Genomic DNA, 144,179 nt, shown 5'->3' on the forward strand with positions numbered 1-144,179 from the left:
TTATGATTTCCATTTTTGCCGTGGGGTTCCTCTGCATTGTTATCCTGTTTTACTCTATATTGTGTTGATTCGAACATTACCCCATACTCTACACGCTTTCCTATTTTATTCAGGCTGTTTACCTTCCTCCTCCTCCTCTCTGCGTGTCGATGCTTTCCAACCCTTTCCAATTTAGTTATAGAACCCTTCTTTAGGAGGCCGGATCATAAAAGGATACGCCAATAAAAACAATATCATTTTATACGTGGCCATTTTCCTCACGGTCTTGCAGATGGGGTTCCGTAGACAGAAAGCCGTCGTTCGGGCTGCTGGTATCATTGTCCGTAAGCGTGGCGTGGTGCGTTGATAATTATAGTTTTGTACAGACGAATGTTGAGTAAGTGGGGTGGGGGCATTATATTCTATAAGTAGTTCTGTTTGCAAGGAGTCTGTGTCAGTAGCTCATTGTTTATTGAGATAATTGGTTCTAATGACACATGTATGGCTTCATAAATGGGATAAGAGAGAAAGGGGAGGAGAAAGAAGAGAGAAAATAGAAAGAGCAGAGGCGGAGAAAGTTGATAAAGAGAGAGGGGGACAAAGAAGATTTACAGAGCGAAGTACAAAATACATAAAATATTTCGAATTGCATGAGACAGCTATTTCTTGATTACTATTTTACTTTTAATGATTTTAAAAGTTCTTTGTACAATGCTTTTTGGTTTCTTTTAAATTTGTCATTTAATGTAAAAATATGTTACAGAGCAAAGTTTAATTCGTGTCTTGGAATCAGCATGTAATGCAGAAATAATGGATTCTTCCGGATACAAGAAATGGCTCATCTCATTTTGAGAGAGAGACTTGTAAATACTCAATGAAGTTGATTATATTAATTGATGAGAGATAGGAACATGGTCTTATCTTAAGTCACTGTTTCTTATCCCACCAAATTGTCCAACAAAGTGAAGTATCCGCAGCTCCACTTCAAATTTATGATTATGAGTGTATATAAAACTTATTATCGGTGTGATGTCATTAATTTGAGCATTCTCAAAGCCGCTAAACCAGAGTTCCCCCCCTCCTCTGGTTGAAAACGTCCCTGGTTAAGAACTGAACTGTCTCGAAACTTAAGATTTTCCTCTTAATTCCAAACCTTATAACTAAAACGACATAATATTGTCCTTTCACACACTATAATTTCAATTTTAATGTGAGGTGCTCCATCACTTTAGTTGTGACTTTTTTTATATATAAAAAGATTTTAAGTTTTAAGCAAATTATGAGCAATGAATTATAATGTTCTTGTACAAAAAGGAAATTAGGTGCTGTAGTCTTATCGTTCCTCAAAGATTCGATCCTTCCGTCTCTTTCTGGGATGGCTCAGTCTTGCTTCATTTACTCATAGTTCAATAATCTAATGCTAATTTATGTAACTTACTGTTTTTCATTTTCTGTAGATCAGGGTAGCCTACTTAATTTGTGATGTGATCTAATTTTTTTCCCTCAAAATGTGCCTCGATCTACCATCTCAAAAATTACATTGCACAACGTGCACACATCGAGGGATGACTGTATATTTAAAATTCGTCGTGATCGACCGAAATTAAATTCGCGATCGACTCGTTGGCCACCTCTGCTCTAGATGATTCGTCCATTTTTTAGGTGCGTTCGCATAACATGCGTAAAACGCCTTTGGTCTTCATCATATTCATCCGCATGTCATAACTCGACTCCTAGCAGATGGATTTTCATAAGATTTTATATTTGGCTCTTTTAGAAAGACTTGTAGAGCTTTCAGATTAAAATCGGACCGATAAGATTTTGGCAATTATTTCTTTGTCCGTTCGTCGAAATATAATAACTCGATTCCCAGTGGATAGATTTTCATGAAATTTTAGGCTTTTTTAGAAAGATTTGTCGAGTCTTCCAAAATTTTATTAAATTTTGGACCAATAGAAATCCGGCAATTATTTCTTTTATACATGCTAGATAGGCTATCCATATAAATAAATTTTCTGTTTATGCCCTAGGACACCTAAAGGCATATACCGTATATTATAGCTGAAGCACTGGAGTAACGTTTGTTGTGGTGTGCGGATTAGAGGAAGAGTGACTCTATGGTCAATCACACACACACCTCCAAGATCTGTGCCGCTTGCTATAAAAGCATGGTTTACACTGTGGAATGCTAAATCATAAGACGAGTGAACAGGGCAGTAAATAATCTACTCATCATCCGGAGATCTACATTACGTTCCAACTTCACAGAATGGGGCCATGAGTCCTAAAAGTGCTCCAAAGGTACGCATTGATCGTAGAGAAATAATGACAGGAATAATTTACACACCAAAGACAGAGGATCTAATCAGATCCCCAAAATATAACTCAAGGAATCTAGATAAACAATACACTCCAAGAGAAATGAGTCATAAGAACTTGGAATGCACAAGGGCTGTCCAAAAAAACATTTAAATAAAATGTAGAAACGAAAGGATGGAAATTTTTTTTTTTTTTTTTACAGAATAACTGGAGAAATCTACTAAAAAAAAAATGCCTAAAATTTTACATTAGAACGATGCATAGAACAAAAGTAAAATTAATGAATTACGATAAATTAAATAGTTTAACCAAAAATAGAACACAAGAATATTAACATGGCTTGTGTTAAAAGAAAAGTCTTAATGATAAATGTTCATCTGCCTGGAAGCTGTTCAAGAAACAAGTTCGTAACTTTAAATTGAATAAAATAAAATCGGGTATAATTAAGCTGAACAGTTTGCTGGACTACAGCCACGTCCAAAGTTTAAAATATCTTCAGAATGACAATTTTCTAAGCTAACTGAGTAAAAATAAAAAAAAAAAAACCGCGTATTAATCGCTTTAATATAATAATTTAAATATATTCAGATAAAAAAAATTAAAATAACATCCATCTTACGTTGTACTTTTCGTGTCCAACACGTATTCCTCCACATTGTTCGTTTATATTTTAGAAAGCCGCTTTAGTAGAATTCTTTTTTTGTATCGAAACTGAGCGATAGGACAATGGTTCAATTTTTCACAAAAGGCCGATCAAACTGCTTTGTCCAAAAGCGAACAATGAACGTCCTGGAGGAAATGAATTAGGCAAGAGCATTGAACTTCTCTATCTTTCCGCGGGGAAATAATAGCCGCATGCAAAATCGAAATTCTTTGTTTTTATTTTGATTGATTTCAATTTTTCAGAGGCGTGGTAGCCCTTTGTGCGCTACGGTGTCCAGTGAAACCTTATCTAGGTGGCAGCACGAATTCTTTGTTCTGCTCTATTACAAGTGTGGCATTCCCCTGTCATCATTCAATACCAAAATTGTATAGAAGTTGGCGAAGTGTGTCAGTGGACCGTTCTTCGTTGAGTTTCCACACAGTTTTGAATACAAGATGGGGATCCCGAAACGTATGGGTGTAGTTTGGTGTCTCTGCTGGATGCGCTTCACAATGAGGAGCGAAAGTTCACTTAGCCGCTCCAGGAAATTAACGCATTTCCTGAGTCGACACAAGCTGAGACACTTTTATCATTGCTCTGTGGGAAATTTCAAGCGATAAATCGATTGCCCCACTTTATTAAGAATAGTGAAGTCTAATTTTAAATCAACCAGTTTTCAATTTGAATTTAAGTGCACTTTTGGTTTCCAAAGTAAAGATTTTAAATGCGAAATTAATGTTATCCACCTTTAGGATGCGTGTAAAGTCAGAATGAGAGGGAAGTTGATATCATTCTGTCTCGCACACATCACTGACTCTAAATGTTAGTGATGTGTAAGACCGACCAGTGTAATGTTTCTACCATGCTGCTAGAAACATTTCACGAAAGCATCCTCTGGAAGTTCCTTTATTAATAGAGCTGTCACACTACTCTGAAAAACATGCTGGTCTCCTTTATTCCTCTACAATTAACTGAAAAAGATCGAGTCTTTGAGCTGAAACGTGGATATCCATTATGACAGTGTACTTTATACATTAAGTACACTCATTTCGAATCTTCTAGGAATTCAAACTCAAGGGATTCATTCGGTGCATAAGCGTCCTGTTACTAATACTAATTAAGGGCACCTGATGATCGTGTTTGCTGGACTGACTAAAGCAAACCCTTATTGTCAGGAAACGAAACTGTTAAAAACTATAATTATTAATGAAAGTAGAATTCTTTCCAGAATTCTGTCTAACGCCTGTAAAGGAGTTTCCCTTAAAGCACACTCCTTTTTGATTTCCTCTATCGTAGCAGATGTTTAACCTGATTTTTAAATTCCTAATTTCTAGATGTCAGACTTTTGCGCAGGTCATTCTTACAATCTGAAAGTGTTTCCTAGAACACACCTGCGTTTACTCGCTGAAAGTAAATTGTTTGCCAAGACGTTTGTGACAGTAATAGGGCTTGACAGGCCCCGGGCGCTCGCTATTTATTATAGACTCGCTAGTGGGGTTACAGTTATGAGCAGTCCATTACAACCACCTCATAAAGTTCTAACCGAACTAATGGATTTAGTATTTAAAGTACATAATAGAAAGAAAAATTAAATTTATATGTGTATAGTAAAATTAATTTGCACTTTCAACTTAATATTTCGCATCATTCTGTTAATAGTGTTCCGTGTATTAACTTTATTGAATCCATTAATCTTCTTAAACGTTCAGATTGAAAATTAAAACGTTTAAAAACTAATCTTATTACATTTGTGCCCTTTAATAAAGATAATTCGTGCAGTATATTATTCTACACGCATTTCTCTATTTAAAATGTTGTGATTTGACTATTATTAATCCATTAAGTTTGAAAGTAATACCCTGTCTGTTTACTGTTCCAGTTTATCTGTTTAGATAGTGAACTATTTGGGACAAGAACGATGTCTCATTTAACACATTATTCTATTGCTGTAATTTTTATTCAGGCCTAATTTCGCTGACATGTCAAGAAAAAAATAGTTTCTGTAGTTGTATTTAGAACGATATATACACTGCGGTTGAATAAATTTGCGAGTATTTGTTTTCAAAATACTTTAGAACTGGATTCCAACGTTTTAGCATTCGTGAGCACCCAACTTCCTTATTTCTGTCAACAGTGATTTTGTAATTACAGCTCGTGGAATTTATGCTTTTTTTTGTTGCACTTGGGCAGTTAACTGTATTACAGATGCATAAATCGGGGTCTTCTGTAAACATGGCTTCCTTTTGCAATTTTTCTTTCTACAGTATTTCCTAAACGGTGTCTGTGTCTTTAACGCTTATCGAGACAGCATTCGAATAATTTTTTTTTTTGATAATTACATCTCTTGAGTATAATCCCTCACAATCTAACGCGAATTCAGTCTGAAAATTTGAGGTTTCTGATTGTCCACAAGTGACCTCTAATCTACCGTTTGCAGTTGGTCTCTTGAAAGATGTTAAACGTCTGTCCCGTCTTAGTGGACGTTGAAGGCTTTTCCTAACTCCGAAGCAGAGCGTTTCTGGTACTGCCGTCCATATGGTAGCATGCATTATTTATCAGGTGACAACGTCTTTCGAAGATCACTCTTGGTAGATAAGAAACGGTGATGCTGCTTCTCAATTTAAAATGATGGCGAGCCAGACACGATGGAATCTCATGCATCCGTAATACGTCCTTCATGAATTAGCCCCAACTTCAAGGCCAAGTTGGTGCATTAATCACCCAATGACTTCCAACAGGAACAAGGAGCTTCACTTGCTGATTATCAGTCACAGGTCATATAGAACGTGGCTCTTATCGTAATTCCCACAAATTATGGAAACAAATTAAAATGGAATTTTAAAAAAAATAAAACGAGCAACACTAGATTAGTTTTACTCAGAAATAATTTCAAAACGAATTATTACAATAAATTTGTTAGATCACTCGCATATTTCTGTTTGTTATAAAACTGTCTTTTTTTTATAAGTTGTCTTGAGGCTTTTTTTTTCTGGCGCTGTGAAGCACGTCAAGAGGCTTAATGGATTTTAATTTCAAACTAATACTCAAGTAATTTAATTATCTCAAAAGTCATTAAAAACGAGGAAAACAAAATTTGTGTTACCATTTTTAAAGTTTTTTTTTTCTTTTAAATAGAATTTGCAAATCCTTCCTTCCTCACTCACCCCCTTCCCCCAATTTCTCTTTTTCGCAAAGCATAAAGAGTCAATGCACTAAAAAAATATAAGGCATTAAATTCAGGTTTAGTTTTTAACTGCCTCGACGTGATACCTTGCTTACGTTGATAAACTTGGTTTGCTTATCAACCAACGATGTTTCCTGCAAGCTAATGGACGAATCACCTATATGCTACACTAAAATAGTTTGGGAGGACTTAACTGTCTAATAAACTAGCTTTTTTACTAAGGAAAATTGTTTTTATTTTATCACAAAGTCTCCGTTTTCCTAGACAATTTTTTTCTCCCCACTTATCGCAGTAGATGTTTTCTGGGTAAATTCTGCAATTGCATTCATTAGGAGTGTAGCCTGGGGATAGGGCGTTCGCCAGGAAATATATATATATTTTCGTTGGGTTCTTTTTGTGCGTTACGGACGTTCTACTTTCTGTCGCAACACCTTAAGGGTTGAGCAAAAGCTCGATGGCTCATTGGTGAAGAAAAATAAAGGCAGAATTTAGAAACGATACCTCGACTACATTATTTCAGAACAGGACACAGAATGAAGGAAACGTTCTGAAAATTGCAATAAAAGTGAACTGGCTCAGTAATAAATAAAAAAACTTTAAATGTTTATTGCTTTATAAGGAGGCTTAAGAAAGCCTCCGCGATAAGATAAAAATACAACTCGATTCAAATGGCTTTTCGGCGAGTTATTTAATCAGTAGCATCTTTTTTGTTACTTAGTATTCTGGGGAAATCTGAACTCAATAAAAAAATGGACAGATAAGTGTTATCAGACTTTATCTAAGTAGCTTCTGATATCGGAGTGTGCACCTGATGCCAATTGGATTATACATAAGATCGTTAACTGTTATTATCAGTGCAGCGTTTTCTGGTATATAAATTCTAAACGTTACCAATACAGCTGGTAGCCCTCCAGAACTTTTATAGATCAACACAGAATAAATTATGCGAAAGAAAACCCATTTCCGTGTTCAGCGCCATCTAGTGTTTTAGGAAAAAATAAAATCGTTTTCATCTTCAAGTAATTTGGATCTGTAAAGTGGATCTTCTGTAAAGAAGATCCACTTTACTGGATCTGTAAAGGATCTGTAAATTTTGACCTGTAAAGTGGATCTTCTTTACAGAAGTAAAGAAGATCTGTAAAGGATCTGTGAATTTTGATCTGTAAAGTGGATCTTCTTTACAGATGTGCGCACTTTATAGTGCGCACAATGATTACTGGATGTTATAATAGAAAGCAATACAGAGATAATTTTGAGATCAATCTTACAAGAATAGTCCAAATTAAGGCTTCCTATTTACTCGTATAAATTTGCAAGGAAATACAGTATACAAACAATTTTTTTTGTTGTTGGTTCATTGCTTTATCCCTCCCCCTCAGTTTTAAAAAAAAATTTCTTCCTCAGCCTGTTAGTTTACGATGAATTCGCTTTTTTAAGGTATCGGTGCCTGACAGTATTTTAAGTCAAGGACTACTACATCTATTGCCAGCTCCTTAAAGTCATTCACGCTTTTCTCACCTATCTGACGAATACATATTGAATTCCAGCTAATAATTGCCCTTATTATGAACCGGAATTCACAATCGGTTTTCTGTTTACATCCTGGTGAAAAACTGAATGACATAAATTCTATGTAAAACTATTACCGTGAGATATTTTTTCTTACATATTATACTGACGTAGTTGAGAAGTTATTCTAAATATAATAAATGGACTAAACAGAGATACTTTCCTAGTTCATTTTAGGACGTATTGTCAAAAGAAGCTTATAATTGCTTTTAATAATTTTTTTCGACCCTTCCTCAAATTTATATCAAATACTCACTTCCACAGCTTGAGGGGGAAGTTTATTCCTACAACTCGCAACATTGTTTTTTCAATTTAAATTTATGCCACCCTTATGTTTCAAAGAAAGTGTAAAGATGAAATTGCAAAATATTACTTAAGTGGTCAGTAGTATTCGTGTCTGCTAATTTGCTTTTTTCGTCCTATACGATGAATTAATTTCCAGTTTCTGGGGAAATTAAAAAAAAAACACTAACTGCCAACTCAGACACTACAAAAAATAGCAGCGAGGACTTCTTAAACTGTTTTGCTTAATTCGATATTTGTGGTAGAAATATCTACGATTCTGACGTGGTTACTAAGCTAGGAAGTTGAATAATTATTTTGCATCCACAACTCACGTGTGAAGTTTTTAAACTTGAGGGCAACAGCCGCTTAGGGAGTTAAGGTTATTACAACGGAAAAGGATGAGACGTGAAACTATTGCAAATCAAAATGAAGACACCAAGAACTTATTAGTCTGTTCAATAACATTGAACGAAGCAGTAGCAAAAGTGGTCGTCAAACCTTTAGCTATTACAATGGAAACGTCTTTGATTCAGGGGAATTCGCCATCTCTTCTAAATCTAAGGGATGGTATCAATTAGGTCTCATTTGAGTCAACAAATGACGGCCCCTGCACGGTCTAATGGCCTTCCTAGCTATTGGTCTGTACAAGGGTGATATATAACTAAATTAAGTTAAATAAAAATGATATTGATGTAAATATTTCAAGTCTCATACCTACATTTGTTGACGATACAAATGTACAGGGAGGTTAATAACAGTAATCAATGTTATGCCGCTTCAACAAGGCAAATCATTTATTTTGGATAATGTAAAGGAGTTGGAAGTAATTATACAATATGATATTAAGTTCTCGGAACAGTAGCCAGCCTGGTAGGCCAATTCGTGGGAAGGGATCGATCAATGCTATGCAGGAACTTCATTAACAAAGCAAAAGAGGTGATTATCCATTATATAAAGCAATGGTGAAGCCACATCTGGAAAGGGTGCAGAGAAGAGAGATTAGACTTAAGGATACAAATGGGTATTATTATTATCATCGAGGAAGCTAAGTTGTCTAGAAACCAGGAATTTGCGTTCATAGACTACACGTTGTGTGTAATTTAGGCTTACGTGTAAATGTAACGCAGTATTTGAATGAAATAAATTTTCTTATTCGTTTTAGCTGGCATTTCTTTTATTGGATACTCTCCATATCAATATACACAGATTAAAAGAGATACTGTATTTCATTCCCTCTTTTTGCATTTTGATTTTTGCAGATAAAGAGAAAAAAATTCGACCGCATTAAAAACAAAACTCATTAACGAAAACTTGCAATTCCTCATTCACCGTTAAATACCGACTCATATCGTATCAGCCGCAGTAAGGTTTTATTGAATTACTTCTCTCGATAATAAGATAATAAATACTACTTCCTTATGGGTCATTAAGACAATTAACTCTCATTTTTACTCCGTGATGTATTTAAAAACGAACGAAAATATCCTATTCGATAAAATTCCTATCTTAAACCCGAACGTTTAACATACTAAAAGGCTATGTTAAAAGGGAAGGGCTGCTATTTTTTTGAGGATAAAAGAACGCGTTTGACTTCACTTACGGATTGTAGAAACAAGAAATTCAGGTCAGGAATCCCATTTTAAGTCGAGAGCAAGTTTCTCCTTATCGTAGTGAACTTTTTCTAAATGTTCACAAACCATTGAACTGTAAATGTAGTTAGAATTATTATAATGGGGTTGTGGTAATTTTTCATTAAAAGATATGCACTGAATTTCTTAATTGACCATACTTAACATTTTCCTAGAGTGATATTCATTGACAAGTTCAGTAAGTTCTCCTGGCTGGCTGGCAAGGAAGAAAAGTTGGATGTCGGTACTGTTGGCTCTCCCTCTCACATAGAAGATGCTCGTAGCAGTCCAAATAGGGAACTTGTAACACTCCTCATTAACTTTAGACAGCATTACCCAGCTTATAGTTTAAAAACTTTGCCTACATCGCATGTTGACAATTATCATGTGAACTGCATGATGCGAGAGTATTCACATTGAATTGGTGCAGAGATCTTACCTCTGGCATAACAGTATTAAGAGAACTTTTATTGCATTCTTAGTGCATGTTGTTGACAATGAAGACAATACAGTACATGACAATTCGGTTATGAAATAACTTCGTAACTGTATTGTCATTATTCAAACACCAGGGTACCTGCCCATGCACCGATAAGAAGCTAATTCGCTTCGAAACGGTACCGTCTGGTTGGTGGTATCAGCCTGGAAGAAATAACAATAGTCTTCTCCATTGGTGAAGCGTTACTTATTCGAGGTATTGCCATATCATGGCAACTCGTTGTGAAGGTATTCACAATATGAGATATATTTAAGTTATGCCAATTCTTAGCTACTTTAGTAGTTTGCTGCGTACTAAAATGATGCATTTTCACTAACATGTACGTCACAGTTAACTCCTACGTAACTTAGGGCTTTAGCCATAAAAATGCTTTCAAGTTAATGTGAAATGGAATTAACCTAGCCTTTCTAGCATTCAGGATTTCCAGGAGCATTCTTTTCTTACTCTAAATAAACCAATTTTAATAAAAATACGACAAACAACTTAATCGGATGGCAGAATAAGAAACACGAAGTAGACAGATTTAAATATATATATATTTAGAAAGCTGGCATGGATTTGTTCATAGGTTTGCAAGTGGAGTATGACTCGGAGACCTATAGCATTCAAGTACGTTTCACTAGTTCTAAAGTTGTGTTCAGTACTGCGCAGTTAAATCGACTCCCGATTTCCGGAAAAAAGACCAAGAGTACTACACTCTGCGACTGCTCGACACCTTTAATAGATGGCTTGAGTGTGGTGAGTTTCCTTCAACCTGGAAGAAGGTTTATCTTAAATTAATCCTGAAAAGGCCAGACAAACCACCAGAAAACCCGAAGTCATACCGGCCAATAGCGCTCCTCCCCGTGCTAGCTAATTTGATGGAGAGACTGCTACTTTTGGAGAGACTGCTACTTTATAGACTCAACAGCCATTACACAGCCGCGAACCTAGCTTCAGCAACTCACTTCGGATCAAAGAACCAGTACAGCAGATGCAATTCACCACCTGATCCCTACAGGTACAACCACAGATTCCAAGTACGGTACTCTATGGCAATAACTGTTGACTTCGAGGGAGCATTCGATAGGATATGGCGGCCCAGCATCCCAATCAACTTACACATTTCCTGAAAATGACAGTCTACAGAAGTTAAAATCCAATATCAACAAATATATTCTTTCGTCTTCCCAACCTCCAACCCAAGCACGGTACTAAAGGTTCTAATACCTCTCGTGTTTGGAATCTACATAAAAAAAAAAAAAAAATTCAATCATACCTTACCTACAGAGAGATTAATGTTGGTGCAAAGCTTCACCAGGCAAGTTACACAGGGCTGCCATCAGGGCTTTGTTCTGGGACCATTCTTTTGGTCCATTGTCCTGGACGAGTTCCTGGGGATGGACCTTGAGCAAGTCTCCTCTATAGCATTTGCTGATGACCTCGTCCTGACAGTCCATGCTGAGACTAAGGTAGGGCTGGAATCCAGATCCAACCATGCAATCAGAAAACTACAGGACTCGGCTACCCTAAATCGACTCCCCTATTTCCGGAGAAAAGACCAGGTCAATCCTGTTGATGGGAACATTGCGGATTTCAAGAGCTACAACAATCAAGATTGCAAACAGACCAATCAGGCTCCACTCTGAGATTAAATACCTCGGAATCTTGATAGACACAAACCGAACATTTTTTCCTACTTGCAGTATCTAGCCTCAATGATAATGAAATACAGAGCCATGATTACATGCATTATCAAAGCGGACTGGGGACTTAAACGGTAGGGGCTCTCTCCCTCTCCCTCTCTCTCTCTCTCTCTCTCTCTCTCATCCACAAAATTATCGTCCTTCCACAGTTTGCTACGGCGCAGCTGTGTGGTGTCACAGAGCAGGGGCGAATTCAGGGATGGGCAGAAGGGATATATGCCACCTGAATCAAATATTTGAAACTAAAAAAAAGAACGCAAGAGGCGTTATAAAAAAAAATTCAAAAGCCTGGTCGCCACACCTCCCTTACGATGATACCTGGACCTGGTCGCCATGCCTCCCTTACGATGACACCTGGATACGCCACTGTCACAGAGTCACCCTTGATAGAAATCGCAAAAAACTGGATTCTATCCAACGTTCTATGCTCTTAACTATCACAAGAGCTTGCTGCACCATAAGCACCCCCGCTCTCCAGGTCTTGGTGGGCTGGCTGACTGTATGCCCCTGCACCTTGAAGTCATCAAGAGCGTCTATTTTGCATAGTCGCTGGCATATTCGGCTTGACACGACAAACGACACAAAACAAGAAAAGAGAAGGATTGCAGATAAACTGCGTGAAATATGGCAAGATCACTGATATTCGTCAAGAAAAGATGCTATAACCAAAAAATTTATTCCAACTGTATCACTGACATACCAAAAGTCTCCTCCCTAGTTTGCTCCAGGTCTCCAAGTCACCTTCCTACTTACAAGGCCCATTTACACAAATTAAACACGCTTGGAGTTGAAGGAAACCAATTTTGTCTCTGTGGCCATGCAGAAAACAAGGAACATTTCATATCTTTGTCCCCAGTATGACGACTACCGGATTAGACTATTCACGAAGATACAGGAAAATCGCCGAAATACTGAGCACCTTTTTCTCAAGGAAGAAAACTTCTACATAGCTCTCACTGAGTTCGTTCAAGATGTATTCCAGAGAAGGCGTTCTACCCACCTGGGGCACACGTTACCAATTCTCGGACAATCCAACTAACGACACTAACTGCTCGCACTTTTCTTCGCAAAACTATACCTTTGGATTGGTCGGGTGCGGTTAACATCTGGTTTACCAACAGGGCGCTTTCTTCTTTGCAGACCTCCCTTGTTCTGCAAACTGTCTTCCTTTCTCTTGGAATGTGTGGGCTTCTAATGTCAGGGGTGATTCCCACTTTTCCCCCTCCTACCTCTTTGCTCCGCCAGAGGATGCCTTCTTTCCCACTTTGATTTCACTCCTTGTACTATCTTCCTCATTCAATCTCAGTCTTTTTTTTTCTCCTTCAGGAAGCTCAGCCTACCCCTGACGGAGAGCAGTCAGAGTACTGTGGACAACCTGGCTCATTTCCCAGTGGTGGTGGGGGCAACATCGAATCCCACTAGGGGGCGCTGCGGCCAAAAAGCCAGAACATTACAACAGAGCTCAACAACACTTTTCACTTAAAACACACTACACTCTTTCTGGCTTTTACAGATGTTCTGTATACATCACAAGAATGCTATGGCGCAGATGTGGGAAACTACCGGTGGCACCTTGCCCAAAGAGTATGCCCCTATGTTCAATTTGCGCACCACTGTCAAATGATGACATTTAACATTGACAGCGTAGCTGTATCCAGTTCCCTGACAGATACCAGACTTGACAAAACCGAATTGACTGAGATTCCCCAGGAGCACCTTGCCCTGTGCAGGGATCTGGGGTCCCACACACCTACTAAGTGATCATGTACCGGAGGGAGATGTTCATGCAGCGAGGGAGGCACCTTAGCTGAAAAATAATAAACTAGTAGCAAGGGAATGCAATGTAGAATGAAAGAAGTATGAATGGATGCATGAATGAATGAATGGATTAAAGAGTACGAAACGTTCTGGGCACTGAATGACTGAGTGAAATAGAAGTTGTGGTAAAATGGAACAAATGTTAGTTTTGGTGAAAGAGTGACCCAGTCAAGGGGCAACAGAAAGTAAATGAGTGTTGTGGTAAAAGGTTCTGAGTGAAGCGATGAATGGAAATGGCTGCAGGGTCACGCAAATTATTATAATGTAATTAGCTTATACACACTAACACAAATTATCCAAAAGACTAACACCAAAATACACGCCGTACTCGTAGAGTGTATTGTCAAACGGTGGAGATGGGGGAAATCCGTAGTATACATTGTAGCTGTGAAACAGAACACTGTCAATGCCAGAGGTTTAAAAGTGTATGGATCTTGTATATGTGTAGTGTCGTGTACCGTTCTTCCTCTGGTCATTTGGCCTCTGGGGCCCCTAATGGCAACCAACGTTGCACACACTCCGCCCCAAGGAGGCAGACCAGGAACCCAGTATTATAGTTATTTACTCTGGCAGGTCTTGCCACCTAATTTCCTGAGATTTCAGTGGTTAGGACCTTAAAAAAAAAAAAAGAAAAACCGCTATAGATAGGGGTCAGGCAGAAGGAGTACTAGTTATGCGATTTGATGTCATTAAGTTTTGGGTGTAGGGCTCAAGCAATTTAACAATGATTCGTACGCTAGTGGTTGTAAGTTAGAAGGGGGAGGGGAGACTGGAGGTTGGGGGGAAAACATATGGGGTCCATAGAGAGAAGACGATCCCCAAATCAGTGGAGCAAGCCTGCCCCACCAGAGTGGAAATAGGTAGAGGGGACCAGAGGTAACCCCCCTCCCGCCCTGGGAGTGGAGGCAAAGGACCACACAAGGGAGCGTGGCTAGGAACGCCTAATGGCAGCAGCTGAGCTGTGCTGGTGGTTGTGTCCCACCTGGGAAAGAATTCCACAGCATGCCGGCTAGGAACAGCCAACAGCATGGATGACCTTGTGGTCCATAAGGTTCCCATGGCCATCCGTCCATCTGGTGAAGACACTGGAATAGAATATGCAATTATATCATTCGCTCACACACAAAAATTAAATTTTTTTTTTTTTTTACATTTTATAGTTTGTTTTTTTTCTTTTATCTTTTCTTTAAATTTTATAGTTTTTTTCCCCTACATTTCAAGGCAACATTTTATAGTTTTTACATGTTACAAATTTTTTATACATTTTTTCCCCTCAATTCGTCTATCATTCCCATTCACACCAGGGAAGGATGACTTATTAAGCAAGCAAAACTGACACCAAGCTGTCACTCCCACCTGTGTAATTATTGCTTTTAAAATAATTTAATGCTTGTTTAACCACTGCTTTAAAGACAAAGCAACAATTTAAACAAGCAAATAATTTAAAGAAAGCTCACACAATTTAAATGACATACAAATAATCAAAAAAAAAAAAAAAACACATAATAATTATACTAATGCTAATTTTTTTTATTTTTTAAACAGACTTCCTGTTATACTTTTACATTATGCTTTCGACATTTATACATTCAACACACTATTTCTCGCATTCATTCACTGCTCCAGGCACACACTTTTACACCCTTATATCCACACAGCCCATTTCACTCAAACTCCACAGTCATTCGCTAATTTTACTCAATTTCTGCCGACCGGGCTAGTCAGGTGGGTAAAGTACCTGCCTGGCAACCCAAAGGTCGCGGGTTCGAATCCCGCCTCGGGCTTGGATCACAGTAAAATGCAAAACACTTTGGGAGGTGCATTATGGCCACAGAAGCCGATGCGCTAACAAAAAAAAAAAAAAAAAAAAACAAACAAACAAACTCAATTTCCACATTTACTCTTTCAGCACTCACACACCCGGAGGCATAAATTATCATTCACTCACCCTTCCTACTCTCGCCTCTACATTCACTCCACTTCTCATTCATTCAATTCTCATTCATACTAGCATACTTCAGAAACCTCCAGCTGACAGATAACCCTGGCTGCATGTCTATACCAGTCTCTTCAAAATCCTTTCCGTGAGTGTTGTCATGTTTGGGAACTCAGTCTGTTTTGGTTGTACGTATGCTATGATGAGGGCAGTACCAGCCTGCCCTTATTTCCATCAGTCACATTTGGTTATTTTCCTACTTCTACGGTCCCCTGGCAATGAGCCAAAGGAGTCCCCAGGGGCAGGGCGTCAACTCTGTTAAAGTCCTGGTAATTTCTGAGTCAATTCAGGTATGTTCAGTCATGTAGAGATTTTGTCATTCACTGGCCATGGGGAGGGAAATGGGCTGGTTATATATTTGGTCTATTGGTTTGCTACAGGGACTGGTTGAAGAGCCTGTATGACCTGAGGCTGGGGCTGCACTGCAAATGAAAAATAATAGTAAGTTGGAATGCCTGAGAGTGCAGACCAGTAAAAAAAAATGAGCCAAACAAATGAGATGAAAGTCAGAAGAATGAATGAGGGTACGCCCGTGGGTGTGAGAGTATGCAACATATATATCTAACTTATCATTTACTGACCCTTAGTTTTTGTCCCTTTCCTTTAAGTTTATTAAATTTAGTTATTACTTAAGTTACATCATTGCACTCCCCTCCCCTCCCCTCCCCGGTGTGAGAAAGAAGCATGTGTGGGGGAAACCATATAACCTAAGAGAAAATGTAAGAAAAAAAAAGTATAAAATTAGTGTAAAATATAAGAAAAAAAAACTTAAACCAGAATGAATGAGGATCATGTGTGGTAGAAATTCCTGTCCCCCGCCCGAACTGACTGGTGGGCAGAAGGGCCAGCATAGCCTCCGACTACCTAAGCAGACACCATGCTATAGCTACTTAGCCCGCGTGGTGTGGGACGCAAACACTGATCTGCAGGACTTAACCCTAACCAGTGTAGGAATGAGCAGCAAACAAACTCTCCAACATAAGGATCCCTTTCCTTATGTTGGAGCGCTTCTTGGTTATTCCTGGGTTGGTTGTTCTCTCACTCCCCCAACCCAAGTGACCCCTCGCTCGGTGGGAAACTCCACTGCCACTTGGATGGATCCAGTTCTGGGGTTCCACTTCTGTCTCCCCCTTTAAACCAGATGGGCGTCTTCATTACATCCCCTCTTTCTCTCTACCCCCCCACACTGTCTTCCCACTACTATCTTCTATTTTAACTTTTTTTTTTTTTTTACTGTCTGTTCCCTTGGCTACCACATGGTTCTGCCAGTGCTTTGCACTCCCTACTGCCCGGTCAGCCTCCTCGTGGCGCTGGACGGTAAACAAGAGGTTTTTGTGTGAAAGCACAGGCCCTTAGGCTAAGAGATCGGGTGAACAATAACCAACAACCACAAACTAATACTACACGAACACTCACTGACCTACATAAATCTGGCCTTTGCAGAGTTTTGTATTCATCACATTGCCTGACACGGAGTTGTGGAGTTGACCCGGGTACCGAATTACAAATAACACTATGTTCAATATTACGCACACAGAAAAGTTCTGGAAGGTGAGAAAAGATGGGGAAATCAAATTATGAGTAAGCATAGTATAAAGAGAAGTGTAACTAAAGAATTCAACATCCAAGAGAATCATCCAACATCCCGTTCTCAAAATATTATTCCTCAAGACACCTAGCATTAAGGGCGGTGTCAACAGCAGCAGCCAGTGGTTATAGTACATCTCTGTTCTTCATATATGAAAGTTTACTCCAACTAAAAATGAATTCGTGAAAAACGTAGTTACTTATCTGTTTTATTTCCATGTATGGGACCACATAAACAGAACCTCATGACAACTATTGTCTGTTCGAGGTAATATAAAATAGTTTTACCAATGGCCGACCATCCACTTACACTCTGGACAGTGATGAAAATATCTGCTCATGAAAGGCACAGATTATGGTAAATAATTCAATCGTAAGATTCAATAAAGCAATTCTAACACTAAAGAACACCTTGAGAAGTTATTTGAAAAACAGTTCCATTAGACTACCGTCTGAAAGACCGACGACATAAGCAGAATAATGTGCAGTAACGAGTAAATCTTTGGATCGTTCTAGGAAGCAATTTCAGAACAGTCGCATACAAAGAGGTAGCAGCAGTAAAAGGCAAAGGAATGGGTTTTAATTTCAGAAAAGGAAATTACGATGCCTTAAGGTATTATACATGGCCTCTATTAACTGGGTAGATATCCCACAGATAATGAATACGATTGAACTGTGATATGCTTTGAAAACATTAATCACAGATGCCTTGAATGCGTATATACCATTAAAAAAAATACTCCACGAGGAGGGTTCCAAGTTGGATGAATAGTGAAGTTGCCACATTACTTGAGCAGAAAAAGGTGGCATGGAAAGGTTACAGAGCAATAAAGTATTTGAAGCCTATAACAGCTACAAGATGATCTGTAATAGAGCCACAGAAAAGGTTCGACAGGCAAAGGCAGTTTATGAGAAATCACTAGCAAACAGAGCAAAGAGGGGGGATAAAGAATTCTTCACATATATAAATGCCAAGAAGAGCAGGACAAACCAGATCGGACCTTTACGTAAGGGAAAGGGGATAGTAATAAATACACCAGCTGCCGTTGCAGATGAACTCAACAGTTATTTTGCATCGATATTTACAAATGAAAAGCCTTTTGTGGCAATGGGAAATTGTGGGAGCGAAGTTAAAAAATATGTAATTAATGATATTGAAATTTCGCAAGATTATTTAATGAAAAAAAAAAAAAAAAAAAAAAACTTTCGAGCCTACAGGCCAGTAAGGCTCCTGGAGTTGATGGAATATACCCTATAATCTTAAGGGAGGCCGCAAGTTATTTGTTGTTTGTTATTTGGTTTTTAGGATCATTAGCAACTAAGGCCATATTGCTCCGGGAATATGCGGTGGTCATTCCCTGACCTTTCTGTATCCTCCGTATTTGGTCGTGACGGGCTCGAATCCCGGTCTAATCAAGAAGCGTGTGCTACGCACTGCTGCTCCTTCCCATCTGGCGACGGAGGCGCCCGAGGCGGCAAGTGAGTGCATTGAACCATTGAGGCTAATTATGCGAGCATCACTAGACTCTGGGAAGATTCCCTTGAATTGGAAAAGTGCAAATATATCTCTTATACATAAGGGTGGCTCTAAGAGTGAAGTGGGAAATTATCGACCTGTCAGTCTGACTTCAGTGGTAGGGAAAATCATGGAGGCCGTGATCAAGGGTGGAATTCAGGATCATTTGGATCGAATTGAAATTCTCAAGAATACTCAGCATGGTTTTGTAAAGGGAAAATCATGTTTAAAAAATCTGGTTCGCTACTTCGAAAGGGTCACTCACGAGCTGGATTTAGGGAATAATTCCGGCATTGTTTATTTAGATTTCAGCAATGCTTTTGACTCAGTCCCACATGAGCGGTTGCTTTATAAGCTGGAACAGGTTGGAATCACTGGGAAAATCCTTAGATGGATAGAAGGATGGCTTCAGGGCAGGAGGCAGAGGGTTGTGATAAATGGCTATTCCTCAGATTGAGTTGATGTAAGAAGTGGGGTTCCCCAAGGATCAGTATTAGGAGCACTGTTGTTTTTAATTTTCATAAACGACATCGATGAAGGGATAGAGGGCGTGATGTCTAAATTTGCAGATGATGTTAAAATTGGTAGAGTAGTTAATGATCACTGTCAAGCTGAGCTTCTTCAGAGAGACCTAGATAGACTTCATGAATGGTCAGAAAAATGGCAGCTATGCTTTAATCTAACAAAGTGTAAGGTATTACACCTGGGAAACAGTAATCCCAAAAAAACTTATTCACTTGGAGTTCAACTAAACCCAGTACTGGAGGAAAGGGACTTGGGTGTTACGATACGGTCAGACATGAAATTCTCTGAGCATTGTAAACAGGTTGCAAGGAAGGCCCATGGTATCCTGTCGATGATCTATCGAACTTTTGCAAGTAGAGATAGGGACGTGATAATCCCATTATATAAGGCTTTTGTTAGACCACACTTGGAATACTGTGGTCAAGTATGGAGACCGCACCTAAAGAAGACCTCGAGCTTCTTGAAAGGGTGCAAAGAAGGGTAATTCGCCTGGTGAGATCGGCAAAAGGGCGTCCTTATGAAGAAAGACTTCGAATATGTGGGTTGCATAGTTTGGAAACTAGACACCTTAGAGGAGATTTGATCGAGGCGTTTAAGGCTCTGAGACGCATCAGTAAAATGAATGAGGACGAAATTTTCAAGATTATAAGTGATGCTAGAACTAGGGGACATAAATTCAAGTTACGGGCGGAAATGTTTAGTTGGACTGCAGGAAGTTTTATTTTAGCCAGCGAGTTATAAATTACTGGAATAAGTTGCCTACATGGGTGGTAGAGGTGACAGTTTGGGAAACTTCAAAGGTCATCTGGATAGTGCCTTCGGGTTAGGGAAGCGCATAGGTAGATAGGTTTAATTTCCTTTTCTTTTATTAATTATTATTTATTTATTTTATTTTTATCATTGTTTTATTCGTTTTTTTTATAGGCATTCTTGCACCATGTGGCCATTACTAATACTAATACGATTATGCAAAGACGATATGAAGATTGGGATCTTCCCTGGAAGTTTTAGCAGTAATTCCTGCAGATGGTACAAAGTGAACTCGTACTTCTTTGGTCCATCAAAACACTTCTTTGACAGTCTCATCAATCAAAAAAAAAAATTAAAATGGTTTGTGCCCCAGATGGAACGTTTAAAAAGGTAATTATTTAGCTATGATTTCGACAAGGACGGATCTGTCCTCAATTTACCATCATTGTGCGAAAATTTCTTAACGAACTATTCGGAGAGAAATAGATTGAGCATCGCTTGCAAATTTGTTTTTTCTGCTCTTCACCAGCAACCCAGATCTGTCAATAATATTATGGAGATTTATTGAAAAGAAAATGCCCAGAGAATTCACTACACAATTCAGGAACTGAAATGTCTCTCCGAGATGCATTCGATGCAGTCATTCAGACAATATTGTATCGAATTTCCACCGCACGTGGACGCTCATAATTTTTTACGAAAATGGAGGCGCACAGACATCCTGGATGAGTACCTCTTATTAGCGAACTTTTCCTTCCCTTTACATTTATCGCATTTCATTTTTTTTTATGGAGGGAGGGTAACACGACTTACCCAACACCTTTTATTGGCATTCAGCAGAGGGTACGTTATGTCTTTTCAAGAGGTATGTGAAAACACTGCATAACCTGATTATTTTATAGCCCTCTTATCGCTTTTCATCAAAGGCGAGCGATAAGAGATGCTGATACGAATAAGCGTTATTTACGACTAAGGAAGCATATCGAAAGTCTCAATATTTGTGGTACTTTGATAAGGGACACGTGTTTGTGCAATTTAATCGATCCCCCACCCAATGTAAGTATGGTTCGTCGAATTGACATATGAAGTTGCATAACAAGTTATACAATATCTTATCTGTTCATTTAAACAAAAGGCTAAAACTTTTTAAACATAATAATTACTTTTTAACCCCCCCCCCTTGTTTTCTCAATGTTGCACTTCTAGACATGAAAAGTAAACGAAAATACGAGACTCGTAGACGACCTTTTCGATTTTTGAATTACTTCTGATTGGTAATGATGTTGTGTTATATTGCTTATGATTATGAAATTTGCACCGTGTGCTTCACACTAGAAATGAAATCTTAATTTTGGAGGCTACTAGGTTTTTCATTTCAACTAAGAAATACTGTTCAAGGTTTAGGCTTAAATGGTAGTCGGATGAATTAATGAGGCTCCTGCCAGAGAAGAGGAAGAATGTATGGGATGCATATAAAGTATCAGGTGACACAGAAGCCTATGGCAGGTATAAACTAGTCTGTAATCAAGTCACAAAAGAGGTTAGGCAGGCGAATGCAGATTACGAGAAATCTTTGGGAAAGGATGCAAAGAAAAACTTTAGAAGGAAAGGGGTGAATCAGATTGGACCACTTAACATATTGTTAAGTGGTCCAATTGGTTGACTATTGATGATCATGATCAGTGGTTGACTATTGATGATCATGCTCAGGTAGCTGATAAACTGAATGAGTATTTTGCATCTACATTCACACATGAGGAGTCATTCAATGAGGGGACTGCCAGAAGTTTATCAAACGCTAGTAGGGAGCTAAGTAATTTTGTAATAACTGAGAGCAAAGTGGAGGAGAAATTATTGAAGTTAAACATACGGAAGGCACCTGGGGTGGACGGATCTATCCATTTATATTAAATGAGGCAGCATAGGAAGTAAGCAAATCCTTAGCCATAATTATGAGAGCTTCCTTGGACTCAGGGTGTTCGAGTGCAGTTTGTTTCCATTATTGTCGGTAGGGGTCTAATGGAATGGGCCCGCGCCCTCTTTCGTCCATTATGCTTGTTAAAATCGCCACCAAGACGATAAGTCAGATTAATTTAATTTCAATTACAAAACAGATGCCTTTCCAGTTGTATGTAACATTTGGTACTCGTACAAAGCATTGATAAATTCACGTCAATCTCTGCCTGCACAAAATGTAATAAATTTGCGTTTAAAGCACACGAAAAAAAAAAAAAAAAGTGGGAAAAATTAAGTATGTTAATATAAAAAGTATTTACAGATTATCCAAAGTAAACATATCTTTCTTTATATCTAAATATATGTGGATAATTTAAAACTGCACATCGGAAAAATTGTTAGCAATAACAGGGGAAGATAAAATGTTCTGACTCACCCGATGCTAATTGTTCGTTTTATTATACACGAATCACTCAAAAGGATCGCTAAAATACCTGTTTTTATGCAGGTGCATGCCACGGTGATAAATATGTGGTGTTAAAAGTTACTAATAACTAAAAATTCTTCGGTCGAAACTCACTAACTTCACATGGTGGATTACTACGTGGGATTCGACCCCCCCCCCAGGTGTAGCTCTACCTCGAAATTACCCACGTCCATGGGCAGATCATATTCCTGTGGTGGAATGTGTTATTGTCTGCGAATATTTTAGATTCTGTAAATATGCATTAATTAAATGGAATTAGTCGAAGACTGCTGCTTAGATAAATGTTATTAATAAATTACAAATTAGGTAGGTATAGTGTTCGAAAAGATTGTCGTTTGTACAAGGAGAGGCAGCGTTATATCATTAAGGGATAAAAGAATTTTTTTTTCCCTACAGAATATTGGATAAAAGTATACAGGTACTAATACATTAACAACTTATTTAATCTTTTTTAATTATTGAATACTTACTGTTGATTATCTGGGGACAGATTTCACCTCTGGGCTGTAAGAATTTTATCGCACTCCAACCACATCAGAAAAAAAAGGCTGCTTCGTACTACGGATGAACGTTCTGAAAATTTGGAACGATACAGTTCGTACCAACCAACTTTTGCAAACCTGCCGTATATTCATAAAATCGTACAGACAAAAATAAGTTTTTGATCAGGATGTATTCCTCAGAGATATGTTCTACTCATAGAATTCTTCGGGGAACAAGCTACTCTAGAGTTGAAAGCATCCTTTGTTGAAAGCAGAACACAGATCCTACACTGTCGACATGAATCACAGTGGCAGCATAGAGTTCAAGTAAGGTCTGAGCTGCTCCTTGAATACTGTATAGCCACTAATGTAACCCAACGAGCTACCATTACGTTTACTCGCTATCACGTAACAAACTTCAAACAGCACTATTATTATACTGTGGCATTTTATAAACAGAATCATGAACAGTCTTTGTCTTGAATAGAACCTGTAGATATTCCTACACAACGACAGCCGCTGCTCAGCAAACGCTACCGGTAATTCGGAAATCGCAGTACATGTTTGTTATCCAGATTGGCGCCCTCTACACAGAGCGCAGACATTACAAAGAATTTCTTTTCAGTGAAGCACGGAAATGAAGTTGGTGCGAAGAATGTTAAAAGTAACCCCCCGTACTCTTCTTGTGCTTTCCCAAACCAATGCAAGGTGCTAGACTACAGAGTTTGGCCTAAACAAATCCTCATTCAGCTGTTTTTTTTTTTTGATGGATGGTAATGTAAAGCAGCCACTCGAAGGGAATCATCGATAGCAATCAATGACGGCTGGATGAACTGTACCAATCGCGGTCATGCTGAAATGCTATTTTCAAAATCTACGGAGTATAGCGAACAAAATGTAATATTCACAAACCCTTCTCTTTCTTATGGAAGTGGACTTCATTTGCTCAGTAGAAACTTAGCTCACGAAAGAAAAGCTACTGTTGATCCTCAAAGAACCATCGATTACAAATGCTTTGCAAACAGAGAGGGGGGTATCGTAATTTTTTACGTGGAACGTTTCAAATAATTAGAATACCTAAAAGCGAGTCAGACAATATGGACCTCTTGTACGCAACATTTGAAAGTGATCAGCTCCTTTTCTAAATCTGCTTCAGCAACAACAGAACAGAGTTGCTCACCAGCCTATTCCGAGGCATCCAGAGGCTAAAAAGGAGTTAGATGGCATGCTTAAAATGCTTGGGACCATCACTTTTGTATTACAGATTCGACCTTACACCGTACAATTACAATTTCCAATCTGATTATGAACTAATAGTAATAGAATTTCCAAAGAGCGCTATGCCAGTCAAGGATGCTCTACCACTAAGACCTCATAATACCAAAATGAAATCAGCTGAGGTGTCCTTCGCTACCTTAACACTTCTGACTGGAACAGCTTGAGTACAGAGCTCATGGATGAAACAATACAAACCTTAGCGAACGAGCTAACCAATATTATATTTCCATAAAGGATACTTTCAAGAAAATTTATCACTAAGAGTGGTTCAATAGAGATGCAAAAAATGCTTTTTACAGAAAACAAAACATACATAAAATAGAAATAAATCGTCTAAATCTACTGACTATGCCATTTAAAAGGAGGAGGGATCTGTTCCTCCGAATGAAGAGAAGGGAACGCTTACAATATGGTCTTTAGAAGACTGAAGCGGTTCGAAACTTCTGATTAAACATTGACCCAGTTATACTGATAAAAGAATTTCTACTAGTGGGCAGGATTGACCTTCTGCGAATCAGTTCGACCTCCATAAACTTTCGACTTTTACGAAATACCACCAGTATCATCGACCCTCCCTTGGATAATATATTCTACAAATATCTAGACAGAACTAAATAAAGGTGATTAGCAACTTACCGAACAAATCCAAAGCAGGAGTGGATGGTTCCCCACAATTACGCGTAATTGTCAAAATTTGTGGTGTTTATATAGTGGACATTTTCCTCTGTATCTTTAATTAGATCCTTTCAACGGGAATCCTGCCAGAAATCTGTAGTGAATGTTTGGTTAGATCGATATCCAAGAGCAGTAATCTCAAATGTCCAAAGGACTTCAGACCAAAGGGTGATACTGCTGAATTATTCGATAGCCTTGCATTACATCGATCAAAGGCCGCACTATCAACGGATAGTCATTCCCAAGAAGTCGACCATAATGAACCTCCTAGACATCAGCTTCAGGAACCACAAATGATCGACAGTAAGTCCCAGTCGGAAATCATGTTACTGAATATCAAGTCTGCCTACGGGAGGCTATACATCCTGAAACAGTACATTGAGATTACTGGGAATTTGAAAGTATTGTTTTAGGATGTACATGAAGATATTGAAAACAATCGTGACGCAAGGCACACCTTACAATTACATACACTAGAATCTTCAGTAGCGCACACCTGCAACTAGGGGCGTCCCCAAGGAACAGGAGGAGTCATCTCAACTGCCCTCTTTGCCATCGCCCTAGAATCCTCTCTATCAATCCTAGTAAGCTAACTGGAAAAATCGTGTTGGAATTAAACCAGAAAAAATGAGCACAAATGTCTTTCGCATACAAGAGAATTAACAACAACAAAGAATTTCGCATAATTTGGAGTGAGGCGCTTCCTTTTTCGGGACCACTTCAGTAGGACGTAAAAAGATCTTTTACAGATCTGTGGGCCATTACAAGAACTGTTGGGACTGCGTCATACAAAACTCACATTGCATTATATCTACGATTCTTCATGCCAATATCGATTTATGAGTTGGTCTTTAGCCCCCGGAACTAACTAAAATAGTTCCTAGTAATAGAATACTGAATCCTGGCTGTTGAACAGGTGAAAAAGGCCCGAGTCGAATCCCGTCAACGACGCGAAGAATTTTTAAGGACTTTTTCGGAACCTAGTGGAGTTAGTCGGTCTCAGGAGGGTGCATGTTTTTTTTTTTTTATTCGCGAAACTCGAGATTTTCGTCTAGAAAACAACAAACTGACAGATGGAAACACAATATTACGGGCACGATATACTGTTGTAGTAGTAGGTTTTTAGGATTATCAGCGACTAAGGCCCTGTTTCTCCGTGTATATTTTCTGTAAATTGCGTGTGTTCTATGGTCGATTTTCTGTTTGCCGGACGAAAAACCCGAGTTTCCAGGAGAAAAGTCCCTGCTACTCTTGCCTGAGACCGACTAACTGAGCCACGTTGTGAAAAAGACTCATAAAAGTTCCTCACGTCATTGATGGGAATCGAACTCAGATCTTTTCCACCCGGTATGGAGAGGACGGCGATTCTACCAACAGTGGTACCCACGAAAGATATGAACTGTCAGTCCAACAATATACTGACAATTCATAGCCTTAGTTACTTTGGCGTTTAACGCACACACCAAACTTAACTTGTAACACTCTTCTAGCCATCTAACTGCTCTAGAGATACCGAATGGTTGGTGATAAATATATATTATAATAAAATGTGGATAATTTTGAACAGCTGATTTAGATTAGAAAAACGAAAAAAATTAAACAAAAAAATTTCTTTTAGAAAAACCAAATAGAGCCCCACTCGTTTTTTTATAAATGTTCTCCAATATTTTCAGCTATTTAGCTCTGATTTTAGGCAATCTTTCGCCTCACACACCCGATGGCCCAATTCACACCACTGATTCTCATTGAGGTCAGGACTCTGGGCTGGACAGTTCAACTTTTCGACGCTCATGTGTTCAAACCAATTTGCCACAAGGCGATCACTGACATGAAGCATTATCCTGTTCATATAGGATAATATCGCATCATTATCCTATATCAACCCATATTGCCCTTAGTCGCCATATTGCCCCGTATGTACTGTCTGTAAATTGCTTGTGTTCTGTGGTCGATTTTCTGTTTTCCGGATGGAAACACGACTTTCCGGGAGAAAAAACAAGGCTACTCTGCTTGAGACCAACTCAGCCACGTCGTGTAAAAGCCCCATAAAAATTCCTCATGTCATTGACCGGACACGAACTCAGGTCATTTCCACCCGGTGTGTATATGACAGCGATTCAACGAAAAGTGCTATCCACGAGGGCGGGATTCTTGGAAGTGCTGGCACAACGTGAGTAACGCATGTCTCCAGGGCATCAAGATAGACATGTTTTGTCCAAAAAATCCAATGATCCTCGAAAAAACCGACCGAACCTATTGGTAACTCTCTAGAAGGCTTCCGGATCAGCTAGTGTATAATCTTGCTACCTCTACTCTGCCAGATAGTGACTACCTGGCAGAGTAGTCACCCTGCTAGGTAGTCACTAAGAATATACCCAGATAGTGTGTATGCGGGGGACATTGTCGAGGCCAAGCTATGTCAAGGATCTGGATATATTCTTACCATGTGTACGCCATATCCAAAAATTTCATTACTTCATGTCCCCCCACTTTTTCTCACTATTGAATACATTATAAATTGTCAAACTAATAGAGTAAGCTTATCTGCGAAAAGATCTAAACCTTCCAAACACGTCCTAGTTCTTTTAACAAATATACGTGGTCTCAGTTCTAATCTCAACGATGTCCATTTCCACTTGCAGTCTGCCAAATCCCATGTACTTTTTCTGACAGAATCTCAGTTATTGGTTGATTCAACTATTGTTCATCTCAGCTGACCAAATTATTCGCTGTATTTTTTTTTTTTTTTTTTTTTATGTAAACCCCAAACACGAGAGGTATTAGAACCTATAGTACTTAGTACCGTGCATGGGTTGGAGGTTGAAAAGACGAAAGGAGATATTTGTTGACATTGGACTTGAACATCTGTAGACTGTAATTTTCAGGAAATACGTATGAAGGAAGGTTGTTCCAGAAACAGCAGTTGAATTAATAAATAAAGAAGATGAAAAGTTGGTTCTGTGAGTTTGAAGTTGGACAGTAAATGGATGTTGGCTGGTGGCGACACGTGTTCGGACTGTTTTGAAAGAGAGAGCGGGAATTATAGAAGAAAATTCAGAAGAACAGTGCCCATGGAAGTATCTGTAGAAGAGGCATGCAGCAGAAACAGTACGTCTATGAGAAAGCGAGTGAAGAGACTCTGTTAGAGATGAATCATTAATTAACCTAAATGCCCTCTTCTGAATGGAATCAAGAAGCCTGAGAGAGGTTTTGTGGGCACCACCCCAGATGTGGGAACGGTATTCCATGGCAGGGCGGATTTGCGATTTATACAGAGTGAACAGCTGTTTGGAAGAAAAGTAACGCCGAGTGCGAAAGAGAAAACCAAGTTTTTTAGATGCAGAGGAAGCAATATTTGTAATGTGCTTGTGCCAGGAGAGATTTGAAGTCAGAGTAATCCCCAAAAGAGATATATAATTTTGCCTAGAAATCAGAGTGTCACTAAAGATAAGCATAGGAACAGAAGAATCCTTTTTGCGAGATATAAGACAAGACTGCGTTTTAGAAGGGTTGAAATCAACTAAGTTGTCTTTGCCCCACTGGAGAATTACCTGAAGATCAGCATTTAAGGAATTGGTAGTGGATATTCGAGAATTTGAAGCTGATTGAGCAGGGCAAGGTTTCTCAAAATGTAAAGTGGAATGCAATGTGCTATCATCGGCAAAACTATGGATAGGATTTGCAGTCAATGGAAGAAGGTCATTAATATACAAGAGAAAAAGAGTAGGAGAAAGAACTGAACCTTGGGGGACACCGGCATTAGTGGAGAAGTTAGAAGACAGAGAGCCATCTACCATCACCGAACCATCACCATCAGCCAGCGACTGGATAACCAATTACTAAAAACAATTGGCAAACCATAAGATGGAAGCTTGTTTAGAAGACTTTTATGCCAAACACGATCGAAAGCCTTTGAGATGTCAAGAGCAACTACTTGTGTTTCACCGAACCTTTTCATTGAATTAGTCCATAAATGAGTAACATAAGCCAGAATATCACCAGTGGATCGACACTGACGAAATCTGTATTGGCGGTCGTTGATCAGACGGAAGGTTCCAAAGTAGTTTAAAAGTTCGCGCTTAATTGATTTCTCCATTACTTTAGAAAGAGTAGAAGTAATTGCAATGGGACGATACTTGGATAGGAAGGATTTGTCACCCTTTTTAGGAACTGGCTGGATATGAGCAAATTTCCAAACAGAAGGAAAAACACCTGTGGAATAAGAAAGTGAAAAAAGGCGGCAAAGAACAGGAGTAAGTTCAGGAGCAGAGGTTTTGAGAACAATTGGAGAAATACTGGGGACCTGGAGCTTTCTTAGCATCAAGATTCGTCAAAATCCTTCTGACATCCTTTTGACGGAAGACCATAGGAGGCATTGAATGGAGTGTGTTGGGAATGGTGGGAGGTGTTTTACCAAGATCATTAATACATGAGTTGGAAGAAAAATGGGATGCTAGCAGGTCAGCTTTATCCTTGGCTGAAGTGACAACAGAACCATCTGGTTTTGACAGAGGTGGGAGCAGAGATGGGCAAAAGTTGCGGTCAATAGTTTTGGCAAGAGACCAGAATGCTCGGCTACCATTAGGGCAAGAAGCAAGTTTTCTACTCTGAGCCTGTTCAAACTCTAGTTTGGACTGATTAATAACTGCTTTACAATTGTTGCGAGCTTTGGTGTAGGCAGAAAATGAAACTGGAGAATTAAAACAAGCCAATTACGATATGCAACATTCTTCTCTTGAACAGCCTTAGCACACTTAATGGAAAACCAAGGTTTAGATAAAGGACGAGATTTTAAAGTGGAGTGTGGAATAAAGGATTCCATTCCTGCAAGAATATATTTCACTGACACGATCTGAGCAAACGTTGACATCAGAAGTTTTGAAACAGTAATCCGACCAAGGAAAAGAAGTCTCGAAAGTTATCCCAATTTGCATTCTTGTAATATCAAACAATACGAGGTTGGGAATAGCCATGAGATAAAGGTTCCATTGGAGAAGAGACAATCACCAAGTTGTGATCTGAAGTGCCTAAAGACCTCTTACTTCGACCGTGTACTTAGAAGGGCAGTTTGCGAGAAAAAAGATCAAGCGTATTGGCTGTATGATTAGGATTGTCCGGTATTCTTGCAAAAGCCTCAGCATCTCGACCAACTGGGTCGGTGTCACTAGAAAACGGAAGCCAGCTGGAGTTGTGAACATTAAAATCACCAAGGAAAATTACCTCACTGTTAGGAAAGTTGGACTAGAGAAAGTCAAGTTGCAAAGAGAGGAAGTCAAAGAGCTCCAAGTGATTAGTGGAATTGGGAGAACGGTAGAGAGAACAGATGAATTTGTCGCAATGAGGTAGAGAGATTTTAAGCCAGAGAAGATCAAAGAGAGGACATTCCAAATTGCCAAGTCTCTGACAGGAAATATCAGAACGGACATATGCACAAGTACCACCTTTGAGGCGAAAGGAATCATACAGCGAATAATTTGGGCATCTGAGATAAGCAGTGGTTGAATCAACCGATAACTGAGATTCTGTCAGAAAACGTACATGGGGTTTAGCAGACTGCAAATGGAAATGGAAGTGGTTGAGATTAGAATTCAGACCACGTATAATTGTGAAATGAATTAGGAAGTGCTTGGAAGGTTTAGATCTTTTCGCAGATAAGCTTGCTCTATTAGTTTGACAATTCATGGTGTATTCAACAGTAAGAAAAAGTGGGTGGGACATGCTGTATGAAGTAATGAAATATGTGGATATGGCGTACACATGGTAAGAATATACCAAAATCCTTGACATAACGTGGCCTCGACAATGCTCCCCGCATACACACTACTCGGACTCCCTCCAGTCACTATCTGGCAGAGTAGAGGTAGCAAGATTATACACTAGCTGATCGGGAAGCCTCCTAGAGAGTTACTAATAGGTTCGGTCCGGTGTACTAACTAGCGGCCGGCCTGCGAACACCGTTTTAGAGCTGTACCCTCGAAATGTAAGGAATATTAGATCTCGCCACGACGTTCATCATAACCTCAAAAGTCTTCAATCATACTGCATGATGGAAGAGATAGGGAAGGGTGGATCGGAACTTAGCTCTAGAGACTAAACATGGGTTCCACCACTTCAAGACTCCAATAAGCAAAGTGGTGGTATTGCACCGGTTGATGAGAGTCATCTACCACCTAGTACTGCCTGGTAACATAGAGGAGCGGCGTTCCTCCGAATATCATTTCCATCAGCGTTTTAGAATCCCAGATAGCAAGTACAGCTTTTCTGGCATATCTGAGAGAATGTCTGTGACAACCTTCCTTTCGCCTCAAAGATGGTACTTTTGCATATGTCCGTTCCGATATTCCCTGTCAGAGACTTGGTAATTTGGAATCTCCTCTTTTCGATCTTATTTGGCTTAAAATATCTCTATATCATTCTGTCAAATGCATCTGTTGTCTCTATCTTTCTCCCAACTCCACTAATCACTTGAAGCTCTTTGACTTCCTCTGTTTGCAACTTGACTTTCTCCAGTCCAACTTTCTTAACAGTGAGATAATTTTCCTTGGTGATTTTAATGTTCACAACTCCAGATGGCTTCCGTTTTCTAGTCACACCGACCCAGCTGGTCGAGATGCTGAGGCTTTCGCAATTACTAATGACCTCGCACAGAGTGTTCATTTGCCTACCAGAATACCGGACAGTCCTAACCATACAGCCAACACGCTTGATCTTTCTCTCACAAATAACCCTTCTAAGTAGACGGTCGAAGTGAGTGGTGCTTTAGGTACCTCAGATCACAACTTGGTGATGGTCTCTTCTCCAATGCAGCCTTTATCTCATGGCTATTCTCAACCTCGTATTGTTTGGCATTAAAAAATGGGATGACCTGCGAGATGTCTTTTCTTCTTTTCCTTGGTCGGATTACTGTTCAAAACTTCTGATATCATCGTTTGCTCAGATCGTGTCAGTGAAATTATTCTTGTAGGAATGGAATCCTTTATTCCATAATCCACCTTAAAATCTCGTTCTTCATCTAAACCTCGGTTTCCCAATAAATGTGCTAAGGCTGTTCAAGAGAAGAATGTGTAATATCGTAATTGGCTTGTTTCTAATTCTCAAGGTTTCATTTTCTGCCTACTCCAAAGCGCGCAACAATTGTAAAGCAGTTATTAATGAGTCCAAACTATATTTTGAACAGGCTAAGAGTAGATAACTCGTTTCTTGCCCTAATGGTAGCCAAGCATTCTTGTCAAAGCTATTGGCCGCAACTTTTGCCCATCTCTGTCAAAACCAGATGGTTCTGTTGTCACTTCAGCCAAAGATAAAGCTGACCTGCTAGCATCCCATTTTCTTCCAACTCCTGTATTAATGATCTTGGTAAAACACTTCCCACTATTCCCAACACACTCCATTCAATGCCTCCTGTGGTCTTCAGTCAAAAGGATGTCAGAAGGATTTTGACGAATCTTGATGCTAAGAAAGCTCCAGGTCCTGATGGTATTTCTCCACTTGTTCTCAAAACCTGTACTTCTGAAGTTACTTCTGTTCTTTGCCGCAGCCTTTCTTATTTCAAAGGTGTTTTTCCTTCTGCTTGGAAATTTGCTCATATCCAGCCAGTTCCTAAAAAGAGTGACAAATCCCTCCCATCCAATTATCGTCACATTGCAATTACTTCTACTCTTTCTAAAGTAATGGAGAAAGCAATTAACCGCCATCTCTTAAATACGGTGCTGTTTCTTGTATTCTGTCTATCTTGTGAACTCCTCTGATCGTTTGTTCGTCCCAGAGTATAAACAGAAAATTTATTTTATTTTTTAAACTACCTAGAAATCTTCCGTCTGATCAAGGATTGCCAGTATAGATTCCGCCATTGTCGATCCACTAGTGATATTCTGGGTTATGTTACCCATTTATGGACAAATTCAATGGAAAAGTTCGGTAAAACAAAAGCAGTTGCTCGACAGCTCAAAGGCTTTCGATCGTGTTTGGCATAAATGTTTTCGTAAAGGAAGGCTTCTATAATTCCCGCTCTCTCTTTCAAAACAGTCCGAACACGTGAAGCCACCAGCTAACATACATTTACTGTCCAACTTCAAATTCACAGAACCAACTTTTCATCTTCCTCGTTTATTCCTTCAACTGTCGTTTTCTGGAACAACCTTCCTTCATACGTATTTCCTGAAAATTACAGCCTACAGAAGTTTCAGTTCGATATCAACAAATATCTTCTTTCCTCTTCCCAACCTCCAACCCAAGCACGGTACTAAGTACTATAGGTTCTAATACCTCTCGTGTTTAATAAAAATAAAAATAATAAAAAAATAAATTAAAATAAAAAACATGAAGAACAGTCACAGATCACCACGCTGCCTCTGCTAAACTTCTTTTTTCAAACTAAACCAATGTGGAAAACTCTCAGATCGTTCAAGAAATATTCATTTGATGTACTATTCCTTACCAGGTGAAAGTGAATTAACTTGCGAACAATTCATTCGTTTTGCTTCTTGATTAGCGATGAGCGAGCACAATGAAGTTCAGTATTAGTTCGCAAGACCAGACAAATCTAAAATATCACACTTCGTTTTATTTTACGTTCATTGTACTACTTTCCAGCAGATATGGTAATGCCATTAATTTACTTTGATATTTGTTACTACGGAACCTGGGGTAACACGCTGTTATCAGCGACTAAATCCAAATTCCACGCCGGATTTCATTAATTTTTTTTAATTGTGGAACATTTCTTTCCGATAAAATCTGGAGCATATTCACCACACGGGTGAATGCCAATAAAGTTTTTATCTCCGTCCGCAAGATTACCACTGTACGTTCCAAGCACACAAATAAGTTTGAACGACGCCATTATCGTTACATCGAAGGCTTCGATTGAGGCCGAGCTTTGAAATGTTCCTAACGGACCAGTGACCTTCATAACGTACTAAGGACACGCCTAGCCGTACAATTTTCCTATTTCGGTTCGTCACCGCGTATGTCGGAGATCACGACCACGCAAGACCGAGAGCATGGCTGGTGTCGCACTACCACAGTAGCATATTAACGCGGTTCCCGCTGTGATTATGACGGCCGTTGTATTTCTTTATACCCAACACCCTTCCTTAAGGCAAAGGAAACTCATTAAGATGTTAGGAGGCTGTGCCATTTTGATCACTTTCTGGTATCAGAAATCCAGGTGGCATATAGCTTAAGGTGTCCTTGAGAGGGTTCTTGGAGTCTCAGTTGCTACATTGTAACGATACCGCACCCATAGAAGGAGATCTGGTAACAGTCAGCCAGCACAAAGGGCTCTTGTGGGGAAGTCCCGTTTTGAATTTTTAATCCCACACTGGGATTTTGACCTTGAGAAGATGGAATGATTAAGACGGTGCAGTTATTCCCAACGGCACTGAGTGGTGTCCAAAGGCCGCACGTTTGTACAAGGAATGACACTTTTCATTTTTAGCACTGAATCACCCTTTTCGACAATGACAAGATCAAAAACAGGGAAATAGAACGTGAGAAATGTCAAGGTCTGGATAGTGATTACCAATTCAAATACAGTACTGATGAGTCCGCAGCAGAGAAGACTTCTGGTGACACAATTGCAGTATATTCAAATCACCACGAGAATGAACTGAAGGTCACTACCAGGAACAATCTGTTTTAGGAGTAAAGGGGTGTAGGTGGTTATTAGCATACTTTACGTTTAGATTACTTTTAAATAAAAGTAATCATATAAATGCATAACGAAATAATAAATGGAACTGATTCTAATCTCATTTCGGTCTTCGTTTATAATATAAATGTAATACACTATCGTCATTCACCCTCTTTCTTCAAACCTCACCAATCTCTCTAAATAGTCTCTGAATTGATGGCGACCTTGAGTAAATTATGTGTCTCATACTACACACTTGCATGCTGTATTAGTCAACTAAATTATTCACGTTTAAGAAGCCAAAGAAGTTTGAGTAGAAATTTTCATCTTCTCTTGATATATTTCATTGGAGACGCGTAAAAGATCACCAGGTCTCGACTGAACCTTTATTGCGCCGTTCCATGGTGGGGTCACCTTCTACTAGAATGGCTACCCCTCTCCTGAACAAACTAAAGGATTGTTTTACTTGGAGTCGTTTGACTTGCGGTATTGACTGCATTTCTTCTTCCTTCTGCACCACACCCTTTTATGCTACAACTCAGTCAGATCCTCTTTAGGTCAGCTCAGCACAGTGGGATTTCAGCATCTCCTCCGGATTGCTTACGTCCACTTCGTCCATGTCAATCTCATTTGCCCATTCCATGATCAGTAACTGAATTTCAGGGATAATGTCAATACCTAATTGCTGTAAACGCACTTCAGCCGTATCTTCAGTCCACAAATCATTCAAATGAGCCCGAGGGACCTCCTCCCATGATGCTTTAATGTTTTCTATGGGCTTTTTAATAATGTACCCATTCCAGAAATGCTAAACTGATAGTTAATCCTTACCCTCTCTCTCTCTCTCTCTCTCTCTCTGCGAACAGTTTCATGGCCAGTTGGAGATAACAGGCTTTGAATGTCACTGTTACCCTTTGTTCCATGGGTACAAAGAGATCGTATTTGTTGGCTTTGGAACAACGTGTATGTTGTCATCCAGGTCTTCATTGTTACTAACAGGATGACCAAGCACCAAAAACAAACAAGGTCCTATTGTTGAGATTTTTACCTTATAAAACTTCTTAATGAAGGGAGAGGAGAAGTGAATGCTTTTAAATATAGAATTTAAAAAAAAATTCAATAAAAGATGACATTATATCAACGAGGTAATTCAGAACGACTTAAATTGGAGCTAGGTGAAACGTGAGTGTGCGTGTGTGAGTATGTGTGTAAAATTAAAATTTACGTAACCTGTAAGGATTGAGAATACTGTTTCTGTAATTGCGTGCGTTCTACGATGGTTTGCTGGACGAAAATCCATCCCGATTTTCCGGGAGAAAAACCCATGCAACCCTCGTCTAATACCGAATAACTCAGCCACGATGTAAAAAACAAAAGCCCATAAAAATATCTCGCGCTATTGATGATGAGATCCTGAATTCGATCGTTATTGCACGATCGAATTCAGTACTCTTCTACCCAGTATAGGGAGAGCCGTGATTATAACCATTGTACTACGCACGAAAGATAAGTCAGAGGGATGCCTGTACTGAGAAGAAATGGGAGATACTGAGGGAAGGTTTTACTTCAATTACTTAAAACCGATCTCAAGTTGTTAAAAAGACAAAACACTTAGTTATTCATGTTATAAAATGCTCAAGCCAGTTTACTTTAAATTCCACTCTTCAACACTCGCTTTTAACAGTTATTCAACAGGTATTCTGGTTAGTCTCGGGCAAGGGTGCCATGTTGTTTTCTCTTGTATTCGTCAAGCAAACAGGCAAATTTAACTGAACACACGCAGTTTACATATATAACATATGCGACGCAAAATTGCCTGAGTAGCTGATGCTCCTAAGCCCCTACAACAAACGAGGGCTCTAAACAGGATTTCGGATTTCCTGTTTAGTCTAACATCCTGTTCAATCTAACGGTTTGGGAAGCTCCTGGTGTAAGTTGGTTGGACTCAGAAGGACATGTGCTCTCAGTTATCGCAGTTGGTATAATCACCGTCCTCTCCACACTGAGCAGAAAAGACCCGAGTTCGACTCTCGTTGAAGACGCGAAGAATTTTTGTATGTCTTTTTCACGTCGTGGCTGAGTTAGTCTGTCTCAGGTAAGGGTAGCACGGTTTTTTCTCCGGGAAACTCTGGTTTTTCGTCGTAAAATGGGCTTTTCTATGTAAAATGTAGAGGTATACGGAGTAAGTAAAATCGTCTGCGTAAAAGGCACACCTGTCGAAATGCACTGGTCGATATCTAATCAGGAAATGACCTATGTAATTATTTACCTGTGCATTTGTAGTGCGCGGCATCATGTCTCAGGCAAGGGTAGCACGGTCCTGAGTCTACAAGTCCCTCAGGACTTGTAGACTCAGGACCGTGTAGGTTGGTTGGTTATTGGAAGTTTAATGGCGCATCAGCATCTAAGGCTATCGTGCGCCAGGACCGTGTAGACTCAGGACTTTTAGACTCAGAACCTGAGACCGTAAAGTCTACAAGTCCCTCAGGACCGTGCTACAAATCCTGAGGGACTTGTAGACCTTACAGTATATAGTTTATTCCAAATTATTCTAATCTCTGTCTACAGAAAAGCTAAAGGACGTTTCAGAAGGGCTTCGATATTCTTGTATTGTTTAAAATAAAATCAAGGAAACTTAGACCATCCACACTTTATATTGCAGTCATACATTGTTTATATGCTATGGCCAAAATTTGTTTTGTGGGATGAAAACCAGTCAGGAAGAAAAACCGCTTCACCCGAGACTGACTAATCGGCCAAGTCCTGAAAAAAAAAAAAAAAAAAGCCCATAAAAGAAAGTCCTCCAGGGAGACTTGACTGAAGTATTTCTCATACAGTGCGAAAGAGTTGCAATTGTATCCATTGTGCTGGCTTCGAGAACTGTCTGTTGCGGTAGAAAGAGAACATTAAGAAAAGTAAGACGCTGATAATCAACTTTACCTTTAAATGAAGATGGAACAGAATCATCAGAATCGAAAAGAGATAGGAGCAAAGGTGGGAGCTTTCTGCTGAAGCAAGGGATGAGAAATCCAATTGTCATTTGAAAAAAAGAGAAGTTTTCTACTCTTTGGTGTAGCGGAAAAACAGGATTTAGATAAAATGAGTTCGTGACAGAATGGTGGCGAGGGGAAACGACATCATTCTTACAAGAGTGATTTCAGTGATACGGTCAAAGGAAATGGTAGAATCATGAGTCTTAAAAGTGTATTCCAAGGAAAAGTAATCACGCATATCATCCCATTTTGCATTGCTTAATTATAAATGACATGAGATTAAGAGGGATCATGGTACAAACACTGCACTGGAGAAGACAGACAATCACAAAGTTGTGTTCAGACGTACCTAAAGGACAACTTCTATCAAGTTTTCTCTAGGTACTTCAGATGGTGAGGAAAAAGATGCACAGTGTTTGTTTTTAGTAAGGACTGACTGGTGTTCTAATAGGGGAATGAATAATTTTTGCAAAAAAATATGTTGATGGTAAAAAAAATCTTCAACTGAGGGAGGCTTAAAAGAATTGGAAAATGGAAACCAGTTTCAGTTATGAGCATTAGAGGAGCTATGAACGGCGGCTTGATTGTTTGGAGAAAGTCGATTCATGGAAAGGAAATTAAGAAAATCGGATTTATTACATTAGGGTAGCGATGGAGGTGGAAAATGAATTCGACAGAATGTGGTAAAGAAATTCTGAATCAAAAGAGGTCAAAATTATTATTAGGAAAGTTATTTTTATATTCTTTTTAGAATAGAGGGTCCATTAATTGTTTACTGAGGTAGTTAAGATAAAAGCTTTTGGGCATAAAATATGGTTTTCTCTATTTATTTATTTATTTAATCAGGTAAAGAAAAGTTACATCCACCCCTAGACAGCAATAAAATGCTAGGAGGGTAAACACAACTATAAAAATGAATACAATACCAATATTGGGTTAAAATAAAATATGCAGAGATAAAGTCAATAATTAATTACAGAAGTTAAGACAGGTTAGGTTCGACATAATACTGTGAATACATTTAGCGTGTCCAAGAAGAGTGCGGAGACACCGGCAAGGTGCTGTGGACTGTCAGAAACAGGAGAAGGAGCGCATATCATCCTCCAACACAGTAGCCATGTAAAGCGATGGCGAAATGAAAGATCTAAAATTGCAAGGTTGTGTAGGTATCAGCGAAAACTTTTGTCTGTGGGCTTTCCACATGTAACATTGGAACATAAAGCTCCAAAGCGTTCTGTATTGCTGGTCTTTAGGCAGGAAAGTGAAAAATTACGATGGTAAATAATCATAACACCTGATCTTCTACCCTTAAGATCATTAGTAGCTGCATGATAAGATGAGGTTCTCGAGGTACCGAGCTGTTTTACGAAGTACTGTTTATGCTACACGTTCACAGCTGCAGGCCTCAGAAAATCCCCCACCCCCTCCAAAACACACTTCACTGACTACTGCTAGTAACACTTGGAGAATAAAGGCAGTGAGATTATTCAACGTCAGATGATCCTACTACATAATTGTGGGGAGCAGAATTATTCTGTGGAGTATGAACTCATGGTGTGAGTTCAGTCAGGTTCACTGATATTTCTCAAAAGATGATAAATGCTTCTGCGTATTTTACGAAATTTATCCGATCATGTACACCCAGCAATGTTTATTTTTACTGCGAAGAGAGCGATTTTAATAATGATATCAATCGTGTCAACTATCCATCTGAGCTAATCTATTTCCGTAGACCTACCTCGATGACAATTATTCGTCGAGCTCGATCAGCTTCCGTAGCCAAGCACTTTGGATGACCATGGTTCAAGCTCACGTGACTACTGAACAGTATGTTCTTGTATGGTTAAGTTAGAAGTCACTGTCACTACCCTACTCGATAAAATTAACAGACCACGTAGAAAATGTGGTGTCATTTATTCTCATTGCATCAAATACGTGGCTTCTAGCTTTACTCATTCTAGGAGTCATGTTCCTGGCAAACAAAACTTCTTGTGGCACTTTTCTTATTACTGAAACTCCCATGTAGAATTAGTCAACCGATTTTGAGCGTTTAAATATGTTACCTAACTTGAAAACGAATCATAAATAAATGTTAAGAATACGTGCTCGCTTTATAAATATTTCTTGCGATTGATTCGCCTCGTTTCGTTTTTTGTCAACTTCTTTAGAAATCGTTTCTCGGAAATATTTTAATTAATATACTGTATCTATATTGCTCGACAAAATTAACAGAACACGTAAAAAACGTGGGGTAGCTTGCGATGAAGCGAGACAAAATTTAGTATGGTGGTGTACCATAAAACAATGAAGAAATGAGGAGGTATCCTTAGTTGTAAAAGCTAATAACAGTCGTCTATGAGATGTTAATAACAAGTAAAGTATTATTATGTTTTATTAGTAGTATTATTAAAGTAAAGTAACTGTATTATGTTTTTATATTTAATATTTCAGCCAGCACCTTCCATTGCCTATTCAGCCGTGATTAATGAAGATTTGATGTTGTCGGTATTTGTACAGCGTTCTCAAATTAATAATTTAGGCAAGTCAAAGTCACTGAAACTTCCTATGAGGGCGAATAATTTCAATCAGATTACTGACATCTTAGAACAGATACCAGTAATTGCCAACAGCAGTGATGTTAATAATATTTCTTTTGTTTTAAATGCTGCTTGTAGTTTAGTGAATTCAATTGCGAGAGAGTATCAGTGTTTGAATTCATAAGCGAACAATTATATTCGTTAGAATGTGAAAAAGAATGCGTACAGGCATTCCACCGAAGTATTAATATTTTCATTTTTGATATCTCCACTTGCCTACAAATTTCTGCATTCCTACTTCTTCTCATCCGAGTACTATTCGTAGGGTCTGCTCTTCTCTAAACGCAAAATTTCCAGATGACCAGCAAAAATATCATTTCCCGATATATGCTAAACAGAAACTGGACTTTTTAAATTGTCCAGAACACAAAATTAGTTTAATGATCGATGAAATTCGTCTGAAACCTTATATTGATTACTGATTGATTTTCTTTGAACGATGTTTGCAAAAATGGTCATTTTGGAGAATTAATTTTAAATTTTCTAATTAATACCATTATTAATATTTTGCTCTACAATTATTGTAAAAATAAAAATGATGTATTAAAAGAAACGCATAAACTACAAACATTGAAAAATAATTTCTGTTCAACTATACACTGGTGTTCAAAGAAAGTGCACCACCCCTTAAAATTTTAATTGTCGTCGGATAACGTAAGTGTATGGCAATATTTCTTACAGATTGCATCAGATAAAATTGACACGCGTAGGTGATGACGTAATATTGCATCGGCTGTTACGTTCAGCTATATAAGCACGTTCTGCAAGAGTTGCAGTCATTGCTTGCTTGTGTCAGGATGGCGAGTTACGTGCAGTTGATGCCACGAAGAAAGAGTGCTATTTGTTGCTTTACGTGAGGAAGGATGTTCTTCCCGACATATTGCTTATAGAGTATCTTGTAATTAGTCGACAGTGAGTAGATTTCTTTCCAAACTCAAGAATACTGGTTCTGCTGATAGGAAAAAAGGAACCGGACGCAAACGAGTCTCTACACCAAAACAGGACCGCGTTTTGAAGCGCTTATGCCTTAAAAACCGCAAAGCTTCTTCGTCTGAGCTGAAAAGAGAATGGGAAGAACATCAGGAGTGGTAGCAAGTGCAGTAACAGAAGACGCCTCTTCAAAAACGGATTTGTAGCCCCCTCTTCACACAAAAAATGAAAAGGTTCCAATTAATTTGGTGTAAGGAGCATGCCAAATGGACCCCCGAGCAGTGTAACTCAGTTATTTTCTCGGATGAGAAGAAATTCAACCTGCATGACTCTGATGGGAGACAAACGATTCGCCGGAGACGTGGTGAAAAATACCATCCAGACTGTATGTTGTCTACAGTGAAATTCCCTACCAGACAAATGATATGGGGGTGCATTCCGTATCGCGGAGTAGGTCACATGCAGTTTATAAAAGGTTCCGTAAATGCCAATGGATACCTGGCTATATTGGAAAGCAAATTTCTGCCAACCATTAGAGACCATTTCAACCTGCCAAGTAACTGCATCTTTCAGGATGACTCTGCTCCTTGTCATCGGGCAAAAAGTGTAGGTAGACACTTCTGTAGTTACTTTAGCTTCATTTCTGCATTAGAGATTCGACAGTAATGTGTTTACATTTGTTACAGGTGAAAAAATGGTTGAAAGAATGGTCCATTACAACTCTTAGCTGGCCAAGAAACAGCCCAGACCTGAATCCTTTAGAGAACTGTTGACATCGTGTGGAATCTGCAGTTGCCAGAAAGAAACCAAAGACCCTTCGTGAACTTCGTGTTTGGAACCACGAACTATCAGTTGATTATCTTCAGAAATTGATCTTGTCAATGCCTCGACGGTGTGCTGCTGTCATCTGGGCCAGAGGCGTTTCAACTAAATATTAGTTTGCATCTGGTGAACTTTTAATTTTTTTTTTTTTTCATTTAAAATGATAAACTGAAGCAAATTCTGATGACATTTCAGCCATAATTGTCGTGTTTACCAAAACTGTTGTATAAAGGTTGCAAATACACGTTTTGGAATATTTTGAGAGCACCTGTCAAATATTACTTAGCTTTGCCTTAACTATTAATAAATATCTTTTGTTTATATTTCTATTTGTGAAATAGTCATTGAGGTAAAATACCGTCACGAAAAATGGTTAGAAATGTGAAATTCCTAGGCGATGCACTTTCTTTGAACACCAGTGTAGTAATCAAATTATTGGATTTAATGAATAAATGTTTACATTAGTAAGGTTACATGTAAAAACTTTCAAAATGTAATAAAATAGTTAACTATAAAATGTGTTGTCTTCATTTTTTCAGAAAGCTATGATTAAAAAAATATCGCACTTAAGTATCAAAACTGCAAATTTTTTATTTATTTATTTATTATTATTATTTTTTTTTTCGTATTGTCCCTTGCAACATAAATTAGCTTTCCATTATGCACAGAAAATAAAGTAGATTTACATTCGACTTTTGCTTTTCCCAATTCTGTGCAGCGATGTAGCTTTATGTACTTCTTATGCCCACTTATGATGACGTCAAACACGCTTTATCTAACGGTGGCAACGCTTCAAGTCGTCCAACGGCCCGCCATCTCAAAGAATAATCTAAACGACGATGATTTGCTGTCCTGAGTACTGGAGATGTGGCTATCCCACTGAGCGAGCCAAAAAATTTATAAACACGAATAATTTTTATAATGTACGGCTGTGTAAGGTAGTAGATCGATTTCAATTGGTTGTTCGGAATTTGCATGGTGCCTATTATATCAAATATTCGCTTTAGGTGACACTATTTCCAATAAAATTCATGAAAAACATTTTGTTCTGTTAATTTTGTTGAGCAGTGTATAAGATTAACTATAAGTTACTCATATATAGGTACTCTTACAAATGATCATCCGACAGCTGGTTTTACAAGCTAACCACTAAGTGCAGTTGATATCCCCTGCCACACATTTCAATGGTAAATAAACTCGGTGGCCCATTACTTTATTAAGTGTTTAAGAACTGTTTTTAGAATGCTTTAGAACACAGCCTCTATGTCCAAATTCTATAATTATTAGAGTATGCTAATACGCTATTGAATATCAGGTGTTGTCACTTATTGTATTTAATAGACAAAATTTACAGGAGGGGTCTAAATTTTGCCCATTGAGTACACACCAATTGCCCTTATTGGTCCCGTCCCATTAAAGAAAAAAAAAATAAATCCAATTTTTAAGAATGCAAAAACTTCCCTTTGACTACTAATTCACGAGCATTTTTTCCACTGAGCTCAATATTTGGGCGTCTCCTGGAGTTAAGTCGGTCGAGAAAATTAATTAGTTAATATGTCAGCACACGCGGGTTAAAAATTAAGTCTATTTAATTATACCACTTAAACATTGTTATTGTTATTTAGTACCCCAAATTTTTGTCTAGATTACAAAAAATTACCACTTCGGGAACACGTTCAGCATCCCAAACGAGTAGATAAGTTACGATTAAAAAGTAGAGCAAATTCCTCACGTCGAACATGTCACATATAAAGAATGTGATACAACCAGATCCGAAATGCAAAATCAACTGTGGTGGCATGACAGCGGCGGTTTCTTCCCCAAAAGGAGCATTAATGAACAAAAATGTTGCTGAATTATAACTGAAATGTATACAATATATATATATATATATATATATATATATATATATCAGTCACTTATCTGATCTCAAGAATAAAATGCACTGGATAACCCATCTGGCCCATAACCCACCTCTCATTACAAAGTATTAATGGTGCAGCTGAATCAAAATTAAGATAAATCTCTAGGACTGAATTCTGAGTGCGGACGATTTCTCAGTGAATGGTGGTTGGTGTTTGTACAGCAGATGGCGCTTCATTTCTACACAAAATGTAGATTTTTTCTTTATAAATGGTTGTCGCTTTATTGATTTAATAGGTACAAAAACAGTCATCCAGAATAAATGTCACATTATACGTATGCATTTCTAACCAATAAATAACAAAGCACATTTCTGAATTAAGTACTAGATGAGCAAAGAATAAGGAACATAAGTAAACTCCAAAGATTGGAGTTTGTAACAATAAAAATAAAATAATAGTAAAACAAATTCAACAAATACATGTACAATTCTCCAAACCGTTGATTATATTGTATGGTAATAGCGCATTGAAGTCAGGTATTTAGTGATGCGTAATTTACAGGAAATGAGCATACCAAAAAATTAATTTTTCTCCTTACAATGTGATCTGTCTTTCGCGATGGAATTACGTGGCAGAAAGACATCGCAAAACATAATGAGCATATGCGTATATTGCACATTATTATGAAAAAAAAATAAAAGAAATCGGGCGAAATGATGCCAGTTTGTATAGAGACTCATTTCGAAATTAAATGCTAAACAAACATGAGTTTGCTATCCGAGTTTGGAGATCATATTGCGATATCTTTTTGAATATTTTTCGGAAAAATATGGCAGTGAATGGCAGCCCTTGTGAATGATCACAAGAGCTTTCATTAACTTTTGACAATTTCACCGAGAACACGCTTTTCAAAAAACTTCTCTGAAAAATCCGACAATGAATGTCTAAATACTGACTTTCATTAGTTTTTAGTTGAGTTATGGTTCTATTTCTTTTTAGCTGGTGTTACTGTAAACACCGCCGACATCCCATTACGCATGTGATCATCAACGTGGCAATGTAGAAACCACGATCCAGGATTATCTAAGGTCATCTCAACTGTCACGTAAGCCCCAGGAAGAAGATCTGCAACGTCTCCTCTTCTTAGGTTTTCCAATCTGTACTGGAAGGTTTGACCATGGAAGTGAGCAGTGTGGATATCACTCTGGGAACCCATTCCGATTACATACCAAGCGGTTCTGCTGTTCTGAGGAGCTGAAAGTCCTTGTACATTACCATAGATTTTGCCGTTTATAGCTGGGGGAAAAAAAAGGGAATTTTTATATTAGACACTGATTTTGACTTCGATTTATGGGCGATATAGGGATTTTTCCTCACATTAATAACAATTAAGAATCAATAATTTCTGTTATTTAAAAAAATAAATATATTTTTCGTGCTTAGGCTACTCTTACTTTCATACAATGCACTCACCATACATCCGGTTACTCATAATAAAGCTTGGGTCTTCTCGATCAATGGTTGCGCTGGTGTATCTTCGAATGTTTTCGTCTAAATACCAACTGAGATTCTCATCAAAAATCGTGAACATAGTTGAGAATTCTCTGTCAACATCCGTTCTTTTACCTACAAATAAAACAGGAAAAATTAAGAAGCATTCGAAATATATAAATAAAAGTACTATAATTTAATTTATTGAATATTATAAAAAAATTACTTTTTAATATATTTATAGTATAAAAATTTTATATCCTCCAAAAATATAGGAGATTACTGTCATCCGTGTAAAGCAAACACTTCCGTGTCCAACGTATTGACTTCGTGATAATGCAAATTGCTAAATGATCCGGTAGAATTAAAGTAATGGCCATGAGATCGTTGGGAATTACCTGATATGGCAAGTACAATGGTTAATTTAAAGCAATTGTAAGGCTTTAGGGGTCGGTAATGATGCATAATGAAATTAGGTCTTTTTGAATATAGTTAACATCCAGAACCCTGTCACCTTGGAAGTAAATTAATGCGCAATCTTGAAGAGTATTTTAAAAATAGATCGTTGCCTATGGGGAAACTTTAACAAATTTAAATTCTGTGATATTGTTCCGGTCAAACAAGGTTAACCAGTGCTGTATAAATGAGTGATGTTTCAGGGATGTAGAATACAATCCTTTGGAGGTTAAGAGCACTATTCGGATTTTTTCTTTATGGATTTGAAGGTGTGGTGGGCTTGGCATCCACCCAAAGTATTTAACACGATAAATTCCATAGTTGCACTACCAGCTCCCCGTTGAGAATTAACTATTTGTGTGTGCATTGGAAAATACTGAGTAGAACAGCTGACAAGGAACAATGGAAGAGATACAGTTAGTGCATGTTAATAGCTAGCTCAAGGGCAGTATTAAAAAACTAACGTTAAAGTTCACATAAATTTCTTTTCCTTATTCACCTGTTAAGAACGTAGCTTTCCTTGAACGTAAGCGATTTCGTACTATGCTAATTTATGCAAAAGTTATCATCGCTTATTTAATCTTAATATTTAAAGGCACTAATTCCACGTTATGCGCCTTTCAAATAAGATTAATAACGTGGCATTTATTACCATGGGATTCTTCTCCTTTTTGTTAAATAAATACATGTTAATATTAATATTTTCTAATATTTTTGAAGATTATATTATCAATCAAAGCGTTATATTGTTTAGTTTTTTTGGGGATTTATTAGGCGCATCGGCATCTGTGGCCATAATGTGCCAAAAAAGCGTTATAGTAGTTATCAGTATTGTTAATTAAATGACATACTTTAATTTTATCGATTCAGTTTTGTCTGAATTAAAAAGAATTTTTGCTTGGTTAGTTGTTTTTGGAGTTGTTTCTGGTCTTGTTGTTGTTGGTAGCCTCAGTGACTTAAGGCATTTGCACCTTATATGTTGTTATGTCGATAAAATGCGTGCGTTCTGCGGTCGATTTGCTGTTTGCTCGACCAAAAATCTTAATTATCGGGTGGAAACCATGTTACCTTCGCCTGAGACAACTAACTCAGCCACATTGTGAAAAATTCCTCTAACCTTGGGGGGCTCGAACTCAGGTCTTTTCCATACGATGTGGGGTGGACGGCGATTCTACCAACTGCTACCCACGAGGGCATGACAAATAACCACTATACTGACATAGAAAACAGACTTGCAGTTGATAACTTCCATAAATAAAGGTTCTTATACTGCCCCGATAGGAGAGGCGTGGTAGATCATTGGCTCACAAAACAGGGTTTATATTGCCTGGGCCAGCCATAGATACTGGGAGCACATCTCTGTCTCCAAGTGATACAAGTGCCTGCGTTTTGGGCATACATGTAACCAGCGAGAGTCCACCTGTGGGCACTCTGCCCAAAAAAGGATATGCGTTTAAGGACTACCCTGCCAAGGAGCAGCCGCCCTCTTGTGCCAACTGCAAGGCAGCAAAAGCACCCCACGACCACTCAATAAGAGACACCAACTGTACAGTCTACAAAAAAGTCAAGTGTATATACCAATCAAGGATAAATTATGGATAGGCAAGCCACTATACCCACTCAACAACAGATTAAAATACTTCAACTTAATGCACAACGAGCAAGAGTGGTCGCTGACCAATTAAAAATCAAAGCAGAAGAGCAGCACATTGACGCATTCTTGCTTCAAGAACCCTATGTCTGCAAGGGTAACGTAGTTGGATATCCAACCTCATACAAAATTATACACTACACAGAAGACCAGCCATGGGCCGCAGTAGTTATCAGGAATACAGATATTACAGTAGTTCGTATCCCACCACTATGTACTTCTATCAGCGCTTGTGCCCAGATCCTGACACCCTTTGGCTCCATCTACCTGCTCTCAGTATATAGTCACCCCGGTGAGGATATCACTGTTGCAACATCACGCATCCAGATGGCTCTCTGCCTTCTTCCGGGAGGGAGGCTGCTGGTTGGAATGGATGCCAATTGTCGCTCTGCCCTGTGGCACAGCCTAACACCCGACATAACTGGGTGCACAAATAGTGAACGACTTGAGGACTTCATTTTAACTACTGGCCTTCGGGTGCTCAACAGATCCTGACTTAGTGACCTAATTCGTTAGGTCACTGAAAGAGTTTTATCACTTTCATGACAAGGTTTTGGCGCATTATAGCCTTAGTTGCTGATGCGCCAATAAAACTAAACCAACAACAACAACAACAGTGCTCAACAGATCGGGCAACTTAGGATTCCACTAGGGGCCCTGCGGCCAAGCAGCCAGAGACACAACAGAACAAAACTGTACTTCATAAACCAGATATTACACTTTTTTCTGGCCTTTGCAGTTGTTCTGCATTCCATCACAGAGTATATACGGCGCAGATGTGGGAAACCACCGGTGGCGCCTGACCCAAAATACTATGCCCCGATAGGAGTGCTGTACATACTTCAGTCTGGTAATCGGAAATGAATCCTCCTGACAAGTGGCTGGAGCATTCGACCGTTATGAAAATTCCTGGGCGTGGTCCAGCCTGTAGAGAATACTGATATCCTTAAATGTTTTCAGCGATGTCTTGGGGTAGAGAAGAGATCAGAGAATTTGGTCTGTCTGAACCCGAGAACAGGAAATATTTGAGAATGAATTTTTTTTCTCGGCCACTAAATAGAGTTTGCAATTGTTAATCTGGATTTCTGAATGCAATCCTCATTCAAAATACAAATACAAAATAAATTTTTAAAAAGCAAAGAACATATTAAAAGTCGAAAAGAATGCAATTGCTCCAATAGCTTATGAGTGCTATATGAAACATGAACTTTAAAAAAATAAAACGCAGAAATAATAATAGGAATTCGTTTCATTATAGTCGTAACTTTGTCTTCATTATAAGAAAACCCATCTCAGGAATCACTCTTACCATCTGCTGTTAGCGTTCCTTTACGGCAAATTTTCACCACTCCAATGAGTCCAGAGTTAAGATCTCTGATTGGATCGACAGTAGAATAGTAAGTGAAACATGAACAGTTGAAGCCAGTTTTCCCTGGTCCCGACCTATCGAGGACATTCCATTCATAAACTCGTGTTTCTCCAGGCGCGATTGGCCTTTCTTCTGGCGTGACGTCATTACTTTCTGTGTTCAGTTTGGGTCTTCGGAAAATCACTCCGTGCGGGTGCAGCGAATAATTTCTCATCGCATTGTTTCTCAAGGTAATTCGAATAATGTCTTGAACTTCAGCTTCAAGGACGGGGCCCATGATTCCAAGATGTTCCTTCTCGGGAGTTCGTGTCTTCACTCGTCTGAAGCTGGAATCCGTATATTCTCTATATATCGCTTTGCGGTAAATCCGACCTATTCGGGTGGGTCCACTTTCAATAAATATTCGACTCTCCCTAGAAAAAAAAGACAAAAAACATTAATATACAATTTATATATATCTGGTGCTTGAAACTGCCTAATTCAAAGATACCGTCATTTTAATGTACTGAATCAATGGCCTACGAGAGAGAGAGAGAGAGAGAGAGAGAGAGAGAGAGAGATAATAACATGATAATGATTCTACCGGGGTTATACAATACAAGTGTAATTAAGGCTCCTGAATTCTATATTACTTTAAAAATGAATTTCTGTCAAGTATTGGGCTAATAAAATGCCAGAAGGGTGTACTCATGTGTCGGGATGATTGTTTTCTCTGTTTAAATATAAATACATTTTCTGTTTACTTTTTATTTCTTATTACTTTTCAGTGTATATAATGTACACGGCGCACAGGTTTAGGAGGGGGGAAGTGGCCTCATTCATTTATGCAATTTGCTGTAGTTTCTAAACTGGAATTAATTCACAAAGTGGAGTAGATCTCTTTCAACACGAAGAAGCTTCCCACACCACTTTGTGAATTAATTCCAGTTTAGAAACTACTGCAAATTGCAAAAATGAATGAGGTCCACTTCTCCCCTTGCGCAATTTGCATACACTAAAAAGTAATAAAATAAGATATTGATAAAATAAGATACTGCATTGATAAATAGTATTTCTTATTTGTGTGTGCATGAGAAAGAGAGAGAGAGAGAAATGTGATTTGCTTACTCATTATCCATCAGATTCTCCCCAGTGATGATATGTCGGTCTAAAGGCGCGTAATTCCAATCGACTTCGTCAATCGCAATGAAATATTCTCGTATCCGAGCACCACGACGCACGGCATCCTCAACGCTTGAACCACTGCCTGAAACGCTAATGCCACATTCACCGACCCTGTAGATGGCGGCCATTCCGTGAGCAAGATGATCATTAGTTCTGCAATCTAAAGCCCAGTTACCTAAAACAGAGAGAGAGACCACCGCAGTGTAGTTACCCAAAGTTACAATAAAGTTGGACAAAATTATTTCATGTTTAAAACATCTAACTGGATTTCATGAATACCGGGAATTTAAAAATGCAAAGTATAAAACCATTACTTTTCGCTATTCACGTCACTAAAAAGAGAGTTTTGGTCAAAATTTAAGACCACTACCACGTTGGTCGATCGGTTCTTTTTGGAGCGCCATCATGAGTTCATACGTAAGCCTTGTTATCTCATTTTTAAAGCATTTTTTTGAATTAATACCTGCCATATATATGGAAATCCCTGTACAGGATTAATGCATAATATCAAACAGGTCTATGGAGGCGTATTTATTATATGGAAGATATTGTACTTATATATACTGTATTTTATTGCTACATAAACTGAAATACAACAAGGTCGTCTGCTTGAAATTATGTTTTTTGTTTGTAAGTAGAGGGCCCAGAGGAAATGTCCAACCATTTTTTTGTTGTTTTTTTTAACTCTAAAAGCCTCTGTTTGAAAATGTCGATATTTTAATATCTGTTGCACTTTTCTAAATAGGATAACTAACGTTGCATGGCAAGACTCTTCACAAGATACATTAGTAAAGGCGTCACGCCTAAGGAGTGGAATAATGCAATCATAATTTTGCTGCATAAGAAAGGAGAGAAATCAGAAATTGTAAATTATAGACCAATTATCTTGTTGTCCCACATCTACAAGTTGTTCACAAGGGTCATTACTAACAGATTAGAAAGAATACTTGACGCGAATCAACCGAAAGAGCAAGCTGGCTTTAGGAGGGGGGGATTCTCAACTATGGACCACCTTCACGTAATATCACAGCTAATGGAGAAAGCAAATGAATATAAAACACCACTATGCCTGGCATTTGTGGAATCATCATCATCAGCCATTTCAATCCAATGCAGGATGAAGGCCTCTCCAGCAACTTTCCAGTTCCTTCTGTTTTGAGCACTAGCCATCCATTTTCTACTCAAAAACTCATGAATTTCATCTATCCATCTCCGCCTTTGTCTTCCAGGTTTTCTTCTAGCTCCTCTTGGGTACCATTCTGTTATTTTCTTAGTCCATCTGTCATCATGTCTTCGAGCTATGTGTCCTGCCCAAGACCATTTTAGTTCTTTAGTTTTGATAAGAATGTCCTTTTACTTGAGTTTGCTGCCTAATCCATGTGTTTCTCTTCTTATCTAACAGTCTGATTCCCAGTATAATTCGTTCCATTCTTCGCTGTGTAGTTCTTAGCTTTTCTTCCATTCTTTTGGTGAGTGCCCAAGTTTCACTTCCATAAGTCATGGTGGGGAGTATACATTGATTCATTATTTTACGTTTCAGACAAACTGGGATATTGCTCTTCAGTATGTGACTATATTTCCTGAATGCTATCCATCCAAAATTTATTTTTCTCTTGACTTCCAGCCATTTATCATTATTACAGCTAATAACTTGTCCCAGATAAGTATATGACTCCACCTTTTCAATTACTGCTCCTTCAATCATTATTTCCCTTTTCGTGGCATACTTATTCATCATTACTTTTGTTTTAGCCATATTCATCTTTAGTCCAAAATCCTTACTAACTGTGCATAACTGATTAAGATTTTCCTCTAATTCTTTGGGATAGTGGCTTATGACCACAATGTCATCTGCAAATCGCAAATGGTTTAGGTACTCTCCATTCACATTGACTTCTTTCTGCGACCAGTCTAATCTTCTGAAAGCTTCCTCAAGGGCAGCAGTAAACAGCTTCGGAGATATTGTGTCTCCTTGTCGAACTCCTTTCTCGATTTTAAATTTGCTACTGTCTTTGTCTAGTCTAATAAAGGATGTAGCACTCTCATATATTTTCTTCAAAATCATAATATATGGAGTATCTATGCCTTGTCTTTCCAGTGCCCGAAACATTGCCTTATGCTGTATGGAGTCAAATACCTTTTCATAATCCACAAATGCCAGGCATAATGGTGTTTTATATTCATTTGCTTTCTCCATTAGCTGTGATATTACGTGAAGGTGATCCATAGTTTAGAATCCTGTCCTAAAGCGAGCTTGCTCTTTCGGTTGATTCTCATCAAGTATTCTTTCTAATCTGTTAGTAATGACCCTTGTGAACAACTTGTAGATATGGGATAACAAGCTAATTGGTCTATAATTTCCAATTTCTGATTTATCCCCTTTCTTATGCAGCAAAACTACGATTGCATTATTCCACTGCTTAGGCATCACACCTTTTCTAATGCACTTTGTGAAGAGCCTTGCCAGTTTTTGTGTTATGTCTCTTCCTCCCAATTTTAACAACTCTACAGTAACTTCATCTTCCCCCGGGGCTTTCCGATTCTTCATTTTCTTCAATGCATGTTCTACCTCATCAGGAAGAATATAGGGTATGTCGTATGTGTTGCTACTTTGCAATCCATCTTCCTCACTGCTGGTATCATTCTCTCGCTCCTTGTATAATTCTCTATAGTAGTCTTCTGCTATTTGAATTATGCCTTCTCTGCTGTTTATAAGTACACCATCGCTATTCTTCAGTTTCAGTATCATTTGTCTTTCTATATTACTGCTCATGGCTGCTGATTTAAATCCTTTGTTTTCCCTTAATGCTTGTTCTACTTTTCTTGTGTTAAATCTTCTTATGTCCTCTCTGAGTCTCTTTCTAATGGCTTTGCATAACTCAGTATACTCAATTTTCTCCCTGTCAGTGTTTTTCTTGCTCTTCATTTGTCGTCTTTGGTTCATCATGACAAGTGTTTCTTGACTAATTTTTTCTTCTTTGGATTTCTGTTTCCCTATAGGTTTCTTGGGCTTTATCACTTTCAGAAAGTTGTACTATTCCTCGTCGATATCTTGGTCCTGAGCAGTCTGCAGAAGCTCAAACTTGTTCTTAAGTTCCAGTACATACTGCTTTTTCTCCTCCTCTGTTATTTCAAAGACCTTTGTATTATTTAGTCGAGTCAGTTTTTTCCTTTCCTTTCCTACATCTATATCAAGTGTACATCTTACCATTCTGTGATCACTTCCAACATTTACCTTATTCAGGACGGGAACATCATTCACAATATATCTTCTGTTAGTGAGGATGAAGTCGATTTCATTAGTTGTTAATCCATTTGGACTCTTCCATGTCCACTTTCTGTTCACCCTTTTCTTCAAAAAAGTGTTCATTACTGACATTCCTTGAGATTCTGCAAATTCCACAAGTCTTTCACCTCTTTTATTTCTTTCACCAATTCCAAAATTTCCTATAGTTCCTCTTTCTGCGCTGTTTTGCCTTTTTCCAACCTTAGCATTGAAGTCCCCCATAATAATAGTGTACTGGGTTTTCTGCTCATCTAGAAGACTCTCCAACCCAAAGGTCGCGGGTTCGATTCCCGCCTCGGGCTTGGATCAAAGTACTGCAAAAACCTTGGGAGGTGCAATATGGCCACAGAAGCCGATGCGCCAACAACTACCAAATCAAAAAAAAAAAAAAAAAAAAAGAAGGCTCTCAATTTCAGTGTACATTTCTTCAACCTCTTCATCATCATGGCTCGATGTTGGTGCATAAATCATTATAATCTTTAGCTTGTACCTCTTAGAAATCTTGAGTATTAGTCTTGATACCCTTGGTGATGTACTTTTGAATTCCAAAATGTTGTTTTTAAAATCTTTATGGACCAGAAACCCCACTCCACCTTCACTCCTTTCACTGTTTCCATTGGTGTACAGCAGATTTCCACTTGATAAACTTATAAGTGATTCATTTCTTCTTCTTGTTTCAGCCAAACCGATGATATTCCAATTCACATTTTCTAATTCCTTTTCCAGCTCTAATATCCTGTCTTCACCGATGAGTGATCGTATGTTATAACAGGCCAAGTTCAATTTCCGTGCATGGCAGCCTGGTCGTACCCAGAGATTCTTAGCACCCTCTGCTTCCACTCTGATCCTCTCGCTGCCGTAAGAGGGAGAGTGAAATCTGCTGGGGACTGAGGGCCATTTGTATTGTTGTGCTCTCATTGCTGGAGGGTTTGGTCTTTTCCTCTTCACGCTGACTAAGCGTCTTGAAGAGAACCACTCTACACGTTCGTTGCCACCTAAGGGACGTAAGAGGGCTTACCATCGAGAAGGTGTGCATGAGTGGATTTTAGGGAGGCAGGCCAACCGGACTTCTCCTAAATCTTCTGTAAAAGAGAGATATTGGATCCATCATTGTGTTTTAGACTGAGTGTCTGATAACACACAGGATACCTGTTCCCCTCTAAGCCCCTTTGTGGAATATGAAAAGGTAATTGACTCCATACAGCATAAGGCAATGTTTCGGGCACTGGAAAGACAAGGCAGAGATAGCCCCTTATATTATGATTTTGAAGAAAATATATGAGAACGCTGCCTCCTTTATTAGACTAGAAAAAAGACATTAGCTAATTTAAAATTGAGAAAGGAGTTCGACACGGAGACACAATATCTCCGAATTTGTTTACTGCTACCCTTGAGGAAGCTTTCAGAAGATTAGACTGGTCACAGAAAGGAGTCAACGCGAATGGAGAGTACCTAAACCATTTACGATTTGCAGATGGCATTGTCGTCATAAGCCACGATCCCAAAGAATTAGAGGAAAATCTTAATCAGTTATGCACAGTTAGTAAGGATTTTGCACTAAAGATGAATATGGCTAAAACAAAAGTAATGATGAACAAGTATGCCTCGGAAAGGGATATAATGATTGAAGGAGCAGTAATTGAAAAGGTGGAGTCATATACTTATCTAGGACAAGTTATTAGCTGTAATAATGATAAATGGCTGGAAGTCAATAGAAGAATAAATTTTGGATGGATAACATTCAGGAAATATAGTCACATACTGAGGAGCAATATCCCAGTTTGGTTCATTGTTTTACGTTTCAGACAATGTATACTCCCAGCAAACTCAAGTAAAGGACATTCTTATCAAAACTAAAATGGTATTGAGCTCGAAGACATGATGACAGATGGACTAAGAAAATAACAAAATGGTACCCAAGAGGTGCTAAAAGAAAACCCGGAAGACAACATCGGAGATGGACAGATGATATTCACGGGTTCGTGGGTTGTAATGGATTGCCATCGCACAAAACACAAGGAACTGAAAAGTTGCTGGAGAGGCGTTCATCCTGCAGTGGATTGAAAATGGTTGATGATGATGATTAATAAGTGCTAATAAAAATATCTCACATCACAAGGAATTTATTGATATGTTTATTGTTATTTTAATTCATTTGTCTATGTTTTACACTACGTAACAAATTTTCTAAAAGTTTCTATTTATCAGATATATATATGTGAATTTGGATATGCTGATTGCTAATATGACCTTAGTTTTTGCATAGTATCAGTGGTTTGCCCAGAATGAAAGAAAAATAAAGATGTAATACTACTGCATTACATTCAACGTTTAATACTATTGTTTTTAACTTCTACAATAACAGCATTAATCTTTGCTGCATGTAAATAAGAACCTTAAAAAAATCGAAAATTAAAAGGTAGTAAACTTCCTGCTGTTAATCTAAAAATAAAAATTCTAAAAATGCACATCAGAACGTCTTTTTCTTTTCTAGTCACTACGATCATTCAATTCAAGAACCAGATTCAGTCGCACATCCGACCTTCCTTGGTACCTCTTCTCCATTGACTATATATCCTGGTGAACGTTTTCTAATCTTCACTAACATCTCCCTGTTTTGGTCTGAAAAAAATCAGGTGAGAGTACAAGTAATGGAGCTTTATTCGCATTCTGCATCTAATTTTTCTGTAATTTTCAGTCGATTTGTTAACTGGTTCTTTGTAATTTTCACTCTTAAAATTACCAAGAACGCCATTCACTGTAAGGCGAATTTACTGCTAGGCATTTCATTTAGGAGTAATCATTTTGTCTTCCAATTCTTATTAAGCCAAAATCTGCTTAACTCGTGGACCAAAATTCTGTGGATTCATTACATTAAAAACTTGTTTGACAATTCTCAGTTAAGTATGGATTGGTGGAAACAGACTTTGGTTCTTGGACCCAAGGGATTATTAACTGCTTTGTGTTCACCAGACCGAAACTCAATTCTGGCAGACTGTTATCTTCTCCTGTAGTGTTAATCGACTGTCCTCTAACTGTCCTGTGTTAGAGGCAGAGAAAGCAATAGAACTTAGTGAAACCACCAATGTGCTGCGTAACACGTATAGATCGGTATATATTCTACTCATAACGCAACACAGCTTTCAAGCATTTACTGGAACCGTCTATGAAAAGATGTCACTTGTGAACTGTGACTGTTACCAATTTCTACATAAAAACTAATCAAATCAAAACAGTAGCAGACGGATTCTTCAGAAATGTAAAAACGCGCCAGGATCTTTTTGTGTGTGTGGAAGCCTTGCAAATGGGATTCAGTAGTTTCCCGCAACAAGACGATTCTCATATCGACAGCTCTGCAATGTATTTGGTTAGACTCAAATCCTTCATGAAATCATTAAATTCTTGTTGATTAAGGATGCTTTACTTGATGTACCGCAAGTGGTCTGTCCAGTTATGAAAGTCTTTCCAAAAAATACAAACACCAAAATATATATTTTTATGAAATTGTATTTAATTAAATGTACTGTTTGGAAATGTTCAAATCTTCGTTTTTTGCCGTTCGACTTATTTGATAAGGCCATCCAACTTCTCACTGGCAAAAATAAAGTAACTCCGAAGCTGAAAGAGCACTACCATCCTTTGTACCAAGCAAGATTTGCAATATTTTCGCAAGCTGGCAATTTCTGAAGAGATCGGCCCATGCACGCGCATACATACATACAATTGTTTAGAATTTTTCCATCGAACTTAAAAATGACAGAGCAGCATCTCGGGTAGATAAAGTGTTTCTGAAATTCAAATCACATTTAGAACAGCGAGAAGAATTGAATAATTATATCTGGTGGAAAGAATTACCTCTAACGATTCCTTTTCACCGAATGCAAAGGAAGCTTTCACCGAAAACAATGGAAGCAAAGAGTGTACTTATTTTCTTATTACTGCAAGATCTGTTAAATTACCTGGGTTAGTGGCATCCATCGTTACAGTGTAATGAGTGCTAGGGGCTACAGGAAGAGTATCACGATAAGTTCCGTACTGCTGGAAGGTATTTCCATGGAAATATGCAGTATGAAGATCAGAAATAGCTCCGAACCCAGCTATATGCCAACTGATGCTCTCTGCTGGACACATGTTCAGGCCCTCCAGATTTCCAAACATCCTTCCGTTAATGCCTATAGGAAAAAAATAATGTTAAATACAGAAGATATATTTAAATTTCGTTACTAACCAATTACAATTAAAATAGGAGCAGTACAAAGGATTCTTACTGTGCATTCTGTTTGAAGATATGAAATCTGGATCCGTTGTATTCACTCTCTGGGGATTGCTGGCATACGTGTCGATATTATTTCGCAAGTAGTGTGATCGATTCTCATCCATGATGATGTACAGCAGTGCGAATTCTCTGTCGACGTTTCTCTAGAGGGATAAATTACAGTGCTCAGTAAAAGTGACTAATTTTTTTAAACCAGAAAATAGTAAAAGTTACTCCATAAAAATGTTAGAGAATGGAACATCTCGATATCTAAGTGTGTCCAGCCCTATATGTATCAATGGAATAGGCCGTATTTTGTCATTATGTTTGAACATAAGTTTGCCTATAAGTAGAGATGCATATCTTCGATATCTTCAATGTTTTTTCCATGGTAAAAGCAGAGAGAGAGAGAGAGAGAGAGATTTCTCGATTTGGATTGGCCACTTTTTCCATGTCGGTCCCTATATTTGTTAGCTTTCAATCCAGCCGAAAATGTGCTGGATCTGGGATCACTCGATCACTCGAAAGATGCATTTGGAGAACTAATTTCTCTTGCAGAATCAATACTAAAGATGGTTGCTGCTCTCATTGCCCTCAGATGAAGATCAACTCTCTGTAGAATTTTCTAATATTCAGATGATGGCAGTGTATTATAAAACATGATTGTGTCTGCATTCTGAATTTCTAAATGTTTCGCTTCACACATATTTGGACTAATAAGTTAAACCAGCTAAATATTATATTTATGTTTAAATATATAAATTTTATATATATATATTTTTAAATTGAGAAACTAGTCCTTTCAATGTTATTTCATGCATTTTCCTTACTTTTTATTTTTTAAAACGTTTAGCTTATTATGCAAATGTAAGTTGAGTTTGCCAAAGCTCGTATTAGAACCGGTTTCTGCACCGATTGTAGGTCTAAACAATAGGAAATTAACAAGAGGAAATTATTGATAACAAATAGGCTATTGTGATCGTCTTGAGAAACATTACCAAGAATGGTAATATCACAAATCTACTTGGTATTTTGGATAATGGCAATATCCTGCAGATAATGTGTTATAAAAATGAAAGACGTCAATAATAATTGAAAGGCATTAATATTGTGTTATGTTAATGTAAATTATTATATTCTACTATAGTGTGATTAATGTTAATAGTACGTAACATCGTATATCAGAAACTACATTTCAGGGTCGCATACAGACTTTTTTTTTAGGGGGTGATATATGTGACTGATAAAAATTGAATTAATATCATAAAACACACCGCATTTGTTCCAATTTACTGAGACTCTGGGAGCACGATCGTTCCCTACTGGATCTTCGTATTTATGTTCAATGCTAGAGTGGGTTGGTTTAAGCTTTTATTTCAGATGAATCCTCGGCACCCTTACCTAAATAATTATCAAACTACAGCGTATTATCGTCTTAAGTACCTCCATTTGCGGTGTTTGTTTGTATTTTACCCCTTCAGATTCTTTTGATATTTATTATTTTTCCTCTAAGGCACTTAACGGAAACTGAAATTTTTTTCTAATAATGCACAACGCAATATTTAAGAGATGGAATGGATTTTTATTCTAACGGATTGGCTTCCATCCAAAATTTTATCAGTTTAACGTAATATCCCTGAAAAGTAATCAATTCAATAACTGAATAGCGCAGCATGGAGTTTTGAAATCCGAGCACACCCAGCTGTCTTATCTTTAGATTGGCGTGTGGGGGATGATTTACTAATCAGGGCAACCTCATTACTAAAGAAACCGAGGCATGTGATTTATTTAAGAGACTGCTATCGGCGATAACGTGCATTTGCAGGTCACTATTCGATCGCTGTCAACACCAAAACAGACAGCTGTCGCCAAGAAAAAAAAGTCTTTATTGAATGATTAAGAATGCAAGAGGGTGGTTGTGGTGTAATTCAATCTCCACATACCGACTGCATTCGGGGATTAAAAAAAAAATGTAACGTATTTGCCACTTGTTAATGAGATATCGGATACATTTTCACTCTGCGTAATTGCCAGACTCATAAACTTGATTTAATATCAAAGAATTGTATTTAAAACCAAACCCACTTGTCTTCTTAGTGGAGAGGAAGTCCTAGACGACTTCCTCTCCAGACTGAAGCTTTCTGCAAGGCCTCGTTTTCATTAACTGCCTGTAGCGGGAATCGGTTCTATCAATTGTAAAAGGGCGGTAGTATCTAATAATTTGCTCACTTACAATTAATTTACCGATTTTCTTATCTATATCTGCTGTTAATCCACATAAAACAAGAAACAGTGCACGCTTTAAGATAATAAACAACAGAAATAGAACAATAGCAAAAACCAAGAAAGTAATAAATTAAACGAACTGGGACTATTAATCAGAATGTCTTGAGAAAAGTGCATTGTATTTTCCGCTTGGAGTTGCTGTTATATTTCAGCTTAATTCACTCAAGCAGAATACAGGGAAAGGCAAAGAAATTGTACATAAATGAAAGGCACAATGCAATGTTTAAATAAATAATAACTGCCAGTTTCTATTGGTCCGATTTTAATGAAATATGGGAACGTTCCATGTCAATATACGGGAGGGACATTCTTTTTCTCCATGAAAGGACATTTTTACTACAAGCCAATAAAAACAACCACACCCTCTCTCGCAAAATCACTGCAGATGTTTTTCAGGGAGGAGGTTCATCAGACATCCTATTCGCCTTATCTCATCCAAATATAATCTAGTCAACTATGCAGAAGACTTCAAGCTCTTAGCAAAGATCACCCCGGAGGGCATTTTTCATTTATTTAACCGCACCATATAGTGCTTTCTGGACTGATGTGCATACGCACTACCACCCCCGTGAAGCCAATTCCTACATATCACTAATATCATAAACACAACCCTCAAGGATCTTGAGGCATACCTGTCCTGATTTAACCTACAGATTAACGTACCTGTTATCTGTTATTCTTATTATATTAATCTATTGTCCTGTTATGTATTGTTTGTTAATTGATATGTGCTATTTATAACTGCATAATTAAGATTGGAAACATCTGATAATCCTAAGCAGTGAACGGATTTGTGTGCAGTTTCTCTTACTACAATAAAGATTTTATTTATTTATCTATTTATTTATTTATTTATTTATTTACTTATCATTCTAAAAGAGCAAAATATAAAATTTCAAGAAAATACATCCATTGAGAGTCGAGTTGTTATATGCGGAGAGACAGATGGACATGAGGAAGACAGTAGGTCCATTATGCATATTTGCAGAGAGAAAGAGAGAGAGATTACTAAATTTATTTATATGTATATACATGTGAAAAATTGTGTATCATTGATTAATACGAGATGATACCTACCTGGCTACCCACAGGGTCCAATTTATTCCGTTTACACACCAGTAAGATTCCTACCAATCCAGAATAAGTGTCTTCAATGAAGCTTACAGGAGAATAATATCGATACGTGATGCAGTCAGGATCCAAGTTGGTAGGTGCATATTGTTCTGGAATAGCCCATTCTATTGTTTCTGTCTGTCCAGGTTCAACTCCGATAACACTACCTGAAAAAAAATAAAAAACTGTGTGTTATTTCTTAATCGAATAGTTGCCAATAAAGATTAAAAGAAGTTTCGGAAATAAAGGAAACATTTTTGGTAAGAACTATTTCTTTCCAAATATGAGCAACTCTTGAAATTTTTGAAAAGATCGCTTGCTTTTGATATGGTACCATAGCTAAGTTGGGAAAGTCTATCAATCTGCTTTTTATGATTATATTACACGAACTTAGATAAGCAAAAATTAAATCTCCTGACGCCCTTTCGGATTGCTCGACAAGAATTGATTGGATTTTGCAATATAAAAATAGTCAAAAATATATACAGAGTTCATCACTCTGGTTGCTTTTTATGCTTCAGTGATTTGGGCATCGGCCCCACCTATTTATCTGAAACATTATATCGGGCTGGAGTACTGGATACTAAACTGGCTTAATCGAATAACCGAAAACCACATCACCATATCCCAAAACAGTCTTACTCTCATCACCGAAGAATTCAGCAAATGATATCAAGATGGAATTTGGACTAAACAAATGCAAGACGCATGGGTTTTTCGTTTGTTTACTCTTTTTTTTTTTAGTCTTGCATTCGATTACTCTTTTGCACCACGGGAAATAAGTCAGCGGAAACTACCAGATGCAGGCTGGTAAAGAGTTCAAAGCCATGACTGCGGGAGAGACTTAGAAATACCTGAGGATGATGCAGGCTGAGAAGTTAGAGCACAAGGCCTGCCTGACCGAAAACTACCACCAGAGATTCATAAGCCTGCTCAAAGCAAAGCTGAACGGAGGGACCACTGTACAAGCTATAAACATCTATGCAGTACCAGTGCTAACATACTCCTTCGGGATCACAGATTGGTCTAATAACGAGCTGGAGGATATCATGATAAAATAAAGTACAATGATGACTAAGAGCCGTCAACGCCACCCTAAGTCGGCCGCGAAGAGATTGACTGTAGTACGAAAAGGAGGAAGGAGCTTGATAAACCTCATCGAGTGACAAAAGAAAGCGATAGTGAAACTAAAGGATTACTTCCAGCAAAACACAGCGCCACTCTTCCAGGCCATAAGGAAGATAGACAAGCGGCATACCCCACATAACCTAGGCGAGGAGATCCCGCAAAGATGGAACATAGCCATTTTATCTATGTGGTCTTGACAGTGACCTCTGTTAACACCACATAGATAAAATGGCTTCTAATGCATGGCTCGCGAGTAGGTCAATCTTCCCCGAGACTTGTAGACATGGCCAGGTAGACAGGATAATACATCAGAAACTAGCGAGGAAATATCAGTTGATCAAAGAAAGGTAACTGTATTACGGGTACGAACCCCAGGCTGTACTAGAGACACCACAAGTTGTACTGGGACCGCGCCATAATAACGGATAAGACATACACACCACAGATTGGGCATAAACCGTGTCGGCAAGAAGTAAAAGGCTATCTCTGATCGACATAGCGGTGCCCAACGCTAGCAACCTCCAGAAAACCCACGAGGAAAAAAAAGATCTGGAAGTATACTGCAACAAGTAACGACCATCCCGATCATCGTGTCAATCACTGGTATAGTGCCAAAGACCTGCACAACAGCCGCCTAGCAGCAATATAACTCCCAGAGAACACCTACAAGGAAATCCAGAAAGTCGCAACACCTATAGGACAGTAAGAGATTTCCTGGACCCATAGTAACCCCGGACATAACCACCCGATCAGGGAAAAATAATGTAATAACAACAATAATAAAGTATGTGTACTAGATGTTGTTGTTATTGGGTTTTAGGAGCATCGGCAAATAAAGCCATGTTGCTCCGTGTATATTGTTTGTAAATAAATTGCATGCTGAGGTCGATTTTTTGTTTGCTGGACGAAAAACCCGAATTTCCAGGAGAAAAAACCGTGCTTCCCTCGCCTGAGACCGACTAACTCAGCCATGTTGTGAAAAAAGCCCATAAAAATTCCTCCCATCAATGATGGGATTCGAACCCAGGTCCTTCCTGCCAGGTGTGGGAAGGACGGCGATCCTACCAATTGTAATAAACACGAGGGCACGTGTACTAGAGACCCTACTGACACCATACTGGGACCGCGCCGTAATAACTGGCAGGACGATTCCGCACAAGAGAGCTGACATAATCCTCATCGACAACAAGGAAAGGGCAACCTACCTGACATAGCTGTGTCCAACACCAGCAACCTACAGAAAACCTAGGAGGAGAAGATCAGGAAGTACACTGCCCAAAAACAGGAAGTCAAAAAGATAAATTTATGTAGGGAAACCTACAGGCAAGAGAGATATTGGTCGACCAAGACAACGATGGCGAGATCAAGGCCACCTCCAAGAGCTACAACGGAACAGGTCTTAAAAGACCTAAGCCGGGCCAAGTTCATAATGATGATGTACGGAAAAGGTAGAGCAGTTAAGGACAACACCAACGAAAAATTAAAAAAATAATAATTTACGAATTTAAGTAAATTTATTATATGAATCAATTGTGGAAGATTCAATTAATCCCAGGGGACATCTGGTGAGTATGGGCATGGCACACCCAGGGTCCTGATAGAAATCTATGGGAAATCAATGGAAACCTATGAGAATGTCTAGTGGAAGTCTACTGGAAGACCAACGGGCGCATAGAAACTGACTGTATTTAATGACGACCTCCAACCTTAGGATTTATTTAATATTCTTTATTTTATGTGAGCTGAGTGTGCTGGATGGGAACAATTGAGCTGGTTTGTTGAGAATAAACGCCAAGGTAGCTAAAGTCATGAAACATCGGTTTATCGTAAATTGCTTATATTTTTTGCTGGATAAAAAACATGCAGTCTTCGCTCGAGATTGGATAACTCTGTGGAAGTAAGGCCCATAAATGTTCCTCCAGTTTTTCTAGGGAGTGTTCCTTTAGTAGGCGAGAAAGACACGTTGGTGAGGGAAAGGAGGGTTTCGAACCAGTGTATTTTTTTCCAGAACATGTGAAATTACAACAGCTATAGCCATGCGGATGGGAAGATATGTGAACACGCAAAAAGATACACTTTCTATGCAGGAGAGATGCTGTGAACTCTGATGTTGTGTTATCGTATAATGAAGGGTGCCCAATAGCCCTTTCAAAAGGTAAGTATCGATGCCTTTCATTAATGCATTTTATCGTGTATGGTAACCCATTTATGGTAATTATCCAATTAGTCTAAATATTTGCTGTTCTCCTAACATATTTAGGAAATTTGACGTAGGGCGTGTACCAAATACTGTCCGTTTTCGAAGAAAGCGAAAATATGTTATCTTAGAGATACGGATCAGGGTATTAATTTCTTGTTGGTGATTGCGCAGCATTTTAAGCAGACAGGAAGAAAAAAAGGAACGATTTATGTCAGTGTCTATGAGCAAGAGATCATATTTTTTTATATTATCCAGCAATATGGACATATGACTTTATTTTTATTTTATTTTATTTTTATCAGAAACACGAACAACTTTATGGACCCTTTTGCAGGTTCAGATCCGCCTTATGTCACAAAACTGGGTTGTTTCGGTCGGCGGTCAGATTATTAGAGTGGCTCATTTTTGTAAATAAAAATAAATCATTTCTTTCTCCATCCCAGAAATCCGCCCCTTCTTTCTTTCAATATTTTTCATTTCATTTGTGCAGTGTCCTCACAGAATAAAATGAATACAACCCATCTATCTATTCCTGAATGTCCATTTTACTTTGCTGAAGCACCGTTTTTTTTTTTTTTTTTTGATTTGGTAGTTGTTGGCGCATCGGCTTCTGTGGCCATATTGCACCTCCCAAGGTTTTTGCAGTACTTTGATCCAAGCCCGAGGCGAGAATCGAACGCGCGACCTTTGGGTTGCCGGGCAGGTACTTTACCCACTCGGCTAGCCCGGTCGGCTTGAAGCACCGTGTTTATAATCTAAATGTCTAGACATTTTGCGCGTACACTTTAAAATAATAATCCACGAAGCAATTAAATCTCTGTAGGGCTCGAATAATATATTTAAAATAAATAAATGCTCAAACCACACGACTTACCAGTATAATACACTCCGTTAGATGAGATCCCATAAGTTCTTGAAGCGAGATTCCTGAATGTGATCCTTATCAAATCTCCTACTTCAGCACGTATGATCGGACCCAGGATGCCCAAATGTTCTTCGTCCTCACCACGAGGAACCCTAGTTCGAAATGACTCATCTGTGTACTGTCTGTAGACAGCCTTGCGGTATTCTCCTCCTAAGTGGTTGTTTTGTCGATTGAAGAAAATGGCAGCCGCCCTACAAATATCAACATTGAATAACATCGTTCAGTTTGAGATGGATAACTAAGAAAGAAAGCAACTTTGTGGAGAGAGGGATGGGGGGGGGGAACATTATCTTCTATTACACAAGAGAAGCACGCAGATAGCTTTATGGATTGGAAGTAAATGACTGCATTCCGCTTAAATCAAATAAAGGATACATAAAAGAGAAATTATCAGAATTTATTCACGAAGTTTTGATCTTTATCAACAAGCCTGCTACTTACGGTTCATCTATCAGTCTGTTTCCGGTAAATCTGTTTACTCCGGAGGGACCATAATTCCACGTGATCTCTTCTGCTGCGATGTAATATGGTCGGAGCGTTCCTCGCAACACGGGAGTAGGAGCACTTTGGGAATCGCACTGGTTTACGTTAAAATAGCCTTCCATTCCCTCTACAGAAAACGAGTTAAAAATTCAGTTAACAAATTCACGGTGTTCACTGTGACTATTCTTAATAGCTATTAACATAGTGAGGCAGTAATGCGCATTATAGTCCATATTTTGTTACACAACACTTGAAAATATTCAGTTTACCCCTTTACCTGCACACACCCAAGAGATGTAAACCAAACCCTTCTATCAGTTGTGTTTTTAAAGCCCGCTTAATGGTTTTGTTTTTATCTTTTATTATTTCCATCTTTTAAATCCCACCGTTAATTGGTAGTATCAAACATAAAGGCTTTTTTTTAGTGCGGTGTGTAATTTGGGTGTTTCTCCAAGAAGAACCTTTGTTTAATTTGGAACATTACCTTACACCCAAAATCATGTTCGTAATGTCAAGAGACATTCATTATATAATAAATAATAATAATAAGCTGAGGACATGCGTCGTTGATAAACATATTCATTGTAGAGTTTCATCACTAAAAAGAATAAATATTTACGAGTAAAATGGGCATTTTCTACATATTCTGTAACAGTCATAATTAAATTCCGCATTGGCTTTTATAAAATTTTGTTATACTTAAAAATAGTTGAATTTTAATTGGATTATCCTTATATGGTTTTATGTAATAAAAGCAGCGGACAGCAAAACTGAAAGAAAGCTGCACACCTATAGAAAAAAACTGACCTCAGTGTTCTCGTTTATACTTGTTTATTTGTATTCAGGTTAGTGTATGCATTTAAGTTTTGATTTGGGCTGAGTATCTTGTCTTGATAAACAGACCTATCCTTTTCCATTTCTTCCCAAATGGTTTTTATCTTCTCTTTGATTAAGCCAAACTCTTAGGGCTAAGCCAAAGGGTGCTAACTCATTAGTAGACCGGGTGCACGACTGACAATAATTTATGAAGCTCCAGTACATATATTTCCTTCAATTTATCATGTCGAAAATAATAATTCCACCAATGAGCTCTTTGACACGATACATGACACTACAGTAATAATAACCAAATCACTTATTGCCCTCTCAACAATTCTGAATGCAGTACAGCAATCAAGAAGTCGCTCTTCGATCCCCACTACTTCTCTTTTCTCGCGTAGGAAATAATTCAACAACCTTTAGCGGACAGAAAGACAAATGATGGAAGCACTCCTCATTTAAAAAGCGTTACTCGCCCTAAACCTAATCACACGCTGTCGTACATCAGTTTTCGTACGCCCATTAGAGGTACTCGCTCAACTCATACTGTACATCTTCAATATCGTCAAAAGTACACTAAATTATACGCTCGCAGGAAAGACTTCAATGTTTGAAGTCTTTCCATTAAACACTTACATTTTAATTTGATAGTGTCAAAGCAGGAGTCGAATTTAAAATCTCATTTAGTGGATTATTTCCTCTCTCAGTGATTCTCCCTTGCATAGAAATCTTTTTTCTATCCATTTACATTTTAAGGCCGGAATTTCCCTCGGCTTCTACTGTTTCTGGTTCTTTTTTCTGCCAATCGCCTTAATATGACATTGGACAATTATTGAACTATTTGCCCTAGGTGGGGTAGATGAATCTTTGGTAGTTGAATCTCATGAATATGTACTAAACTTATTAATGAGGTTTACTTATAATTTCGCTTCCACAAACAAGTCCTTTTTCTTTACACTACTTTATAGCAGGATACGTATAATAAAGCGATTGACCTTCGCAGCAACGACGACCTCTTCCGTGTGATAATGACAAATAATTCATAAGTCAAAGGTAATGACACCTTTCTAGCAAAACATTGCAGATTGCAATTCCCACAAGGTTGAGATCGGGCGTTTAAATTATCAAACAGGATAACTGAGGATAATTAGCAGAATTGCATTTTATCTGAAATTGACATGCGTTCTAAGGTTGGTCTGCTTTACATGGCGAAAAACCCCAAAGGGTTTCCTTGGGAAGGGGAAGAGGGGGAGCCACATTTATTCCTTACTAATTTAGTCCATTTTTAAAGTGCCTTAATTTTTTTCTACAAACACGGACGTGATGAACATTTGGTATTCTTTATGTGAAGGGAATCAGAAAGGTTTCCTGTATCGGAGAGCCAGCGTGTATGATTTGCACGAATAGATCCGTCAGATGTGACATTAATACCGACTGTTGCGTATAAGTGTGCGAGCGTGTGCTTATTCTGTCCTCAGCTATGCACTTAAAAATAATGCAAGTGAGCTTCACTCAATTGATGTTCTGACAGTAATTAACTTTCATGGGTTGTTAGGGGGAACTGCACGCAAGTCTCATGATAATAAAAGAAGGCTTTAGAGCCAACATCCTCATCGTAGGAAATGTTCGGCAATAGGTGAATGCCACTGACTTCGGACGTCATGTTCTTCACCCGTCAGAGGCATTCTTGACCATCCGCATCACCCACTGGCACCGTTAATGAGTCCCATTACTCAGGGGCGTTGCGTGATAGATTGTGACTTCTACTGCGTCAGAAGAAACTTGAATTGCTGGATGGAGGCGTCATCAGGACAATGCAGATTCCCATCACCATCCGAACACACAATAATTGCCGCATGGTTCGGGATGTAAAGTGTTGGCATATTCTCCTTCTTCACTGGACTTTATTCCTCACGCAATTCCTTTTTGTTTGCTCGGGTGAGGAAGCTACTTCTGGGACACTGGCTTGGATTTTCTCAGGGCTATAAACACGAATCAGAAGGTCATTACATCGCCTAAAATCGGCTGATTATACGTTCCGATTGATTGTCGGTCTTAACCAATGGAAGACGTGCATCGATCTTGAGGGATGATTACAGGATTGTAGGATGATGTGGGTTATAGTGTGACCACCATAACCCACATCATCCTGATCACACACAAAATCTTCTGAAATGATCCTCGTAAACACAAGCAAACTGCGCTTTGGTGCTTATTTTTATTTTATTTATCTATTTTTTTGTTAATAAGAAGGCGAATTTTAAAATTACTGATTAATTTATTTTGAATAATTTAACTTCGAAGAACTGGAGAATGTTTTAAACTGCCTTACGTTCAGCATGATTTCCAACTTCACACAAGAAGCGCCATCTACCAGTTCTTGTAGCTATCATATAGTGGGTGGTGAACCGAGCTGGATACAGGAGAACTTCAGCAGTCCTGTTGGGATATAAAAAAATCTGTCACAAGTTCAAGGACAACAGGTGTCAAACTCCATCTTACAAAGTAATGGTGTTATACAAAAGAGAAGAAAATACAATATATAGTGGAAAATTGTGTGAAATAGAGAGTAAAGAGAAGGGGATATCAAAGAAGTATTAAAATTCTCAGAACTGCAAAGTGTTAAAAGATATTGATCAGAAGCGGATTATGCTTTTAACTTGAATCAACATAAGATAATAAAAGTGCTTATTTATTCGGTCACGATCATGGTCTCAACTCAAGACAAACAAGTCGCTAAATGAGGTTGTGCGTACCTTATAACACAAACAAGAACAATTAATACAGTAAAATACAGTTAAATGGTTATTTAACTGTATTTCTCTGATAATTCAAATTGAAGACACTAAGAATTTTAACAGCACATTAGAAATTATTAGAAAACAGCAGTGTTCTAATGACTGGTCAATCGCAGTCATCTAAAGCCGTACCACCAAGAAAAGATGTTCCACCCATATGTTACGATTAGGGCTTCGACCGAGTTAGAACTGGAAGACAGCAAAAGATATCGGTTAAGATTTGCTGCTCATAGCTAACCATACGCAGCTAATGGAGATCAATCTGAAGAGAGGTGAACATGTCAAGGATATTGAAGAGGGAAAATGCGTGAAAAGCAAGTTTGCTCTGATAGGTACCGAATTGTGAGTTTCTCTTCTCCATCTGGAGCCTGCAATGATGCTGTTGATATCGGACGGGGGGGGGAGATAAATAATGCATCATGAACCAGCTTAAACTGGGATCTCACGCTTTTACATAAAATATTTCCTTGGCAATGACAAGATTCTTACTACATGTCCATTCTGGGAAACATTGTGACTAATCACCATATGAACCAATATCCGTGGGGATGTTTTAGATGTGAGGGTGTAGTTTTATTTTAGATGTGGGGCAGCGTACATCACAATTAGAACAACTTTGAGCATACTTGACGATGAGCGCTTGAGTCCCAAGACTCCGTAAGCTTTTGCCTGATGGTCCCCATTACGACCAAATATTTGTTCTTTGCCCTCCCCCATTCAAGAGTCAAGAACGAAATATTTGTTCTTTGCTCTTGAAGGGGGGGGGAAGGAATGTTATGCTATTATCCCACGTCAGCTCAAAGCTCCTCATATTGCGAAGTTTTCTCAATTGGGAAAATTGGGAACCATGGATGATATCTGGGATGTTGTTCCTTATTTCCCCTTTGTTAATGTAATCTCTACAGATTTAATTTCCGGGCAGTTGGGATGGAGGTACATTTTTCAGAGCTACTTCTTCAGAAATTGTTTCCGTCAGAAGTGTATCGATCTCCTGAGGTACTGAATAATTACAAATCGTCGGCAGATGAGAGATCAGATCCTGACTAACTGAAAAGAAGTGTTCGAAGATTGCTGAAAGGACTGGTGCAGGGAGGACAATTCCCTCTCACCCTCCCTTACATTTGTGGGTCTCCTCTTGAGATGGCAAAATTTCGATGTAAATGGCGAGTGTGACCAAAAATGCCACTAAGGGTTGCTGTCAGAATTTTCCTGTGGTTGCCTGTTATGTTAAAGTAGGATTCCAAATTACGTACAAAAGCAGTGTTGGAAACCCAATCATATGCCGACTTTATCTCGTGAAAATTATATCAAGTTGAAATTTTCGAAGATTTCTGAATGAAGAACAGGTGGCCAGAGGAATGGTAGGTTTAAATCTTTCCCAAACCACAGAATGTATATATGTGGATCTGTATTCCAAACAAAACAGTGACTGATCAATATTAACTGGGTGACTTTTTCAAAAATTTAAGTAACAGGAATACAACAGATTGGTCGAAAACGCACCTTAGTTTTTTTTTTTTTTTTTTTTTTTTTTTTAGCATTTACTTAACAAAATGACTGTTCGAAAATGTGCAGGAGGGTGTCGATTACAAAGGTGCTTAATAGTTTGAAACGGAACAATGGGGAAATATCTGGTCCGACTGTAGCCTGACTGGGCACGCTATTAAGTGGTTCAGGACGAAAAGGATTTGGGGGAGGGAGTTATGATACAAGCAGATGTTTCCCTCCCTTCAAGGGCAGAGACCAAATATTACGTTGTAATCTTACTGCGTGAAGCGTAAATAGGTAGCCCTGGAGTCCCGTCTATGATCTCCATAGGACCTTTCAGAGAAGGGTCCCAAATTGGTGAGCAGCGCCAGTCGATGTCCATATGCAGAGCAGCTGAAAAGGCGCAGACTGCAAGACTTGACAACTAGATATCTTAGGGAGAAATACCTAATTGAACTGTCTAAGGCTGTGAAGAGGATTAGTAAAATGAATGATACAGGTATATTCTCACTGGTAGGAACAACAAGAAGAGAATTGTTCCTACCAGTGAGAATATACCTATTATAAATAGTCTTTGGGAGTAATAGACTGCCGAATTTCTTTATGTTTACCTTCGTGCTTAGATCATTGGAATCTACTAATATTAATTATAAGGGTTAACAGGGTGCTTAAGATAATGCGTATATTGGTTGTGAAGCAAGATTTATTTTTGGGAATATGCGGACTGTTTTTCAGGTTCGATAGAGTGCAATACAATTATGATCATGGGAGAGTGCCGAAGTCGTTTCTTCAAATTGTTTTGGAGCAAATCCTTCAATCATATCACCTCACCTCTCAGATGCCCAGTCTCTAGACACTGCAATTTGCCTCCATTCACTCAGTTCTTTGCCCTTCACTGCACCCGTCTCAGAAGACTTACATCCTACCTAAAATGAGGCCTCCAGACCTTTATGCGTCTTCAAGATGTGGCCTAACCATTGCCTTATACAATGGATAATCACCTCCTTATTCTTGCTAGTAAAATTCCTGTATATCTCTGAAAAAAGTCCATGGGTCTTGACCGCAGTTCCAGCAGTGATCCTAGAGTAACTTACCACACAGATGGTACATTATTCTGGGATTACGGCTACCCATATGAAGTACCGTGCATTTATCAATGTTAAATTTCAATTACTATTTCTCAGCCCGGCTGTCTAATTTTTCTAGATCTTGTTGCAGTAGCATACAATCATTACTGTCATTAACTACCTTGCCAACCTTTGTATCATCTGCAACTTAGACATTATTCTTGATAAGCCTTCATCAATATCATTAATAAATACAAGAAACAACAAGGAGCCCAGTGCCGAGCCCTGGGGAACTCCACTAATAACATTAGTCCACGAAGAGCAGTGGTAACTGCTCTTCGTGGACTAATCCATTGATAACCAATTTCTGTCTTCTCTCATTCAACCATCTCTTTATCCATAGCAGTAACTTGCAATTAACGCCACATTGCTCCAATTTTTTCCGCAGTATTTTAGGTGAACAGTATCAAAACTTTCCTGAAATCCAAATATATGATATCAAAATCATATTTTGCATCCAGTTCCTTTGTGACTGCATCATAGCAGCCAATCAAATTGGTCAGAGAAGATTTGCCCTTAACAAACTCATGCTGTGACTAAAGCAATACTGCAGTCCTGTCTAGATGGTCCTGCGTTACTTTCCGTTATTTTGCCTGAAACAGAAGTTAAAAGCTAATAGGTCTGCAATTACTCATATCACGCTTTATCCCCCGCCTTGTCAACTCAGGATAAATTCGCACATCTCCAGTCCATAGGGACCTCTCCTGAATCTAAAGATGCTCTCATAATTAAGGCTTGCCTTACCTCTCTTGCTGTCTCCTTTAATATAATTGGATAGATCCCATCCACCCCAGGTGCCTTTTTTATGTTAAGTGTCAACAATTTCTCTTCCAGTTTCCTCTCAATTTTCATATTGATTTCCTGCTAGATTTCGATAGACTTCTGAAATAAAAGTCTCTAAAAAAATGCCTCGTGTGTGAATGTAGATGCAAAAACACCTATTCAGTCCATCAGCAACCTGAGCAGCATGATCAATATTAAAATCATTCACATCTGGTGGACCAATGTGATTCATCTCCTTCCTTCTAGTATTTTCATAAGTAAAGAAGTCATTGCTGTTTTATTTATTTTTGCCTTCTTTGCCAGAGACTTCTCATAATTTGATTATCTTGCGTAACCTTTGTGAATTGGTTGCAGACTAGTATATATCTACCATAGGCTTCTGCATCACCTGATAATTTATCTACATTCCACGCATATTTCTTCTCTGCAATGAGTCTCATCACATTTGACATCCATTTAGGTCCAAGCCTTGAACAGTATTTCTTAATTGGTATGAAAAGCCTAGTAGCTTCTAAGATTGCATTCCTGGATGCTTCCGAGACCACTGTAGTCACTTTATGAAAGCAAAAGCCGTTCCTTTAGCCTTGATGGGAGGTGCACCTTTAATTAAATTTCACATCAATACTTAGGGGCACAACTGACATCAGTATTTAGGAGCACAGTTCACTTATTCAGTTAGTAAGTTGTTGAAAGAAAAAAAAAAGGGAGGAGAGTGAGATGAGGAGATGATTCGAAGGCCATTTGGAAAGGCAGAAGCGAAAGGACTATCCTTGGTGGTGAGTAATGCGATTTGTTTTAATATTTCACACACAGTTACCCATTAGGAACACTGGAAGAAATATTACCGAGGTCAGAAACGAAAGATAAAAAGAAGGGGGGGACACGTAGTTAGCACATTGTAGGTGATACACTGGCGTCTTACTTTTCTAGACTTGAGTGGGTAGTAATTTGTCGAGCAAGAGTAAATTCCTGAAGGTGTTATTTTGTAAGGTTAATTGTAAAGTGTTTGTTAAATTGTTCGTTCAGGAATGCAAAATGGTGGTTTAGGTGTAGTAAGATTTTTAGGTATCCTTGAAAGCGGGTCTAGAAGAAATAATTTCAACGATAGTTTATGAGATATCATTAGATCGGTTAACGTTTATGGCAGTATCGGGAATAATGTGCATACCGAATACTTGTGGAGAAATATTCTTAAATTGATAGGAGGTAAACAAGATTAGCGGATAAATATAAGAATAAAAGTATACAAGTGAGTACTTCAGTAAATTAAAACTGTAACACTAGCTATTGGTTTGAAAATGAGCAGATTTCTAATAATTTTTATCAATTTTTAGTGATTATATAAGATTTAAACAAGAAAGTTAGACTGAGTTCATATTTCATTGATTCAGGATAATTATTGGTATTGTAGTCGGGTTTTGGGAGCATCAGCGACTAAGACCATATTGCTCCGTGTATACTGTCTGTAAATTGCGTGTGTTCTGTGGTCGATTTTCTGTTTGCTGGACGAAAAACCTAAGTTTCCGGGAGAAAAAACATGCCTCCCTCGCTTGAGACCGACTAACTGAGCCACGTTGTGAAAAAGGCCATAAAAATTCCTCACGTCATCGACAGTACTCATACTTAGGTCTTTTCCACCCGATGTGGCGGAGGACAGGGATTCTACCGACTATGCTACCCACGAGGGCTGATTCAGGACGACAGAGAAGAGAGCTGTTAATCATGTTGAAAATCAGAATTTGCATGAAATGCGAAATACTTGAGGAGTTGATGGAAGACTGTATATTCAGATAATCGACCTATAGGTTAGTTAAAAGATGACATTCTGGATCGACCTGTTGAAAAGAAGCTGTTATACAATCCCATTAAAAATTTGGATTGCTTAAACAATTTATTTTGACTTTAGAAGAAAGGATTGAAAAAGGATTGATTTAGAAGAAAGAATTTGTTTAATAACAAAATAAAATTATTTTTGTCTTTGTCTTTTGAAGAAAAGTTCCAAAACATCCCACAGGTGTTCAGTTGGATTGAGGTCAAGAGAATTGAGGCCAACGAAGATGTTGTTATGTTTGCTATTTGGTTTTTAGGAGCATTAGCAACTAAGGCCATATTGCTCCGAGGATATGCGATGTTCCCTGACCTTTCCGCATCCTCCGTATTTGGTGGTGACAGGCTCGAACCCCGGTCTAATCAAGAAGCGTGTGCTATGCACTGCTGCTCCTGCCCATCTGGCTACGGAGGCGTCGCCAATGAAGGTGAGATGATATCTTCCTCAAAACTTCCTGCGTTCCGCGATCCACTCATCCAGTGCGACCCAATGACATGGCACATTGTCGTCTTGGGAGTTTTCGTTTCTAACTGGGAAAAAAAAAAATGTAACATGGAAGGGTGCACATGGTCTCCTAAGAGCTGCTGTAGACCTCACCAGTGAAACGATGGTCCATACGAACCGGGGATCCTACTTTTTACCAGCAAAACATGCCCCACATTAAGCGATCATCGCCAGCTGCCTGGATAGTGAACACCATGCACGAGGGGGGAGTCTATGTATTAATTTTGCTTGCTCCACACACGAAAGCGTCCGTCGACGTGTTGCACCAGGTATTTGGATTCATCCGACCAGCACACTTATTTCCAGTCCTCCAGTATCCAAATAGCATGTTGTTAACACCATAGTATTCACCGTTGACAATAGCCAGCAGTGAGAATACGGTGTCTCTTGGGCAGTCTGCTGTGGAACCCCAATACATCTGAGTGTGCGGCACATCGTCATTTTGGATGACTACAATTTGGACGACTTCATGAAAGGAAAAACGACGGTAAGAGGTTCGCTGTTTCTGTAATTAGCAATATGCACTATGGCAAAATCAATTTTGAGGTTATGCAAAAAATAATAGAATTTAGGGTTATATAAAATAATAGAAATTAAGAAATTTGCAGTACACATTGATCATCGTTGACCCGACAGAAAACGAAGGATATAAAGTTAAAAACTGAAGAAAAAATAAAGCACGTGGTATAAGCAGACTTTATTTAGGCATATCTTTTGCGATACTCTTCCCCATAAACTAATATATATATTTAACAAATAATACTGTATATAAATTACATTATGGACGTAGAGTATATATTGCCAATGGAATGGCACTAGCCCTTAAATTCCGTATTAATGTTTTATCAACATACTGTACCTCATATAACACATATATATATATATCTAAATCTTTAAATTAATTAAATTTTAATTTTATTTAATTAATTAAATTAAATTATAGTTACTGACATAAAATTCTTTTATTTTCAGTGCTACTCACCTTCTTCCTTGGGTAGTGAAGATCTGGCCTAAGAAAGTAATTAAGTGAATGTCAATCTCATTCCCCAGACCCATGGAGTGTATGGCTACCCGTTTTCCTAAGCACACATCAATGCCTTCCAGGTTACCGTAAGCCAGTCCATTAACGGAGAACATCAAGTTTGTAAACTGAAACGAGAACCCTTTCATGAAAATATGGAAACACACCTCTGATCAGAGTGCATCAGACAGAGTAATAAAATACAATACATGAACGTGCAATACACCCTTTGTATAAGTCAACTAAACAGAATAAAACAATTAATTAAAAGATTTAAGTTCACAATCAGTATAGCTTCATCAGCAAAAGCAGAAAAAATACCTCAAAATCCTCATCGTTCCTCAGTGCTTCAATTTCCCGATCAGTTAAATCAGGTCCGTTTCTTCGGATATTCTCCTCAAGATAAAAACTGTCATTCTCATCGAAAGCAACGAACAGAAGCGGAAACACTTTGTCCACTCCTCTGGGTTTGCCATCACTTCCGAGCACACCTACAATGATAGAAAATGATGGTCAGCTGGGTAAAACGTATCTGATTATTATCAGAGCTCAGCGATGAAATCGGGAGGGAGAAATTTAAGAAATAACTGTAAAATAATTTTATGAAAAAAAGATTAGGAGATAGCTAATGAATACCTGGTTTGCAGAGCAACAGAACACCGACTAGTCCAGCATGAATGTCAGAATCTGCATTTCGGTGAGAATGATAAGCATAAGTAAGACAGTCAGCGTCCGAGTCTGTGGGACCGTCAGTAACGAGCCAAGAATATCGATGACGACCTCCTGGAGGGACACGATCATCAACTTTATCCCTCTCTTCTGTGTTGTCTTCGTAGAGAGCTCCTATTGTAAGAAACAGCAAATTTCAAGTCCTTCGAATAAGAGAAATAATATAAACAGAATGTATTATGTAGACCGTTTGCAACACGATCTCTCGTCAAAGCTTTTTTTGGGGGGGGGGGAGGGGGAGCTACAGATTATGGGGATATTTTCTAACTAGCCCCTCCTCCATGGTGATTTATGGGAAGAAAATGAATTTGTAAATATTTTTCTTAAGACTATTTCAGATACAGAGCTGTGTAAAAGTTAAGAGAATTTTAGAATTTTAGGGAGCTGGTAAATTAGTTTTCTTAGAATAAAAAGTTTAATTTCCACAATAAAAGACTCTTTGGGATTATAAAGTATATTAAAATCCTCATACAACGAACTTAAGCAATATGAGATAAAAATTATCACGAAAAGTTTGTTCAATATTCGAAATTATTTAAGATAAGCGCAGCATGTGTGAGTGGATAACGTGGAATGAGTTTAAATAGATAGCAAAATGCGATAGAGAGACAGAGAGAGAGTGAGAGATTCAAAGCCAAACTTCCTGAAAAGCAGAATATGCAATCTGAAATCGCATGAAATAATTTACAATATCTTTTATGGAAAAAGATAATTAATCCAATCAGAGATTGATTGATAACATCTATTCCATTATATCTGCATCAGAGAACCACTCTTTATTCCAAACAAACACGCATATCATCAAAATTTGTTTAAAAAATTGGGTGTCAACTAAAGATAAGTAGAGTACAACGAGCGAGTGCTACAAGTAGCAGCTGCTGCCCTCTGTTAGTGCTAATTGTAACTAAACAAAATCTTTTTCCCGAATGACATTAGCAGCTAAGGTCATAATGGATCAGGTGCAAGATATTTACAATTATGAAGAATAATAAATAAAGTCGTATAAAAGCTAATATATATATAACTATATCCGTATATGACAATGAACAAGGATGGTGTAAATATACACCAAATAAAAAGTAGTTTAGATACAGAATATTTTAAATAATTGTTGGGTGATTAAATCATATCTAAAAATTAAAATATTTTTAAGTAATTGTTGGAATCTGTGCTCTGTTAACTGGAGAGGAAACTCGTCTTTAATGGAAACCATTTTGTTAAATTTAAAGTGATTTTAATAAATAAATATTTATTTATACAGGTTGTTTGTATGAGTAAAAAATTCGGGGTAATGAGACACCGAGTATTTTCTGTATTAAATTATATACGTTCAAAGGTCACTTTTTCATCATGTTTAACCTACTGCAAAATCCTCCCCCCCCCCCTCTCTTCGACTCTCCTCGGCTTGAAAACATTGATACAACCCTCGCGTTATAGAACAGAAATAAAACTGGATTGAAACGCAAACTGGTGGCACGAAAACAGCCATTAAAATAGAATTTGGCACGAAGACGATTCATTTACAGAATATAAAGATGAAGTGATGAAAGTTTTAGAAGTGCGACGAAGAATAGCAACGAAAACAGTTGCAGGTGAAGTAGCAGTTTGGACTATTATGTGAATTGAGGATAGACAAGAACTATCCATTTTCTTTTACTTATTAAAAAAAAAAAAAAAGCATCGAGGACAATCGAATAAACCGGTACTGCTGTGATGTAGTGTGACCGAAGGATCCATTCATATAGACAACCAGCCTTGGACCCCTTCTTCTCAAGAAGCGTTTCGTGTCTTGTCTTCTGAGATGAACAGGTCTGTTCACCTGAAGATCGTGATGCGAATCGTAGTTTTCACCTACTTCTCAGCTACTTTATATGGAAAAGGCCGGCTCAAACTTCAATGCGGCCTCGTACTTGCCCTTTAACCCTTCGTAATTATAGTTCACACATACGATGAGTTCTTCAAGGCGATTTCGGCTCTATACTTTTCCGATTTTCGTGCCTCTTTCGCGCAGTAACCATGCCTCGATGAGAAAACAGCAAAATAGGCACCAGAAAATACTCTCGTTTCATTTTATCTTCGCACTCACATAATCGTGACATCTACTTAGGATTAATCGGAAGTTAACTCCAAGTTGATGTCCCATTTCAGCACGTCTAATTAAAAATACACGCTTTAAACGAGTGTCTTACCTTCGTTGACCTTGTTGTATCGGAGTCCATGAGGGTGAACAGAGACTGGATTAGTAACATTATTGAAGAAGTTGATGATCAGCTGGTCTCCAGTCTCACAGAAGATTGTAGGACCCAGAATTCCCAAAGCTGGCTCTCTCGGCTGCTGTCTTCGGAAGGTGTTATCTGTATACCCTCGATACACAGCTTTTCTGTAGGTGCCACCTATACGAAAGGGATTTACACTGCGGGTCAACTTCTCCCGAGCCATCCTATAAAAAATATAAAGAAATTATCAGAACCGACAATAACACACTTCAATGTAGTTTACAACCATTCACGCTACTGTAATTCGCACGCAGTATTGGCAATCGTGTTTATTTTGGCACTCATTCAAAGAGAACTCAAAATTACACAAAGAATACACTGAAAAATCACAATTATTCTAAATTATAAGTATTTCACTGCAAAAAAGTGCATCTGTTTAAGTTTTTCATTGGGGGGAAGAGTCTTTCCTTTGCATAATGAAAGATTCCTCCCCTTATTTTTGAAAATCAAAATAAACTACAGTCCCTGCTTATTTTCGTCTTTGGAGTTGCCTCTTGCGCCTCCAAGTATCTTTCTCAATTTTAATGTACAGTAGCTTTAAAAAATGCACAAACTTGAAAATGTTGCATAACACTGGTTTAGCCCAGGGATGAAAAAAGTTTTGTACTTTTTTTTTTTTTTTTGCTAGTTTTTGTTATAAAAATGTTAAGAGGACAGGAAATCAAAACAAAGTTCAAACAATCGTGTATATACTAAAACTTCTCTTTGCCTTTGAGTTGACTACAGTTATAGACTACATCAATGCAAAATACTGACGCTTTATCTTAATTTATTCTCTCTATCTTGTAAATGCCTGTGAGCCTATCTGGCTGTCACGAAGTACAACCAAAAAAGTGATGTGATCTGCTGATCAAAGTGTCGTCTTTCCTCTTCAGTCCCGCGCAAGATACCATAGCCTGAATCTTTCTTGATATTGAACTGTAATTAGATACATAATTATCTCATATGTACTCTGTTGATCTATAACTGGAATGGCTTTTACTAGAATTAGAGTAGCTTCCAATTTAGCAAACGGTTTCTTAAGTACACCAAAAAGGTGTGCGCTCGTGATAAAGTTATCACCATTACAACTTGATTAAAAAAACTAACAATAGTTATTGGGGGGGGTGTCCCTATGGTGAAAGGGGTGCATTGCATCCGGGCGCCAACGTTCAAGGGGCACCTGAAACTCATATACACGTATGAAGAAAATTTTAAAGGGGGACGCCAAATTTCAATTGGCACCCAGGCGCCAAATTGCGATTCGCACCCGGGCGCCACATACCCTAGGAACGCCCCTGAGTATAGAGGTGTTATTATTCAGTGTATCATGCAATTGTTGCAGCAGAATCATGTGAGCATAACCCTATTCATATGACACAACGTGATTTTCCATGCTCCATGTCATACACAGCAGTATGACATGGAGCATTGTCCTGCTAATACATGCATGGGTCTTCCCCGATGTGCACAACTTAGGTAACTCATTATTGTCCAGGATTACCCTCGTGGGTTGCACAGTTGGTAGACTCGCTGTTCTCCCCACACCGGGTGAAATATTTGAGTCCCATGGATGAAGTGAGGAATTCTTATGGGTTTTTTTTTCACAACGTGGCTGAATTAGTCGGTCTCAGGAGAGGGTAGCGTGGTTTTTCTCCTGGAAACTCGGATTTTTCGTCCAGGAGAACAGAAAATAGACCACAGAACACACGCAATCCACGGACAGTATAAACGGAGCAGCATGGTCTTAGTCGCTGATGCTCCTAAAAGGCCTACCACAACAACAACATTGACTCCCCATAGCTTTAGTTGCCTTGACGCTTAGTACACACTTGAAGAGTAATGTTTGCGGAAAGAAAACATTGTTCATAAATTACTTAAAATGAAAATACGACTTTACTATAACCTGTTAGTAATTAAACATTCTGTTTCCTCCTCACGTTAGTAGCTATTTCTTCGTAATTCATCGATCCATTACGGCTAACCAAGGTCAGATCTCTCTCTCATTTTTTCAGCGTGATGTTATTGGATGAAAATTGCTGTAGGAAAAAACGGTTCCCTGAATACAATATTGTAGGCTCTCTGAAGAGAAAAAATCTCAGATGGTAATCCAGATGGAATTCAAGGTGGCAATGTTGCAATTGGTAACTCAAGGTCATATAAATCATAAAAGTTTATTAGCAATATATTCGGGTACGTTTGTGCATTTAAAAGATGTAATGAACCTCCTGAAGCTATCAATACGGCTACAAGTAATATGCAGCCAAGGTTATTTTTAGATGCTTCAAATACTGATTTTAATCACAAAACCGGTTTGTACACTGCCGATCATTAAAAAGCCAATATCAGTGTCTGCTATTGAGCAGAATACAGATGGGTAACAGTAGATGGAACAGCGTTGCTGGCTACAGTAATGTATATAAACACGTGACGGTTTGCCATAGTCTGGCTTGGGACCGCCCTAACTCAAGGAAAAAATGTTCGTGTCGCAATATCTGTAGTTCTTCTATACAAAGGATAATTTTAGGATTATGAATGATTGGCAATGTAACGTAACTTGTTCAAATGCCAGTTTTTCCTAAATATAAATCTATTTTCAACGTTATCAAAAACTGTTTGGACAGAAGATGATTCTGATGCTCAGATTTCGGAGAAAACATGAATGGTAAAACACGATTAGATTCAGATGCAATAATTTTCATCTTCAGAAAATTTCAGTTGCTTAAAAGGTATAACCAAGTAAAAATAAATTTCCTTTTCATTTGTAAAGTGTTGTCCAGGTGGTCCCGGTTAAACTGGTCTCTTATAGTAGGGTTTATCGCTGGTATTATCACCTTTTCAGAGTGACATGTAGCTAGAAAGAAAGACGTTAAGATATAATCACTAATTACAAGGCCTCAATATGTAATTTGTTGGCTCAGATATTGTGATAAACAACAAAAGATTCGAGAACGCGCCTTCACTCAAAGAAAACAAAAATATACGAATAAATAAATAAATGAAACTACCCACTGATTTCAAATTCAGTTCCATTTAATGGACGAAGTAGAGTCCTTGACACGATGCTCATTTATTGAAATATTTATCGTGGTGTCTAAAGTGTTAGAAAGTTATTTCTTGATGAATTTAACATTATTAATATGACGATCAGTTACACCCACTTATATCCTTAACCGAGTGGTCAGGGGCGTGAGTGCGATAGCACACACTTTTTGAGTAGACCGGGGTTCAAGCCCCTGACTGCTAAATTCGTCGAACTGCCAACCCGCACTGGAACAGCGTGGCAGATTATGGTCCATTTCGCTCAACATGAATCGTTGAGGAGGCTTCCATCCTGCAGTGGATTGATAATGGCTGGATTTTACATATTAAATGTTAAGCCACTTATATTTTATCTAAGTGGTTTAACATTTATTTGTCTCATGAGTATAGATTGAACAAAGATTTTGCTAAGTTTTCATTAATATTATTATATTATCATGAATTGACTTATTACATGTCGTAGCATCTGATTATATCTTGAGTTTAAGGTGATACCGTTCACACAAACAGTAGCATTTCTGTCTTCTTTATCCGAAGAGATGAGGCCGTGGAAGGTAAAAAATGAGAGTAAGGTTTCCTTCAACTACACAGGTGAAAGAAACTAGATGGGTGATTGGGTCATGAGCGACTTCTCATCGTACAGCTAAAGTAAGGTGTGGATTTCAGATAAGTTTTTTTGCTCTACGATTGCAGAACTATTTTTTAAATGCAGAATAAGTCTGCGCCTTTTTGCGTCATTTTGCCATTCTAATTCTGATACCAATACTAAACCTACTGAACTTGTTTGAATCACAAACACAAGAAAAACCAATCTCACACTCAGCAGCCAACCGTAAATTAATGCTTTTAGTTAAAAGAGGATGTATATATGGGCTCGCATTCAAGCCCACATTCGCCACCCATCCTCCTACTATCGAAATGCTGTTTTTGCTAGGTTTTACTTTCAAAAGAACATTTTTCCTGCTAAACAGAACCCAAAATTCTCACAGAAAAATATCCATTTTCGTACCATTTTCTGAGAAGATACTTCGAAACTGAAAGATCTGAAAGAATAAAAGGTCATCGGCAAAAGGGATTTCAGGAGTATCAAGAAAATTTTAAAGAAAACATTATGGGGCTAAGAAATTCTCCTGAGCAAAGAGGACAATATACTGTAGAAACCTTTGAAGTACATTATATATCTAAAAGTATTCGAACGCATACAAGGTATTTCAAAAAGGACTTTTTATTCAAAAATATAATAATACACGGAAGGCCCACCTTTGGCCTTAGTCCTCCCGAGAAATCTCTTGGATTTCTCGGGAGGACTAAAGCCAAAGATTCAGATTCAAATTCTGTAAAAACGTAGTTACAAACCCCCACCAGAGAGTCAAAGTAGCGTTTATTTATTAAATCCAATGCACGTATTCGCAACTTGAAAGCTCAATGTATCACCAATGCTGGTCTGTAAGTGCAAGAAGATGGGAAACAATATTGTTGACCAATAGTATATCCAGGATGTTTCGTTGAGTGTGTGTACGGGGGGTTGGGAGTGGGCTGAGGGTTATAGATGCTGTTTTAATTACCCACACCCAAAGAAAAATCCTGAACACACTATTGGATAACTTAGAGATAACTTATTTTTTTGTTTTGATAAAGTTCATAAAGCCCAGCAACCATCTCCATGGTACAGCTCTGCTATTGACACTCGCTGAAGCATACCACAAGAGATGGAATAAATCTTGCGTTAAATGCAAAGAAATAGCGTTATCTCTATAGAGAAGCGCCCTTAAGCGGGCCATAAGCATTCAGAGAATTTTGCACCAACTCATCAAAGACACGCATTCGCAAGTAGCTGTAGAATGTGTGGGCACTTTATCACAGTACACTAATTTCCAGCCGCTATTGAAATCTTCACACCTCGATATGAAGCTTGCAGTCATATTTTATTACTTTTTCTTTGTTTAAGTATTTTTCCCACCTTAATGAACTCAAGTCCCAAAGGTCGTTATACAGTAGCCTCGGAGAGTTTAATTCTACCATGCCGAAGATAATACATGGAGCTTGGTTGGGGAGAATTCATTTGTGGTACATGAGAATTCTGCACCGACTGACAAAACTGATAATTACAAAACTGGTATGGCTATCTTTCTATACCGTGTGTGGCTTTAAATCTCATGGGGATAAGGGATGGTGAACGTGATAGACCAGGAATTCGAAAACTTTCTGGTGACTGGGAATATCACACAGAGCATATCGGACGTTAATGACATTACAACTGTTTTCATAAGTTAAGGCGAACTGCTTTGTCTTATGGAACCATCCCAACTTGAAAGTGACAAGTCCAAATACCACAATGTGACAGGAAAATTTCTTTGCTTTATATACACCAATTAAAAATGCACTGATTATCTGGTGTAGAGGTTTATTAACAATTTTTTTAGGTTAAAAAAGTAATCTCTACTACAGATTACAAAGCTTTGTGAAAACCATATTTTTCTGTGGGGTGGCTTCATTTTTACTTATTAATTTTTAAAAGTAATAAAAGGACCCTTTTTATGTTTATAATTAATTACAGTTTATATTTGCACCTCAAGTACGGTCTAAGGCGCGCAAGGGAATCATTTTTGGGTGCAAGATATGCATCGCCAAGCGTGAGGCTTGGACCCCAGAACCCTACGATTATTAATTTTATAGCTATTAATTTTAATAACTACTAAACATTTTTAATGACATTTTTTGACATGACGTTTCTGAAGTGTAAGTGATGCTTTTAATAAGGAACTCATTGAATTGGATCTTTTGAAATCGAATAAAGATAATGTATTAAGACTATAGAATAGAAGAGAAAAACAAGATATTATGAATTTCATAAACCCACTTAGTTCTCAAACGGTGGAGAAGGCAAAACTGACACACACACTTTTACAATATGAACCCGGATAAAAATCCACACTTAGGTTCAACCCCAAACGTTGTTTATTGATAGGTTTTTGCTCCTAAGGGTTCATTTTTCCTGGCAAGAGCGGTATTCCCCCTTTCAACCACACTCATTTCAGGAGCTGTTTCCCCTTTTCCCCTTCAAAGGGGAGGTAAAGGGGGTAAGCCTTATTTCGGTATTATAAATGATTATTTTTAAATAATCAATTATAATAAAATGATATTATTTATATTTAATCGATAGTTCCGCATTATGACTGATTGATTATTTTTAAATATTCAGTTCTAATGCAGAAATATTTAGTGCTTCTATTAAACTAATTGAAATAAAGGGATATTAGAGAAGAATGAAGTGTGCTTGTGAAAATTATTTATTTATTCATCAATGTGTTTAGTCTACAAATAGATCAGATGATCGTTGGGACCACTGCCACATCCGTTATAAGCTACAAAGTTGTATAATATAAAATGTCTCTTTGGGTACCACTATTGTAGTAGGTTGTATATGCCTGATTGCAGCCTTTCAGTTACCGTGAGAAAGTCTTGTCAACCGCCATTGGCCTTTCGCATCAATGAGCTGTTCCAACCACAGGATCATCACTACCATTGGGTAAACGTTATTTGGTTATTGCACCATTATTTGCTTGTACGCATTGCACAAGCAAATGCTGCAATGCAAACATTGCAAGTAAATTCTGCAATGCAAACATTGCAAGTAAATTCTGCAATGCAAACATTGCAAGTAAATTCTGCAATTTGCTTGTGCGCATTGCAATATTTTCAATGAGCAAATATTGCGATGTGCGCAAGTCACTGACTGCAATTCTGTAGCTTGTGCGCATTGCAAGAGATCTCGAAAAAAATGTGATACATCTTTCGCATTTCTTTCAGAATCAGTAGGGGGAAGGAATGGATTTGCCAACTTCAAATGAAGTATGATCGCCTGTGCACATCTGAAGGGTGTTACGGTATATTTGTACCGTAGCACTGGACAGCTAGGTGTAGAAGCCATTGGCTCATATCCCTATCAGTACATATTACTATGGTACATTAGTACGCGTTACTGTACACCAATAGCACAGGCTAATGGCGGGAAGAATAATGGATGACTCTTAACTTAAGCATCACAAATCAAGTGCATCTGACAACGTCTCTCATGATTCCCATAATTAGCGGGTCTCGACTATTCAAGTTGTCTGTCCAACTTATACCCATTTCCGTGACAATAATGGAACTAATGTTAGCTCTAAATGGTGAGTGGCTTGAGTATGACGACTGAAATATGGGCGAGCATTCGTATGATAAACTGGAAAGACGTCTTCTTGAACACACACATATCTTCTGGAACACACCAAATGCCACCTATCACGGAGACCTTGGCATCCTTTGGGCTCAAAAGAACGATTCACCTACCATATTGGACTTCTTTGAAGAAATCAAACGCCCTCAGATGAAGAAATAAAGAAAATTCCATACATAAATGATGGAAAGACAGTGGCAAAACATTCCTTCAATCAACGGTGTGGCCAACAATAATATATGCAGTTGAAGACTGGATATTTGTCTCTTTCTCTTTTCTCTTTCTTTAAACAACAATTTTTTACTGGACCCTCGAATGAACCATCTCTCAGTTGGGTGACATCCGAGAGGTGGCCATCCACAGACTCCACCTTCTTCCTCAGATACGTACTAATGACATGGCTAAGCAGCTAAACATATGAGGCGAATAGAAAAGTATTCGAGAAGAAAGATGTACTAACGATCTTCGAAGGGTCTTAATATTCCTTCAGAGAGGGTATTGTCCTAATATTCTTGCTGTTTTCTGGACAAAAAAAGCCATCCTATCCTCGCCTAAGACCGACTAACTCAGCCACATTGTGAAAAAGGCCCATAAAAATTCCTCACATCATCGACAGAATTCAAGATCAGATCTTTTCCGCCCGGTGTGGGGAGGTCGGTGATTATATCAACTGTGCTACCAACGAGGGCCCTGTCTCAGGTGCTACCAACCGTCCAATCCTTATTCAGATTAGCGTCGAAAAAATTTTAAGCTCGTGAATGACAGCAATAGATACGGCATCTTGTAGATGTAATCTTCATTAGTTTCTTCAAATAAAATATAATCAGGATATCTATAAGAGAGAGGCGCTGTTTGTGACAACCTTAATAACCAAGTATTGTTTCTCTCTCTCATCCCAACATATTTACGTTTCATCTTATTTCAGCACCGTAGTTTTCGTTATGGGTACAGCACTGATTCTCGCTTACATCGCGTCCTTCCCTCTCAGGGTCCTCTACCTCACTTCACAGAACTTGAAGAATCAGATGATGTCGAATCGCGAGGAGAAATGCATTCCCATGGTTCACTGCACACTGCAGGCAATGGTACAGATAAGAATGCATTTCCTCAAATGCAGAATATTACGTGACTGTGCAACGGCGAGCACCATTACGAATGGTTGGACTGATTACTGTGATTTGCTGTTATTAATGCTGTCCAACAGTCACAATAACAAACTGTTTTGGTGTTTGAATTTTTATTATTTTATTATTATTTTTTATAATTGTATCCAAGTGTCTGTTGACTGCCTAATAACATTTTACACCTAGTAGTTGCATTTCGGTTCATTATTCATTAAATTTTGTAATGCTCCTGACCGATCAGTTGTGGTGAGCAGTTCTTTCTATTATGTACAACGTTGAAACAATAACAAAGCTTGTTTATTTATTTAATCCTTCTACTTTAATCTTTGACAATTGCAAGATATTTTACTGACTATAGTTCTACTCCTGACTTTCAAAAACCTCGGTTGACTTTACAGCAAAGCACAGCACTTCAATAATAGAGCGGAAAGATGGTCCAACGCTCTACAAGAGGGCTTTTCCCCAATGAAGTCGTGTCCATCTACTGCATAGCAGGGTACTACCTTTAGGCCTTGATGGTAGAAGATGGGTACTGCATTAATAAGTACAGAAAATCAATAGGATAAGTAGATAGGAGTATGTACCACAAAACACCAGTTTAAGTAGGACAGTGCATATTAGATCTAATGAAAATTATTCGAACACAGGCCCACAGAATACCGGAGAGTTATTTCTGCTGGATGAAATAAATTTCTGATATTCTATAGGTATGAAAATCGATGCATAAATCTAAATTTCGTCGATTTATAAAAATAAATCGACAAAAAATAAAAATGAATAATAATAATAAAGATAAAAATAAAGTTGTTTCCCAAGATCGGTATTGAATGCATTGGCTTTATTTTCTGGGTTTGTATTCGCTTAAATAATCGTTGTAAAGAGTATTGTAGAAGACAATCTTGTTATCCAGTTTGCGTAGGTTTTAATAAACGTTACGAAGCAGTTGTATTGAGAAAGGACACATAAAACTCACAAATTCCCCTTGCAGTACACGACTTTCATTTTTCAGGCCAGCTGTGTGCTTTCTCGTGTTGTAAATGTGTTGAGTGAGGTTAATTACTTCATTGTGCCCAAGTGGTGGTAAACCGCCTGCTAAGTCAGTGTACACCTAGTTTACGAGGAGTTCATCCTACGAAGTACCAGTCACTTCTGTTCGATGCACAGACGACTGAGCCGTCTACCCGCTCCAAGATGGACGAAAAGGTCAGCAACACCTTCCCAAGGGCACACCACAGTCGTGACTACTGTACAGAGCTGAGGTGCGTCCTGTAAGGATGCCTGAGCCTACAGCCAGTTCATTTACATCAGTTAATTGGAACTATCCCGTGGTGCACCTCACTGCAATTGGCCACGTAAACGCCCGAAAGTTAGGACAAGCAGTTGCAAAGGGGACAAAACCTTTCAACCGTTTTTCGAAGACAAAGAGCGATTATACTTAAGGAAATTTTACGAGACACAAATGCCACTGTAATATCTCTGTTAATAGCTCTGTTGTCTGGTACCGAAACCTCCTCGATATGATTCATTAACACTAAACTACCATAATCACGATTATTATTATCACCACGATTAGAATTCCAAGTTCGCTTTGCAACTGCAACCAGTTTTCGAAATTTCTAGCAGCGAGAGTATGGACAAGGTTAATTTTGTAATTAGGGTTGGCTAATGAGGAGCCAAAAAGTACCTTACCAAGATACTGATCTTCGCCGAGATTTGTTTTAGTTTTTAGAAGGCCGTAGTGGAGGGGATACGTTGGTGTCTGTCGTACACTTTTTTCCCTTTTTCGAGAAAATACCCTCATCTTTTGATCACCTGCCTGCTGATTTACTTTTACACACACTATACCTATCTGCTTTTTTGATATTCCCCCTTCTCCCGTCCACCCGGATTTTTTTAAGACTACAGCGCTAGTTATTAGCTCAGTTAGAAAAAAGCAACACCAGCTTTGGCTCTTTATAAAGGCAAAAATAAAAATCCTTCATATCGGTTGCAACCATGGAAACCACCGTAGCCATAGCAACCAACTTCTACAAACTGCAGAGACAAAACTGTGGTTACTTCTATCAACACAGATCTGCGTACAACGATACAGTTTTCGCGATGCTTAATAGGCATTAGTGATCTGTGGTTTCGAAATGTAGTGCAATCTTTAATCAATATGCGTGTCACATACGGACGACGACCCGACGCGACGCCACAAATATGCAGTCCAGATAAGTGAACGCACTTTTCCATTAATAAAAGCAAAATGAATCCACCTCTTTCTCTGTATGGATTACTAAGGAATATAAACTGAAAGCTTATTTTTTTTTCACCACGGTTTACGAGCACGCTCTATTGACAATGCTGGCTGTAAACCAACGGTTTTAGCTAACCAGTTTCCCATAGAGACATGACCAAAAGGGTGCGGGAAGGTCGAGGCGAGAAGCAAATTACTTCTTCACTCTGCTGGTGTGTGTAGAAATTTAATCAACACTCCCGCAACTACTGCTGCCCTACTTTTTGCTAAAATCGGAACACATTTTTCTTTATTAAATGTATTTGTTTAAGCGACAACTCATTTCATTTTTTCGAGATACTGGATTGAAATCTTGAGGATTCAGCTTGATTGATGCAGCCAAAAAAAAATTTTTTTAGCGGTACCTTTAGAAGTATCTTTCAGTCTGAGGGTTATTTGTTAACTTGTTCTTCTTTAAACCAAACCTACTATCTTTAGTAGAAGATAGAACTATCGAAAATATAAAACTGTCTTTAAATATCCATAAAAAATATCTTTATCTTTATCAGTTTTTATAAATATCTTTCAATATCTAAAACACATACAAAACTATTTTTAAACCACTTTTGAAGATCTGCTAAATGCTAATCAGTATTAATGTATAATGTCACGATAATGATTTCTTCTTACTCCTGTTTTCTTTGTTGTTTAGTATACAAAATGACTTCGCAAACCGCATCTTAAGAATGTATTTTGGTCTTCATCAGTACACCCTACTTGCAGTAGATGTCAGCGTAGTTCGCACAATAAAAGCATTTTTTGGTTTTCATTTGAGTGGCCTACCGTGTTATTACCAACTTTGATCCTAAACCAATTAACAACTCAACAATATACCAAACTGCACAAGTTGATTTCTTTCAATCTTTACAGGACATAAGTATGAGTAAAAAAAAAGGTAAAGTGCAGCCATTATCAACCCACTGCAGGATGGAAGCCTCCTCAACAATTCATGTTGAGGGAAATGGACCATAATCTGCCACGCTGGTCCAGTGCGGGTTGGCAGATCGACCGTATTCAGCAGTCAGGGGCTTGAACCCCGGTCAACTCAAAGAGCGTGTGCTATTGCACTCCCGCTCCTGACCACTCGGCTACGGAGGTCATCTAGGCGAAACTAGTGTTCCCACAAATCAGCTAAATGTCCCTGAGAATAAGCATGAACACTGCTAAGCCAGTCGTAATGTGGGTTCATGTTTAGTGTGGCGCCATGTTTGTGTTATATGGTCTCTTCCTAACCAGCCAGCAGCAATCACCAGAAGAGCTGCTGGTTAATTCTCGTCCTGTCACAAGGGGGACGGGCCATCTATTTTGTCTATTCTGAATTCCATCACCTGGGGTTCTGGAAGAAAAGTCCACTGGCCTCTACACCTGCCTCAACGAGAGTGCAGTCAGACCCTTCAGAAACGAAGAAGAGGTTGCAGTAAAAGAGTGGTTGGAAGGTGGAGAGAGGAATTGAAATTGACATCTCCAGGCGAAAACAGAGCAGAGAAATTTATATCAGGGAAGTCTTAAAGAAAGGTTTCGGATATTCATAAGTGGACTGGGAGAAAGACGGATCGTGAAAATGCAAATGGTCAGTTGTTGATGAAAGATTACACTATTATAGATGGAATTGTGCACCAAGAAAGAAGTCCTGATGTCAGCAAATACTGTAATCGCACTCCTGGGTGATCCCAGAAGTCGGTTACTATATCCACTAAACGAAAAACTGCATGGTAAAGATGTGGTGGGTATAATTGGTGGACATCCCACCCCCCGAAAGAGGTCAGTAAATCTCGCGCCAGCACTAAAAAGGCGAAAGGAGCTGCCTGGAGAAGGAAATCATCGGACGAAAGAACTGTAGAGAGAAGCTGATAGGAGAAGCGTTCAGGAGTCAGCAAGCTGCTGTTCAGCCAACTGAACAGCGGAAAGCCATCCGGGTCAGCTGTGGTGGAGAAAGGAAATCTCTTTAAATCTGTACAGACCTCGCAGATAGACAATGACTTCCCACCGTATAGGAAAAACCCTGGGTTCGATTCCTCTAGCCATCTAGTAATATTCCCGAGCAGGACACAACGCCCTTTTTATGAAGACAGAGTTAGCTGGTCTCAGTTTCGGTTTGCACCGTTTTCCTTCTTTCCTGAGAGTAACGTTTTTCATCCTGGAACCCATAAAAATCCACTGTAGAACATACAGTTTATTGACGCTACGCCGACGTCCTAAATAGGAATTCATTCTGAATAATTTCAACTTTTTTAAATCATGCAAATTGTTTCCCAAGTATAAAATTATTTCTAAAGAAGCAGTCTATTTCCGTGTGCATATACAGTACATAAGTCGCCGTAGCCGGGAGTCAGGCTCAAGGGTGCATAAGTACACGTGCCTTCAGTGACCGAAGTTCAAGCCCGTGACTGCTAAATACGGCGCTGTTTCTTGCATTCTACCTATCTTGCGAACTCCTCTAACCGTGTGGTCGTCCCGGAATATAAGCAGAAAACGTTTTATTTATAAACGCATGTGCAAAGACAAGAGGGGACAATGAATTATCCAACACAACAATTCAATTTCATCTGGCTGAAGTTTTACAGTACACGCAGTTCAATCTTTAAAAAAAGAAACAGATGTTCATAACACTTTTATCTTTGGAGATTCTGTTTCTCTTTTTTTAGCAAGCATATCAGCGAGGTGATAGAGCATCTCGTGTTCCATAATATCAGACATTCGTCCTTCTACAGCAGGTTTTATCACTACGATCGGCAGATCACTACCGTGACTGATACCGTAATAATCAGGTATTATCTCTCTTATCCCACCAGAATGTCTATTTAAGCTTCTTATTCCAGCGTAATATAGTTTTCGTTATGGGATTCTCGCTTATATCGCGTGCCATCTGTTAAAATTGTTTTTTTCCTGGTGTCCATCAAAGAAAAAACATTTGTTCATGAATTCGTTTAAGTCCTCGATAAGTCACGCAGATCATTTTGTTGTATGGACAACGTGCGTAGTACACAATAAGAAGTGGCTTTTTTCCAGTTTTTGTTGTAATTTTTAACATTTTTTATTCTGTTTTTCGTTTTTTTTGTTTATTTCGAATTCCAAATTGGATAGATAACCATGGTAACGATGAAATAATTGTTTAAAATTATTATCATAATTTATGAAATTTTAAAACAAATTCAGGGTCAATACTGACTCGAAATAATAAAAGTTTTTGAATCTGAATTCAATCTCCAAACTGTGGAATAGAGTGAAAACGAAGTCATTGTTGAATATGTGGGGTTTTTTTCCGCCTTCCACTATTTAACTGTTACTTTTGTTGCACAATTGAAAGATTTGTGTCCAAAATGCGTCGAAGGAAGTTTTCTTGGAACTATTTCTCTTTTCTTTAACGTGTACCTTTGGGGAAGGTCATGACGCAAAAGGCAATTGCTACTCGGAAAACAAGATTGGGCCATCCCTAGCGTAGCCTGGAGATCGGGGGGGGGGGAGGTAGAGGGAAGGAAATGGAAGTCTGTAGGGCCGCTCGCCTCAGAAGTTATAGTAAATAAAATTTTGGGAAGAATCTTCACTTTAAATGAGTACTTCACATCTAAGGTAAACTGAAGATTATTAATTATTCTCTGATATTAGTTATTTTTTTTTTCCCTGCGCCAAAGCAACAAAGGCTATGCGGCGTCAGTATATAGGGTCTGTCTGTAATAGCACGTGTTCGTGTCAGTTTGCAAGAGGAAAAACCGAATTTTTCGGCAGATAAAACCACGCAACCCTAATCGAAGACAGATCAACTCAGCAACTTTGTAAAAAAAAAAAAAAAAAATCGATAAAACTTCGTAACTCTTGCCGGGATTCGAACCCTGGATTTCGTCACTCGGGACACAAAAATTGCAATCGCAAGGATATTTCAGGGTAATCATAAGATTCGAATAATTGAACTCTGCCTAAGAAATATAGATTGCTTTCTTTGCATAAATGTTATTGATTTAATTATCACGAATAAGTAGATCACGTTTTGCATCGTGCAAAAACACTCTGGCTACTTCCTACCAGTTCTATTACTGAAACAACTTCCGTTAATTTAATTGGGAATATCATGCAGAAGTGTTGACAGACTGACTGGGTGAAAACGATTTTAAATGAGTTCCGAGTTATTACATTATCCATTCACCTGTGAAAGGTGATAAGCGAAGAAATCGGAAACGCTCTTTGGGTAATTCAATTCATCGATTCCACCGTCCCCCGCTTCAGAAGATGAATTTTGACAGTGTAATTGACAAAATCAATTATATTGTCAACGAGATAGATTTTAACAACGGCCGTATCCGAGCCCCAAAGAACTTTTCCAAAAGGTATCGCTTTACGCGTTATATCAATTTAAGATTCGACACGCCGAATCTTAAATTGATTAAGTGGAATGCAAGTGGGCACAGCTGTCTTTATGAGTGGCAGTCCACACGATTGGAATTGGTAATAAACGAGCGTTGAAATTCGCATTAGCCACGCGATTCGAAATGACGTAATGAAAAACAGAAGCAAAGCAAACTTACTCATCGTATTGCGGTCCAAGCTGATTGCCATTAGGTGCATAGTTCCAATCCACTGCGACAGCAGCTATATTAAACTCTCTGACGGCCCTTGGACGATCTCTCGTATTTTGACGTCTGTTTCTCTGATTTCGTTTATCGGAGTATGCGGAGGATAACTGTATCCACAGGATTAACCCTAACCACAAAACTGTATAACCGAAGCACCTCATGGTGCCGGACGACTGCTGCGACCTTTGCACTAACTACCCGCCACAGGTCGACCCCTATATTTAAGTGCTTGGATAGCTGAAATTTTCCGGGAAAAAAAGAAAAGAAAAAAGGAGTCACGTGCAGAGGAAATTTTGTATGTGTGTGTGTGTGTGTAGGCTCCGCCTTCTTTCTCCAAGTTTCCCACTTTTGCTGCTGATGAGACGCGGTCACGCAACGTATTGCAGCAGCAGACGACACTCACTTGTGCACTCTTTCATCGCGACGTCACGTCCGCTGGCCTGACGTCGACGATTCACCTTCACCGAGGATGCCCCGGGGAGAAGAGACGCGACCCTGGAGCTGCTCGTATTGCGAATCGGTGGCTACATATTTGGCTAAGTAGGTCTTCTGAACGGGAGGGCTGCTGCTGTTGCTGTTGTCACCGGCACGCTGAAGAATGCTGGCCAGACAATGCCCTTCACCGAGACACATCTATTTTGTAGGGGGGAGGATATAAGACTAGAGGGGTGGTGCGCGCATTTTCGGAGTAAAAGTTTTATTGCAATGTAAGCGTTACAAAACAAAGAGAAAATGATAAAATAATAAAAGAGGAAGAAGTGATACTTTTATTTATTTATTTGTATATGTATTATATATGATGACAACTCTGCGTTTTGTTTTGTTTTCTGTTTTTGTTTATGCTTTGGTTTGTGGTTAGCATGCATTAATACAGATTCAGTACCAGAATGAATGTGTGTGTGTGTGTGTGTGTATGTGTGTGTTATCTCACATTACGTAATGTGGAAGCTTAGTCAAAAAGGTTATTAATACACTGGTGCTCGAAAGCTAAAGAACAAACACAAAATGCTGAATAGACACACATAGTATTAATACAACTGTTCTTTCCTGTCACTATCTTATAACACATACAGAGGGATGGGCTGCTACCTAGTATTTTTGCTACCTCACTTTTCAGAGAATTTCCTAATCCAATAATTCCATTTTGTTATTGATCTTTTAAAATATTGGGACGTTTATCAACATTTAGTTGGACTCCGGTTTTACAATTATCTTCAGAGTGAACTTAAAGTGATGTGTTCAGTCAGATAAAGAAAAGATCTTAAATCATTTTTAATTTTATTTTGAAAAGATCTCCAATTACCGAGTAAAAATGTGTAGTATTGCAAAAACGGTATGGAAGATTACGCAATTTTAATTTCCCAGAGACTGACTGGAATTTGTGGGTTGGTCACTCGCACACTAGCAAGGCTTTTGTGGATTTATTGGATGATTGTTTTCTACATCAGCATGTTCAGGAGGCAACTAGAGGGAGTAATACTCTTGATCTGATTATCAGTAATGATTCTTTATGCATCCAGAATCTGCAGATAAAGGAACCACTAGGTTACATTGATCACAGTGTGCTGAAGTGGGATTTACTCAAAGAGGTAACTACCATCAGGGGTAAAGGGGAGGGTTATTGCTTTTGTAAAGGCGACTACGATGGACTGAGACAGTATTTAAATTCTATACAGTGGGACCAACTGATGATGTTACCAACAGCAAATTCAAAATACGAGGCATTCAAAGAATTTATCTTGGAAGCTACCAGGCTTTACATACCAACTAAGAAATATTGTTCAAGGTTTAGGCCTAAATGGATGTCAGATGAACTAATGAGACTTTTTTTTTTTTTTTTTTGGTAGTTGTTGGCGCATCGGCTTCTGTGGCCATCATGCACCTCTCAAGGTTTTTTTTTTTTTGCAGTACTTTGATCCAAGCCCGAGGCGGGATTCGAACCCGCGACCTTTGGGTTGCCAGGCATGCACTTTACCCACCTGCCTAGCCCGGTCGGTCTAATGAGACATGCGGCAGAGAAATAAAGTGCATGGGATACATATAAATTAATGGGTGACATTGAAACCTATGATAGATATAAGCTGGTCTGTAACCAAGTCACAAAGCAGATTAGGCAGGCAAAGGCAGATTATGAGAAATCCTTGGGAAAGGATGCAAATAAAAACAGAAAAGAGTTCTTTACCTATGTAAACTCTAGAAGGAAAGGGATGAATCAGATTGGTCCACTCGATATTGATAGTTCAACTGTTGATGATCTTGCTCAGGTGGCTAACAAACTAAACGAGTATTTTGCATCTACATTCACACCTGACGAATTATTCAGGAAGGGGAATGTCGTAGGTGAAGTAAACACTAGCAGAAAGCTAGATGATTTTGTAATAACTGGGAGGAAAGTGGAGGAGAAATTGTTGAGGATAAACATAAAAAAGGCACCCGGGGTGGATGGGATCAATCCAGTTATATTAAAAGAGGCAGCAAAGGAAGTAAGTAAACCCTTAGCCATAATAATGAGAGCTTCTTTGGACTCAGGGGCGGTACCCATGCACTGGAGATGTGCAAATGTGACCACAATCCACAAAGGAGCGTCAAAGTGAGACACAGGTAATTACAGACCTGTTAGTTTAACTTCTGTTCCAGGGAAATTAACGGAGGCACTGGTTAAAGAAGCATTGCAGGATTATCTAGACAAGACTTCAGCTATAACTCGGAAACAAGCATGAGTTTATTAAGGGGAAGTCTTGTCTGACCAATCTGATTGGACACTATGATGTGGTCACAAAGGAATTGGATGCAGGGATATCATATATCTGGATCTTAGAAAGGCTTTTGATACTGTCGCACATGAAAGACTGCTGCACAAATTGCAGCAGTGTGGCATTGGAGGCAAATTGCTGCTATGGATAAAGGGATGGTTGAGTGGGAGAAGACAGAGAGTAATCCATGGACACTGCTCTTCGTGTACTAATGTTATTAGTGGAGTTCCTCAAGGTTCAGTGTTGGGTCCATTGTTGTTTTCTGTATTCATTAACGATATTGATGATGATATATCAGGCTTAATGTCCAAGTTTGCAGACGATGCGAAGGTTGGCAAGGTTGTTAATGACACTGACAGTACGCTGCTTCAACAGGATCTAGAAAAGTTGAGCAGGTGGGCTGAGAGGTGACAACTGAAGTTTAACATTGACAAATGTTGGTTGGGTTTTATTGGCGCATTAGCAACTAAGGCTATAATGCGCCAATTGAAAAATGTAAAGTACGTACTGCATATGGGAAGCAGTAACCCCAGAGTAACGTATCAACTTTATGATACTACACTGACTGACAGTGGTAGAGAGTGAAAAGGACCTGGGGGTAATTGTACAGGCAGATATGAATTTTTCTGAGCAGTGCAGACGGGCTGCAAGAGTATTGGTATTGGTATTGTTATTTCTGGCGCAAGGGCTACTAGGGCCATATTGCGCCTATCAAAGGTATGGAGTTCAGACATTGTGATTATAGAATCATATCAGATGCGATCATATAGTTGTATCTCTTTGAGGAAGCAGAAAAATTCTTGAAGATTTGCATCATTGCCTATAATATGACGAAGTGTTAAAGGTTCTTGAAGATTTCGTATAATACTGAAAGAGGATATTCGGGCGTCAGTGTATAGTGTACAATCAATGAGAATGTGTTTGATTGTGAGAAAAGCGTTACAGTGCGTACACTTAGGAGGATCGTCTCCTGTGAGTAGATAAAGATGGGTGAGGTGACTGTGACCGATTCGCGCTCTGGACAGGAGCACTTCTTCCCTTCTGCTTGCACGGAAACTGGAAGTCCATAACTGTGGTTCAGATTTTATTTGCAGGAGCTTGTTCTGCGGTTGAGCTTGCCATAGAAGTGTCCACTGTTCCTTACATACATGTCTTATATAGGATCTGTAGTCAATGTATGGAACGTAGTAATTTGTAGATGTTATGTTGGATGATTGTTTTGCTGCATAATCCGCTTTTTCATTACCTGATATCCCCATGTGGCCTGGGATCCAACAAAAGATGACTACTTGCTGTTGCTCTTGGATATGCATCAGCCGAGATTTTATTATTGCTATTACAGGATGTGTTGGCGAGGAGGAATTTTGCAAGGCTATAAGTGCGCTCTGTGAGTCTGTATATATCACAGTTTTTTGGATTGACAGATGGAGGATATTTTCTAAGGCAAGGTTGATGGCCCATAATTCTGCTGTGTAACTGCTGCATTCAGTGGGCAAGGAAACAGAGATGGTGTTATAGGGAAAGACAGCTGCAGCCCCGACTCCACTTTCAGACTTTGATCCATCAGTGTATACTTTTGTAAAATGTGGATAATTTTGTGTGTGAGCAGTATGAAGTTGCTGTATATTGATATTAGCAAGCGAATGTTTTCCCCAGTTTAGGAAATAGCTGTCACAGGATACTTTAATAGAATACCATGGAGGATCTGCACTGTTTGAATTTTTGAAGACTCTGTCAAGATGTATATTCCAGGTTTGCGATAATGCTTGCAATCTGATACCAGTAGGTTGAACTGCTCTAGGTTTGTTTCTATAGTGCATAGAGAACTGTGGATCATTAAGTATTGGCCGAATGGGGTGAGTAGATACACTTTGAATTTTAGCAGCATAATTTAGGAGTAACATCTTTCTCCTGAGTCTGAGGGGAGGTTCATGTGTTTCAATATAAAGGCTTTGTACTGGCGATGTTCTAAAAGCACCTACAGCAATCCTGAGGGCAGAATGTTGAATAGGGGCAAGTCGTGCTAACACGCTTTCCCTAGCAGAATCGTACACCGGGGCACCATAATCAAGGCGAGATCTGATTAGGGCTCTATATAACTGAAGTAAGGTGCAACGATCTGCACCCCACGATGTAGAAGAGATAACTCTTAGTATGTTCATTTTTTTCTGGCAAACAGTCCGTAGATGATTAATGTGTTCTTTAAAGTTCAATTTATTGTCAAAAATCACACCAAGAAGAGGACCGTTGTTCACAACAGTGACAGGTTGGTTTCTTAGGTGTATTTCAGGATCTGGGTGCATCTTTCGTTTGTTACAAAAGTGAATGACACTAGATTTCTGATAAGATAGTCGGTAGCCATTCTGTGTCATCCATAGTTCGATATTATTTATTGATGTTTGAAGTTGCCTCTCAATATAACTCATGTTTTGTGAACTGCAAGAGACCGTCAGGTCATCAGCATAAAGGTATGAATTCACTGTATTGGGAATAACTTTAGTCAACTGGTTTATTCTTATTGCAAACAAAGTTGCACTAAGAACAGAGCCCTGAGGGACTCCTTCTTCTTGTATAAATGTTTTGGAAAGGACTTGCCGGTAGCGAACTTGAAAGGTCCTCTGCTGTAGGAAATTCTGTATGAAGTAAGGTAAGTGACCTCTCAGATCCAGGGAATGAAGATCTCTCAGTATGCCAAAACGCCAAGTGGTGTCAAATGCTTTCTCTATATCGAGACATGCCATGACGAGATGCTTATTTTGAATAAATGCATTCCTAATATTTGTTTCTGCTTTGATCATAAGATCCAGTGATGATCGGTTTTTCCTGAAACCAAATTGATTATCAGATATCATGTTTTGGGAATCAAGGTACCATGTCAGTCTACGGTGTATTATTTTTTCTAGGGTTTTACTTAAGCAGCTGGTGAGAGAAATGGGTCTATAATTATTAGGCATAGAGAGATCTTTCCCTGGTTTGGGTATTGCCAGTACAAAAGAGTGACGCCAGGAACTGGGGAATGACTGTTCCATGAAGATGCGATTATAGAATGTCAGAAGGGAAGATAGCGATTTATTATCTAGATGTTGTAGCATTATGTTGTATATTCCATCAGGGCCAGCAGCGCTGTTCCTTGCAGTGGATAGAGCCTCTTGAAGTTCTAGCATAGTGAGTGGTTGATTGTACGGTAGAGACGATTTGGTTCTGAAATTAAGCTGGAATTTTTCAGCTGAAGTCTTAATCTTCTGAAAAGATGGTTCGTATGCCGGTGATTGAGATAACTGTGCAAATACTGCGCCTAGGGCATCTGCAATCTCTGCAGGAGTAGACAGTTCTAGCCCATTCCAGGTGATAAGTGGGGAGGACAATGGGTGAAATTTTCCATTTAATTGCCTGATTTTTTTCCATATAATTCTGACGTCAGTATTTTTATTAATTTCAGTTGCGAATCTAATCCAAGAGTCTTTTTTTGCTTTCTTCCTAATATGTCGGGCCTTAGCTCTAAGTTTTTTGTAGTTTATCAGATTAGCAGTGGTAGGGTATTTGCGGAACAAGTTCCAAGCACGGTTTTTTTCTTTTTTTGCATTTCTACAGTCCTCATTCCACCAGTAGTTTCTGTTTCTACGGATGCTTGTCTGTGTTTGTGGAATGGCAATAGATGCAGCTACTAGGATCTGTTTTGTAATATGGTTGGCAGCCTTGTCAATTGGATGATATTCAATGGTCTGGTTGTCAAAGGATACGTGGGAAGCATATTTTGTCCAATCTGCCTTAGAAAATTTCCATTTTGTGCTGGTTTCTGAAGTTATGCAGAGTGAAGTTTGTATTTTACAGATTATTGGGTAGTGGTCACTACTGAGTGGATCGTCCAGAGCAGTCCACTCAATATTAGGAAAGAGGATAGGAGAGCAGATGGATAGGTCTATTGCAGAGACTGATCCGGTTGGGAGATGGAAATATGTTGGTGAGCCTGTATTTAATATGGTTAGATTTTGTCTGTCGACAAGCATTTCAATGAGCTGTCCTCGGGCGTCTATGTTCGGAGATCCCCACAATGGATTGTGTCCATTGAAATCGCCCAGTAAACAGAATGGGGTTGGCAGCTGCATAATGAGATCTTGAAGTTCTTGAAAGGTACAAGGATAACTGGGTGGCAGATAGATAGAAACTAGTGTTAGGCTAATGCCAATCGCTATTCGCGTGGCAACAGCTTCAATCGTAGTTTGTAGCGGAATGCATTTACAAGGGACTCGTGAATCTACGAGTATGGCTACCCCTCCATGAGCATTTGTGGTTGTAGGTCTGTCTTGCCGAAAGAGAGTATAATTTTTTATCGAGGGAGACAACTGAGGTGTTAAATATGTCTCTTGTAAGCAGATTCCAATTGGATTATGGTTCATGATTATTTCGTGGATGTCGTCAATATTGCTGCGAAAGCCTCTGCAATTCCATTGTACGATGTTTTTCATTGTTTGGATTTATATGAAGTAGCTGCATCTGTCTGTTTTTTGGAGATCTGTTTCAGGCGGTCAGCTTTCATTTTCTCTCTCTTTGAAAAAACAGGTCTGGTTTCTATTTCGTCTTCTGGATGAATTTCCAGAATGGTTTCATTTTCTTCTTGATTGCAAGCCTCATTTGTGTCCATAGCAGAAGAGGATTCAGCATGCTGTTTATTAATGGGGTCAGAATTTTCTCTTTGAGCAGGTCTTACGGAAGCTGAAGCAGCAGCAGGTGGTATCGTGACTGGAGTGTTACTAGATCTGGTTGAAGTCTGTTGCTTTGAGGACTGTGGTACTGAAGAGAGTATAGATCGTGCCCATTCAGAAATAGAAATGTTTGGTGGGATTGATGTTTCAGTCTGAACGGATATTGTGTGAAATCTTTTGGTAGCATCAGCATATGTATGTTTTGGTATCAGTTGTATTTGTTTTCTTGCTTCTGAAAATGAGACTTTTTTTTCTACCTTGTATTTCTGGATTTTCTTTTCATACTTCCATTGGTCACATGTCTTAGAGAAGGCTGGGTGGTTGCCTTTGCAGTTAGGGCAGAGTGAGGACTGTGATTTGCAATCAGCTTGGGCATGCTCCTTCGAGCCACAGTTAGGGCATACCGCATCACTTCGACAGACTGTTTGAGAGTGTCCGAATTTCTGACATTTATAACATCTTAATGGGTTTGGAATATACGGGCGAATGCGGCAATTCAGATACCCAGCTTTCACCGATGTTGGTAGGTTTGGTGAACTAAATGTCAGTATGATGCTGCGAGTTTGGATAAGTTCTCCATCCTTCTTCAGCATAATTCTTTTCGCCTGTATGACCTTCTGATCTTGCAATTCATTTACAATTTCCTCCTCTGAGACATTCATTAAGTCCCATTCTGAGATGACACCTTTGGAGGTATTGAGTGTAGCATGTGGTGACACCGTGACTGGAATTCCACCAAATGTGGATATTTTCAGAAGGGAATCAGAGTGTTTGGAGCTGGTGGTCTCAACCAGTAGGTCGCCAGATTTAAGACGTCTCACCATTTTCGGGGAACCTGCTACACTTTCCAGACATTTCTGAATGAGAAATGGAGATAGATTGCCTATGGCTTGATTTGTTAAAGAATGCAAGATCAGAAACGTTGGATGTTCTATTCTGCAAGCATCCGTCTTCAGTCTCTTTCTGGTGTTTTTGTCATCATCGGGATGGTGCAAATCCATTGAATTAGGATTTGCTGTCTGGATCGGGGGAAAGTTGTCAAAATCCATGTTTTGCTCCTTTTGGCCCTGGGGGTTTGCTTTACCACCCAGGTTTCCGGCCCCGCCACGGGGAGGCAGGAGCAGTGCCACGAGGTGACCAAGCGGCTGTGTTAGTAGTTAGTACTAATAGAAAAGGAAACAGAAAGGTGATTTTCCTTTCTGGGCTTCTGCCTACCTCTTGTAGTGCGAGAGAGCTACTCTAATATATATAAATTAAGAAAACGGTGTTTGAAACTAAAATATAAACTGATTGCTTAAATTCTCTTTTTAGAAAACGCTTTCAGAGACGCACTATAATCGCTTGGCCACGGAACGCTTGGCACCCGGGGCCGGCTGCAAGAGTAGCTCATGGTGTCTTGTCAATGATATATAGGAATTTTGCTAGCAGGGATAAGGAGGTGATTATTCCCTTGTATAAGGCTTGGGTTTGGGTTTGATTTGGGTTTTATTGGCGCATTAGCAACTTAGGCTATAATGCGCCAAGACCAGGTCATGTATAAAAGAGTAAACTTTCAGTGACCTAATTAATTAGGTCACTATGTCAAAAAATTTAGCAAATGTATAAAAGGTAAATCAACAAAAATTCACAATAAAATGTAAATTTTATATATAAGCGAAAACGTTTATTGATTTTAAAAAGCTAAAAACAGCAGACACGTGGTCATTGTCGGATAAAATCTGGCTGAGTGTATAAGGCTCAGCCAGATGACTAAAAGCGGTAAAATAAAAATCACGTTCAGGGGTAAAACGTGGACACACGGTTAAAATGTGATAAATAGTTAAAATGGTGCCACAGTTCTCGCACATAGGACAGTCATCTGCCCTCAGCAGAAAAGCATGTGTAAGATGACTGTGTCCTATGCGGAGGCGAGCTAAAACAACTTCCTCTCTGCGGTTCCTGCGCAGACTAGACTGCCAATGTCCGATTACAGGCTTTATCTGATAGAGCTTGTTTGTGACTTGCTCATACCAAAATCGTTGCCATTGGGAATTAATCTTTTGGTGTATTATTTGCCTGTAGTCTGTATAGGGGACTAACAGGCAATACGTGTTTTGGGGTTCTGGTGATCTGGCCGCAGCATCAGCCAGTTCATTTCCCCTGATCCCAATGTGGCTTGGGATCCAGCAGAAACGGATATCGAGTGAACTCTCAAACAAAGAATGTAAAGTCTGCTGAACCCGGGTCAATATTGGATGAGGATTATATCTCATCCCCGATAAAGCCTGCAGTGTACTTGAAGAGTCAGTGTACACCATACATCTTTGATGCTTCCGGGTTTTAATGTGGTCCAAGGCTAGCTCTATAGCATACAACTCAGCTGTATATATGCTGCATTCGAGGGGAATCTTCCCAGATATAGTACAATCTGGAAAGACAGCAGCAGATCCTACAGACAACTCTGACTTCGAGCCATCAGTGAACACAGGCAAGAAATCAGAGTAATCGGATCGATGGGCAGCATAGAGTTGTTGGTAGACAGAGGACGGAGTTATGGCTTTACCCCAACTTTTTATGGAGAAGTCACATGATGGTAAGCGAGCATGCCAGGGTGGAAGTAAATGCCTTGGTGACTTTGCAACATTGTCTACCGTAATGTTGAGCTCTCTGAGCAGATCTTGGACACGGATGCCAAAGGATCGGTTAGCAGTCTGACGGGTTTTATAAAGCGTTTCCCATCGTGGCTCAAAAACACAAGCCCACGTTGGGTTGTCTGGCAGGGATTTTAGTTTGAAGGTATAGTTTAGCGACAATTGCTTTCGTCGGAGCAATAGTGGTGGTTCACCTGCTTCGACGTATAAACTCTGGACGGGAGATGTTCTGAATGCTCCAGTTGCAGTACGGATGGCTTGGTGGTGCAGTGGGTCTAGCCACCGTAGTACGCTATTTCTAGCCGATGCGTACACTTGGGACCCATAGTCTAATTTTGAACGAACAAGTGTACGATAAAGACGCAGTAAAGTGCATCGGTCTGCCCCCCATTTATTTGAGGAGATGGCACGAAGGAGATTCAATCCCCTCGTGCACCTTGTTCGCAGTTGACGGATATGTGGTAAAAATGTCAACTTCTTATCGAATGTGAGACCTAAGAATTTTGTCTCAGGTACTACTGGAATGATGTGTTGTCCAAGTTTGAGTTCTGGTTCAGGGTGAAGGTTCCGTTTGCGACAAAAATGTACGCAGACGGTCTTCTGTGGTGATAGCCTGAAACCATTAGCCATTGCCCAAGTTTTTACATGGTCAATGGCATGCTGCAATTGTCGTTCAATAACCCTCATGTTGCATGACTGACAGAAGATGGTAAAGTCATCAACAAAGAGGGCGCTGTTTACGGTTGGAGGAAGTTGTTCAGTAATAGAATTAACTTTGATAGCGAAAAGCGTAACACTTAACACTGACCCTTGGGGGACTCCTTCTTCTTGACAAAAAGATTGAGAATAAACAGAGCCGACACGAACTTGGAATGACCGATTCAATAAGAAATTTTTAATGAAGAGGGCTAGATGGCCCCTCAGACCCAGATCATGGATATCCTTTAAGATTCCAAATCTCCAGGCCGTGTCATACGCTTTTTCGATATCAAAGAAAATTGACACCAGGTGTTCACGTTTAAGGAAAGCATCTCGGATAGATGTTTCCAGTCTTATAAGATGGTCAAGTGTTGACCTGTTCCTTCGGAAACCACATTGAACTTTGGAAAGGAGGTCATTCCCTTCTAAATACCACATGAGACGGGCATTCACCATCCTTTCCAGGATCTTGCACAAGCAGCTTGTCAAAGCAATGGGACGGTAATTACTCGGAGATTTTGGATCTTTTCCTGGTTTTGGAAACGCAAGCACGATTGCCTTATGCCAGGAGTCCGGAAACTCATCTTCAAGATAAACTCTGTTGTACAAACAGAGCAACTGATCCAGAGATTGAGACGAAAGATGTTTTATCATCTCATAATGGATGTCATCCGGCCCTACGGCACTCGCCTGGGATAGTGATAGTGCCGCTTTCATTTCCCATTCAGTGAAGGGTTGATTGTATTCTTCACAGTTCTTTGACGACAATTTCAAAGGTTGCCTTTCAACATTTTGTTTGAGGGCCAGAAACTCAGGGTGGTAAGATGTTTTGGCAGACACTTTAGCAAATACCTCCCCAAGAGTATTTGCAATTGCAGTTTGGTCTGCAATTGCAGATCCATAATACTCCAGAATCGAAAAAGGGTGGGATATATATTTCCCCTTCATTTTTCGGACTTTATCCCACACAAGCTTAGATGATGAAGCCTGATTGATAGAAGATGTGAATTTGATCCAAGATTCCTTCTGACTCTGACGTCTTACGTAACGTGCTTTCGCACGTGCACGTTTGAATGTTATTAAGTTATCTGCGGTGGGGTACCGGCGAAAAATACCCCACGCCTTGTTTTGAGACTTTCTTGCTGCAGTGCAATTGGAATTCCACCAGGGTTTTGGAAATGGTGGAAACCGAGACGAAGTCTTTGGTATTGCAATTGCCGCTGCTAGGACAACAGCGTCTGTAATGTACTTTACCGCGTCATTAATCGGTTCCTTGCTGACTGTGTTGATATCAAATAGTGCTAGATTTTTGAAGGCATTCCAGTCAGCGTGACCGATCTTCCACCGTGGCATCCTGGACGGGTGGCATGGTCTCCCTTTACAAAGGGTGGATATCACGGGGAAGTGGTCACTGCCATAAATATTGTCTTCAACCTCCCATGTACACATGGGAAGGAGAGAGGGCGAGCATATAGAGAGATCGATCGCGGTAAATGTACGGGTAGGCATGTTGCAAAAGGTGTTAAGTCCAACATTTAGAAGGGCCAGGTCATTGTTTTCAAGCATGTGCTCTATAGTCCGACCCCTTCCATTAATGTCTACACTACCCCACAGAGTATTGTGTCCATTAAAATCCCCTAGTAACAGAAAAGGTGGCGGCAATTGTCTAATGAGATCATCAAGGTCTGCCTGGGGGATGTCATTCCCAGGTGGCAAATAGATGGAACAAACAGTTAAAAGAAACCCTACAGTAACTTGAACTGCTACAGCCTCTAAGTTGGTGGTAAGTGGTGTAGCTTGAAATGGGATGTGGTTACCCACAAGGATTGCGACGCCTCCGTGGGCAGGTCCATCCGCATCTCTGTCTTTTCGTATAACGAAAACGTTACGCAAGTATGGGTCCTCATTTGCCTTTAAATACGTCTCCTGTAAGCAAAAGCAAGTAGGCTCATGCTTACTCAGGAGCGCCTTGATGTCGTCACAATTTCGACGGAATCCACGACAATTCCATTGTAGAAATTTAAACTTTCCCATTATTTGGATTTGTTGGGTCCATCAGGTGGTTTCCGAAGGGCTGAGGGCTTCATTTTCTCAGTCCTGGCTTTATCTTTCTTTGGAAACACAGGTCTTTGGCCTGTGTCCATATCTTCTTCTGCAAAGATTTCCAGAACTGGGTCATCCGATACCTCCTTATCCTCGACATCCATTGTTTCTCGTATTGCAGGTGATCCTTCCGATGTTTGCACCTTTACTTTACCACTTGGTTTTGGTAGTGGTGGAGCATTAGGAGGTACGGAAATAGGAGTGGCAGCTGACTGTGTTTTTTGGGTGGGCTTTTGTGAATGCAATAAATAGCGTGCAATCGGAGTAAATGACTCTTTTGGTGGTATAGTCATCTCCGTTTGTGTACCGATGGTGCACTTTGCAGAAACCTTCTGGGCGTATGAAGGTTTCCCGCTATTTATTGGTTGAATGCGTTTTCTGGCCTCCTGATAGGATATGTTCAGTTCTGTTTTTATTTTTTGAATTTCTTTCTCGTCCTTCCACTTCTGGCATGCTCTAGAATAGGCAGGGTGTTCTCCTTGGCAATTTATACAAATTGGTTTGGAAGCTGAACACTCCTTGCTCTCGTGGTCTTTCGTACCACATCGAGCGCAGGCAGGATTACCACGACAAGCTGTTTGTGAATGGCCGTATTTCTGACATCTAAAACACCTCAGTGGGTTCGGAATGTAAAGCCGCACTGGGCAGTTTAAGTAGCCTGCCTTAATGGAACTTGGAGGCCGTGGGGTGTTAAATGTTATGATGAGAACTCGGGTAGGGACGAGATTCCCATCCTTCCGCATTGATATTCTCTTGACAGCCGTCACTCCTTGGTCTTTTAATTCAGAGCAGATCTCTTCTTCAGAAACGTGAAGAAGATCCCACTCTGAAATGACACCTCGTGAAGAGTTCAATGTTTTGTGGGGTGTTACGCTAATCGGTATTCCCCCTATGGATGTCGCGTTGAGGATTTTTTCTGCTTGCTTCGTGCTTGAAGCTTCGACTAAAAGATCGCCAGAACGCAGCCGTTTTACGGTTTTCGGTGATCCAGCCAACCCTTCTAATCCTTTCTGGATGAAGAAGGGTGACATCTTCCCAATTGACTGCTCTCCGATAGAATGGAGAATGAGGAATAGCGGTGTTATAGATGGTGTTTTATCCTCAGTTCTGGCTCTTTTGGCATTGTTGGTGTCAGTATTATCGTCTCGGTTAGGTAGGGGCCTTGTTGGGGCCCCAGAAGAAGAATTTAAATTACTCATATGAGTAAAGAAAAAATGTCTGATGCCTAAGTACCTCACCCACCACGGAGCCCTACGAGGGGGCGCCCATCCGTGAACTAGCAGGTACTGCGTACACGAATGGGACGCCGAGTTCGCTTAGAACACCATACCCACGTTACCAATAAGTCTTTATCCCGTCCCAGAACCATAGGGAGGGAGACTTATTGGAACGCAGTTGACCCTAGCAGTATAATACCACCCGCCGATTGATCCCAGTCGAGCCGGTCCGGGACCACCCGTCTCGTCGAAGCAGGGGCCAAAGTGGTGTATTGAAGCTGGGCCCCTCAACCACCAGGATCCCCCTTTCCGCTTCCACGGGTCGCGGCGCACGGCTGCACACGCCGGATTCCAACGATGTAACCCTGGAACCAAGGTATGGGCGTTAGATCCCAGTGATGCTAATCTGGAAACCCAGCAGCATCACTGGGAGGTCCCCTCACCACGTACAGGTGCCCACGTTGAGGGGTTGTATAAGGCAATGGTCAGGCCACACCTTGAGTACTGTATACAGGTCTGGAGGCCTCATTTTAAGAAGGATGTAGAGCTGCTGGAACGAGTACAGAGAAGGGCAACAAGATTAGTGAATGGAACAAAGGGTTGCTCTTACGAAGAAAGTCTTAAGTTTTGCAAATTACTGTGTCTGGAGACTAGGCACCAGCGAGGTGATCTGATAGAGGTGTATAAAGCCTTGAATGGTTTGAGCATGCTCAATGCTGATGGGATTCTTCCTCTTGCCCAGAATAATCGCTTGAGAGGGCATAAATTCAAATTGAGGATTTGTAGGATAGATGTCCGGAAGTTTGCCTTTAGCCAGCGGGTGTTTAGTTGCTGGAACAAACTTTCATCTGTCGTTGTAGAAGTCGATAGCTTAAACAGATTCGAGGCAGAACTGGACAAATATTGGGAGCGAGTGAATGGGTGAAATGAGAAGGGGGTGTGGTTTTTTTTTTTTTTTTTTGCTGATGCTATATAAGCTTGCTTTCTTGCATCATGTGCCCTCGCTAATGCTAATAATAAAGTCAGAAAACCTAGTAAAATTATTTTGCACTGAAATGTCAAGAGTAAAACCATCAAAATGCGATTACTTAGCAAGACCCATATATATATATATCCTCCTAATACTGTACATTAATAATTGGCCAATTGGTACTAACTTATAAAACAAATGCAACCAGTTTCACGCATCGTTCAATTTTAATTATATAAAAATTATCCCACTGTCTTCATTCGTGAAAATATTCGTGGCTGCACAATACAAACAGTCTACAACACACAGCTGTAGCATAAAACATATGCTCTCATTTGTCTATTTATTTTTAACAAAAGTTTAATTTGTGCAGATTTTGCAAAGCTCATCCTTCACGAAAATATACAATCTTCCTTTAATTACAGACATCCTCCTTTCGAGCAGGATTAACCTGCGCAAGTGCATAAATCTTAATCTGTCTTTTCTTTGAGTCCATGACCAGTTATGGTCTCCATATTAGCCTAAAAAAAAAAAAAAAAAAAAAAAAAAAAAACAGGTCGAGGGACAGCCTCTGAAAAATTGCATAATGGTGATTACAATCAATAATGTTTAATTTCATAAATATTTTTTTGGAACATAATTATCAAAAGCATACCAAGATATAATTACCGTATAAAAATTCCTGCGCAAGCTTCACAAAGGAACAATTATTTACAACTGTGGTGCACGAGTAGGAGACATCTCCCTGGTGGGGAATGCAAAATCCTTAATTTAAAAAATAAATAAATAAAGGCGGCTTTACAATTTTATTTATTTATTTATTTTTAATTGGGGAAGAGACTAAAGAATAGTATTGGGCGTAACAGCTTAGTTGCTCTACAGGAAACAAACTGTACGAGCTGTGTACAAACCGGGTACAACAAAGGTAAGAGTTGGACGGATGAGTGTGTCGCAGGGAGCAACCCAATCTCCATAATTGAGTCGACCTTAATTTGATGTTTGTTTAAAGTCATAAAACAACGTGAAGAGGACATTGAAATGAGGGAGAACCAATGCATTTGAATGCCACCATTAAAGTCATCTAAGCTTGCGTTAAAGTTGTCGAGTGGTGCGAAGAACTACATGGATATTGAGGAAAGATATGCCCCGAAACCTTTGCACATTTTGAACAGATATCTAAAAAAAGCTCGCTTGGTGTGGTCACAAAAGACACGACTTCCAAACATGAAAATCTAGAGTTATACCTTACAGCTGATTAATACACAAACCTATGTAACAAGAAAGCAAATGCATTACTATTACATTCTGGGGAATTGAGTAGACATTTAAATTTTCTGGAAAGGTTGGCCTATTCATTTTTCAAAGCCGTCCTCGACCTAAAAAGACGAATGATAAGGGAGAAAGAACCTGTCATGACAGGAAATGAGTTGAAAACTAACAGAAACATTTCAAATGGGGTTTTTCTACTGCGTTTTAACCATTCCAAGTAATTAAATTATTTTATATAATGAAGAGGTCCGGAAATTTGGAGCTGTGCAATTTTCACATCCACCATCATATCACTCCACGGTAAATCAGCCTTGTAGTTTTGTTAAAGCAGTGAAAAATAGTAATTTACCCCGTTTTGGTATATCAGTTTCTTCTGATCCAGAAAAGCTGTTATTCCGCCATAAATACTTCCACCACGCCCCGCTCCACACCAAATAATTGCTTTGAATACGACTGCATAAAAATGGAGGACATTATCCTTTTCGCTATCCCCTGAAACAGCAGATACATACTCGAGTAAAATTCCTATATTTCTTTCTTATTAAGTGATAAATAAACAAAACACGAATTTATTGTACATGTATATGATAAATGTGAAGAGGAAAACACATCGTAAAAAGTGGAATAAATGGAAACCTAATAGCACTTTCATTGACCAACTTTGATCCAGTTTACGCCATATCAGTGTGGACTGTCTAAAAGAGTCCATTGTTTCCAATATCTCTCAGTTGCTGGAAATTGAACGGACGTTAATGAACTCTTTTTTGTGTGTGTTTGTATATGCAAAAGATAAGGAGTATAGACGACACTTTGCACTCTTCCCGTTTGTAAATTAAACTAAAATTATGAACGTAGATCAAATATATGTAAAGCATCGATCTGATATGCAAATATCGGTGACTTTAAATAGGGCTGCTCTGGTTGCAAATTACGCATTTCGATTATACACGATGGCAATCACGCCAGAGTAACATTTCGTTATGGTAATAATTAAATGCTACTCTAGCGTTATTTGTTGAGACATTATCAGTATTAACCATAGAGTGCAAGGAATGTGCTTCCGTCATCACATAGGTAACCATCCAGCAGACCTTTGAATATCTTTAAATTGTCAGTCTCAGCAACCTATCGTCACCGTCCTCCTAACACCGGGTGGAAAAGGCCCAGGTTCGAATCCCGTCGATGACGCAAGGAACTTTTATGGGATTTTTTTCACTCAATGGCTGAGTTAGTCGGTCTAAGGCGTAAGTAGCAAGGTTCCCCCCCTCCGGAAAAATTGGGGGGGGTTTCCCAGCAAGCAGGCAAATCGACCAGAGAACAGACCCAATACATATGGGTACTTGAAGTGACTTTCTAAGTGACCCTAACATAATAGTTTTGTACTAGTGCATTGTATATATAAATAAAATAATTTACTTCAATATGACGTTTCTTGTTTACACTAGTGGAAAGTCTACTTTCCGAGAAAAATATTTCCAATTTCAAGTTCTGAGTCATTTATGTTGTAATAGCAATAAATGAGCTAGATCCATGGTATGAATTGTTCTAGGAATAACTTTTCCTCTGGGAAATTTCCCCAATGAGTTTTAAGTACCAGGTTGCTGCGTTTTCAGATATTTGTCCCAATGAAATTGTGTTCTTTGTAGCGAAAACGCTTTGACATCGCATTTTGTCTGAGTAGGTACCGAGGAGCAAAAGGAGAGCTACACAATTTAACATTTAATTTTTACTTTATCTGTCGTATTACTACATCCTCCAAACCCACCCCCTACTTGTGTCATCTGACACCATTAATGACATTGAGTTTTTATTAGTAGTCAACAAATGTGTCACTTATAATTCCATTTATATTCATCTGTTGCACTTATAGTTGCGGCACTAATTTGTGCACCACAGTCAGCAATCCTGTCAGCCTAATGTCCAGTAATTCATGAAATGCAGAATATGCTCGTGTGGGTTGCTCGCTTTATTCGCCTTATTCATCATATCATTAACAGTTTTGATCAGGGTCTCCTTAGAGATCATTACATTATGAAGTCTAGAATGATCGGTTGCTTTATCACATTTGGTGTTCACTGCTAGTATCAGCTACATCTTGAGTGGAAATTTGCCCATTCTTGGAATAACGTCACCTTTGAATGTGAATTGAGTTTGCATAAAATTATTTTGTTAATTCGCAATCTGTTAAAAACAATTCTACGACACGAAAACAATTTTGATCAAGAATTTTGCTCTGAGATTCTTAAATAAATATTTAAGAATTTCAGAGCAAAAGTGTCTTTGTTTTCCTCAATGGATATAAGCCCCTTCGTTCCAGATTCGATAACGAGTTTCAAAGTAATTTGAGACGTCATCGTTAGAGATCTTCCAATTAATCAGGATTTATAACTTTAGGTAAATCCACCAAATAAAAGCTAACTTGAAAACAACGTATAGTCAAATGTTTGTTATTTAATTTTCCAAATTCGGGGGGAAGTTTAAAGACCGTTGTGGTGTCATTGAACATCTCGATATTCTTTTCGGTAAATTTCTAAGAGGAGGTACATTCCTAAATCTTATCAAATAGACCAGTGTTGTCTCTGTGCATATAAAGAGCAACTTCATTGGCATCTGAAATTATAGATATCAATTTTCCTCTGAGTACTTAACCTCTACAATATATTGTCACCTAGGCCTTGCAGGTCAGCCACTCATTCCAACGACACATCGACAACAATTGCATCTCTAAATCCAGGATATTAAGACTTTATTCGCCATGTCTTTAACTTGCCTACTTCGACTGAAACTACAGGGTGGCCACTGAAAGACGAACGGTTTGAAAAAGTCATAACTTATTCATTTTTAATCTTTTTTATTTTCTTTTTTTACAGGTTATAGAGCATCCCTTGGAGATTAAAATGGCTACGTATGATGTCCAGCAACGAGTAAAACTCGTTGGGTTTTTCTATTCCAGTGAAAGATCAGTTATTGAAACTCAGAGAAAATACCGGCAACATTTTAAAGTCCTCCTAGCGATGACATGATTCGGAACCTAATCGCCCAGTTTGAAAGAACTGGATCAGTCGGCGATCTTCCGGGAAGAGGTCCTAAGCGCACTGTGCGCACTGACGCAGCGGTGGAAACTGTACGGCAGAGTGTCCTTGAGGATCCATCTGCCTCTACCCGTCGTCGCTCTGCTCAACTAGGCATCGCCAGAACATCGCTTCAGAAAATTCTGAAAGGGTGGTCAGTCTTTCAGTGGCCACATTTTAATCTCCAAGGAATGCTCTATAACCTGTAAAAAAGAAAATAAAGATTAAAAATGAACAAGTTATGACTTTTTCAAACCCTTCAGTCTTTCAGTGGCCACCCTATATCTTCTCGCTTTATATCTCCCTCTTCAGTACGCATCACCTGTCTCTAATAGTTGTCCTTATCACGAATATCTAAGGGTGTTCAATGTTACTTGATCAAATTCTTACGTCATAAAAATGACAGTGGACACGCAACACTCTTCAACGACAGCTGTTCTACGTAGGTGGCACCCAGTTTCTTACTTTCTCTGAAGAGTAATTAATTCCACGACAGACTACCCACACTTCACTGATGCTGTAAAGCTTAACTTCATACTCGTCAGCTGCGATCTCATTCTGATTTTTTCCCTCCACTTTGTAGAATAAATTAGGCAAGCAAGCAGTTCTCAAAAGAGAACGTATCACAAAGAGGAGTTCTCAGCATTGTCATTGAGATGAATTTGAGGGTTTGCTATTTCTGTCTTTTAATTCGTGTACGTGGAGTTTTTAAAAAATGGAGTCTATTTTTTTTCCCTACGCATATAGTTTTTCATATTGCTGATGGGGCCGAAACGACCTCAACCTATTCGCAAACTTTAAATGGACGAGAAGTCTGGCTTGCTTGACTCGAAGCACGAAAGAAAGGATGTGAGTGCCCAGTGGGCCACTTTTGGTAAGCAGAACTGCTGTGGGATGAATCAAAAGTTTGCGAAAGAAAAAAAACTTGCCACCCTCCTCCGTTGGTCACAGAGGAGGGTAGCAAGGTTTTTTCTTTCGCAAACTCTTTCGTCCAGAAGACAGAAAAACCGATCAGAGGATGTATGCAATTTACACACAAGGTACATCTGACGTGCATGAGTTATCACTCTGTTAACCAACTTAAAATATTTGTTCCATTTAATCTACCATTTGCTATAAGGCCAATCGTGCATGGATCTGATATGTCTGTACTCTCGCTCTCTCTTTACCAGAAACTCTCATTGCAATTTCATCATTATATTCTGAAGGTAACTGATGTGACGATAGTAACTGTTCTCAACACGAAAATGTATGCGAACAGCAACAACCACACAAAACCAGCTATATGATTTGATTAGAAATTTAAAGCTTTCAAGATTCTGTAGGGAACAAGGTTTCAAACTAAACAAAAAAAGAAAAAACCTGCGCTCTCCAGAAACATCACATTCTTGATATAAACACCATACAGCTTGGGGAAGATTCGCTTATCTATTGCGTAAATCTCCCTGATGAATGACTACTTCAGGGGATCCAGTACATGAAATAAATGAGTGGAGAGGGTCCCTCGGTTCGTTCCAAACTAGCCTGAAACTCTGTTCCAATTGCACACATTTGGTTAACTTATGCGAATCCTCAAACTTCCTAATAAAGTTAAATAAGTACATGATTCTTCACTTTACTATATTATGAAAAACTTGAAGACTGTAGGTATGTTGCTGAGTCACTAAAATGTCATATTTCATGAGTGAATAGAACATCAGAGCACGAAGTCAGCATTGAACAAGTAAGCACTGGCGACCGAGAAACAACCTTGTACCCAGTCGCACCTAGAGTTCAATGATTAGGGGTGGATCTCAAAAAGTTAAAATATATATATCTTAATACTCGAATTTTGTAGTAGTAATCTCCAAAATGCCAAAGCGGCCCCAACTGATCTAAACGCCCTGCTGCTTGTACCTGTTTAAAAAAGCATTGAACACGAGATTCTGGACATAATGAAAATCCTATTATGTCCACTTTCGTATCAAATTAGGAGCAATTAACAATTTTAAAAGGTTAGGTACGTGTTAAGAGCCAAAGCAAGTCCATGAGGTGACACTATATTGTGTCCATTACAGAGCATATTCTTAGGGCCGGTTTGTTGGACGAAAAACCCAAGTTTCCGGGAGGGAAAACCGATGGATCCTCGCCTGATACAGTTTCCCTCAGCCATAAACTTCCTCATGTTATTGATAGGATTTGAACTTCAGCCTTCTCTACTCGGTGCGGGAGTAGGAGCAGAGTGAATATAGTCACTGCACTCTCCAAGAGGGCGATTTGAAGAAGTCTTTTGGCAAGGATGGTAATTGCATTAAGTATCTTTGAAATCACTATCCAAGTTTATCTTGGATATTGATTTCAAGAATACACAGAAGGGACTTTATAAAAATTCAACATCAGAGGAGCAAATCTTGACGAAAAAATTTAGCAACAGTTTAAAAAGAAGCAAGGAATTTCTTAAAAAGACCAGCATTTCTGAAGCTGTTCGCAGCATTTTAGGAAAATTCAGTTATAAAAATGTTTCGTTTAAACTATACTCGATAAATTTCAAAAATTCGGACGGAGATTGGTGTGAAGGTTCATTTCTTGAATTTCACAGGCACAGACTATTTCCCGGAAAATCTCGGTTTCTCCGCGGTGAAATAAGGTGGCATTCCACCAAGGTATAAAGGAGAGTGTAAAGCAGGTGCCAATGAAGATGGAAAGTAAGCATGAGAGCAGCATACTGTTGGGATTTGAAAAGGGAGACGTCTGGCGTAATGCTTAAAAGAAAAAACCCGAAAAAAGGTTGTTCATTTGAAACCAAAAGAGCTAAAATTTATTCAGAGAAATTCCGTTTGTACGCATAAACGTTTATAAATTAAATAAAATCTAACTTATCCAAATGTGAAATGTGAACAATCATTACGTGATACAAAAACTGAATAATGGTAATAAATAGATTTAAAAATATAATACAAATTCTTTTCTAATACGTTACTTCCTTACAAGTTTCAGGTCTGTGTAATTATATACCAAAATAGAGCTGTGGATTAGAACTACTCTTGGGATTTTTCAGCAGGTGAAATGCCCGAGGTTAGAAATATTATGAATGTTATTATACAGGTATGCCGGGGCTGTAAGTTCTTTAATTGAGAGTCTGTCCAAGACGAAGCAATAATTTAGACCATGACACCTCCGTGACCTGCATATAGAAGCAGGAATCTTTCCCCAAGCTAATAATTTGTAAACATTGTCCTTTTTAAAGGCATTTGACAGTTCCATTAATATAGGCACAGCAGAAAGGGTGTGAATAGAAGGAATATCAATTAATTTAGGCATATATATACTCTAAATTACATTTTATTCAGAAACATAACCATTTCTTTTCGAGAATCTCATTGCAGGGCAGATTTTAAAAACGATGAAGATATGTGATGATCGAACTCGAATGTAGTATTCCGTAAAATCCATAGGTACTTATTAACCCCAATCCTGGAAGGATTGGGTTTTATAAGGGCCTACCCTAGTCAATCATAATTACGGTTCGATTGGCTTGCGGTAGGGTTCCTTTTTAACGGTACTTTTTGAGATACTGGTGAGGAAATTGGTTCTGTTTTATTGTGGGAAGGTTGAGATAAATCTGAGATATCAAAAAAAAAAAAAAAAAAAAATATGCGCAAAAGATTAGAACTGCGGAAGTTCCTATGGTCTTGCAAACTTGTTAATTCATCTTGAAGGATGAGAAAAGCTCCTGCTTTGAGATCCGCGTATGTAAAGTATATTTCCGGATCAATACGTGAAAATGAAACTAATCTGAAATTTTTAACATAAGAGGGATATCAGAAAGAAAGAATGAAACGGATCTTTCCATTAACAGCCTAAATAAGAACCTACACCTAAATAAAAGTGAAACTGAAAACAGAAAAAAGAAAACGCATATGAATTTTTCCCCAGGAAAGTGACATCTATATCAAGAATAAAGTAAGACACTTAAAACCTTCCAATTAGATGGATTAAAACCAACAGTGCCACTCGGAAATCGGGATGTATGGCTACCCTCTTCTTAGTCGAGCTCCTGGATATCGATTTTACCTTCGGAGGAGATATTTTGTTGCCGTTATTGTTTTGCTTATAGACTTATAAGCAAAACACAGATCGGCTCTACATGTACTTATTTTACTCGTCCAAAGAAAGGCATCTTTGAAATGCTCAATGGCTTTCTTCCATCCGTTTTACTTCCTACAATGGGAAGGTTTAATGGGTTCTTTTATTCTTGGAAAGGGTGACGTTTTTACGCAAAAAAAGTTCAGACGCGTTTTCTTTTTTTCTTATTCAGTTTTATTTAAGTTATTATCTTATTCAGTTATCACTTAGTTAATGTAAGTGTTTTATTTCATACTTTATTATATCTTTCCTTTGTTAAACAGTTAAAATTAGCTTCATTCTGATAGTGATACGGCCATTTGTTTTTACATTACGCATCCAGAGAGGTCTCGAAAGAAGAACTTTGCTTAGTGCTACAGTTGAAAAATATGCATTTGGTGAAGTTTTATGAAATCCTTTATGGAAGAGTATTATTATGTTTCCACCATCTCCTGTCATCATTTTAGACTTTCCCTTAGCGTTCCAGAAGATTATACGACCCCTCCTCTCTCAATGGTTGAGATCGTTGTTCTTTCCCACGGTGTGGGAAAGACTTAGTTGTAATCAATTTGAGACGAGGAATTTTTATGGGCCTTTATTCGCTACACCGTAGCAACTTGGTATCAGGTGAAAGTTACATGGTTTTATCCCCGGAACTCAGTTTCTTCATACAGCAACACAAGCAACCCGACCAAACAATAAACGTAATTTTTACAGACACAATAAGCTGACGCTTTATGACGCCTTAGTTGCTTTCGTGCAGAAACAAACAACGTTCTAACCTAGATACCCCATTATTTTTTGCGCCGCTCCGTTTCATAGTCATCATCATCAGGCATTTTCAATCCACTGAAGGATAAAGGCCTCTCCAGAAACTTTCCAGTTCCTTCTGTTTTGTGCAATGGCCATACATTTACTGCCCACGATGGCCATCTCCGTTGTTGTCTTCCAGGTTTTTTTTTTTTTTTTTAGCTCCTCTTGGGTACCACTCTGTTATTTCCTTAGTCCATTTGCCATCATGTCTTTCTTGTCTTCGAGCTATGTGTCCTGCCCACGACCATTTTAGTTCTTTAGTTTTGATAAAAATGTCCTTTACTTGAGTTTGCTCCCTCATCCATGTTTCTCTTCTTATCTAAAAGTCTGATTCCTAATATAATTCATTCCATTCTTCGCTGTGTCGTTCTCAGCTTCTCTTCCATTCTTTTGCTGAGTGCCCAAGTTTCGCTTCCATAAGTCATGGTGGGGAGAATGCATCGGTTCATTATTTTACGTTTCAGACAAATTGGGATATTGTGTCTCTTGTGGACCTCCTTTCTAAATTTTAAATTTCATAGTAATGTGTATTACGTTTCATTACACAGTAAGTTTCATACTACCGTGTATAAATTCCGAAAAATTATTCTTAATCTTTGAACCTATTCTTTTCACAAACTACTACTATATTTAATAGATTTTAGTATTTTCCATAATTTGCGGATAGTAACAAAAATCACAATATTGATTTCACTCTTAATATCTCTTTTAAATAATTGCTCTATGAATAAGGTATTTATTGTTGTAATTTTATTAATATCATTATCGGGTTGACTATTTTAAATGAGAACCCATGAAAATGCGAATAACTTCGAGCAAAAGAGTGTGAGAGACATTATTTCCTGTAGCATGTTGGAAATGTTGCTTTTCAGTTCTTGAGTGCCAAGACTGTTTCGTAAACAAATCGCCTACAAAAATGAAGCAGTCTTCCACGACGAGCACAAGTTCCTCTGTGCTGAAAGCTACTTTCATTTACTGCTTATGCACAGTTTTATAGATTGTCAACTGATGGCGATACCATGCACATAATTTGTACTTAAAGAATTTTAAGTGTAAATTTAACGTCTCTATCGCTCCTTTACTCGCATTTTCATGGATTTTTATTTAAAATTATCATGCTGTGTATTATCAGCACACTTCTGTACACCAGTATTAGGGTGTGTGATATAGGATATACAAATTTCATATACCCTGTGGCTGTATGAAAGTTTCATATATATAAATCATAAAACTCAGTTATATTGATTTTTCGCGATTGTTTGAAGCATAATCATGAAGCCATAACTATCCAAAACTGAAGATTCATTTGGGCATAAAAGAGAGAGTATAGTCAATCCAGACGGACAAACAGTTTTCAAACGAGCTCCCATGCTGTTTACAAGGCCTATAATAGTCTCGTGGTAATAAACTTCAAATCTCTAAAAGACGAGATCTTAACGCTTATGGAGATTCTTGGAGGAGGTCAAGGTGTCTCAGTTTTCTACTAAAAACTATTCCGGACATGCTTATTCAGCTTCAAGTCCGAAGATTTAACTGGCCACCGGAATCCTATGTTGAAGAGAAGTATTGCCCCTGAAAATGAACTCAGCAGGACTTTGGCACATATAAAATTCTTCCAGCAGAACTCCCACGTTTGAGCAACCAAAATGTTTCACTCAAAGGTCTGTGCAGTATTCATCGTGAAAACATTCCGACCACCGCTACAATAACTGTCAGTTTCTGGTAATGCTAGAGGGCTGAGAACATGTTCAGAATCAAGATCGAATTGGCTGATTGGTCTGCAAGAAGGCATCGCTTTCAGCAGAGTGGAAAGTATGCCATCTTGCATAGAATCCCGATTGTTGTATGGGGATTGCATTGCAGTTGTGGTCCTTGTATCCGCTGATAGCTCTACATTGAGACAGAATCGCTTGGCTGTCATCTCGCTATGTCGTCTTACCTCATATTAGGATTTATCGTGTTAAATTACACTAAAACGTGAAATTTCATTTTAAAGTTTTAGAAATTATTAACTTTTGGAGATGGTGTTTTGATGTAATTTGGGAATTAGATACTTCGCCTTGCTTTCTATTCTGTTATGTTATATTAAAATAGAACAGATATTATTGTTTTGAAAAATGAGTGGAATTGATGAAACCCCAGAGTAAAAAAAATACAAAGGATGTGGATAAAAGGTCCATTTACATAATAAACTTTGCATTTTTTAAAAATGGCTTTTTCTCCCATCCTCTGTGTGTTAACCAATTTTCATCTATTCCTTTGTGTATTTCCCCGCAGCTGGTACTACTCAAAAGTTCAAGTCTTGAATGATTTCCTTGAACCGCGTTTATTTCTGAGATTTTAAATGTTTGAGAATCCACCCCCCCCCCCTATTATCTTATTTCCATTATTCTTTACCTCCGGATATACTGTTTGACGTCATCAGTTGTATACGTAGCTTTTCTAACCTTGGATAAACAAGTTTTAACGCTATGATTGCTTCACACATCTGCGATTTCAATCCCTCTTTTCTGATAATTCCAACATCCCAATTTCGTGAGGCGAAACATCGTTCGCAAAATAACTTGCAAAAATAGGTTTCACATACTTCCATTTAATCATTCATCAGGAAAGGTTATCGAAATCCATAGTGAAGCAAGTTCACTTTGGATTTCGAAAATGTAGCTTTGGGTGGAGGGCGGTGGCTCCTAACACGCTTAATTTCTGGTTTTAAACTATGATTCATCTCTGGTATTTATAGGCCTAGCATTTACTGCAGGGGAAAGTCAAATAAAAATAGTAACTTTTGCTTTTTTTATCGATAACAAGTATTTTTTCTTTTTTTCAAATAATAATAAAATCTTAACCACAGATTAGACATTTCTCCCATCTGACTTTTTGTTTCTAAGCTTCCTTCACTTCATCATCCCTATTAAATCGAGATCCTTTCAAATCATTTTCCAGTCTTCCAAAAACAGAAACAGGAAATTGAGGCTAGCCGGCGTTGCACAGTCTCTTTCCAGAGCAGTTTATGGATAACTGCCATAGTATTTTGATTCGTGTGTGTAGCGTATTGTCGTGTAACAAAATGATGCTGTCAATCAAACATCCACGTATTTCGTTTTGAATGGCACCTTGTAGATCAACTTTGAGGATTCGTGCGTAACGTTGCCATTTAATTGTTTCATCTCTACACTTGAAATGGCACAGCATCAGCCCGTGTAAGTCGAATAACAACGTGAGAATAACGTTATCGTTGAAGCCAGTACTTTCAAAATTGTCGAATTTCTTCAGCCTTGTAAAAGTTTGGAAATTTCTACTGCACCTTGCATCCCGAACTGTCTAGTTGAACGTGCCTCTACCACGTCTCATCCGCAGACACTATGCAAACAAAAATTCATTTTCTTCCCCTTCATATTGCCGTTAGATGTTCCAGATACAATCTAATTGCAATCATTTCTGTTCATCGTAGAAGTACTTGGGACCGAACTCGCTGAAACATTCCTGTAATTTATTTATTTATTATATTAGGCGGTCCCAGCCAACCTTTGGCAACCATGCGGTGTATTCACAAAATCGTACAAACAAAAGCCGGTAAAAAAGAAGACAGTTTGTGATCAGGAATGTATTTTCATCTTTGTACATTGTCATTCTTGACAGTGTAGGAAGACCTGTGACTGATTTCCCACACCCTGGCGACATGATAACTGTCGCAGACCGACCTGGAGAGGTAATGTTTTCTTTTGGGAAAACTGTATGAGATTTTCCTGGAAAAAGGTCATCCTCCAGGATTTTATTTTGCTTTTAATCTTCTTCCTGGTAACAGTTTACGCATTTGAACATTCGTGGGAGTGACTTGCAGTTATCAATGAACATCTTTCCATACGGGAATGAAAGTTTGCTGCCTCTAGAGGTAGCAACAAGACACTGATGATATTTGATTTAACTTTAGGACTGGGAATGGATTTCTCAGATGATTCGGCTACTGAAATATGAAATATACTTTCAATCCCAGTTGCAATCTCAAACGTTTTCAATCGGGACAGTTATACTGTCCCTTATTTATGCAGGAATTTATATTTTTATTTTCTTTCGTGAAAATTAGATTATCGTTTCCCAGAACCACTGTTGAATCTGATGTACTACATCTGCGTGCTGCTCTGAACCTAGAAATATCCTTCCAGCAACTCAGTCCACTTACCATGCTGGTTTTTTATCGCATTACCAACATAAAATCTCTGGGTGTCTTAAAAGGAAGTTGTCGCCTGCGGGAATCATTTAATTTTTATTTATTGGTGTTCTACAATAGTTCCGTATGTGTTATCTGATATCATGTGACAGCAAATCTTACTCGACTCTTGATCAGACTTCTTGAACTGTCTTCCTGAATAAACAAATTGTTCCTGCTTCAAAATTTGCCTTCTAGCTAATTAATGCCCCCAGCTACCCAACGAGATAGCAACGTGCGAAACGCTCTTTGGTCACCCCACTTGAATACTCTTTTTTGTGACTTATTTTATCGACAGTTCCCTTCCTCGTTATGCTTCTAGTGATGAAGCCATAACGCACCATCCGGAATTTCAGGCTGATGCACGTATCTGATAGCATCATCAAATGTTTCGTCAAACCACTTGAGAAAGAGGACTGAAAAGCTGTCAGACAGCAGACCAGTAGAGTCACAAAGTTAATGATGACCAGTGGGTTTAAAGATCAAACAGGTTTTACTTCTTCTTAAAAGTGTGAAGTTGTGATCTCACATATATAATAACTGCCGCATAATAATAATTATATTTGGAAATTATTCGCTGTTTAAAATGTTCAGTCTAATTGGATGAATGCATTTAAATGAAATCTCTCTCTCTCTGTCTGCGAGGAAAGGGAAGGGGCTATTCGTCTCGCGTAATACAGAAATGCTTAAACCCACAGTTACTCATAAAACATAGCTTCAAGCAGAAATCCTCAAGAAAGAACTTGGTCAGGAAAAGAGCAATCAGTGGAAGGCTTCAAAACCCATAACTGCTTTGCTTCTCTTATTTTAAAGACAGGTAAGCCGCAGAGAAAACAACACTACTACGAAAATATGTAGAATAGAAGGAAAATTGACGTAGTCAGGGCCTTGTGGAAAAGTATACCTTCATTTCCGTCTCTCTTTTTTTTTTTTTGTTAATACATTTAACAATCTGCAATTAAACGGGGTATCATGTTATGCATGCATTGCTACATCGCTAATGAATGCACTGGGGGCATAAACGCAGTGGTTCTGAGCCTTAAGGGAGTATTAAAAATTTAATTCATTTAGTACTGAAGATGTGCGCCATAGATTGATTCGTTCTTTTTTCTGGGACATGAGTAGTAGTAGTGGTAGAATTATTAGCAGCGCGGATTTAATCTAATTTTATTGGTGGCGTTCAAAAACGAGGGCTATCAAAAAGTTCGTATCCTTACCTAGAAATAATAGTCCTAGAAAGGTAAAACTTCACAGGAACTTTAATCCTTTTCTATGTATTCTCCATGTTTAGTAATACATTTTCCCATCAGTTGTTTAATGCCTTGATCACAGAAGTCCGCACTTTTTGCCTGAAACCATGATTCCACTTCATTAATGACTTCCTGAAACGAATCAAAGCCACTGCTTTGACATGTCTTTAGTGTCCGGATCATACTGGTACACCCAGCATTCGTCATTTGTCACCAACCGATCAAAAAAGTTCTCAACATCTGCATTACACAAATTCAACAGTTGATGAGAACATTGATTCTGCAAAGGCATCAGCAATCTTGGAACCCATCGTGCAAAGACTTTAGACGTGCGCAGATGGTCATGTAAAATGCTGTGGGCAGATCTATAACTAATTCTCACTGTATTTGCGATGAAATGAATTGTCACACGTCTCTCACTCAGCACCATTGCTCAACCTTTGCAACCGTCTCGCTGTTTGTGGATGTTGGCCTTCCTTCTCTTGGCTCGTCAAAGACACTTGTACGACCGCACTGGAACTCCCGTTTCCACTTTTTTAGTGTCATAGGATGGACAATTCTGCCCATACACAGCTTTCATTTCTTCGTCAATTTTTCTTAGCTTTCTTGCCATGCAAATGCAGGAACTTGACCACTGCTCGATACTCCACTTTGTCAACCATAGCGTCCTTACTCAGATTCCGGGCTCCACCTCTGGTGTACGATCACCTAAGGGAATGAAATTTGATCTGTTAGTTATTGAATATGTAGACAACTTATATTAAAAACGGTATCTTCCTACTGATGTTTTATCTAGATCAGGGTACGAACTTTTTGGTATCCCCTCTTATTTTACAGTGACTTGTATCTCTAAAAAATCATAACTACGGACCGTAAATGTTATCTATATAATGATACCAATATAATTATCAAAAAATATTCGGAAAAGAAATTTTTAAATGCATTCCATCTACGCTGAAATGTGAACTTGCCCTTGGATTTCAATAATTTAAAGGTGAAAAGTACAAACTAAAATAAGCAAAAAAGTCGCAGTGACCACTTGTAATGGGAGCACCACTAGACAAATCTATTTTGTCTAGAAATATATTTAAAATTTTACTGTCTAAGGTTACCTTCTCTGCTTCTTTGAGTAATTTTATTATCTTTTTTTTTTTCAGTATCATCTTCACACTGTCTTTTACTTATGTATCTTCCATTCGTGTTTTTATCGTCGTGAAATCGATATTTCAAAGTTAAGTGTAAAATACGATTTTCCCACGCAATTATCGCTATATCTGTTTAATAATACTAATCCTCATACTCTGTTGATGATTTTGAATCGCACTCAAGTCGCTTCATGTTCTGGAAATTTGGTATTTTATGTGGTACAGCGCTAAACGAAACAAGATAATTGATAATTTATTTGCGCAGTAACCTGAAATCTTGAAATCAGTGTACGCATCCACCCACCCTTCTAGTGATATTTATCATCGATCTTTAATTATGCATTAGTTCAAAGGCTTTTCAAAAGCCAAATTTGCTTTCTTTTCTCTGCAACAGAATGATCATGTTATAAAAGGAACGTTTCACACCCACCATGACACAAATATCTGTTAGGCGCTTGCGACTAGTTCGAAAGGTACCTTGAGCCACGGTCACAAGTTCAGCAGCTGAAATAGTTTCAACTTTCCTAATCGCTTATTCTCTCATCATCTCTGTTTAGTAGGGCAGATTGCGAAGTGAGTTTTCGCTGCGCACTGTTTTATAATGAGGCACAAAATGACAACTGTCCTCTCGCTCATTGTAGATTTTCCACAGAACCGTATAGAACATGCTAAAATAAGATAAATAAGTTAAAATTAGAAGATCAGAGAAGTTCTTAAAACATGAATATTAGAGGAAGAGATGAATTCGTTGAAAGATTAAGACTTGAATCATTATGAGACCTACAAAGGTCACGTGTCCTAAAAATTGGCAAAAAAACACGTAACCTTAATATGCATATTAGTTTGGCTGCAAATACAATGCACATTTCTTAACAAAAGATAAAATCAATGGCCAACTTCAGTTTCGTATAAAGTGTTAAAATTTGTTGAATGATTTGTATGGAAACATATTACAACAAGCCACAGTCTTTTTAGTGGAATGATTGGAGATCGTAAGACACTTGGCCTTACAAAATTAGAGTTTACCTAGGAGAAGAGATTTAAAGCTTGTTAATTGTGTTCCAAGAAAGGCTATTGGATTTCAAAGAGCAGTATAATCTAGAAACAATTGAGACTGTGTACTCGTTCGAATTCAAAGCCAGAACGAATGGGATTATGGTCAGGGAGAATGAAACACTTTGGGTTAGTTAGGACGCTGTTAAAAACCGTAATGGCTAGTTTTGAATTGAAGAATGGCAAACTTGAATTTCTTCGATTCCAAGAAAAGCAGTATCTTTATCTTGGTGAGATTAAGAAAGGGTGTGTGGAAAACCAATGGACGTTTACGGGGGGCAGAAAGTAGGGAAAGGACGCATGACGTTCAGCCCATGCTGTGAGAAGAAGGATTTAATTGGCCTAGTGGAGACGTGGAGAGGGGAGCTGAACTTGGGGAAAGATATATAAGAAAATTTTGGGGGCGAGAAAAGAAAAAAGAAAAAAAAGGTGACGAAGTGAGGAGTGTAAAAGTGATGTAGTGTATCGGGGGTTAACGCGATGTAGTGGATGTAATTTCATAAACGTGGAAAGTCTGGTAGTAAACGAATTTTGGAAAAATTCAGAACTTTGGTAGCGAAGTATTGGAAGGCGATCTTTTCCTAAAATGCGTATAGAGAGCAGGGCAAGAATTCTAGGAGAGACATTCCAGTAATCAGCGCTTCCGCCATAATAAGGAAAGGAAGGGCCCAGTTAGGAACAACACCATCCCAAAAGGAAGAATGCTACTGTAAAAGAAAAAATAAATACAGAGAAAGTTGTATATGACAGTTTGGCAATCAGTTCAACTCATGCGTATGACGCTTGAAAGATAAAAATAACAAATAACTTAAGAAAAGAAAAACAGAAAAACAGGAAAATGAAATAGGATAGTGCAGTTCCCTAGTAATAAAGGGGGTAGAGATTAATTGAAGTTGGGTGTATAACTAGAAACTTTATATAGAAAAATTTAACGTAGTAAGTTGCGATTTAAATAGTATTTGAAACAAATTACTGATTGTAATGTGAATACAACTACTGAGTTTTCTAATTTGCTGTAAGGAACTGGATGGAGAAAGGACTGGCTGATTTCATGATTAACTAGACAAGCTGTAGTATTTAATTAAGAGTTTTCTTTGGTGGATGAGGAGAGCGAATTACGAGAATCTAGTGAAAATTTTGAAATGAAGGAATTAATGATCGCTTATTATGTACATATGTCGATACCGTGTCTTCAAAAATGTTTTGCTAGTTATTTTGTGTCCCCTAAATTGCTCATAAGTTACACGTCTATTTTGCCCATGAAAACAAAATTATCAAAAGCTATGTAACTCTCATTGTAACCAATGTACCTAGGGCCTTCTGATAAAAGTATATCAGTAGTCAGATAGCATGCGGGCAGAAACTCTATGGTTACAAAATATAAGTAAAGAAAAAATAATAATAGTAAAACAAAGAACCAACATCTCCTACAAGATATTTTGTATTGAAACTACTTGAGAAATATTGGCATTTTCTATAAATATTTTAGTTCCTTTTTAATTATTATTATTCATTAATCAGCTGGTGTTGAACAAAAGACTTGTGGGTTAAATATTTTTGCTTAGCTCGTATGCCTTTCTTGGGTGTTTATCTCTGCGATTTTTATCGAGTGATCTCTTACTCCTTTCGTCTTTGTTATACGTGTGTACTTCGTTAATATGAGAAATGTTTAAAAAAGTCAATGAATCACTGTTAGGTAGAAAATGCGAATCCTGTTAAGGATGTGCGTTGTCTGTTTCTTTAAAGAAATATGTATTTTAACAGAAACAAAGAATCACAATTCAGAAGCAAAAGGGATCAATGCGTATAGCACATTGAGACGTAAAAAAATGTAACAGGATCACTTTGACCTTCACCGATGGAGACTTCCCTCAAGAAAATTTCATAACGGAACCATGCTAGTGGATACCCTACCAAAACGACAAACAATAACTCAACGTCGCAGAGAGAGAGAGAGATCTTGTTTCAACATGGAAACACGCTCCAACACATAATTTGAAGACAAGAGAAAGCTACCTTCACTACCTTTAAAAGTGATGATATGGAACTCCAAGTTTAATTTTTGTACTTTTGGCATGACCGCCACTAAAATATTTCCTTCAGTGTCCTGAAAGATTCTTTTGAAGAGTACCCACAATGTTCCAGCCCATTTCTCCTTGTGGCGCGATTTTATTTTTATTTTGTTTTATATTTATTTTTATTATTATTTCTTTTTTATTCCACCTTTTCAATCTTGTGCAAGGGCAGAATCTTTTGCTCATACCATTAATTGTGTCTCAAGGGTACGAAATCTGGCACTCATAGGACTTGCGCTACTGCGTGTGGGTGCAGGATTTAGTCTACTAATGGCAGTGTGTACATAGTTGTGGCCCGCCTCTTCGTGGCGTGGACTGGTACTGGCAAACATTCTTCCTGGTGATCGCTGCTTCCTGGTAGCAAAGAGGCCAGGAAGAAATTAAACGACACAAACATTGTCCTACTTCATTATGGACTTTTTAGAGTTCTGTGTCAACAGATTCCCAAGGGGCCACCCTACGTAAGACACAACACATGTCCACATATCTTGGTCAGCTCATGAAACAGCTAGCTAGAATCTTTGGCGACTCTTGCAATATCTATAGTAATGTTTCGAATATTGCAGCCATTTGCGTAAAAGTTAAAGCACCACAGCATTGAAGTTTAATTTTTAACGAGACAACTGTATTTTTCCCCTAATATGAGGCACAGCTTGCTGATCCACTCTCGTATCTATCAGATCAGCAGCAGCAGCTGAGACATGCATTTAAGCTATACTGACCAGGACTGTTGCATTTGTATATCCCGATTGGAATAAAAAAAGTAAGCAATTAAGCCAGTTTTAAAATGAACTGATTTGAATATTCATTGGATAGATATATCGTTTGAGGAATAACAAACGTTTTTCCTTGGGAAAATTATTCGAAGTCGAAAGGTTTGTAATTTCTTTGAATGGTCCTTAATAATTATTGTATGTGATCCGTTTCAGATTATTTAATAAGTTTAATATTATGCAATAAATATAACCTTGAATGTGAGACGGCTCTAGCCAAAGTCGTGATAAAAAAATAATAAAAATAAAAATAAAAAATACGAAGAGGTGTGCGGCTGCTTGTCAACTATATAAGTTGTGATTGGATGGATAAAGGCCAAGGCCAGCTTAATGAGAAATAGCGCAGGTAATTCTACAGAAACACAGTGACATTAGAAAAAGGGAAGTTGCATCCTTCTCGCAGCAAAATAGATAATACTTCATTCATTTTTTTAGCTGAATAAAATCTTTTGCTAAAGAGAATTCAAACGATTAACTAATAATTTTGATTTTAAGCGCTCTGAATTCCAGCATTAAAGGGACAAATGAATAACCGCGTGAAGTTATCTGAAAGCGATGATATCATCTCTCACCTTGACATTGCGATGGATTCACGACTCGTTATCTCTTCACAGAGATGCAAGCGGAGGTAAATCCATTACTGTCGCGAGTAGCATAGGGAATACGATATCTGTCCTTCCCCACTACGTAGAAAAGGTCTGGGTTCAAACGCTGTCAGGTGGGAGAAATTTTAAGGACATTTTTTTAAAATGTCGGAGTTTGCGGGTCTCGAGTGATGGTTTCACGATGTTTATCTTCACCGAAAAAAATCGAGTTTTTGAGTGTTTATTATTATTATCAGCCATATGGTGCAAGGAAGCCTGAGGTTTATGCTGCACCAGCCAAAAAGAAATTGAGTACCTTGAGAGAGAGAGAGAGAGAGAGAAGTACGAGGGAATCACCAAAAAGGAGAAGAATGATCAGAACCCTGGGTGTGCCAAGTCCATACTCACCAGACGTGAGCCCCCTGGGGTTGTTTATTTATTTATTATTTTTTTTTGCGTGGTTTTTATCTTTCACTCAGAAAATCGTGCTTTTACAGACCCAGTACACTGACGCCTCAGAGCCTTACAAAGCAAAGCAAACAAGCAACAAAATGCTACTGCTGACTGAAGAAAATTTTAGTAGTTATTTTTAATCGGCGCATTATGGCCATGTTGCTCTTGCACCGTAAAGCCCACACTCAAGAAACAAACAAACCTCTTTAATCAGGAATGTAGTTAGCCGATCTCAGGCGAAAGGAGGAGGATTAGCAATGGTTTGCTAATGTGGCCTAAAGCTTCCCCACAAGGCACGTTCAACTTGTCATGCGGTATGTTTTTCAAGGTACTGGTCATAGGAAAGTTAGACAATCAAAATTTTATAACAAATCCAACTGGAGATCTTCATATTCTTAGCATGCGCTACTCGGAATGAAAGTACTACAGTGCCCGGCTAGCTCAGTCAGTAGAGCACGAGACTTAATCTCGGGTTCGAACCCCACGCTGGGCATTAAATGTTTTACTTCCCCTTATAGCAAAGTTGTTATGATGTAATCACAGAGTTACACGAAGTGCATGTTACTCCACAAAATACAGCGAATTTTTTCGCATGAGTAGATTTCTTATTGGCTTATTCCCAAAAAACAGTCTTTCTTCGAGATTATTTTATCATTAATGGTGGTAGTGTGATAGTTGAAATCGATGAAACCATGAAAGGATATATCTGTTGTGACACTCTGAGTAATTCTACTCAACCTGCAATATGACAGCGTTTTCTTTTGAGAGAAGATTCGTATTTGAATGATAACGCATCGAGTCAAAAGGACGGATAATACAATGGTTTAAAGAGAATAATTCATGGGAAATGCCACTTCCAGTCCAAAGTTGAACCCATGTAATCGAGAATGCCTTGAAAAAAATTCGAGGCATTCTGATACAAATCATTCTTTTATACCGTTTTAATGCTTTGGGCCAACAGTTGAGAAACACAGGAAGATTTACTGGCTCAAGTGGAGAACTAGCCGTTACGGAAGGAGTGGAGTGAGATACCAAGCTCAAATTCTTGTAGGTGTCCTCAGAGGGTTATTGATGTCATTAAAGCTCAGGGATGACATACTCGTTAATCGAAAATTTATTTTTTCTAACTAGCTGCTTGTTGTCATTCATTGTCACACTGCATTTTAGAGAATAGTGTATACCAGTTCATTATATTTATAATAAAAGCAACACAAGTACGTAATTCGTTGTAATTCTTTCACAAAAGGCTGATCACATTTTGTTGCTTTCATTAGATTTCGATTTTTAATCTTATTTCTGTTAATGACAGGAATAAGAAAACAAGTCTTTGCTAGACGATGTTTTATGATGGGATGCAGTAAAAGATAAAATCGTTTTTTGAACTTGTCTAGTTTATCGCTAATTGCCCTCGTTCCTAGTATAGTGACTAGCACCTCTGTTTTTTAATGCTATGTTGAAAAGTCCTAAGTTTTCAACATCTTATTGTCCTACGTTACCTAAGCGCAAATTCTAAACCAATCATCCCACACCCAATTTGAAGACACAGTAATATTAGATAGTCTGGTTAGCACTCAAAAACCTAGCTTATTTCATAAAGGGAAATATCATTACGGACATTCGACTTTCTTCCGGTTCTGCAGTATAAACAGATGGGATTTTTTCAGCTACAATTAATTCGAGCGTGTAACAGTCGCAAACAAAAGGGATACTTTCCAACTCTAATATTACATTGTGGTGATTCCGCATTCACTGAGAGTCTGAACAAACTTCGGTTATTGTCACGTGCATTAAAAATGCATCCCTTTGTCGTTGCTCTAGAGGATATTGAACTCAGTTCAACAGTCATCGTGTTTCGTAATGTAAATGCAATGGGGACCATGGCGTTAACCTAACTGCTTTCCGTATCGTCTTGGAAAATTATTTAATCCCATATGGACAGCGCACATTTATCGGTTGGAAAATCAGGTGGTTCGCTGATTACGCGCGCACCTGAAAGACATTTTGAGCCTTCTGATTTCGTTCTTTTTATCATTCGTTAAGCTATTTGACTGATTACATTTTTGACTGATCTTCCATTAACTAATAGGAAGTATCTCGAGATCTGTCTTGTAGGCCCACATAGTTTTCAGGGGAGTGCTAGAAAAGCTGCAGATTTGAATCACGCAAATGAAGGGGTTTTTAAAGTTGTTTAATGCTCTTTGTTGATTTTAAATTAAGTTTTAATATTCCAGTTGTTAAGCTGCTTCAACAACAGGGAAGGCCATTCCGTGTCGATTAAAGTTTCTGACTGAAACTTTAATTATCCCATACATACAGTGTGTGGATATTTTTATTCAGGAAAAATCTTCATTGCCAAAATGTTTTGGAATACAATCATTCCATGAGAGCCTTGTCGATCAATTCGGCCCTGGAAAAATTGTGTAAGGCTCAAGGAGTAGAATTTTTCACAGCCTGGTCTGTGCTTGTTAACAGGAGAGACTGTTTCTACAGGGATGAGATATACTTAAATAGAAGGGTGCAAGAATTTTTGCTGATGCTATCGAGGCGGTGTTAGGTGGGTCAGAAAACTGCTAGCTTGGGGGGATACAAGGACTAATAGGTTAACAGTAACTGCTGGCAGAGGTAAAAGTGATTCTTGCACTACTTCTATTGAAATGCAATTGAGCAGCAGCCTGGAAAGCAAGGCAATGGGAATTTCCAGGACTACTGAGAGTCATAGTGGAACAAGTCAATATATAGGCTGTGTTAGGGTAACTAAGAGTAGAAACAGGTGCATGTATACTTGCATGTACACCAATGCTAGGATCATAGTTAATAAATTCGATGAGCTTGAAGTGCTAGAGATCAAAGGCAGATATTGTTGGGATATCAGAGACGTGGTGTCACACAGATATAAGCAGTGCAGAACTGGAATTTGGGAAGTACAATGTGAACAGAAAGGATAGACAGGACAAGAAGGGAGGAGGATTATGCTGTTAGTTAAGAAACATAAAATCTAAGGAAGCGCATCCAATTGATCTTGGTGGACAATGCAATGTTGAGTCTGTTTGGTGTGACATAAGCACTGGGAAAGGAAAACTGAAAGTTGGTGTGTGTTATAGGTCTAATGAATCTGAGGAGTATAATGAGCAATTTTGCAGAGAAATAGTGGGCCAGTAAATTAGAGGGCCCTATAATGGGGGATTTTAATTTCCCGGATATTGACTGGAATTTATGGGTTGGTCACTCACACATTAGCAAGGCTTTTGTGGATTTATTGGATGATTGTTTTCTACATCAGCATGTTCAGGAGGCAACTAGAGGGAGTAATACTCTTGAGCTGATTATCAGTAGTGATTCTTCATGCATCAAGAATCTGCAGATAAAGGAACCACTAGGTGGCATGTTCACAGTGTCCTGAAGTGGGATTTACTCAAAGAGGTAACTGACATCAAGGGTAAAGGGAAGGGTTTTTGCTTTCGTAAAGGTGACTACGATGGTCTGAGACAGTATTTAAATTCTTCTATACAGTGGAACCAACTGATGGTGTTTCCAACAGCAAATTCAAAGTGGGAAGCATTCAAAGAATTAATCTTGGAAGCTACTAGGCTTTTCATACCAACAAAGAAATATTGTTCAAGATTTAGGCCTAAATGGATGTCAGATGAACTAATTAGACATGTGACAGAGAAGAAAAATGCATGGGATACATATAAATTAACATGTGACACAGAAGCCTATGATAGATATAAGCTGGTCTGTAAGCAAGTTACAAAGGATGTTAGGAAAGCGAAGGCAGATTACGAGAAATCTTTGGCAAAGTATGCAAAGAAAAACAGCAAAGAGTCCTTTACTTAACTAAACTCTAGAAGGAAAGGAATGAATCGGATTGGTCCACTTGATATCGATGGTTCAACTGTTGATGTAGCTAACAAACTAAATGAATATTTTGCATCGACATTCACACATTAGGAGTTATTCAGCGAGAGGAATGCCAGAAGTGAGTTAAACTCTGGCAGTGAGCTGGATGATTTTGTAATAACTGAGAGGAAAGTGGAGGAGAAATTGTTGAAGATGAACACAAGAAAGATACCTGGGGTGGATGGAATCTATCCAGTTATATTAAAGGAGGCGGCAAAGGAAGTAAGCAAACCCTTAGCCATAATTATGAGAGTTTCCCTGGACTCAGGGGAGGTACACATGGACTGGAGATGTGCAAATGTGACCCCAATCCACAAAGGAGGATCAAAGGGAGACACAAGTAATTACAGATCTGTTAGTTTAACTTCTGTTCCAGAGAAATTAATGGAGGCACTGGTTAACGAAGCATTGTAGGATCATCTAGACAAGACTTCAGTTATAGCTCGGACACAGCATGGGTTTGTTAAGGGGAAGTCTTGTCTGACTAATTTGATTGGATACTATAATGTAGTCACAAAGGAACTGGATGCAAAGAATAACTTTGATATCATATATTTGGATCTTAGAAAAGCCTTTGATACTGTTGCATATGGAAGACTGCTGCACAAATTGGAGCAGGGTGGCATTGAAGGCAGATTGCTGCTATGGACAAAGGGATGGTTGAGTGGGAGAAGACAGTGAGTGGTAATCAATGGACATTGCTCTTCGTGGACTAATGTTATTAGTGGAGTCCCTCAGGGTTCAGTGTTGGGTCCATTGTTGTTTTCTGTATTTATAAATGATACTGAGGATGGTATATCAGGCTTAATGTCTAAGTTTACAGACGACACGAAGGCTGGCAGGTTGTTAATGACACTAATGACAGTACGCTGCTACAACAGGATCTAGAAAAGTTGAGCAGATGGGTGGAGAGGTGGCAAATGATGTTTAACATTGACAAATGTAAAGTACTACATATGGGAAGCAGTAACCCAGAGTAACGTATCAACTCTGTGGTACTACACTGACAGTGGCAGAGAATGAAAAGGACCTGGGGGTGGGTAATTGTGCAGGCAGATATGAAGTTTTCTGAGCAGCGCAGTTGGTCTGCAATAGTAGCTCATGGTGTCTTTTCAATGATATACAGGAATTTTTCTAGCAGTGATAAGGAGATGATTATTCCCTTGTATAAAGCAATGGTCAGAAGACATCTTGAGTACTGTATACAGGTCTGGAGGCCTCATTTTAAGAAGGATGTAGAGCTGTTGGAACGAGTACAGAGAAGGGTAACAAGATTAGTGAAGGGAACAAAGGGTTGCTCTTACGAAGAAAGGCTTAAGTTTTGCAAATTACAGTGTCTGGAGACTAGGCACCTGCGAGGTGATCTGATTGAGGTGTATAAAGCTTTGAATGGTTTGAGCATGCTCAATGTTGATAGGATTCTTCCTCTTGCTCAGAATATTCGCCTGAGAGGGCATAAATTCAAATTGAGGAAAGACGGTTGTAGAATAGATGTGCACAAGTTTGCCTTTAGCCAGCGGGTGGTTGATTGCTGGAACAAACTTCCATCTGTCGTTGTAGAAGTTGATATCTTAAATGTTTAGATTCAAGGCAGAACTTGACAAACATTTGGAGCGAGTGGATGGGTGAAATAAGGTTTTTGTTTTATTTTTTGGCTGATAATCTTGTTTTCTTGCATCATATGCCTTTGCTAATGCTAATTGTACTATAATCGGATTCTAAAACATTTTTTGCATATACTATATCAGGGATGAAGTGGCCTTTTTACCTTCAAGTAATGTTACATTTTTTATGAAGCGATAAACACTACTTAACTAATTTTAATCTTTCTTTTTTTTTTTTTTTTTTTTTTTTATAGCGCGCTAAAATTGTTATACATGTATTTTTGTTTAAGTTTATTTTTGGCACGGTGGGCGGAAAAAGTTTGCCACTGCTGTGCTATATGAATACATGCAGTTAATGTCAACTTGCTAATTTTACACTAAAAGCATATTAATTCAATAATGTCAATGTTTAATCTATTACACAGATTAATCGTTTAGCTTGCAGAATGGATCCACCTTAATTAATTTTCGTCTCTGTGGTCTGCCAGGACTCTCCTTTTCAAAATGAGCTCCTTCATACTGTTATGCCATCAATGAAGCTAGTCGTAGAAGTACTCCAGGAAGCCATTTCTTGATAAGTCTTCGAGAGCGATCGTTGTGGACGCAGATTCTCGACCTCTTTCTTTAATCCGCTTGTGCCACTTGAAGAGTACAATTTTCTTGAACTTCTGACATTTTAATTACAGTCTCTGTAGTACCCATACAGGTCAAGCATAACAGCGAATAACAAAACGTTGCTCAGTCTTCAAATCTTCCACGATGCAACTCACAAAATGAATGACAGTAACAGCAGGTACTTTAAGGCCACTTTGCAACTAATAAGCAACATTCTAGAATTTGCAAATGTGTCAGAGTATTCTGTATTGTCTCTCTTTAGGTTATTGTCTGGAACTGTTACGTCAATTCATGTTATAACCATTTTTAAAATGGGCATAACCATGTTTAATTAGGAAGACTGGTTTGGGATTATCCAAACCAGTCACTAAGTCAAATTAAGCCAGTCAAATTAAACCGGTCACTAAGATTTTCTAAAATTGGCGAAACAAAATTCGGTTAATGCTGCTGCTCCATTCTCTAGCCTTGCTATAAGTTTTCAATCACGTGGCATTTCTGTAAATGTTGATGTCGCTCAATGACCATATTCCTTATCGTGCTGGCTTATGTGATCTCAGAACCTATTGACAGAAAATGGAACTAAATATAATGGACGACTTAAAAATTAAGTTGTAGGACGTCGAATCCATACGAATGATCCAGCGAAGGAAGTCAAAAAGAGTATGATGAACAGTGGGATAAATGCTTGAACCGTGGTGGAGATTTTTAAAATAAAGTACCAGTTATTGTAAAAACAACAAAAAATCCTAATTTTTATTTGACTTACTCTGTCTGTACACTTCTACTAATTCTGCATTTAAAATGTAATGCTTCAGATCATTAATGAAATGTTGGCCAAATTCAGTTTGGGGACACACTCCAAATTACCCAGTGGTCATTTATAGTGTGCCCCAAACGGTTCATTCTTTCTAGTATGAGACGTCACCAACTTATCTCTTGAGGAGGACAGTCATGGACGTCCGCAGAGAGGGGAAAACGGGGCACTTTCCCCCCCATCCCCTGGGATCGAGTAAAAAATTCCATAAATTATAAACATAAAAGTGATTGAGTTATGTAACCTTACATCGTCAACCATGGGACGCTTTTTCTGCCTTAAAATTTAATTAGGGGTTGCCGGTTTCGGCCCTAGGCGGGTTTCCTCTATTGCAGCAATAAAACATGTGTTCCTGTTTTTGGCTAATTTTTTCTGATTTGTGAAAAAAATACTCATTACTGTTGTGAACAGCAACCAGTTCGTTTGCCCTCTGTGTCTAGTGAGACACTGAGTAAATTGTGAATTGTAAATTTATAGTGAAACAAATTTAAAAAGAAAAATACATTTTTAAAAGGTAAGTGTATGTAATTCAATATTATTTTACTTGTCAGTTTTATGATTTTTTTAAATTTTAAACTGAAATAATTTAATTTAGGGTTTTGGGATTAATTAATTAGTTGATTTTTAATTAAATATGCCGGTCAACTTTTTTATATATGAAATTGTGCTAAAAACTGTATTAATTCCGTATACTTTTTTTCCAAGAATTAAAGATCATTAAAATCGATGCAAAATGAAAATAATGTATATATAGTTTTATTCTAAAAAAACATTTTCTTATTTGTGTTTCCCCTCTTTCAGAATGGATATAAGGAATTATTTTTCTTCCCAAGAAAAAAATGCAAAAAGACGTAAAACAGAAATTGAGCAGGAAAAATGTATGCCTTCGGATACACAAGTTAATCCGATTCCTGGAACGTCGATTCAAAATGACTCTGTCCAATCAATTTCATCAAATAATTTATTAGAATATGATATTGGTTCTTACGTTGGAGTTTCTGCTATAACACCAACTTTAAAATTTGAAATCCTTTCTAATACTTATGTTCCCAACAAGGACTATGATTTCAAAAAAGATTCTTCTGGAAAGAGACAGTTTAGATTTGCTTGGTTAGAGGAATACTCACCATGGTTGTGTTATTCAAAACTACAAAAAGGTGCGTTTTGCAAATATTGCGTTTTGTTTGTACCAAAAGTACATCGGGGCTGTCAAGGCGCGTTTATAAAAACTCCATTTATAAAATATAAAGATTTTAACCAAGCCGCCAGAAATCACGTCATCTCAATGGCACAAAGAAGCTACCATTGATGCACAGATTTTTATAACAATCCACAAACATATAATTTGTCAAATTGATAAATCAATACAAAAAACTATAGAATCCAATAGAATTAAATTAGGTTCTATTTTATCAGCCACTGTAGTTTGTGCCGCACATGATTTGCCGTTATGGGGAAAAAGGAGTGATTCTGGAAATTTACATGATTTATTTCAATTTCGGATCGAATCGGGAGAACTAATTTTAAAAGATCATTTGATGAAAGCTCCTGCAAATGCCCGGTACATTTCTGTAAGAACTAAACATCAACTAATAGAACTTTGTGAAATGGAAATACGAGAAAGCATTGTATCTGCTGCAAATAAATCTATTGGATTTTCAATCTTAGCTGACGAAACCGCAGATATTGCTGGGATAGAGCAGCTTTCACTTGGCATTAGGTTTGTTTAGGCAAATAAAAATATAAGGGAAGAATTTTTAGGATTTACAAAACTCTATGATATGTATGCGAAAAGTATTAGTTCTGCTATTTTAAATAAATGTACTGAATATGATTTAGACATGAGCAAATTAATTGGACAAGGATACGATGGTCGTGCAAGTATGACAGGAAAGGAAGCTGGTGTTCAAGCCCAGATAAAAAATATATATCCAAAAGCCACTTACGTACATTGTGCTTCTCGCAGATTAAACCTAGTTGTGAATGATTTATAATTCCTATTATAGATCAGAGAAAGTCCAAAACGAAGAGCCATCGTGCCAACAATTCCTTTACTTTCAGAAACTAGATGGACTTCGAAATATCAAAGTATATCAGTTTTTCAAAGAATTCAACTCATTTTCAATAAATTAGAAGAAATTTCTATGAAATATATCATAAAGAAGCGCATCGCTTAGTAACATCATATAGTACTTCAATGTTTATTATTTGTTTAAATATAATATCAAAACATTCTGCTATTCTCGAACCAAACATTACAAGCCACAGATGTAGATTTAATAGCAGCTCACCAACATATTGAGGACTTACTTAAAATATTTGCATTTCATAGGGAAAAATCTGAAGAAAAATTTGAAGAGATTTATAAACTTTCACTAGATATGGCTGAAAAATTAACACTGAAAATAGAAATACCTAGACGATGTTCCATACAGAAATATAGATGCAATTATTCTGGAATCACACCTGAAGACTATTATCGGCAATCAACAAATTATCCCATACTTAGATTCTTTAATTTCATCCTTAAAATCAAGATTTTCCTCGGATAACGAAATAACATTTTCAGTATTTCAGTTTCGTCCCAAGAATATTCTAAAAATAGATAAAATAAAGTTCCAAAACAACGTCAAAAGAGTAAGCGAAAAATACAATTTACAATATTTAGAAATAGAGGAAACAACGTGGTATGAAAAATGGACAAATTTTCCTTCGACTGATATTCCTCAAACTTTACCAGAAGTTTTGGAACATTGCGACTATTTCCCTTCTATTAATTCGGCAATAACTATTGGTATGACATTACCTGTTACAACCTGTACCATTGAAAGAAGTTTCAGCACCTTGAAACGTGTGAAAACATGGTTAAGGTCCACTATCTCAGAAACTCGCCTATAAGGTTTATGTATGATTAGTGTGCCCAGGAAGAAACTAGAAGAGGAAGCGGTAAAGAAGAAATTTATTGAAAATGTGATCAAATAGGTTTGCAAGCGATAGATGGAGAATTCAATTCTTATACGATACGATGAAATCATGGAAGTTGCGAAAAAGACCCTGTTTAAGCAATCGAACACACTTACGAATCTGTTTTTGTATTTTAATGATTCTAACATCATTCTTTGGTGGTAATTAAAAATTCCGCCATCTGTTATAATTGGTTATAAATTAAAGCAATTTAGCAATTGGTGTCAATCTAATTACCGTCATCTGTGACAGCCCTACATTGTGAAGTGCTAACAGTCTCTCTCTCTCTCTCTCTCTCTATGAGTCCAACGCAATAAATAAAAAAAAAAATAAGTAATACTATATTTTCCTCTGCGAAAAATAAAAGCTCCATTACTGTTGGGTTTTGATCTGCCAAATGTCAGCTTAATTTTATGCCTTAAGCATTCTTCAATTAGCCAGACCGGTATTAGCTAGCATAATGAGTAGATGTAGCTCCACCTGTCGGTATATCTTTACTACTTTAACAGCGGTGGAATTATGCAATTGCTAATTACCCTTAAGCACTAAATAGTTAATCTCTTAAAATTAAGTACCAGAACTAAAAAGTTAATTTTTTAAAAAAATCATTCGCTTAAATGCTGCGTCCTTAAAAAAATCTACAAGGGATGTGTATTACGAGGTCTCTACTGGACGATGAATGAGTTATGACCCCATTTGTTCAAGCCTCCGCCCCCGAAGAAAACTTCGAGGTGTATTTAACGGGATAATTATATCCTTGCGGCACTTCGTGATGCATTTTGCCAAAAACCTTTCAATAATTATTTGCCTCGGTGAAGATTACAAATTTTCACAGTGATTATTGCAGCAGTGTAAGAAAACGCGAAGAATTATAATTTGAAAGAAATGTTTGGTTTCCTTGTGGGAAAGGTGATGATAATCTTCGTATTAGTTTCTTCATCGTACAATTAGTTCCAGTAGGCTACCATTAATGACAGATTCCTGTAACACATCATGACGTTGTTCTGTTGCCTTGACACTGATACCCTGGCAGAAAACAGTGACTAATTTCTTACAGGAAGGTCCCAGTGACTGGGAGTAGAATCAACTACTCCTTAGACATTGTAATATTATGAGCTTAGGGATGCAAGGCATGTCCTTTTATTGCGCCAATCGTTAAGGATCACAAAGTATGACTAAGCTGGTCAGCTGAATTCCATCTAATGAGCTTAAATGTAGTCAGGAAAACAACGTCTACTATGATCTTCACAACCACTTATACTGGATTTTGCATCTAAATTTTTTCCAATACTAACAGCTTGCCTCATCATAACAGAAGGCCATCTCATGTTCCTACTTTTCAACAGGCGGAAAAGCCTCACGGCAAGCAGAGTGGCTACAATGGTTGTTCATCCACATACCGTGTGGAAAAGCCCAGACTTCAATTCCCGCCAGGACCGAAAAAACGTTTATGGGTTTTTAGCTCATCGTAAACGAATTAGCCGATCTCAAACGAGAGTTTCAGTGAATCCACCCCCTTCCCAGGATAAGGTATAAGGTATAAGGTATGTTAGTGTCTAACGGCTCCTGGGATTTCTCCCATCTCCGCGGGTGTACATTGTATCGGGGCCAGAGATTTGAAGTGTGTGGGGGTCATGTGCTGTGTATTGTGTTGTGCCCTTTGTTCCTCCGGTCTATTAGCCGCCGAGCCCCTAGTGGGACCCGACGTTACCACACCATGCCACGGGGAGGCCCTTCCCAGGATACTCGACGATTCCACCACAAACAGGAAAATCAACCACTAAGTACAAACAATACCCTGCCCCCCCCCCCCCAGCCTTAATGGCCTCGCCGTTTATTCTAAATGAAGAACCAACAGGAAGCAGTTACGAATACGTTTTTTTCTTTTTTTAAAGAATCGATTTCTTTAGCTCTGTTATCTATTCTACTTGGATACAAAAAGAGAGCGATTAAGTTCTTCGTAATTAAAAAGGAACTCAGCCATTCGTATTTATGTTGAAATCAGTGTGACCTTCCTCAACGAAGCTGCTCAAGGGGGAAGGGATTCTCTTTTATTTCGTCTTCTTCGCCGGAAGCTCTGTTGTGAAACCACCTTCCATCTAAAGATTCTTCGAATTCACAACACGTTGATTTGCGTGTTGCAGTAGCAGTTCCGAGATAATTGTATACCTGTCAAATGGCTCAGTGCACTCACACAATACTTTAAAATTGTCTCAGTAATTAAAGTTTTCACCAATGAAGTAGTTCCTTTACTTATTTATTATTTTATTAATATCTACCTTTATTTTTTTTTGGAGGGAATGCGTGTTGTCGAAAATTTTTATTACTAAACGAATTATACCACAAAAATATCGCAGAGAGCATATTGTCTTCTTAGCACAAATGCAAGAAATGAAAAAACGCATCCCAGAAAGCTAATTCTCGCCTCACGAATATTTGAACATGGCAACACTAACTAAATGCAGAAAATCGGATGCGCGTGTAATAATCTGTTAAAAATGTTGTGCCCTTTTTGTTCTGAGTGCAACGGGTTTGCTAACGTAGCCCAAAGGCACGTTCATCTCGTTAATGTCTCACGTGATATGCTTTTCAATATACTGGTCATAGGGAAGTTAGGTAATCAAAATTTTATAACAAATTGAACTGTCGATCCAATTATTAGTATGTCCTACAATGGATGATGGTAGGACAAGGCCTGGCTATCTCAATCGGTAGAGCAAAAGACTTAATTTCGGGGTTGTGGGTTTGAACCCCATGCTGGGCGTTAAGCGTTTCGCTCCCCCTTACAGTAAAGTGTTAGGATGCCAGCACAGTTACACAGGATGCCACAAAATACAACAAAACGTTTATTTTTAATCACCATAGTTTGCAACCATCATTTGAACGTGGATGTCACAACAGACATTGAAATCCCAAACACGGCTTTAGTGATTTCAATGCACTTAATCGAACACAGACGTGGAGATTATCATTCCAGTCACGTTCTAGAAACGACTTTCGAAAAACAAAATGTATCAGCTTTTGGAAATCATTTTTTCTACGAATTTTTCATGGTTTAGAAAGCCATTGCACTTCTTTCCATTAGTTAGTCGTAATATCGCAAGAATTACATATCCCGTTCAAAATCCCCCCGAGTGTTTACTGTTATACATCGTTGGGTCTAACTTTAAAAATTTCGACACAAAGTAATACGAGAAACTTTCGTAAACTGTTTTTCAGGGAAGGGAACTTGTTATGAGGGAACTCACCTCACGTTTAGTGGTCGTATTACAACACCTGAGCAAACAAACGCCATTGTGTGATGTTTTGTGACATCACTCTCGTGTGACATCCACGTTTCAAATGCTGGTTGTAATTTAAGCATCATCTTTTGCGATAACAATTGGCCTCTATTAATTAAGTAATGCTGTGTTTCTACTGTAGATAAATAAACTTGCGTGGTTAATGAACGATGCTGTATAATTAAGGCAAACAAAAGTCCTTGACCCAATTTGCTAGCAAAAATAGCAAGGTAAAGTAGAAATTCTACTTGCGGTAGAACTAATGAAGCCGCCTACTTTCCACTTCTTTAGATGCGGTGATTAATGCAGCCTATGTCTTTTTTTCTGGGGAGGGGGAGTTAACAGATCGACATAAAAACGCTCCTTTCCGGATAACTTACAAACAAAAATATTTATCTTTAATTTTCCTTTCAAAAACTTGGACAGTTTAGATACTGAATGATCATATCGAAGGATATGGAGTCAAGGTCGACTCCACTCTGAAATGATAAATTAAACCCACGCCTTGATTTACTTTTGTGTGATATCGCTTGTAATTCCTCGGACAGAGTTGAGGAGCTGGTCACGTAAAAGGTTCTCCAACCGTGAATGTTTCATGAGTGTGGTAGCTTTTACCTTTGAGAAGAATTTTCTATATCACGAAGAACGTGCGAAAAGTAATCTGTGAGAGGGAAAACGTAATCACATGATAAGAAGCATTATAGTTCTCTCTTTAGAGATGTATTATTTGTTTACAGTGCAGTACTGAGGCAAATCCTAACAGTGTAAAAGATTTGTATGGTTTAAAGGATTTTTGCCCTTTTCCTGCCATTTAAAAAAAACAATTTAGTGCTTTATTTATATAGGAAATGGCTAAAATCATTCAAGAAATCATTTTTTGAAGATTATACTAATAAATATAGCAGTGTTCGGTCATGGTCGTGTACTTACAGGCACCAAGGACTAAATAAGCAAAATGTAATTGCGTATAATGTGTGGTGTATTCATTACAACTGCAGCGTCTTCTGTGACAGTATCTTGTAACTCGTTTGGAGAGG

The 144,179-nt window shown here is 38.5% G+C and overlaps 1 protein-coding gene across 1 annotated transcript; it reads right to left on the minus strand.

The window, feature by feature from the left end:
• Positions 1 to 43,968: 43,968 nt before the first annotated feature.
• Positions 43,969 to 94,313, minus strand: LOC150089599 (hephaestin-like protein). Its single transcript, XM_090389565.1, has 15 exons — positions 94,045 to 94,313; positions 78,796 to 79,046; positions 76,514 to 76,720; positions 76,199 to 76,368; positions 75,839 to 76,005; positions 68,661 to 68,767; positions 65,468 to 65,636; positions 64,976 to 65,217; positions 60,738 to 60,940; positions 57,388 to 57,538; positions 57,079 to 57,291; positions 49,777 to 50,008; positions 48,610 to 49,082; positions 45,176 to 45,328; positions 43,969 to 44,998 (listed from the first exon to the last, which is right to left on the minus strand). Exons 1-15 carry the CDS (start codon positions 94,251 to 94,253, stop codon positions 44,688 to 44,690), a joined length of 3,258 nt encoding a protein of 1,085 aa, XP_090245691.1. The 5' UTR covers positions 94,254 to 94,313; the 3' UTR covers positions 43,969 to 44,687.
• Between the last annotated feature and the right edge of the window lie 49,866 nt (positions 94,314 to 144,179).

The sequence above is a fragment of the Mastigoproctus giganteus genome, chromosome 2 (genome assembly GCF_048544385.1).
Source record: "Mastigoproctus giganteus isolate SK-2022 chromosome 2, ASM4854438v1, whole genome shotgun sequence".
In the NCBI taxonomy this organism is placed as follows: domain Eukaryota; kingdom Metazoa; phylum Arthropoda; class Arachnida; order Uropygi; family Thelyphonidae; genus Mastigoproctus; species Mastigoproctus giganteus.

Bases quoted from the DNA above. Each gene is read 5' to 3' on its own strand.
- LOC150089599 (XM_090389565.1), bottom strand. From the start codon at position 94,253: ATGAGGTGCTTCGGTTATACAGTTTTGTGGTTAGGGTTAATCCTGTGG. The intron at 68,768-75,838 runs GTGAGTAGCACT...ATATCCCAACAG, and splicing joins TTCACTACCCAAGGAAGAAG to GACTGCTGAAGTTCTCCTGT. The intron at 65,218-65,467 runs GTAAGTAGCAGG...TGATATTTGTAG, and splicing joins AACAGACTGATAGATGAACC to GGCGGCTGCCATTTTCTTCA.